This window comes from Myiozetetes cayanensis, unplaced genomic scaffold, assembly GCF_022539395.1.
Source record: "Myiozetetes cayanensis isolate MyiCay16 unplaced genomic scaffold, myiCay2020 scf5-8, whole genome shotgun sequence".
NCBI lineage: Eukaryota > Metazoa > Chordata > Aves > Passeriformes > Tyrannidae > Myiozetetes > Myiozetetes cayanensis.
In genome coordinates, this window is record NW_026087742.1 from 85,345,486 (window position 1) to 85,465,860 (window position 120,375).

Below are 120,375 nucleotides of genomic sequence, written 5' to 3' on the forward strand. Positions count from 1 at the left end.
TGATTTATTTTAGCTGAAAAGGGGTTTTATATACTTATAGGTTACTTGGACCTCTGGTAACCCCAGTGACCATCTTTGCAACAGTGTTCAAGGCACCTGCTGTTTTCACCTCCCGCTTCTGTCCATGAAGGGTATGACATAGACACTTTTATTGTCAATGTTCATGCTTGTTTTGCTCATGGAATTCAGTGCAAGGGTACTCTTCTTTTGTGAGCCTCTCAGCTCAAAAGGAACACAAATAATAACAAAATAGCCCACCTGAAGCTATCAGAAAAGCCTCTACCATATCTACCTGTATCTTCTGGGGTTCCATGGCACATCATTCCTGCTCATTCGGTAGGACAGCCAAGCCCCAAAGTCAGGACCAAGATGGTGACTGTCAGCAAACGAGGAAACAGAAATAATGGGCTCTAAGAGAGGAATATAGAGCAGGGGCCCCAAAACATTCACGTATCACCTACTCCACTGCAAAGGTGACCTGCAAAGGCCACCAGCAGGATCTCTGCCCCGATGTGTTAGGTAACTTCCTACTGAGATGGATTGCATCAGTTTTCCAAATACAACTAAATCGTGCCAGTGATTTTTTGCTGTCCTTGAAACTCTTTAAAACACATAGTAAAAGTATTTTCCTTTTTATTTTTTCAGCCATTGTTAAAAATCAGATTGCCCTATATGTTTTATATTTTCAGGTCATTTGCTCGGATGGAGAATACCTTTGGGAAAAGTCTTTGTTTCCCTAAACTTAACTCAGCTGTACTGCCCATACAGATGAACAGTTTTCAGAAATAAGGTACAGGTAAGTCCAGCAGTAAATATAGATCCCAGTTTCTTTGCCAGGTAGATGGTGTCTTTCATTGTGTAGTTTTTCAGTTACAGTGTGCTTTGTCCTCAGTTTATGCCCCATTTCTCTGTTTCTTCAGCCTTCCTTGAACAATCTCAAAATTTGGGTTAGGCAGCAACTAAGCTGGAAGATGGCTCTGACCAACCCTGCCTGCACACATTGCTGCAAATAATCTCCTGTGTTGAAAAATCTCTTCCCATTGGAGGGCAGCTTCCCTCCAGCAGCAGTTCATGTAAAGGGATTTTGTGAAGGGCCAGAGCATCCTTTATGCATCCCCTCAAAACCCTAGCCAGATCATGCCATCGAGCATCAAAAAAAAGAGAGCAGGATTAAAACAGCACCTGCCTCATGCTGCCTTTCTGCCTGGAGAGAGGAGACAGCCTTGTGCATGAAGGGTGTGGGTGGGAGAGAGTGAAGGAGGCAGGTGCTGCTGGATGGGTCAGGCAGGCATGCCAAGGGCTTTGGCCACGTCCAGCTGCCTCCATTTATGCTAACTCTTCCTCCTTCAGAGGGGATGGGAAAAGCAAACCCTGGAGAGGAGCTGGCAATAACAAGGCTGTCTAAAAGGTCACCTTGGAGGAATTTGGCAGTCTCCATCTCAACCTCTTGCCTGCCACCCACACTCCCTCCCCACTACCCTCTGCCCTCCACATCCTCCCTGAGCCTGCTGAAAGGAACCTGATTTACACATCTTGTTGGTCCATGAGCAGCCTTACTGATGTCCAGAGCCCCTCTATCCTCAGAAAGGTCCCCTCAAAGTGACTTACAGTGTTATCACATGCTGTCCCTTTTGCCTAGAGCGGCACTTCCATGGCTCTAAGATGCTTCAGACTGAGCAGTGGCAAAAAGTAAAGAGTAATACCCCACGTAAGCATCATGTAAAAGGCACCTAGATTCAGGTATGGAGAGAATGGTGACAATCAGTCTGAAGGGTTTGGGAGAGGCAGGGGGCAGATGAGGACCAGCAGCTGGAGGGGGAAAGGGTAAAGAAGATCAGGAGGGCAAAATTGGAGACACGGGTTTGGAGGCTGACAAGAAAAGGAGGAAAACAAAATTCAGGGGGAGTAGAATTGGAAAACTGGGACTGGCTGAGTAGTAAAAGCATGAAAGAGCAAAGCAGGGGTTGGTGTTCGGCAAAGCAATAGGAAGAGCAATGTATAAATAAAACATGGCATGAGTAGCACAGAAGACTGGGAAGAGCCAAGAATGCAGAGCAAGCATGTGGCAACAGGAGAGAGCAAGAAGTGCAAAGCAGCAAGCAAAGAAAAAGTGGAAAGATTAAAGCAAAAGTTTTGGGACCTGAGAGGTATTGAGGCTCTCTACTTTTTTTTTTTAATTTTTTGTCCAGAAATGCCTGTGGAATTTTCTGACAAAGCAACCCATATCTCCCAAATGCCACCACACAAAAGGCAGAGGGTAGCTGCTCTCCACCACCTACTTAATTTCATACGCAGCACCAATTCTGCAGGGAAATTCACATTTTTGTCCTGGCTGTTAGCATGTCCACAGGTATCAAAAGTACTATAAATCTATGGGTTCTCTTTGCCTTTTAGAAAGCCAGGCTCCCAATCTTGATTCCATCTGCCACAGCAGGTAGCATTATGTAACCCTCTAGAGAGAATATACACTGGGAGACACAATCCACAAAGGACTCTGCTCCACTTACCGAGTTAACTTTTTTTCAAGATACAAGATTGCAAATTAAATATTTGAGCCAGTGCAAGAAATCTCAAATGAGTTCCTCTTAAATGCAAATATGTGGAAGGAAAATATTTTGATTTTATTCTTCTGGAGGAAAAAACAGAAGCATCACACTTCCAGAGTGACACAATTACACTTCCCAGAGGGGTTTCCAGCTAAAAACAAAACCCATCAATGAACAATTTAATATTCTTGAAATGGTATATTCCCTCAATAAATGAATAAACTTACCTCATTTTTTTTACCTCAGACTTTCTATTGTTAATCTGTAAAGCACAGTAATGCTACCCATTCATCTTTTTGAGATGTTATGAAAATAAAGCCATGGGAAGCACTCAGTTGCTATAGTAATTTAGCATCATAGGAAAAGGCCAATGAGAAAACAAAGGACTTTGTCTCCAGAGCAGGGTTAAAATCAAGCATGAATTTTATGTTAACCTTAAAAACCACATAAAAAGATGAGGGGAAGAAACATACTGAGGCAAAAATTCTGCAAGAATAAATATACCATGTGTTGTCATAATTAAAGGCTCTATGGCTCACACATACACTTCCTTTCTGACATTTAATGAGAGATTTTTAGGTGACTTGGCAACCAGAAGAATGTTTTTATTAGTTAATGGTTTGTGTGTCAAACTCTATTTGATTTGCTTTATATGAGTAATTTAGTCTCTTGCCTGGATACTTGAGGAAATTACGAAATTGCAAGTTCTTTTTCCATTAGACTAGATACCTCATAAATATATCTAAACTATACTATATGCCTATATTTAAAAACACTTAAGATAAAACCCTTGCATATCTAACCTTTGTCTGTAATCTGTTTCTTCTGCTCTGGAAGTCTTTCTTTTTATCACCATTTTATTCCACCCTACCTTCAATAAAAAAGAAATACTTCCTAATCATAGACGTGATGGGGCTTGCTACATTTTGAAACAGCCGTATGCTCGGGTGCTTAAGAGCATTTGGCTTTGTGCTTTGCATCTAACAACGCACCCAGGTGAGCTGCTATTGGACAGGGACTTAATCCCTGTCATGTTTAATCACTACATTAAAAGATTTAAAGACTAATGTTAAAGACCATTCAGTTTGGGCACCATAGACCTACAGGATGCAGTCAGGAAAAGCCACTCGGTTTATCCTGGCAAAACCTACTATAAATCTTTAAGAACAAAAGCCAGGAGAGCTGAGAAGGAAACTCCTTTTCGGTGACACCCCCTCCCTGTGCCTCAGACATCCACCCAGATGCCCTTGGACTTCCTGCAAATTTCACGTGTGAGGTGTTACTTGCACCATTTACTTAAATAGCTGCACTAAATGGTTAGCTCTGGTATGCTTCTGTTCTGCATAACACCAATAAGAAAGTTATTAGGTCAGTATTGAAAAAACCCATCCCTGCTCAGTGTGTAACTCTGTGCAGTGAGGATGACTCATCTGCTCCCCAGTGCAGAAAACACGAGGGAGCCATTTTACATTCCCTAAAGAATTTGACCCCAAAATATAAAATCCCCTGCTTGGATCCCACATTGTTGCAATGTGATTGTTAGCAGCAGTAGCTGGGGATGTTGCTGCCTGTCCAGTTGGCTAAGGATATTAGAAGTCCCTCTTGGAGGTGTGAATGTTTCTACAATTTCCCAAGTGCTGTTACTCAGTGCAACTCAAATGTCAGGGAGGTGCACATCCAGGTTTATCCCCTTGGGCCACACAACTCCAGTATTGCATAAACTCCACTGGCTTCCAAATTCAGTTTTCTGGTCCAAAACCAGTACTAAGTATTTTTAGCACAGTGATTCATCAGCTCGAGGACTGTGATGCCACACAAGAACTATGGGGCAAATGCAGTGCCTTCTGCACTGTGCCCCAAAGTCTGGGTCCCTCAATGTCCAGATGAGGGGGCTGATGGAGGCCACCATGGATTCTTCCTTGAGTTTCTTACAGGTTTTCTTCCCGTGGAAATAGGACAGGCAGTGTGTGAGAACTGATGCGTGCTGGCTCACTCCCTGATGTGCTGTCAGGGTGCAGGTACCACAGTTCAGAGCCATCCCCATAGTTACCCAGAAAGAGGCCTCATGGCTCAGAGAATATACCACTCAAACTCACTTTCTCTGTCAAAGACTAAATCTAAACAACTTCAGAGGATGCTTTGAGGATAATGAGGTTTTCAACTAGACCATTTCCAGATTCTTATTTAGAAGACCAGAAAACTTGAAGGGTATTTTGGCCCTTTAGGTTGCACTTGCTTACATGTGCTACTTAACTTTGCTACTCCTTTTATATCTGTGTTAAGTGGACCTGGAGGTGTTCTACAGATGCATCAAGGAAAAAAAAAGTAATAAAACTAATCATCATATTGATTTTAGCCACATTCCTACAAAACAAATGGAAGCTGAAATTCCAGCAGCTGAGAGGGACAACTGAGATGACTTCCACTGAGCAGGGAAGTTATATGTTATTATATAGTTATTGTGTTATAAGACCATTACAAGGAACACTACTGAAGAGACAAGAGCTTTTCAATTGTATTAATAAATTCACGTATGAAAAGTCAGATTTCAGAACTCAAATAACAAGATGGTTGAAAGGGAATTTGGATCTACAGAAAGATTTCCCCCTGTTACAATCTCTCTCCTTGCAAAGAACTGTACAAAGAACTGAACCTGTAAACCCCACCTCGTATGACCTTCTCTGTAACAATAGAGGCTGTCCAAAGCCTCTCACTGTATCTTCCCAAGTGGGTAAGAAATTATTACTGTGACAGCAGTGCATACAGTACCTTTGTAACTGCTTTAGCTAAAGATAAAATTTAGTTTTTCACAGACAGCCCTACAGCAATCATCATTCTTTGCAGCTACCAGAACCTGGCACGAACTTCTAGGGAGCAACTCTGTTTCAATAATCAGCTTCTCCCAGCACCCATGGAGCACAGGTATCCCTCTCTGATGCTTTCCCTGCAGCCCTTTTATCTCTGCTGCCTTGACTGAAAACATTTTCACAGCCACAAAGCTAACAATATAACATATCTTTTCAAACATCAAGTCTTCCTCAAATGGTAGAAGAAAGAAATTGTAACATAGCAAACTACACAGTGATAACCATTGACGGAGAATCTACGTCATATAAGGGTCTTATCAGTAATGTCATTTCTCATGAGTACTCATTTAGATTTACAATGCTTCTATATAAATAATTAGCAATTTATTCCAGTTATCCCCATTTTACTTTAACAGTATGGGTATTCATTCAAACCCTGTAATTTTTTTTTCAAATAAAAATAAGCCACTGTTGTTTTCCTACTAATTCATCAGCAGGATAATAAACATTGTGTAGGTGTATCATAGCCCAATACAGGTATGTTTTAACACTCCAAAACAACCTTTTCAAATTTTAGCCTTTGTCATATGTTTGACTTGCTTTTTCCTGCATCAATTTGCACATGCACATAAATACAAACAGAAAAGCTAGGGAAAACAAAATGCTTTCTAGATCAACCACTGCTAGCAACAAACACTTAAAAATTAGACAAATCATGATCTCTGTGCACAAGACAATTATTTGCTCGAGTAGGTCAGGAAAGACTTTGTCTGGGATGTTGTTTAATGTAAATATAACGTGAAAGATCTTGCAGTTCAAATATTTCATCATCACATGACTTCAGTGTAGTCTGCAGCATAAACACCATGGGAAGTGAGCTTCTCTTGTGCTAGGTATATATTTATTTATAATATAAGAGAGTGGAAACTGAAATATAAGTACAAAGGAATCATCAATAGGTGTCAGTCTGTGAGGTGGTCTCTCCACTTCTCACTCACCATAAACACTTGCCTGTGCAAGGAAGACAAAGGTCACATGCCCTCTGTGTCTGGGATGACATGTCAAGATGTCCTCTGTGGGACATGAGAGGTGTTTTCTTCTTCTAAGGTGTCATGATTTAACCTCAGCCAGCAATCAAGCCCCACACAGCCACTAGCTCGCTCCCCCACCAGCAGAATCAGGAAGTGAATCAGAAACTCATGGGTTGAGATAAAGTCAGTTTAATAGGGAAAGAAAAACTGTACATGCAAGCAAAACAAAACAAAGAATTAACTCACTGCTTACCACAGACAAGCAAGTGTTCAGCCAACTCCAAGGGAGCAGGGTCCCATCAAATATAGCAGTAACTTGGGAAGACAAACACCATCACTCCTCCTTCTTCCCCCCACTTTATATACTGAGAATGACATTGTATGGTTTGGAATATCCCTTTGATCAGTTAAGGTCAGCTGTCCTGGCTGTGTCTCCCCCCAGCTTGCCGAGCACTTGCACCTTCCTTGCCAGTGTGGCAATATGGAAAGCAGAAAAGGCCTTTGCTCTGCGTGGAAACTGCTCAGCAGTAATAAAACCTCTCTATATCTTCATCACTGTGTTCAGCACAAATCCAAAACACAGCCCCACACTAGCCACCATGGAGAAAATTAACTGTACTCCAGCCAAAAGTAGAACATAAGGAAAGTGCAACATGAAGTATAGATCTGTTGATCCCGATGTATTCGTTAATCATCTTTGCATATTGTTACAGTAAGATTAAGGATCAGAACTTCACTTAGTGTTAAACTTCAGAGTTCATATCTAACCCTGAGTTTTTTGACTCTAACTTTATTATTTGCAACTACTTTCAGTTCACAGATTTGGCATCATATTCTTAAGACAAAAAAATTATTTAAGCATGCTAGCTAGTCTTTTAGGAAGCTATGTCTTAGCTGGCAATTAAACATATGATGCACTGTATGAAAATACTATTTCCAGCATTATAAACATTATAGTATTATAAATAACTCTACAACTCTAATTCCAGTTCATAAATTATTGCAAGCACTTACTATGCTATATAACTCTTAGCTGAGGTTTCTGCATGCTTATTACTAGGTTTTGAGAAACCTGGAGCCTTGGCAGAGAAATCAAACCACAGTATTCACTCCCAGGGCAAAGATTTTCTTGTGTAAATCTTGTTTTCAGGTTCAGTAGGAGTGTTTTTATGGAGAAGAGAAAAAAAGAAAAGCAGGGGGTTTATTTGCTGCATTTAGGAGCTCATTTGTTTAGTTGAAGAGTGGAGAGTATAAGAGTGTCTGTAAGCATGGAATTAACCAAAATTATAAGATAGAAACTGAAGGATATTCCATCTAGGGTGTAACATGACAGTCTTAGTAAAATCAGTGCAGGTGTGTTAATAAAAGAAAAACTTTCCATCCTACACAATGCATCTTACCACATTTGCACCCATTTTGAGGGACAGATTCTTCAGCTATTTCCAGCTGTTCACTTCAAGCTGTAGAAGGTAATTTGTGCCTTGAAGGAAAATTTTCCATTGTAACACAGAAGATCATGATTGAGTCTCAAAGATACAAACCTTATAACTTTTGGTCCAACAGCACACCAATTTAAAATTAACTGTACCTTTTCAACTCCTTTATGGCCATTACAGATAGGATGTCCTAAATAACAACCAAGCATCCAGTCTTGTTCATACAGTAAGTACAAGAAACTGAACACCATCAGATGGCATCATGATATCTGCTGTTACAGAATCTACATTGAATAATGGTCTTACTTGCCTTGTGAGTACTTATTCAACTTTACAACACTTACTAAGTCTGCAGTGATATCAATTTTTAGCAATTTTCACAAGCATGAGGCTGTATTAATTTTCCATATCCTCTCTAGAATGGTGAGGATACAAGGTGAGGTATTTCTTAAATCAGATGCCACTTGTGGAAAAGCATAGAAGCACTCACTCGCAGATTCCCTCTGCAAAAGCAGTGTCAGTTCAACCTTTCAGGGTTACAGAATAATCCCTGGGCACAGAATAATTTTTTTTTTTATATATATTTTTTTCCACGATTGCAAGTCTGTCGGGAAACTTTTAGGCTTACAAGGGAAAACCTGACAAGAAGCCAAAATTAACATTTATTGTATCTGAATATGATTCTCATGTGCATAAAGAGCTCTATACTTCTTCTTCAATGTCTCTAAATAATGTGATGTATATGGGTTTTATTTTCAGGTACCTACAATAAATGAGTACTGTAGGTTATTAAAGGAACTAGTTCAAAGAAGCTTGTGAGATCTTTAGCAACACAATCATTCACTCACAAGCTTGGCCTTTTGCATATAAGTAAAGTAAAAACAGCGTTTCAGAGTTTACACAGATTAAACCTCAGGCTAGAAAATCAGCATCAAAAGCGATACTCCATTTCATATGTGAGTAGACTTTCTAAGAGACTAGAGAATGAAAATCCTGTTTTAAAAGATATTTATTTTTAGTTCAAATGAGTCCTGCATCCAGACAGCTCCAGTCTTATTTGAAAGAGAAAAGCAATGGGAACAAGGATCTCTGAAGCACCTTGGTAAAACTCCAAGGTCTATTTCCGTTCCAAGGGCAAAAATGTCAGTGCTTATTGAGGAAGAATTCCCACGTATTTCAAGTGGATTTTCCTCTGCTGCATAGGATTTCACTTGCTCAGGGAAAATAGCTGTATTTCTTCAGAAAGTATTATGTTTATTATATTAAAAATGTAAAATTAAGCAAAGAAAACTGAAAACAGTAGCCCAAATGCAAAGAAGATTCCTTACCATACCTACCAGCGGTGGACTGACAGAAATTGGAGAGATGCTCGATGCTTTTTCAGACCAAACACTTACTGATTGCAGTTTCTGGGTACATAACAGCCTGGTGATCTCTTCTGCAATATGGGTATTACCAGTCCAAAGTACATTTCAGTTCTGGGGTCAAGAGGTGTGACATGGCCACATGTCAACATCACATGGGGCTGAGACAGGGATTATATAGTAGTTTGCGTAGAAAGGCAATTCAGGCACACAGGTCAGATTCCAACATGCTCTTGCAGGACTCAAAGCATAAAACTTTATCTGTATGGTGTCTTTCAACCCTACGCTTCTGTGGTGAGCTCAGCACTGTTGATAGTGCTTGTCTCAGGAGGCAAACAATCTATAGCATTTTTAACCTCTGGGTTCAAATACAATCCCCCACTTTGGTGATAAATTAACACTTTCATCTCCTTGTCCCCAGCTATATTCTTCTTCAATGATCAATGCCTCTCACGTCATTGTCCTTCTTCCCCCTCCTTTGATGCACCTTGAAAATAAGGCAGGGAGCAAGACACAAAACACAGGAATTAAATTTCCCCCTAATACTGAAACCAGGCAATTCACTGTGAGAAAGCATGTGAGGCAGTTTCAACACTCCATCTTCTCCCCAGTCTCCTCTTGTTTTCCTGCGAGGGGCAGCCAGCCAAGCTTATGGTGTTTACACACTGATGAAGAAACCGTGTGAGTTGTATATTCTACCTTTGAGTAAGGTCATACTGCAGAGTAGGTCTTAATAGATACAGGAGGTTGAACCTGGTACAACTGTCTCTGCAGCAGCAACATGTACAGTAAAATGAGTGCTGCTGCTGAGGAAAGGAGTGGAGATGGGCTTCTGGTCTAGTATCTTGCACCTGAGACAAGGGACTTTGGAGCTGTGGCTGATGCTTTTTCTTCTCAAGCTAAATAAGGTCTGATTTCCACGCAGACACCCCTCAGGAGTGCCTTCCTTTTCAAATTGAAACCTCTCCGGACAACAGTATTAGTAAAGCAGCTGTATAAAATGTTGGGTGTGGAAAGCTGCATATTGATGCTAATTATCCAAGCCTTCAACTTTTCAATTATGCCATGATGACCTGTTAAAAATCATTTATTGGCTGGAAAAAATATGGAGAGCTGGTTGAACCTGATTTCACCAAGGTGCCCCTGCAGTGCTAATAACCAAACCATACTCTGTATTCAAGGAATAAGCTGTTTATATAGGAAAGTAATTACGACATTAAAATGCCAAAGAAGAAAAAAAGTCATAAATTGAATTTGTCACTCTGTAGGATAACCCAAGGATAAGGTGAGTTTCTGACATGACACAAGTTTCTCTTGGAAATACAGAGTGTTTCATCTCAAAAGCAATATTACAAACATTACAGCTGGGCACTGTGCTGTCCCTTTTTTAGAAAAACATGTGCTGTGTTTGCACTAGGATTGCTTATCAGATTTTATTTTTTTTTTGGCTGTGGCAGGTTGATAAATGCAGATGCCTGCACCCTTCCAAGCGTTATTAAGCATGTCACATTAATTGCACAAAGCCATTTTGCTCTGCTCAGCAAGTCAGACTTCTATATATCTAGGAAAAATAACATAGGCACGTGGTCAGAAAAACAGCTGTCAGTCAGGCTTCTCTTCTACAACCAAAACAACGGCTATCCCAAACCTGCATACATTACATAGCTATGTAATGTAAGGCAGTTTCAGGAGTGCTGCCTGTTGCAGAATATACCAAGATGTCCACATGAAATCTCTGAGCAAACAAAAGCATCACTCCTAAATATCTCTCACAGATACAGGAACTGCTCGAGATTTCTTTCTGAAACCAGACATGTCAGGAACCAGGGCCAGGTTGTGAATGTAGAAAAGTACATTGATACAGGACAGCACAGAGCAGGAAGGTGGAAAAAAAATGGGTTGAAAACCCCTGCAGCGCTGGCAACCTCAAGGCACAGAACTGGGAAGAATAGATAATGGCCAAAAAAAGAGAGCACTCCCAGTTTATCTGTACAGGTGAGCAAAGGAAATATCACCTGTAGCAAACCACAAACTCCCCACCCCACAGGAAAGAACAGAAATATCTATATTCTGTCCCTTCAAGAAGGTAAGTGCAAGGCTAGCAGGAAGATGGTACATGGGACTTGGAGACGAAGGAGTGCATGTGAGCTGCTTCTCTTTTCACCCTGTTTCCTTCCAGGGGTCACTGGGCTGGGCAAAGCACTCAGGCAAACAAGACTCTACCCGACAATCCTCTTTCAGCAAAATTCATTGTGAAACCTCCTTCAGCTTGCAGGGAGGAACTGAAACAACCTCACTCAGTTGAGATAAGTCTTCAGGCCAGAAATGGGAGCCACTTCAAGACAACATGAACCTCCACATCACAGATCAACCAAGAGACCAATTCCTCTCTTCATCTGGAGAAAGGAAGAACAAATATGCTTCTCAGGACTCAGAAGCACAGCCCTTCAGAAATGCCCACAGAAAATGAACTACTTTATCTCGTAGTTGACAAAACAAAGCTCTAACTCAGAACTTCAGTATTTCATTCTATTGCTGATGATCTTTTTGCCTCCCTTATCTTTTTATCTGCAAAAGGATGCATAAAGGCTTCAGCTACCAGCAAGTTGAAGCATTTGGCTTGGCTCAAAAAGGCTCAGAACACTTCAGTGTACCTTTATCATCTAAGGGGTTACACTTACAGAGCTTCACTATGTAACTTTCACTCACATCATTATTTAAAATCAACATCAAAAAAGAGTAGTATTATCAGGTCATTTGTATTGGGGTTTTCAAATTAAATGAGAACAGGACACACACAGTGCTTTGTGTGTGTTTACAAAGACTTCTCCAGAGGAAATTATTTGCTACAAAGCTCTGAAGTGAAACATCAACATCAACCAAAATTAATATGCAGCAGACTTGGTTAACAATGGCATTTCTCCAGCATCACAAGCAAGTGGTGAATGAGGTTTTGATTCTATTTTTAATATCCTTTTCCTCCTGCTGAAAAACACTGACTGTTCCATACAACTTTTGTATCGGGAAGTTGCATTTGTTACCTTCAGCAGTTAAAAAAACCCTGCTTGTTTCCAAATGTTAAAATGCTGAGACTAGATTTTCTGCCGGACTTCTACTTAGTGACCACATTATTAGCTCTAATTATTGATTTTTACTTTTTTAACAATTGTTGCTTCAGTCATGCAATTGGAGCATCTCACCACAGTCTGTTCTGTTGAGGGGATCACTGCAAAATACAGTCAAACAGTTTGTTCTCCTCAGCTGAAGTCCATACCCAGGCCCTGGATCTGCAGCGATTAGCAAGGAAGCAGGGAGGGAATGGTGACTTTTCCATTGAGAATTCCAATCAGATTTTTCCAAATTCAGAGCATCCTCTGCTGGACAGATCCGGTTGCTTTCCAGCAGCTGACTGTACCAGTGTAAAGTAGGTGAAAGCACTCATGGCAGCAAAAGCATTTCTGTACCCTAATATCTAAGTACTTCAGAATATGCAACATATTTAAATGAGGCAGGAAAGTACAATCATCCCCATTGTAAGAGAAGCAACTTGGGCCCATCAGTGGCCACAGTTAAGCTGTGGCTAGTCAAGCTATCTTAAAGTCAAACAAAGTGGCAAGCACATGCTATAGGACTTAAAAGTGATTTAGTATTTCCCCCCAAAATAGGGATTCTCCCTAGCAGAATCAAAGTGAAATCCACCATGCAGTTTGGTAATCTGTAAAACACTGCTTTGTTGCAATCTGTTGTGGCTGTATTCCTTAATGGGAATATTGCATATCCCCTGACAATGTCATTTGTCTCACAGATTCTTAAAACAGAAGGAAGGTTGAGTCTTTTCATACCTGTGTCCTATTCAGAGAAGTCTCCTTCCCATACCACTGCATCCAGCCAGTGCATTAAATAAACCCCAGCACACACATCACCTTAATACATCCTGCATATCTTCTCCATCTGCTGTCATCTGTCTCTTCCTCACAATTGCATTGGTTTGTTCACAGGAAAACCTGTAACATGTCTAAACAATATTACCTCAGCACAGTGATGGGTCACAAACCGTTCATTACTAAGCAGGGACAAGATCTCAGGATTGCAATCCATGGAAAAAAAATGCAAGGGCCAAAAAACCCAAGTCCAGTCAAGCGTCAGCTACTATTTGGAAAGAAAGGGGTAAAAAAACTATCATCATATAAATCCATGGTGTCCCTACCCTGGATAGGATTTTGAGCAGTCCCTGTTCTTTCTGCTATAAGGAAAAAAGAGGATGATTTGATGATATGACTTTGATAAAAGTTATGGAGACAGCTTCCAGCAACAATTGACTGGGATATATTCCAGGAAGTGCTTTAGGAGCACCATCTGAGCATGCAGGGATAAGATTGTGAAGGCTAAAGCTACACCAGAGTTAAAACAGGTGAGGGATCGGAGGACAATAAGAGGATCTGTAGGTACATTAGAAGAAAAAGGAGGAATAAGGAAATTGTGGCATTGCTACTAAATGAGGCAGAGCACTAGTGGCACAGGACACAGAAAAGAATATGTCAGTGCCATCCCTACTGGCATGGTGTGGTCTTGGGGCTCCCAGATTCCTATGGATAGTAGCAAAGCTTGAGGTAGAAAGATGCTGTTCTTGAAAGAGGAAGCTACGGATACTTGGACAAACTGCACATATGTAAGCTCATGGGATCAGATGGAAAGCAACAAAGCACACTGAGAGCTGGCCAATGTCATTGTGAGACCACCTTCTGCCATCTCTGAGTGATCCTGGTGTTTGTGAGAGATCCCTAAGGGACAGAGGCCCCTGGGGTATGGAGATCATGGAGGATGCCATGAGCAGCTTCACCTGAAACTCTGGAAGATTATTTCCAGACTCAGTAAGACCAAGAAGGTGGCTGGAAACAGCCAGCATGGATATCCCAAAAGCAAATAATGCCTGACCAGCGATGAAAAGGCTGGCTATGTAGGTAAAAGGAGACCAGATGATGTTGTTTACTTGGACGTAGACTGTGACATGCTTCCCCATAGCATCCACATAGTCAAGCAGGAGATGAGGACTGGACATGTGGGATCTACAACAGAGAAAGGGAAAAGCAGCAAGACAGTGCATCTTCCAGATCCAGTTTTCTCAATATTACTATTTCTGAGGTAACAGGAAGGCTCGTGGCACAATAAACTGTGGCCTGAATCTGAAATTCTAATACAAGAAAGTTGGCAGCTTTTGCTACTGTGTGGGAGAGAGCCTCCAGATGCAGAAGGGTTGTGCCCATTCCAGTGATTATTTTTAGATGATTACCAATGTCCATCTGAGCACAACAATGAACCCTGCTTTCAGATCACACTGAAGTACAAGAATACTTTGTTCAGTCCTAATATTTCCTTTATAGATCTGTCTACTATGTTCCCTCTGAGTATTAGGACTCTGCACTGATGTATAATGATGTTGTTTAAGTCCACTGGTCTTACCAGCTATTACCCTGCAACATACATATTAGGACTTCCATAACTGTGCTAAAAACTAATACATCCGTTCTTCTTAAACTTGTTTCCTGGCCCAGACCTTGGCTTCAGTATCATGTTATTGAGAATTTATGTTTACGGTTTTAACAGCTTATTCTAACATTTGAGAACTTCTCATATTCCTAGTTTACACTTTTAAAAACAAAACAAAAAAACCCCATGCTTTCTGCCACAATAAAACCATCTCTCTTTAATTTTCCTTATTAGGGGATAATGTACAAAACTTTCAGATCGGTTTTCCTTTTTTTCCTTTCTTCTTACTCCTTCTCCCCTTCTATGCTTGCAGATCCACATATTTAAAGCTCAAAAATTCAACATCCCAAAAAAGTCATATTTTGCATGTGTTGGCCAATTCTGAAATTATTTGATCAACCTCCTTTCAGCATTGACCTGCCAAAATGCAACTTTTCCTTGTGTTTTCAAAATCCCACAGAAACACTTGCAACAGTTAGGCCTAGTTGTAGGTAGGGGAGGGAAAGGAATTAGCCAGGAGGCAGTGGAGAAACTATTCATTAGAGCAGAGAAGCAAGCCAGGCCTCAGGCAGGGCTGATCGGAGGATCAGAGGGTTTCTTGCCCAGCCTTCAGGCTGCATCCCTGAGCCTCACTCCTGACCCTTCCTAGCCCTAGTCAGCTCTGCCCTTTGTGGCCCCCAGGGTGTTGGGTTTGAATATCACCAGGCTTGGTGACCTAAATTACACTATGGTGGCCCTCTGCCCACCACTGCAGGCTGGGACAGCAGGGTTGTTCCCACATTAAGAAAACTTCCCAGCTCTTGGTCTCCCCATCCTTTCCTCGCTTGCCTGCCAAGGGGCTGGACAGGGAGGATTGGCCAGGCCTGGTACTGCCTGTCATCTCATGCTTAGGCCGGCATATGGCTCCGTCGTGGGCTCCCCTCCAGAGGTCACTGGCTGTTCCCCTTCCAGCATTCCCTCCTGATGGCCGGGCCTGGCTGCCTGCCCAGATTAAACCTGATAAACCCTGGGTGGGCTGCCATGGGGCCCGCCAGTCAGGCCGGAATCTGTGGTAGGGCTCAGTGGGGACTTGCCGAGGGCATGGAGTTGGTGACGGCCGCTCTCCTTGTACACAGCAGGGATGGCCCCTTGCTGTGCTGGCGATCCCTGGGCTGTGCTCGGGCCTCCATGGCTGCAAGCGCAGCTGGGCATGCATTTATGTGTGTGTGTGTGTCTGTGCATGCAAGGGTCTGTACGTCTGTGTGTGCATCCATGTGCACCCACATGCTGCCATGTATCAGCATGCATGCACATATGTGTGCACGGGTGTGACATGTGCACGTGCCTTCCCATATGCAAGAGCACCTGTGTGTGCTCGTGGGCATGTGCAACCCTGCATACGTGCCTCCTACGTGTGTCTTTATGTGTATGTCCCAGGGTACGTGTGCCTGCATGTGGGTGCGTATGCATGAATATGCACCTGTCAATCTGCACACGTGTGTGTAACGCATGTGTCTGTGTGATATGTTTGTATATGTAAATGTCTGTATATGTGTTTATGTACATGTGTGTATGTGTATATGTATAAATATGTGTGTATGTATGACTGTGTGCAGGGAGGGATCTGTATATTTGCGTGTATGTGGTTGTGCATGTATACGTGTGCATATGTGTGTATGCATATATGTGTATGCCTGTATATGTGTATTTGTATATGTGTCTGTGTGTGTGTGTGTGCCTGTATATGTGTGTATGTGTGGGGGTGTATGTATATGTTTGTACGTGCGTGTATACGCCTGTGTATGCGCACACACACGTGTCTGTGTGTCCATACGCGCCTGCACCGCTGTGTGCGCGCCTGTACCCGCGTACGTGTCCGCCACGTACGGGGTCAGTGCGCGCTCCCGCGGTCCCCGCCCGCGGGCCGCCCCCCCCGCCGCTGCCGCGAGAGCGCACGCGCAGTCCCACGCGCCGGGCCGACCGCCGCTCCCCGGCCCCCACCCCACCGCCTCCCCCTTGCCCTCTTCCAACATGGCGGCCTCCGCCTCGCGCGCGCGGGTGCGCAGGCGCCGCCCCGCCTCGCCCTCTCCGCCGGGCGGCGCCGCAGGCGCACAGGGCCGAAAAGCGCCGGCCCGGCCGCTCTCTATGGTTCTCCGCGGTGGATAGCGCGCCGCGCCCTCGCCCCCGCCGCCCGCGCTGCACGCCGGGACACGGCCGGTCCGCCCGCCCGCCCTCCCTCCCGCCCCCCCGCGCGCTCCGAGCCTGCGCCGCGCCGACATCCGCGTTGTCCCAAGATGGAGGCGCGGGGCTCGCGCTGAGCGCGGCCCGGCCCGGCACAGCAGCGGCAGCAGCAGGAGGAGCAGGAGCAGCAGCAGCAGGAGCAGCAGGAGCAGCAGGAGCAGACGCGCCCGCCCGGCCCGGCCGCCTCTCCCTCCCCGCCCCGCCAGGCCGCAGCTCCGGCGGCACCAGCAGCGGCGGCGGCGGCGCCTCCTCGCCCGCGGCCCGGCCCCGAGCGCGGCGCGGCCCCCGCATGAGCCCGGGCGGCGGCGGCGGCGGGAGCGCCCCGGAGCAGCGGCCGCGGCGCTCAGGTCCGTGTGGGCACCGCGCAGGGCGGGAGCGGGGATGGCGCCTGGCTCACGCCGACCCTGGAGGGGAGGGAGCCGCGGGAGAGGCGGCCCTGCCCGCTCCTCGCCGCCAGGGTGGGGAGGGCGGATGGGAGGCGGCGGCTCCGGGGTCCTCTCCCGCTCCTCGGGAAGCTCACGGTGCGGGGTCGGCCCGGCGCTCCTCGGGAGGGGGAAGGCCGGCCGGGCGGGTGGCTCCGGGCTCCCCCCGCCCCCCAGGGAGACCAGGTTCGCCGGGCGACCTTGGGTGAACCCGCCTGCCCTGCCTCAGCTGCCCGGCCGGGGGCTGCTCCGCGGGGCTGCCCGGGGCATGGGCCGGCTCGTTGCCGTCAGCGCGGCCGCTGCGGTAACGGGGAGTGCTGCGAGGGTCTCTGACCACTGTGCAGGGCCTGCTTCTCAAAGTGGCTCCGTTCACTTGCTCGTGTCACCTCCTGCGCAGCCTGAGGAGTTGGGTCTGCTCACCTGTGCGCGGGCAGCCTTGACGATGCATGTGATCGGTCGCTCCTGATTGCGGCTCTTTCTGGGCTTCAGTTTTTAAGCAGTATTTCTTTTAAAGGATGTTATGGTTCACTGTTGATTTGTAAATCAGGTGTCTAAGATGATGTGTTGTGGTCGTTCAGAAGTTACTACTGCTTAGGAAACAAAACATGTTCCACAACTCTCCTTTAAGTGGCAGGAACCTGTAATCTCTAGACTTGCAGTTATTCCTTTTTATATTTCCCTCCAGTTAATGGAAATACTTGTTTATGTTTCCTTCTGTGTAATGTGTCTGATATTCTAACTCTGAGACAAAGCATGTGTCTCGCACATCACTTCAGGGATGCTCCCTCTGTCTGTGTGGAAACTTACCTGCCTCAGTAGGAGTCTGCAAACCTGAGGCCCTGTGAGAACTTGGCTTCTCAGATTCGTTTTGTCGTGCCTCTTGCATGTCTAGCAAAAAGTTGCTCAGTGGAAAATTGTACCCAATTTTCGCTTTGATTTCCTAACGAGGTAAGACTTAGGTGGTTGTATTGTCAGTTTATCTTTTTTTTTTTTTCTGACTGGCTGACTGGTTTGAAAGGGAGAGGTCTAAGAGATAAGATTAAGTTCCTAATTCATGCAAATAGCATCCACTTAGAGATTCCCTGCTAAGGGAGAAGCTAGGCTCTTAGAGGTTGTACTGTGTTGTTGAACACCTATGACTGGTGGGGGAGAATAGTGCAGGAGGTGAGAGGTACCTCTTGATAAGAATGAAAATTGCTGGAAAATGGGCTTTACAGTTTTTACAAACTCCTTGGTTTGGATGGTGGCACAGAATACTTTATGCCCTTTTGTCATGGAAACAGTTTTAGGTACTTTTGAGAAATTGAAAAACATGGTAAAACTCAGCTTAATGAGTGTGTTGAATTGAAAGTATGAAATGTGCATTGCTAAACTGTTACGGATACGTGAAGAAAACTATCACTTATGTTTGTCTTCTAAAACAGGTGCAGTTTGCAGTGGTTGTGGCTTGTCTTCCCAATAGTAATATTCTGTCAACTCAATACAGAAAAACATTCAAAGAAGACCTAGTCCACTGCTTATTTTTACAAAGCTGAAAAATATCTTTAATTGAAGTTATTTCTGTGCAATATTACAGATGCTTCATCTCTTTTACAAATACCTTCCATTCTGTTGTAAATGTTTGCTGTTTAATGTAGCACCTTTCCTACTGGAATTAACAAGTTAATTTTGTTTATCGGAGTTGTTTGCTATTTCTCTTGACTGGAGTGTCCTGAGTATATCGCAGGAATTTAGAAATAAAAACACCAAGCTAGGTGGCAATATCAGTGGTTGATTTGTTTGGGTTCATTTTGGGGTATGGTTCTGTGACTATGTAGAAAAAGTCAGGCTTGAAAAAACAGATACTTTTTCACAGCAGTGTGCTTCAAAGCCTGGATTTCTCAGTCTAGGTCCTCTTCAGAACTCTAAAGGTCTGTGGGTTCGATCTTTTTTTTTCAATACCAAACAAGCCTTTTAGTCTTTTTTTTTTTTTTTAATTGCTGCTGTTACTTACAAGCATGCAAACAATGATTCTTTTGTGAATGGACTTTGAAAGTGGGTGTATATATTAAATACATATAGGGATGTTCTCAACTTGTTAGAGCACCTTGAGAGCACCTGTTCTAATTGACTTGAGAAAACAAAACAGGTTCTTTTTCATATAATTTAACTTCTCTTTCAAAAGTATGAAATGACATATGTACCACAGTATCAAATCATGTCTGTTTCATTATGATTATGTCCCTTGTTGACATTTTCTTCACTAGTTCTCTGAAATCACAGGTTCTATTTAACCAAATATATAATGGGGGTAGAAATATCTTTGAGTTGAGTTGTAAGTAATAAACATGTTTAATTGTGAACATATTTAAGCATATAACATTTTTATAAACAATAATTAGTGTAGTACATGATATGACACTTATGATGGAATTAATTTAGTGATTACAGTTTGTAAATATGCATCATCTTAATTTTTGCTGTGCAGGAAAGAGTTTTCTTCCCCCCTCTGCTATGCTTAGTTTCAGTTTACTTAGTGATTGTCCAGAGAGAATTCATCTTTTTTAAGCACAGGAAATGTCTTTCTCCCTCCCCACACCAGTGTATTCATACACTTGAAGATAAAAACCACTAATTCTTAAAAATAAAACATGCAATTGAGGGGGAAGGGGACAGAATTCATTAAGTATGTAGGCATATATCTGATTTCCAGCATCAGTCTTCATTTCTGGTACTGTGGGCCAGGTCTTCACTCTAATTAATGAATTGATACTGATTTTTAAACAAAGGAAGCATGTTTTACAATTTTTCTGAATTACCCTGTATATTTAAGGTAGTTTTATAGTTCCACAGAGAAGCAGTGTTGAAAAGTTTCCTGTCATTAATCAAATTCTGATTTGTGCACGGAAGGAGAGAGTTAATACATTTGCTACCAGGGTCTGTAATGAAAAAATCTAGAGTATGTTGTTTACTTTAAAAAAAAAAAAGAATTACTGCTTCCCCTCCCTCCTAGAAATGTGCTGTAAGCATTGCTAAATAGTTCATTCCCTGAGACAGCAGCAATGAGCAAAGCTCTTGTTTGAAGTTAATTCTGTCACCTTAAATACTTTGACCTCAACTTTACTGCATTAACTTCTGGTATTTGCAGGCAGTGCCTGACAGCCTCATAAGGTTGTGTTGCCCCTGAAAAAAGTTTGGAAAAAAACTGGTTCATATGAATAGTAATGTGTGTAACATATTTGGTTGGCTAGCAGAAAGCCAGCAAATACAATCTAGAGGTAATATTTTGTAAGGAAGCCACACTTCAGTAGCTGCACCAGCTGGTGACATATTTCTTCAGAAAATAACCTCACAGGAGAAACATGAAAAAGAAAATGAAACAGTGTTGAGATCCAGGTTTGGCAATGTAACATGTGACTAAACAGCACTTTAAATTACTATTTTTGAATAGTTCCACCTTACTGTGGCTAGGAGTGACAGAACTTATGGACAAAATAACTTACTGGGTGCAAAATTACATTATAAATTAATTACCATGATGTTCTGTCTCAGAAAATACTCTTATGAATGAATCTCTTAAAGGAAGCATTAACTACTTCTTACTTACTTTAATAGGTTGAACCTGCTTCCCTGTATTATGCAAACTTATGAATGGAGGAAGGGGTTAGAAGTCAGTCTTTACCAATATTCTTTCCATGACCATCCTGTATGGCTCTTTACCCATGTTTTACAGAGTGGTGAAGAATTAGAAGCTGCAGTTGTTCAGCTGAGTGGAAATAAATGGGTGGACTTCCCTCTGGACCCTCACTTCACTGTCTTAGGTAAGAGGGGTGATCTGCTTCTTTTGAAGCAACTTGCATTTCCTTAGAGCAGAAGTGTATGTGTTTTAACAGAAACTTCTGGTTAGCAAAGCAGAGGTTTGAATGCTTTTTTTTTTTCAGTCTGGTGGCTTGAAAAGGGTATTCACAGAATGTAGCTGTCCCAGTACTTTTCATTGAAAAGTGTTACTGTTTGCATTCGTTCAAATAACTTTAAAAACATTCTTCATGTACTAACATGATTTCTTTTTGAAATTCATGCTTATTTTATATAGTATGCCAAAAGTGGGACTGTCACCAGAGGTGGATCACAGCAGTGATGATTTAGGACAAACTTGAGCTGGTGTACCAGTTGACTGCTTAATATGGAGTGGACTACTTTTTTGTTCCATAGACTTGGAATAGTTTAGGTTGGAAGGGACCTTTAAATGTCATCTAGTTCAACCTCCCTGCAATAAGCAGGAATGTTTTCAACTGGGTCAGGTTGCTCAGAGCCCCATCTAGCTTGACCTTGAATGTTTCCAGGGATGGGACATCTCCCACCTTTCTGGGCAACCTGTTCCAGTGTTCTACCACCCTCATTGTAAAAATTTCCTTTCTTATATCTAGTCTTCATCTACCACCTTTTAGTTAAAAACCATTACCTCTTGTCCTGTCATATCAGTCCCTTGTAAAACGTTTGTCCTCATCTGTCATATAAACTGCCCATAACTACTGAATGGCTGCAGTCAGGTCTCTCCAGATCCTTCTCTTCTCCAGGACGAAAACTCCAACTCTCTCAACCTTTCCTCATAGGAGAGGTACTCCAGCCCTGTGATCATTTTTGTGGCCCTGCTCTGGACTTGCTCCAGCAGATCCATGTCTTTCCTGTGCTGAGCACTCCAGAACTGGGTGCAATACTCAAGGTGGGGTCTCAGAAGAGTGGAGTAGAGGGATAGACTTGCCTCTTTCAACCTACTGGTCCTGCTGCTTTTGATGCAAAACAGGATACATTCTGGTCTGCAACCCACCAGTATATCCAAGTCCTTCTCTGCACAGTTGTCAATTCCCTCATCCCTCAACCTGTATTGATACCAGTGGTTGTCCTGACCCAGGTTCAGGACCCTGCACTTGGGCTTGTTGAAAGAGGTTCCCATGGGTCCACTTTTCAAGCTTGTCCAGGTTCCTCTGGATGGCATTCCGTTCCTCAGGCATGTCAACCACACCACACAGCTTGGTGTCATCTGCAGGTTTGCTGAGGGTGCACTAAAATCCCACTGTGTCAGTGAAGATACTAAACAGTGCTGGTCCCAGTACTGGATACCAGCTGCCATTGACATCCATCTGAACACTGAGCTGTTGACCTTCTGCATGCAACCATCCAGTCAGTTCCTCTACTGCCAAAGAGTCCAACCATTAAATCCACATCTCTCCAATTCAGGGTGAAGGGTGTTGTGGGGGACCATGTCAGAGGTCTTACAGGAGTCCAGCAGACAACATCAGTAGCCCTTCCCTTGTCCAAAGATGCAGTCACTCTGTCATAGAACAGCACTAGGCTGGTCAGGCAAGACTTGCCCTTGGTGAAACTGTGCTGGCCACCTCAAATCTCCTCCCTGTCTTCCGTATGCCTTCATGTCCAATGCTTTTGTGGCATAACATCAAAGCTGTGACCTAAATAATTAAAGACAAAATTTATGTGTATCAAAAACTATAGCATAGTTTGAAACCCAAGGGGAATGTGATCTCGATGGGTTGTGCATCATCCAGTAGGATCACAAGCAGATAATCATGCAACCTGTATTTGAGGTTTGTAGTTGCTGCATAACTATCTGGCAACAATTAGTCCATATAGTTTGTTTTTCATTCCCTTACCATGTGAGGACTGTAACAGAACTTCTGCCTTGACTGAGATGGAGTTCTAGGTGTGAAGCTAGTTCATCTCTCCTTCTCGGAGAGGACCACTGTCTTTGCTTCCATTGGCAGACCCCTTTTGGGACTTGTTAATACTTTCTTTTTAATCATTACACCAAAGAAGTTGATGAAATGAGGAGATTAGGATGACAAACACTCTTCTCCCTTACCTTTAGGAGCTGCGCGCAGAGGAGGCACAAGAGCGATCAGTATTGTGTTGCCAAGCTTGCACAGTGCCCAGAGATGCCAGGCTTGTCCAGGCAGCCAGGCTCTGGCACTACTTGTGTGCTCCTGCTCTGGTATGCTCTGTGGAACCCACGTTGGAGCAGCTGCAGTTCAGCAGGCTTGGGGTATTAGACTGTGGTGGAGTGGCTCTTAAAGGAGCTGAAATTCTATAGAGGGACATATGTCAAAATACTTCAAGAAAGGCTATCATAGTTGTAGATGAATTTTTTGTTTGCATTATGGTTAGTCATTTGAGCTGGCTACTCTCATGCTTAAAATATTTTTATTTTACAGTGTGGTGTTTTTAATTTTCTCAAAAGGAATCAAAAACTTTTGGAAAGCTAGGTAATACTGAAGAAGTTTACCACTACCATAGAATTTCTGTTTCTATTACAATGTTTCATCTTTCTTATTTGTATAGCCATATTCAGATAACGATTGGGGTTTTTTTCATAGTGAGATCTCATGTCCAAAGTCTTGGTGATGAACATTATGGTTTATTATGTGTATACACCCTACTTTATTTTTAGAAAGTCCAAGGTATAATAGTGTACACTGGCTGAGTAGCAACATCTAGGCGTGTTTCAGCTGTTGTAGGAAAACTTGCTTATTATAGACAATAGAAATAGATACTTAAGAGTCCACACAGCCTGCAAATCCCATCAGAATTCCAGGACAAGGGAATTCCTGAGAGAGTGTATCACTTCTGTGAAACACTGGTATTTCTTGGTTGTGAAGGCTGAGCCCTCTACACAGTAAGGTTGTGATAAATACTCCATTTGCAGGATTCCTATAACCTGAATATCTTATCGAAAGAAGGATCTTTGTGAATACTTTTATTTGGCTGATGTGATTTTGGTTAAATTTGATTAACATTAAGAATGTCAGCTGTGGAAGAAAATTATTATTAATTGAACTTCAATATTTGAAATTGTGTTAGAAAATGGAAATAAAAAAAATAATACTAAGTAAAATACCTACCATTTTCTTTAGGGTAGTGCTCTCAGAATTTTTTCTTCTGTTCCTGTTGTATGGCAGTTATTGAAAAAAACCAGGCAAACACAACAACCCAAATACACAAGTGGAAGATATCATTTAAGCACTGGTAGAGGTGATTTATGGTATCTTTTATCAAGCCAGATATGAGAATTACTAAGCATTTTTTGTAATTTATAATTAATTTCTTAAATATCTTGCAGTTCTGTATAGTACTGTGTGGTTAATTCAGTAGCTTACAAGTCTGTGTTATTATAATCCAGTGTGCCTTGAAGTTTCTTTTTCTTGTTGAAAATGTATGACATAGTTGTAAACAAGCAACTCCTTTGGCTCTGGTCATGTGACAGATCAAGATTTTTTTTTTGAATGTTGAGTGGAAGCAATAGTGTTGGCCATGATTTTAGTCACACTGGCCATTTACAGTTTTTTAACCAGATGTGGCTTAGTGCTAATGAAGAAGTATTCTAAAGGTGAATATGAAAGCATGTCTGACTTCATGAAATCATTTTCATTCCTTTTAGACAAGCATTACAGATCCTTATTTCGTTTTGTTGTTGGCCATGTAATCTTTGAGCATGTTTTTAGTAGACTACTGTCTCTGTTCTGCCTTAGTCGTGGCTGGTGGGGACAGATTGAAGAAGAAGTGGAAGTCCAGGAATTTCAGTTTTGCGTTGCTGGAATTATTTGCTCTTCTACTAACTGCGTGTTATTATGCAAATCCGCTGTCTAACCTCCTCCTTGGTTGTCTTATTTGCTCTATCAATTGTACTGTCCTACACTACTCCATAGCTTCAGTTATGTTCAGAAAAGTCATGTTCTTTTCTCCTATTGCTGAGCAATATTCGTAAGATCCCTGGTAAATGTATTTGTGATACTTTTTCATGCTGCACCTGGTGCTCTCCTACTTTGTGCACGCTGAAAATTGGTGGGTTTGTACCTTAGAGGAGAATGAGAGAATTTTATGTGGATGACATTGCTCTGTGTATGTACAGGAACAAATACATACATTGAAGTTTAAGATGGAAGTCCTGCTATTCAAGGTGTGAAAATATTGGTCACGTTTGTTAGAATACTTGTAACTGAATGTCTAATGGAGTTACTGTAAATGAAGAATTATTCTTCAGTAGAATATAAGGGATTCTGGATTTCTGCTGTTGATATGGAGTTGAAGTTTCCAGACAGGAAAATCATCAGTTACTGTTTCATATTGTTCAGATAAATTTTTCTTTTTTTCATCTGACTGGCAGTACAGTTTTATTGATACTGTTGTGTATCATTGATCCCAACTCTGCAGAAAGCTATGTAATTTTTAGAATTTTTTGTCAAAGTAACAGTCTTATTTTATGAAACAGATAGGGTGCCTTATATAACTATTTTTTAATACAATAAATTGTGTATAAACTGTTAGTGCTTAGAGCTTTACTGGCAAGACTCTGTTGATCCAGGATACTCCATTTAACCTTCCTGATAAAGAAATGAGCCCTTGGCACTAAATGAGGTTTGACATATTTTAAGATAAACCTGAATCTCCTCTTAAAGTAACCAGGATTTCCTTCATGAGAACTCTGATCTATATTGGAGATCAACCTAAATCAGCTGTGTTGGATTTTTTTGTTCTTACTAGAGTTTTTAAACCAAGAAGTTACGTATCAAATCTTCATGGTACTGAAAACGTGATACTCTGTGCCAAATGACTAATTTTTTGGAAAGTAATTGCTGGATTTCATAGAATCAGGGAGTGATTTGGGTTGGAAGGGACCTTAAAGATCATCTCGTTCCAACCCCCCTGCCATGGAAGGAGCACCTTCCACTAGACCAGGTTACTGAGACCCCAATTCAACCTGGTCTTGAAGACCTCCAGGGATGGGAAGTCCTGTAGTATCACTACAGAAGAAAGAATAGGGAACACTCTATGTATGAACTTTCTGCTTTTATAGCTTCCCTAACATAATAAGTATTTTCTGGTGTGTTTTTTTATAGGAAGTATGATTTAGTTTGGGAAGTTATATGGTTTAGTTTTAGTTAGTCTTGTGAGGAGGAGGGAGTTGGGTGCAATGATCCTTGTTAGGTCCCTTCCAAGTTGACATATTCTATGATTCTGTATTTCCTTTATTTGCAGACTTGTAGCTAATTGAATAGTCATTCTTGAATGTATTGTCTTGGAAGTCGTATTGAGCTTCAGGTCGATATGGAGCATGGTGCAAAAACTGAACTGTAATGTTTTGCATTATAGGTACAAGAACTGTAGAAGTCCATTTTGGAATTTGAAAGAGCAAGATTGTGCAGCTTTTGAAAGATATGGTATGTTTATGTTTTCACTTATATTGTTTGTAGTCTAGTAATTATAAAAGCAAATAGTTACACTTTTGTTTCCTGATTAAAAACAAACAAAAAACCAAACCAACAAACAAACCCCCCTCCAAAAGTTGAAAATAAATTCAGGAAGAAATACACATTCATTTTCCCCTTATTTTTTTGTGGTGTTAACTATTACTTAGTTATAATTCTCTAGAAAACTCAGTTATTTGATTTTTCTCGGAGAAAATAAATACTGGTGGTATCACATTGATGAATTCCCTTTTGATTTAAAACAAACTCAGCATCATGCTGCTAACGTTCATTTATTTCTCCATGGATTAGATAAGAATTGGTGTATTTCTGAAAACTGTGTGGGTTGGTTTTATTTGCTACTGAGCATATTTACAGTGAGGCTTTTACACCCTTTAGGTATGACTTGAAAAGTAAGTTCAGAACTACTAGAAAACTTACACAATCATCAGTGTAAGTCAAGATTACAGATGGGAATGCTGTGAATTACAGAAATATAATCTTTTCTAGCAGTGTTAACATAAACCCATGGCACATGTATCTCTTTTTGTATAGGCTCTTAAGTGTCCAACCAGTTGAAAAACATGTATGTGTATTGCAGCAACGTTGGAACTTGAACTTGTAGTTATTTTAATTTCCATTTCCTATATTCTGCCATAGTTCTGTGGAGGTACCTGGAGATGCACCACTTTGTAGTGCCTTTTAAGTCCTGTAGTTCTGCATCTTGGTACATAAAGAATTTTTGAAACTTTTTACATCACTGCATTCAGAAAACCAATTATTAAGCTAATTTTTCTACCATATTAAATAGGTCTCTTAATGCATATATAAGATTGTATGTAGTTACTTCAACAACAGCTTCTAAGCTATGTGTGTACTTCTACTTTTAACCCCTTAAAATGTGGTAAAGAGCTCAGTAACTGCTGATAGGAGTTTTTTGTGCCATGGGTTTATGTCTGGATTTTTCTGTTGAAGGTAATTAACATAGGAATGTACTTAAAGTTTTGAAATCTCAAGTTTGCAGAAAAGTTGTTGGATGTCTTTTTAAGTTCTTTTTTGTAGGAAGCTATAGATAGGTGCTAATAATAAGATTAATTCTAAGCTGAAACTTTAACTGTAGTGTGTACTAATTTAAAAATTGTAAATCTCTCAAAAAGCTACAATGTTACATTATCACAATCCAGATGTTCCTGAGAGAATTGTGTAGATTGGTCCTTTACTCTAGCAGGCATCTGGCAGGTAGTGTATATTCATTTTTGCACCCACAGCACCACTGGGACCACCCACCTGCTTCTTGCTCTCCAGTTCAGTATTAGTTGTGTGTATGATGGCTCTTCTTCAAACCTAAGCCGTTGTTTATTTATTGCCATTATTCCTGCTGGCTGCTTTTTTTCTGGATGTTTAGCTGCTTGCCACTGTATGTGTGCATAGAGTCTTTGTAATGATATGTGCTTCATAAATTGATGGAGAATTCCCCTCTAATCTCCCACAAATGGTGAGTAGTTAATACTGCTGGAATATCAGAAAAGGTGAATGTCATGCTATAAAATTGCATGGTTGCTTGGTCTGAATATAAACTGTATTTAAACAAACACGCTGGTGACACCTGAGACTTGGTGAACAGAAAGGTGCTTTACATGGAAGGCAGCATGAAAAATCAAAAAAGAAATCAAAATAACAGAGCATAAACAAAAGGACAGACAGAATGAAACTTTTAATATTAAAGCTGAAGCAAAGCTGTAAAACTTACCTGAAAGTAACTGAACTTGATCTCTTGCCAGTAAAAGGAGAGATACTAAAAGAAATTTAAATAGATGATTGGATTTCACCTACTGATGTAGGAGGGGCTTTCTGTTCATAACCGTATATCATTTTGGAGGGAATCTGGAGTAACAGGTATAACTGAAATAGAAACAATTTTTTTTTGCTGCAAAAAAATTAGGAGTGTGTTTAGTGGAAGAAAAATCAGTTGTGGTCTAAGTGAAAAATGCAGAAGCTAAAGATAATTTTGAGTCTTTCCTTTTTTAAAAGTGGATAAAATACATCTATGATCTTGCTGAAATAGCAAGCCAAAACCAAATGTTGAAGGCAAAGTCTAGGGTCCAGAGTTGCAGGGACAGTTGTAGAAAACAGAAATAACACACAGGCCTTTAACTTTGCCTTTAGGGGAGGGAAGGAGAGCAAATCTTAGATGCTCTTCTGTTACTCTGTGCTTTGTGAATATCATGGTTTAACCCCAACTGGCAACTTAACACCACACAGCCACTCTCTTACTCCCCCCCAGCAGTGGAATGTGAAAGAGAATGGGAAGAGTAAAAGTGAGAAAACTCATGGGTTGAGATAAAGACAGTCTATTAGGTAAAGCAAAAGCTACACAAGCAAAACAAAGCAAGGAGATTGTTCACCACTTCCCATGGTCAGGCAGGTGTTCTGCCATCTCCAGGAAAGCAGGGAACATGTTAAAGTTACATGTGACTGTTCTGTCACATGAAACAGTGACTTGGGAATGCCATGACTCTGAACATTATTCCCGTTCCTCCTTTTTCCCTCAGCTTTATATGCTGAACTTGACATGATATGATAGGGAAATGATTTTTTGGTCAGCTGGGGTCAGCTGTCCTGGCTGTGTCCCCTTCCAACTACTTGTGCCTGCTCGTGGGTGGGGTGAAATCACAAAAATTGTCAAATCACAAGGCATTTTCTTCTATCTTCACGTTGCCTTCGTAGCTCTTTTCTACTACTTCTGGAACACTTTTGAAGAATAGTGAGTGATTGGAGAACTGGGTTTAAGTTTTGAAGGTGTCTGAAGTACTTTGTGCAGATGAACAGACACTTTTCCATGAATCCTTTGAGTCGTATCTGTCATTCTTCTTGTGATACTGGGAGCATGTATATGTTTGCTCATTGGCTGTGACTGCCTTAGTCACTTCAGATTGTCATTTTCTAGGATAGAACCCAATTCTTTTGGTCTTCTAATGAGCGTGATTTCACATTTGTTGTTATTAGTTGAATTGTTTCATTTACCAGGCAGTGGGGAAAAAAACATATAGATGCCTTATTACTGTTTGGTTGGGTTTTTTGTGGCTCTGTTAGGATTTATATGATCAGGTTGTATTAGTGCTGGTTTATTTTACTGTAGGATCATTAATAATTTGACCCTCTAATTGGACGCATGAAGAAAACTTCTGGAATCTTATGGTTTTTTATGTTTGGTGTTGGAAGCAGCATGCAGGCAGCAAAAGTAAATGATGTTTCCAACCTTATCAAGAAATTAAGGCTTAAACATGCCTATTACATTTTTTATTTGTTTTTTTCTCTGCAGATGACAATTAAGATTGAACATAGGGATTGGGTAATATTCTTCAAGACACTTGAAATTATCTCAAGTTACAAAAGACCAACTTTCGTATTAGTTGTCAGTTCCTTACTGTATAGACAATGACTGTTTCATTGTGGTATTCAAAGTCATTCTGGGAAGGTATAAAATTCATTCTTAGGGGATTAGAGGGATTCTTCAGAAAACATACAAAAGCTATCTTTAGTGATATCTTCTTGAGAGAGATGATTATTTAATTAAGCAACTCAAATTCTGGTGCTGGAAGGTAAGGTAGATCATGGCACTTTTTGTACAGATGTGAATCACCCCCATATTCAACATAGATCAAAAAGAGAATAATAATAAAAAAATTTGGATCAGAGGTTACTTGTGTAGCTACTTTTATAAAGGAAACCTAAATTCTTACAAGTGCCACCTCCCAAGGCGCCCATCTTTTAATAAGATCAATAAGAAGTTATAGTATACAAAAGTGTTCCTTCTCTTAGGGGTCTTCCCAGACCTCAGATATTGTGTGTCAGCTGCCAGATTGCCATGATCTCAGAGAAAATGGACATCAAATAACCCAGGGAAAGTAATAGGTTTAGGAAATCCATGTAAGTGACAACTTTCAATTTGGTGATTTGTACCTGGAAGTTATTTGTCTTAATTTTTCAGTGCTGACAAATAAGGACTTAAACTCTCTATGCTGTGGCTTTAGGTTCTGTATGTTGCAGCTGGAGACCTCTTTGGCTCTTGTTTGTGATGGCAGGCTTTCAACATTAAATGAAATATGCAAAGAGAAGATCTCATCAAGCTATGCAACAAAGTTGCTTTTAGCCCCTTTTGATGCATCTGAACTTGCTTTCTGACATCTTGTTCTTTCACTGGTTTGTTTATTTCCTCCCTTTTCTTGAGCTGATACATTCTTTTCTGAAAATATTCACCTATGCTACCATGGAGAAATAGGTGGTGTTCCAAATCATTGTATAAACATTATTTATCCTCTTCCCTCTTGATGAGGGCTAGCCCAGGACACACAAGGTCATTCAGATATGTGGTTTGAAATCTTGTGTATTGTCTTCTTAATTGCAATAGGGGTTGTTGTAGTCCTAGTTGACTGTACCCCTTGTAACTAACTATTCACTAGGCAGATATAGCCTGCCCAGTCCCAAAGAGCCTACCAGCCGACTCGGGCTTCTTGGACATACTCCACAGGCACAGACTTCCTTTGATACCTTCAGCTGCTCTGTCTGTCTGTGAAAGCCTAAACCATAAACCATGCTGATCCTAACAGCAAAGACCACTGAAATTCATTGGAGTAAAAAGAATAAATATCTGCTGTGGGGCTGCTGTTCCTACCTTCTAAAAGATAAGTTAGAAACAGAGGGGTTTTTTGTAAGGGACTTCCTGTAACAAAAAAAGCAGTTGGTTTAGGTCAGTTTCCTATTCATAATACCCTTGTTAGTGTTTTCATCAGTGTGGTTTCCCTTTCCTGATCAAGTAGTGTCCTTTGACTCTCTTACCGGTTGATTTTTGTCTGCCTTGTTTGTGTCAGGCAGTCAAAATGTCCTTTGTTCAAACTAGATTCAGAATAGGGGATCTCTGATGGTAGTCTCCTTCACCACCCACTCCATGTTTCAACACGCTTGTCTCTTCGCTAGCACACACTACTCTGCTGATGCATGAATGAGGAAGGTTTTAGAAAAATAAGTTCTTTTGTCTCTTTTAGGGAATCCTTGCCACTCATATTCTGTCCCACAGGAGTGGCGGCAAGGATAGGTGGGGAAGGTAGGATGAGGAGAAGATAGACAGGAAAAATAATTAGTTTAGATTTTTTGCATCTAGATTGTTGAAAAGTAAGTAGCATGAGTTTTTTAGATCCCAGTACAGTAAGTCTAGTTTTAAGGTATCATGTAGCAAATCAGAAATGCTGAAACCACCTTATTCAAAACTCTGACCCATGATAAATTCAATTTGTAGATACAAATTTCTCAACAAAACTTAGACGAGTTAACTTTAACTCAGTGAGATTTGTGACAGTTCAGGTACTGCCTCTCTTCACAGAACTGCTGTAGATACTATGTTTGATGGTGTGGTAAATCTGACTAACAGAGTTGGATCTGTGTCAGGCCTTGGCACGAACTTGTCTTGGCTATGCTCGTGGAGCTGCCACCTTAATGTATGTTTTTAACATTCCAAAATCTGGTGGCATTTGGATCCAGCACCAGCACTTCATTTGCTCCTTCACTGTTGTCAGTCATGTTCATGACTTCTCCCATATCAAACAGCCTCAGGAAGACCTTGTTTTACTAAGGTTGCTGTCAGCCTGCTGTTCTAACATACTTCCATTTGAATGGAAGACCACTGTAAGGAACCTTTGCCCACAGTGTGGGTGATATAGGACCAAGTCTAGGTAGGGAATAATTGATCACACCCTCTCCTGAAAAGAGCTGATACTTTCAGCAGTCAGACAGAATGCAGGTTTTCCAACCAACAAGGCTTTAGAGATTATACATCTGTCTTCTGACCAGCATACTGAAAGTTACTTGGGCAAAGTGCTAGAATCAGTGTTAGAAAAGGCATCTGCTTCTTTAAAGCTAAGGCTTACCTGAAAGTGGACATTTTCAGATCTTAAACAATCAGAATGCCTAAGCAGCATTTTACAGCTTCTTAGTTTTGCATCACCATCTTAATTTTTGCTTTTCTGAACAGCTGATGGCCAGCAAACATTAATTTGAAAATCTTTACCATGTTTGTCTTTTAATGTTAATACACGAGGAACCTTTTCAACTGACTTTTATTCTTTGTACTGCGTTCCTGGCATTGACTCAGTTAAACTTTGATAATTTACACCTGTAAAACGTAGGTACTAGACAACCTTTGTTTTGTATTGGAGATTTTTGCTAGCCAGCTTCTTTTTCACCTTCCTTATGTCAACTACACTTGTGTAAAGGTGACAACACTCAAATATTACTGATGTTAAAATCATTAAATGGCACTTTTTCAAGGAGTGTTCATGATAAAACTAATAAGCATCATTTGAAACCAACACAGATTTCATTCTGTGCAGAGTCTGTAGCAGAATAGCAAATTGTAGAATGACATAACTTGGCAGCTTTTCTGAAAAACTTTAGGAAATCGTGACCCTTGCTTACTGGTTGGTGATTTCATATTTCTGACAAGTCGACAGATACCAAGTAGCATTGAGAATGCTTGATTGTTCATCAAATCTAAGATCTTGCTGAAAGACTTGTAATAGGTAGGACTGAAGCACGAAAGAAGGTGCAGTAAAGAAACGTATTTTTTTACTGAGACATTTAAAGATGCCTGATGTGCTCTCTTAGTATTTGCACCAGATTGCTTTGACTGCGTGTTGCAAAAAGCTGTGGGTATGCCCTCAATAGCTTTGTGCACCTTGGTGTTGTGTATGAAGCTTTTGCTGCATGGCAACTGGCAAATGTGGGGCTTCATCTGGGTTACCACAGGAATGAACTTCTCAGGATACCATAACAGAGGTCTGTCTTCATAGCTACTGCTGTTTAGAGAAAGTAAGATAACTTTTTATTTACTAAATACACTAATAACTGCAATTTTTATCAAAACTTTATATTAGCAGAAGGTGAATAATGCTGTTTGTCATCTGACTCTCCATCAGAGACCTTTTTTTCTTTCCAGGCTTTGTCCAGTGCACTTAGGAGCTTGGGTGGGAGAGAGAATGGGATGAATTGAGTGTTAAGGATTATGTTTGGAAATATTTTATCAGTTAACTTTAGTTTAGAGTAGATAATAGCAATAGGTAAGAGACTAACTGGTTCCTTTTCAGCCATGGAAGTAATCAGCTGGGGTGGTCCCAGGGCGCTCTGGGCACGAGTATTGCTGAGTGATCATTGGCTGCCACCTGCGTGACAAAGTAAAGGACCAACCCTTCAATTTATACCAGTGGAGCCAGATCACGGGAAACAATTGACAGGTAAAATACATTTTTGAAAATTTAAGGGAGAGGAGAGAGGACACGTGATATAAATGGAGCAAAGAATCTAAAGATTGGTCACAAATAGCACAGGTTGCTTGTCTGAAACTTTTACATAGCTGTAGCTTACTTCATTTTGGGGAGAGGCACACAACAAAGTGCAGGTTACTTATTACTCCCTTTGGAGCAGAGCCTTGCTAAGAAACAATGTTAATTGAGCTGTATCAGGCAAACACGTAATGAAATTTTATTGTAGTTAGAAATTATGGTTCATATTTACACACATGCTTCCAGGTCTTTGTATGCTTGTTGTATTAATGTTTGGTGCTTTCCACTGGTCCCGGTGGAATTTGGTTTTTTAGAAAGACTAAAAGTAAGTTACTGAATTTTCAAGTTTACCAGTTGATAGTACTGTACTGAGTTACTCTAGAAATCTTAGAATGCCTTGCACAAAATGATTGTAAGTAGGTCCTTATCTTGCTGATAAAACAATGCTTAGTATCAATATTTTTCTTCTATTCTATGTTTGTTTTTTTTTTTATTTAGGGGACTGGCTGAAAATAATTTTTAAGGACTTTTTAACTACATTATTTTTACTTATTTAGACTTGTTAAGCATATGCTTAGCCCAGCGTGATACAGGAGTGGTGTGACAACTCGGTTTTGATCAGTGACTCAAAATTGTGATCACCCTGATGTCACCGAATGGCCACAGCTTGTAAAAGGTAAGTATAAAGCATAGCAGGTTGTTTCACAGGAATTTCTTACTATCATGTTTGTTTTAAAGTATTTTATTTGTATGACTTGAAGTTAATTTTATAAATAGTAGTAAGTTATATTGTTTGTTTAAGATAAGTTAGCTGGCAGAGTTGACTTACACTCTTGCTAACCGGGATTTCAAAGCTCACGTCTTTTGTCCTTGCCTGCTTTTTAAAATATGAGCACCGTGGTGCTCTGTGAAATCCCTCTTAAGAGCAGTACTATCACTTAAAAACTCTAGTAGTTTTTGGTGTCATACCAAATTTCTGTGTAAATTGTTTAGCATACTTATCTAAGCCGTTTGTTCATTTTTCTATTTTTTAAAGTATTTGTCCAGGAGGCTTGATGATGTTAAAAATGTGCAAGCATGCTTACTATTACTTTCCTCTCCTAAAGAGGTACACTGAAGGTAAAAGGATTGGCTTGCAGAATGGGGAAGTTGCTCCCTGTGTTATTGGAAATGAGCCACCATTTGAATTTGCTAGCTCATACTGCAGTATTCAGATTACTTGATGTCTTGTGATCAGTATCTACAATCTAATTCAAAGCTGAAATTTTTAAGAGCATTTGCTCTGAGATTTTCTCTGAACAGAACTCTTGTTTCAGATTTTAAACATGATGAAAGGACGTCTTGCTGTACTATATAGTTGTTTTTCAGTACTGTTGCCTGCTCAGAGGAAATAACAAGGTATCTTGTTTGTAAACAATTGAGTATTGCAGAATAAATAGCTTCTTAGCAAACAAGTACAACTTCTGTAATTAGATTGATCTTCCACTTCATTTAAAGACTACTGAAAGCTCATTTTATTTGGTGCTTACATTGTCATTGAAACCTTTTAAAATCGAGTTAATATATGCATTAATAGTTCTGCACATCATAATTACGGTAGGTCTGCTCATGCTTTAGAAAACAATAAGCTGAAGGAATTTGATCCCTGTTTTCTGTAGAACCGTTTATCTTAGAGGACCAAACCTTTTTTGACTCAGCTACATTGAAGTTTTTCTGAACTTCAATGAAATGTTTTCATGGGTTTTTTGGGGGGGCAGGGGGAGTTATTGGGTTTTTTAAATTGTTTCTCTTATAGAATAAACTTTTTTTGCACAGGAACATGTACTGAACTGTACTGTCTCTTTACAGCCTAGATAAAATTCTCACAAATTATGAGGATAGGAAAAGATTTTAGATATACTGAGAACTGTCTTTACATGTATGTACTGCATATCACCAGGCTGCCTTTTTTACCTTAAAAGTTTAGATAACAAACTACTCTTTTTCTCTAATTCTTCATACTGCTGTTTATTTTAAAGGCTCTAAGTGATTAGTACTCTTGGTGTTTTTCTTTTAATGCCACTATTTCACTCATATTTTCACAGCAACTGGAAGCACTACTCCTTCCCAAAGCTTCAATGTGTTTGTATTTACCAATACTGAAAGACAGCAACACCTCAAACATCCAGACTTTTTGCTGTCATTTTCTGAAGTCCTGGTAGTAAATAGGAGCTAGCGAGCATGGATACAAACATACTTCTCAAGTTGTATGGCTTCTAACACTTACATGCTTAAGAGAATAACTGGAAAAAAAAATTTGAGATTGTTTTTGTTAAGTATTTAGTGGCTTGTTTTGGTCACTGGAGTTGAAGGGAAATTAATTTTATATTTGTTTTGCTGCGTCAGCAACTATCTTGTCTGTCTTGAACTCGATGAGTAAGGGAAACATAATTTGGAGGGAATAAATAGAGGCCAGATTTTGAGATTGGGCGATTTGTATGTTATTTTCCAGTTACAGAACATTTACATTTTAAGCATGAGTATAAAGATAGCTGAATCGGAAGTTCAGAATTCTGTCCTTATGTCATTTAAATTTTAAAACTTAATGAAATAGAAACAAATAATTTACTTTGTTCTGCATCATCTGTCACTGCATAGTATCCCACTAGCCTAGGAATTATAAGTTGTCTGCCAGAAATGCTTTCTAGGCCCTGGGTCTGTTTGGTAAAATCCAGAAAGTTGTTAACATATGGCATTTCAATAAAGGAACTAAAATTTTAGTAGAGAATTCAGAGAACAGTCCAAGCTTTAATAGGAAAGACCATCCAGTAAGATAGCACAGTTAAACACAGGAAAAAAGGAATATATCAGGCTACAGATGGAGATTTCCAATACCATTTAGAATAGTATAGATAGTCATATAGTAAATATTAGAAATTCCATTCCTATAAACAAAGTTTTTTTCCTGGAAAAACTATGGGAAAACCTGCTTAGCTGTCCTGACTCAATTCTCCCAGCAGACTCTGGTGAAACCTACAAAGTGAGTTCTATTTGCAGATTTTAGCTCACTTCTGTTTTGAGAGCTGTCATGAAAGGCACTTTTGTTCACATAAGCTGCAGAGTTTTACTGTAGTGGCTGTGCTCTGTTTCCACTCCTCACAGAATATTTCCAGCGTGGCAGTTCTGGTCAACTGTACTAAAATCCATATCCAAGTGAAGGTTTGATAAGGTCCTTTAGGGTATGATTTCAAGGTATTGTAAGGCAATGAAAATCAAAACTGCTGCATTTATACTACCTTGTCTTCTGGCTTGTCTGGTTACAAGCTCACTGGCTAGGGGCAAGTCCCAAAGGAAAGTTAACTTTTGGAATCAGTGCTTCATTAAGGAAAAAGATGGGAGTAAGGAGGAACTAAATAGCTATAATGTAGCCTACTTAAGTTAGTATGAAGCTATACCCCTTAAATTATTCTGTAAATTAAGTCAAAGGGGTTCCCAAGCTAAACACAGGTGCTGCTTGTATATTCAAAAATGCCAGACAATAACACCTAGTTGTGAATATTACTGGCTGATCTCTTGGCTGGAATGAAGAAACAGAAAGCTGTCTGAGATTACGTCTGCAAATTCAGGTGGAGAGAGATGTGAAACTTGTTTTGAGATTCTGTTGGAACCTGCTTCTCAGCTGCTAATTTTTAGAGTCCAGCTGTGTAGAGAATCTGATTGTTGCAGTTGGTCACTGATAAACTTTGAGTACGTTTTGGTTACAGAAGCGATTATGAAGAACTGGTGCCCTATGCTGCCTGAATATGGAAGTACTGCCAGCAGATCTCTAATGGCTGCAGTTGCATAAGCAGTGGGGAAAAAAGTGCTGTCCTCCTTAGAGAAATTTGGCTTAATTAGACTGTCAGTTTTTATGTTATAAACTGTATTCTAGAGTTTGGTAAAACAAGTGTTAAAAAGTTGATGTTCTTAGAGGCAATAGTGCACTATCATCACTTTCCACCTTTCATAACTTTTCATATTGTAATAACTTAAAAGAACAAAAGGTTAAGGTTTTCTGTCTGGTTTTGCAGATCACCAGGAGAACCTCACTCTGAGAACATTGAAACTAGCCGAATGTAAGTAAATGAGTGGATGAGTTTGGTGTATCTTGTTTAAAAATCTTTTGAACTTGTTTAACAGCTACTCTTGCATCTGCTTAATAAAAAGAAGACAAAATCTGAGTAAAACTATGGAATTACCTTAGAAAGTTTCAAGTTAATATTTTGCTATGGAAATAATTTCAAACCTCTATAGAAACTATGATGATTTTTTTTTTTTTTTTTGAGAATGAATAAGTTGAAGGGAAAGTTTAGAGGTTTAACTTAACGTGAACCAGTAGATGGTAGCATAATACAGTGTCAGAAATCTGAAGGCCTATATTCAGAGTTGGCAGTAAGGGTGTAATTTCTACCTGCTGTTCACTAACATCTTGCATGGGTTTGAAGACACTTCAGTACTAAGGCAGAATACATGCTGATACCTGTTGTGGCATGGATTGTTGAACTAAATAAAAAAAAAGTCTGATTTAAGTTGAATTTATATGCTAGTTAATTCTAGAAACAACAAATTGACTCTCTTTAACTAAACAGTGAATCTTGCGTAGCATCTTGCTGATAGTTCTGAGTCTTGTTTTTCTCTGTCTTCAGCCTAGAAGCAAAGATCAGCTAGAAGCAAGATTGTGATGGGCTGAAATGTTCAATTTAAAATTCAAAAGGGTTGCGCAGGAATGAGAGGACCATTAAAAAAAAAAAAGTTATTTGACACTTTATTCTTCTGTGTGTTAGCAAACAAAGATTCTTTTCTAGCTCTTCAAACAGTCCCGTCATAGAACTCAAATAGGGAAACCACAAACTCTGCTTTTCTGGCTTACAGCACAAGTTTCAAAATAATAGAGGGAGTGTAGTGTGATGGTTAGTGTACGGTCTAAAGCTTCAAAGGATCTTGGTTCATTTCTCTTCTGCCACAAACTTCTTCTCTGACATTAAATTGTCTCCTCCACGCCTTCCCCCCAAGTGGTCTAGTATTTTACGCACCGTGGGCTGGATGCCAGTTTCTGGATGTTTTGTAGGCTAGGGACATAGTGTGAATTGCTCAAGGACTTCTCTGCTGTAGCTGTCCAACTTGGGGAGAAGCGAAACTGAGGTTGAGCCCCCACACACATTGGACCGCATACCTATCTTTAAGAGTGATGAGAAGGAAGCAAGAGTGCTTTTCTGATATGTTTTCAGCAATTCACTGCAGTGTCGCCTTTTCTTGCACTAGGAGTAGCATTCCTCCTGGGATGACAAATTTCTTTTCCCTCTCTCGTGCCATCTGCTACAGAAGTGCTGTCTGGCTGCTTCCTTAGGAGTACAGGTTACAGGGATCCAGAGCTGAGAGATGACTGGCTGTCTCTACATGGACATGAGTTAGAGGTTGCAGGGCTACAGCCCTGCCATAGTCTCTTATTTCTGCTGCAGTAGTGGCCTGTCCTGCATTGCGCTTTATTTTTCCTGCAACAAGTTAAGTTGTGTTCGTTTCCCTGGCCTAACCAAAGGGGAGAAATCAGGCTGCAGACTGGCTGTTGTCCACTCTGGATATTGTCAGTTGGACTACTGTTTTTTACACATTGTAAGGAAAGATGTATCAGGAACAGTCATCTAGAGTGGTGTGAAACAAAGATCTGTAAGGACTTACGATAAATCAGAAGGAAAAGGCAGTAAAACTTTGTCCTTCTAGAAGTTTGACAATTCTTTTGTGTTTGTCATTTATCCTCCTTAAAACTGAACCTGAAAAACTAATCTACACTAGTAAGCTTTTCTGTGTGATAGTTGAGTATTTTTTTTTTTTTAATGCAGAACAATAATCAGAGTTGTTCTGACTTTATAGATTTCAGGTACCTGTCTATAATAGATGTAAGCCAATCAAGCTGTAGGAATTCACTTATTTGAGTAGTAACTATACAGTATACTTGCAAAACTAAAATGTTTAAAATTGTAGCACAATTTTTTGTGTATAGCACCTATTACAGAGAATTTTTGCAATCCTGCTACATAGTTGCTCTTGGTACATAAGGTGGAATGGCAGGCTGGGTGTGTAGCTAAAATAGTTACTATGTTATTTACATGCCTAAGTCATTAGTAAATGGAGGGACTCAGGCAAGTGTATTGTTATTTGCACAATGAATGGTGAAGTTGTTTTTGTTCTGGTTGGCTGATATGATTGCATTATTTATTTCTGTGGTCTGTATTGCAAAGCTTTATACCAAGAGTGTAGTCCCATATGTTTCACATGTGTGAATGAAAATAAATTAAAAAGTAAATACTCTTGGATTCTTACACAGCAAAATCTTCCATGGGTAAGTCTTGCTTATCCCAAGCTTTTCAAATTCTGGCTCTACATGTGGTGAACATTGGGGTGCTAGCTCAGAGTTAGGAGTCTTTTTACCTTAGCATTCATTCAAGTCTTTTGATTTTTTTAAGGTCAGTATCTTCTATCTGCTCCTGTCAAACTTCTCCATTGGTTTTCAGCTTTGATTAGTATAATTTTCTTAAAACTGCTTTAACAGTAAATTACATTGCTTAATTGTTTAACAGTAACTTCATATCATTCATGTGTTTTCACTCTCCATTGTATGTAATCATATATCAAGACAAAGTTTTGGGTGTGTTGATATGGCTTTCTGTGCATTCATCTTTCCTCTCTCTGCTTTTTAGGGTGGAATGCTTTGCAATTTTGAAACTTCTCCCTGCTTTTCTAATAGGGCTGTAGCAAGGTAATTTTTCTGAGAGACAAGTTTACAAGATAGATGCTGACTGTTTTCTTCATTCCCTCTCTCTAGCAGTCTTCCTGCATTGCTCCATATAGGACAGATCTGTTTTCAGGTTCACCCTTCCTGAGGAAGTCCCATGCCTGACTTTGTCAGCACATGATGTGTTCCTGGAGGCACAGTGGATCTAGAATATGTGGTGGGGAGGGAGGTCCCTTGGGTGAAGCCAGTATGGTTCAAGGGGATTCACGGTTTGCACCCCAGCTATCAGGGTCCACCACACTGGAAAGGATGAGGTTTGGAAAATGTGAGTTCTGTGCACGTGCACATTTGCATTTAGTGCACATTTGCTGTGGTGCCAGTGGCTAAGGTGGGAAAAAGGTGTTACAAAACTGCTGGAACAGCAGGCTTGGCTCCAGCGCCGGGTGGAGTGTTTGGCAGTTTGGTGTGCAGGGCACTTCAAAAGGGTCCCTGTGGGCAGTGCTATTACTGGAAGCTTGTCTTCTCTAGCACTGCTGCTATTACTCTTAACTAAGCAGAAGCAGGAAACCAACATGCAAGGTTTGAAACTGAAACTCTCACAAAGCAGTATTTAACTTCAGAAAGATGTCCATCCACAATCCACACTTTTTTAAACAGTTTTTGGTCTGCTAGTTGTCTAGTTTCTGAAGTGTAGTATAACTTGCAGATACATAAGTCTATTTATGCCTTGATCAGTTAACACATACTGAAAGTTGTTTTGCTATAAGTACTAAAAAAAAAAGTTTCCTGTTTTATTTTTCCTATCCAAAAGGCAAACATAAATTTTCTTCTAGTTTCCATGGATATTAATAGTTTTGCTGGTTTGTTGGTTTTTGTTTGGGGTTTTTTTGTTGGGGTGTTTTGTTTTGGTTTGTTTTGGTTTTGGGTTTGGTTGTTTGGTGGTTTTTTGGGTTTTTTTTTTTGAGTTAAGAAAAAAGCTTATGAACATTTTGGCACTTCCAAATTCCTAATAGCTATTGTAAAACAGGCCGTTCTAAATTTCCACTTACTAAAATTAGCTAATTTTGGAGCAAGCATAGAATCATCAAGGCTCGAAAAGACTTCAAGATCACCAAGTCCAACCCTTGACCAATCACCACCTTATCAACTAGACCACAACAGCAAGTGCCATGTCCAGGCTTTTCTTGAACACTTCCAGGAAGGGATGGTGACTCCACCACCTCCATGAGCAGCCTGTTCCAAAGCTTGACAGCTCTCAGCAAAGAAATTTTTCCATTTGTCCAATCTGAACCTCTCCTGGTGCAGCTTGTCCTCTTCTCCTGTCACTGATTGCCTGCGAGAAGAGGCCAACCCCCACCTGGCTACAGCCTGCTTTCAGGTGGTTGTAGAGAGTGATACGGTCACCCCTGAGCCTCCTTTTCAGAGCTCCTCTGGGCTAAACAACCCCAGATCTGTCAGCCACTCCTCGCATGACTTACTCTCTAGACCCTTTTCCAGTTCTGTTGCCCTTCTCTGGACACTCCAGCACCTCAATGTCTTTCTTGTATTGAGGGGCTCAGACCTGGATACAGCACTTGAGGTGCGGCCTCACCAGTGCCAAGTATGGGGGGTGATCACTGCCTGGTCCTGCTGGCCACACTACTGATACATTCTGTGCTACAGGCCAGGATGCCACCTGGGCACACTGCTGCTTCATGTTCAGCTGCTGTTGACCAGCACCCCCAGGTTCCTTTTCCGCTGGGCCACTTTGCAGCCCCCCTGCCCCCAGCCTGTAGTGCTGTGTGAGGTCATTGCAACTGAAGTGCAGGACACTTCACCTGATTGAACCTCATGCCATTGACCGTGGCCGTGGCCATGGCCTAGTTGATCCAGCTTGTCCAGATCTCTCCACAGAGCCTTCCTGCCCTCCAGTAGATCAACACTCCCATCCAATGTGAGATTTCCATGTAAAACTAATATAAAAGCTGTTGTGTCCCAAGCAGAAACCATTCAGGAGTGTGTAATTTCATGCTGGTATTTCCAGACAAGTATGAAACATTCATGTGTATTTCTGAAATTTAAGTAAACTTAAAAGCAAAATGTGATACATTTATGCAGATATTTTAAAGTTCCTTTACATAGTATTGCTCTGTATCTAGTTTAAAATATTTGAGAAATGCAAATTAGATCCTGTTTCATAGGAACTTTTGAACAAGTACAGTCAATCTCTTATTTCCTATAGATTTTAAACATTCAAAAATTCTACCCAATAGGCAGCCCAGTTCACCTTTGCCAAAGAATCTACAAACACAGAGGATCAGAGGTGTATGTTTCTAGTGATACTTCATGATTTTGGCAACGTTTAAATTACAAATGCAAAGTACTTATTATCTGACTTTTTACTAGTTAAAAAAAAAACAAAACCAACAAATGAAAAGCCTAAAGGCATTCTTTTTTCTTTAAGTACTACAAAAGTAAGTCAGTGAATACTAATTTCGTTCTAAATGGAATAATGTGCTTACAAAATTGTTGGACATTGGGGAAGGAAGTTGATGTCTATTTTAGGTGCCTCTCCTCCTCACTGAAGCAGTGTGTATTGCTTGAGGAGGTTATACCCGACCCACTGTGTGGGAAGTTACCCTTAAGGCATAAGGAGATGCCTGTGATATGTCTGTGAAACGTTCACAAGTGCAGCTGCACCAGTGCGGTTTCATACTTGGATGTGTAAGAACAATATGAGTATTCGAAAATGTATATGCAAGTCAGTCACTGCAGCTTTAGCTACAATAGTAACTGTGTGCTAATGTACAGTGAACTAGTCCTTGAGTTTATAAGGGAAGAGTTAGATAACTTTATAGGAATTTAAAGAGAGCTGTGGTCTTCATGGGTGTAAGCATGAGCTAAGAATAGAGAGTGGTTTAATGTTACCTCACTTGATCAACCAGTTTTAATCCCTCAGGTCAAGAATTTAAGTTTTCTGCATGCTAAATGAGCAAGGGAATCTAGCAAGTGATCAGGTTTTCACTTCTGGAGAACACAGACGGTATGATGTGGGGTTTTTTGCTCAATAATGCAGAACTAGGACATGTGGGCTGTTGGCAATGAAAAAAGTGATAATAATTCCTGAAGTACCCCAGTGGGAACGTGGTGTGGAATATCTTAATGTTCTGTAAAATCACACATTGACTTATTAGAACTACATTTTCTGTGTAAGTACTTTCAACAATGGACCTCAGTAAGGGTAGCTCTTATGGAAAGCTCAGTAAATTCCATTTCACCTTCTTAGGTCTGTATCCTCCCTTTGTCTCCACCATTTTTTATATTCTTAAATAATTTGCCTGAGCTCATGTCCAAAGTCTATGGGATAGCTGCCAGGGGAGAGGTAAGGGGGTCCAGCTGGATCACTATAAGTTTATAGGGCTTATGGGACTCATCTGGGAGCACTTGAAGAGGTGACTGATGTCATCGCAAGGCCTTTCTCAATGATTTTTGAATCATCTTGGGAATTTGGAGAGGTCCCAGTAAATTGGAAGCTGTCAAACATTGGCCTAATATTTAAGAAGGGCAGGACGGATGACTCTGGAAACCACAGGCTTGTCAGTCTCTCTTCTATTCCTCATAAAATAATTGAGAAGATTTTTCAGGGAGTTACTGAAAAACACCTGAAAGACAAAGCAGTCATCAGTCACAGCCAACACGGCTTCATGAGGGGGAAGTCATGCTCATCAGACTTAGTTTTCTTTTTTTAATGACAAGACAACCCATCTAGTTGATCAAGGGAAGCCAGTTGGTGTAATCTTTTTGAATTTCAGTAAAGCTTTCAATACTGTCCCTCACAGGATCCTCCTGGACAAAATATCCAGCATAGCTGCATAAACGCATCATGTGGTGGGTGAGCAGTTGGCTCATGGGTGGAGCACAGAGGGTAATACTGAATGGGGTGACATCAGACTGGTAACCTGTCACTAGTGGGGTTTCACAGGGCTCCAACTTGGGCCCTGTGCTCTTCAACATCTTCATAAATTACTTGGATGCAGGACTCAAAGGGATACGAAGTAAGGTTAGCAGTGATATTAAACTGGGAGGAGCTGTGGGTTCCATCAAGGGCAGAGAGGCCCTGCAGAGAGACCTTGACAAATTAGAGGACTGGGCAATCACCAACCATATGGAGTTTAACAAGGGGAAGTGCCAGATTATGCATCTGGTATGGGGCAACCCTGGATGTCTGTACAGATTGGGGAATGAGATGCTGGAAAGCAGTGCCATGGAAAGGGACCTGGGGGTCCTGGTCACTGGCAAGTTGAATCTGAGTCAGCAGTGCCCTGGCAGCCAGGAGGGCCAACTGTGTCCTGAGGGGTATCAGGCAAAGCATCACCAGCCAGTCGAGGGTGGGGGGGATTGTCCCGCTCTGCTCTGCATTCAGGCAGTCTCACCTTGAATATTGAGTGCAGTTTTGGGCACCACAGTATAAGAAAGGTGCAAAGCTATTAGAGAGCATCCAAAGGAGGACTATGAAGATGGTGAAAGGCCTTGAGGGGAAGCCATATGAGGAGTGGCTGAAGTCACTTGGTCTGTGCAGCCTGGAGAAGATGAGACTGAGGGGAGACCTCATTGCAGTCCACAACTTCCTCGTGAGTGGAAGCAGAAGGGCAGACACTGATCTCTTCTCTGTGGGGTTCAGTGACAGAACTTGAGGGAACAGAATGAAACCATGTCAGGGGATGTTTAGGTTGCATATTAGGAAAAGGCTGTTTACCAGGAGTGTGGTTGAGCACTGGAAAAAGCTCCAGGGAAGCCTTCCCTGGAACTACCAGGGAAGTGGTAACAGCACCAAGAAGCATTTGGACAACACTCGCAGGCACATGATGTCATTCTTGCGGTTGTCCTGTGCAATGCTAGGAGTTGGACTTTGATAATTCCTTCCAACTTTAGATATTCTATGGAATTCTAATACTACTGTATTCTAGTACTGTTGTACACTGTATTGTTTGCTTCCATACTTGATTTTAAAAATAAATAAATAAAAAATCTAACCTTAATTCAGAGCTTCTGTCTCTAATGGAGTTTCACAGAACTTGAGCCAGTGAGTCTACAGCCACGAGTCAAAATGAAAGTGTTTGTACAAGCAGTATTATTGTAGGCATGGAAAAGTTTGAGAAGTAATTGGTAACTAAATAATAGAAACGAAAAAACATTGACTCCCTCAGAAGTTAACTTTCAAAGAAAATTTAAGCTTATCATTATCTCCTGGCATCTCACATATGACCTAATTAAAGTGGAGTGTTGTTTAAAATGTTAAGATGTGGTGTTAATATGTCAGTGTTTATACATTTAGACAACTTTGTTCAAACTAGATATGTGAGCTAAAAAGGTGTGCATGTTGGTGAGACGTGGCCATAGCTCAGGTGTAAAAATTCAGCTTTTTCATATGATAAACTTACCTTCTTACGAATAACAATATTTCATACTCTTAAGTCTGAAGGTCTGGAATGATCGAAAGTCAGGAATGATCGAAGCATGAAGTCTTGGTATTCACAAACAGATGTCTGTGAAATTATGTACTGGTCTAAGTTGTATTAAAACGCTGTTGTTTTTAAGCCTCTATGCTAATGGCTGAAGTACAAAAGACAAGATTAAAAACCACTTGCTTTTAGAGGTACATGGAGAGAGGCAGGTTTTCCTAAGTATACATATAGAAATTTAAGAGACTAGAACTCAATTCATTGGATTAGAATATAGCTATTCCCTGTTCATACAGTAGTGGCTCTGATGGTATTGCTCATGCTGCTTATTTTTTTTTATGGTCCTTTACCTCCATCTTGAGGTGCCAAGGAAACATTTCTCCTCAATTTTTTTTTTTTTGTCTTGGAATACAATGGAGCATTTAGAAGGTCAGGTAGACATCGAGGTCATGGTTTTCTTTCTAAGGTATATTTTCTATTCTAGGATAATGAGATCTTGAAGGGTGAACAGAAAGGAGCAAAGGTGTTATTGCTGAGTAATACACACTTCAGTAGTCACATTCAGAACATCTTCACTTCTAAAGCAGCTGTATTGAAACTGATACTTAGCCAGCCAGTATTAACAGCTAGGTGCAGCAACTGCTGAGTAGTACCAGTGGGTCTGGCACTTCAGTTCTGAAGTACTTGTTCTACACAGAATCTGTGCATGCATCAACATCAGGAAAGGCAACTTTAAGTTAATATCACAATTACTGATGAAAATCTTGCTTCCTCTGTTCTAATCTTTATAGTACTGTATCGCTAATGTTACATAAAAGGCCTGCATGTTGCACCTGTTCAATATGTTTGAATTGTTTCATACTTGATAGTTTTCATTAATAACTTGTTTTCTTAAATGAAGTCAAGGTTTGGGGGTTTCTTTCCAAAATGTGGTCAATTATGGTGCTCTTGGTACTGCATGCAACTGCTTCTGTCCTGATTACCTGATCACCTTTCCAGTGATTTCTTTACTATTTGCAAATTTCTCTGTGTGTATATATAGTACTGAGCACATAGACTTGTATAGCAATACAGCTGTGATTTTTCAGAATGCTTACTTGCCACCTATAATGGCAGAAGAAAGGGAAGGATTTAGCAAATAGCTTTTTTTTTTTTTTAGAGGATTTATTTGAGCTGAGGAGAAATATATTTAGCCTTTAGTTCATCTGTAATTGTGGTTTTGCCATCAACTTAATTAATCAAGGAATATTTTTCATATGGATTTAAATAGACTAAATGTATGATAATCTAGAATCTTGTTAAAATGGTTTAGATTTTTAAAGACTTTATATCTTATTAGTGTACTGTTGATAGTATTGTTAAATGTGTGAAACGTTTGTATTTCATGCCTCTTCCCTCTGTCAGTGGCAACCGTGCCTCAGTACTATAGATTCAAGAACTGTATGAAATCCAGTTCTGTTTCACTTGCAGCCTTGTTTTGCATCCAAATTGCTCTTTTTCAGTGACAGTTGAGATTGTTCAGAACTGTACAAGATTGTCTTCACTGTAGCACTACAATGTAAAGCTGAAAACTGCATAAATAGGATTTATCTTGCTCTTACATAGAACCCATAAATTAAATCATGTGTTAAACATATTTGCATTTGTCAAGATGAGAATCCTGCATTTAAAAAAAAAATCTCCTGTCCTCTCTGACAGAAATCTTGTGTTTCAGTGCCTGACTAATCTCTGCCTTGCTGATGCTATTGAATGAGCTTTGTATGTGAAAGCTCTACTAATCCGTGTACTTACTGTTTGACTGTTTGCTACAGGAAGCGAGCAGCTGCAAAGCATCTAATAGAGCGCTACTACCACCAGTTAACCGAGGGCTGTGGAAATGAAGCCTGCACGAATGAATTTTGTGCTTCCTGTCCAACTTTTCTCCGTATGGATAACAATGCAGCAGCCATTAAGGCCCTCGAGCTTTATAAGATTAATGCAAAACTCTGTGATCCTCATCCCTCCAAGAAAGGAACGAGCTCAGCTTACCTAGAAAACAATTCCAAAGGTGCCCATAACAATTCCTGCACTGACAGAAAAATGAACAAGAGGGAAATGCAAGGCCCAAGAGATGACTTTAAAGGTAAGATGTTTAGAATTTTCCTATTTCCTACACATTTCATATGCAAGAGTACAAGCCAACAGAATACACCCCACTGTGGTGGGGTTCTGCTGACTTTTTAAGTAAAATACAGTATTGGACGATCAAGTATTTTACTATAGATTCTGAAAAATGGCTGGATTAATGCTGAATACTGATTACTGATTCTAAATGTGGATTTTTACCCCCTGCCTGTTAAAATCAACATTCATTTGTTGTCTTGTGACAATAGTGATTTTGCAAATATGGAAAGGCTTTTCTAGGTGCTGTTGTACAACTGTTTTAGTTTCACTAGTTTCATAATTCTTCTGCAATAATGGGTTATACACAGATTCTATGTTAAGAAACTTAGCAGATGAAAAAAATGATACAGTGGATGATAGGCAATGCATTTCCTAAGCTAAAAAATGTTTAAGCAAAGCTGTTTCTAAGCCAGTGTACAAAAATGAAATAATACTCAGTATACGTTTTCTAACTTTTATGTAGCTTTTCAAACTCTCCAATAGTAAGTACATACTAATAGAAGAATAATGCTAGTTGTTGCCAAACTTGTGATGCAATCAGAAATCAGGCCAATTGTAATTAAAACCATTAACCTTTGAGCAGATCTTTTTAAGGATTGTGGCAATAAGTGGTATAAACACAGAAGTTCAGATTCATTCATTTTAGCTAAAGAGGGTGAAATTGTTTACAGCAAAGAATTAAAGAGGCATATAGAGTCAGCAGTAAAGCACAGTACTGTGTTATAGTGGATCTAAGATGTTCCAGTCAATAGCTGCATCAGTTTGTTCTTTATCTGATTCAAAGATAAAATTGTCCCCAAATTATTTATGATCCAATTAAGCAGAGAGGCAAACAGTAGGGAGGGGAAAGAGGCGGCAGTGTAGTGTTAGGTGGGCAAGAGGCACATTAGGTCTGTTTTGTGATTCATCTCTTGATTGTGTGTATTTTTAATGAAACTGTACATATACAGAATCTTCCTCATTCTCTCTAACCATCCCCTCTCCCAAGGGTAGATGCCTAAGAGTCTTCTCAGCCTACTTCCAGAGACAGTCTGTTGGCTACAGCAGTGACTCAGACTTCCTCTATTGCAACATCACAAGTACTGACCTCTCTTTTAGCTGTATAGACAGAGAATAGTAATGCTCTCTGAGACCTACTTAGTTTTGGAATTGGATGATGTCTAAGGAATCTAGTGCTCTGAAATTTTTTAAGGTCCATCTGCTGCAACATTGACTGGGAAAACTGTAGTTATGTTTTAGAAAGCCAAGGAAAAGGATGTGTAGCTTGCTTTTATGCTTGACATAGGATTTAAAGTTCTAAATAAATTGAAAGAAATACCCTTCAGAAGTAATTATTTACATTACTCTTCTGGAGTGCTAAGCCCTAGAACTTTTACCTCTGGGGAGGAAGCTATGTGGCCATTGTCAGCATCTCAATAATATCTTAGATGACAGTCTGAAAAGAAGGTAATAGAGAAATCAAAAATATATTAAAAACATAGGTTACAATACAATAGGTAGTCAGAGAGGAGACACCACTTAAAGGTCTCTGTAATTACCTGGGAAACTATTTTCAATTTTGATCACCAAAATATTAAATAGGAAACAGAGGACGTTAGGCAGCAAGCACACAATCGTAACAAATCTTCCATAAGAGATAAAACATGATTAATAAATTTGCTAATTAGGGAGTGTGTTGTTGGCAATATTTTGATCACAGACAGTCTTTTTCACATCAAGGATCATCACTGCTAAAGTTTGACTTCATGTACTGATTTGTCGTGGAGTGTTACTGAGAACAAGGTCTGGGAGGAGTTGCATTTACTTCACTGGATTACTTACTTGAAATAGAAGAGGTGAGAGGAGAAGGCATGTAAAAGCTCACAGATTCAGACACAAGTCAGCTAAAATTGGCTTGTGTTAGAAGGAAGCTTCACTTACATTTGTTTTTCCCCAGCTGTTCTCACTGCTGTAAAGTAAAAATGAGGCAGACCCTTATGGCAGCTTCTTTACATACTAGTCACAGGATATGACTTTTAAAGCTGCTATGAAACTGAGGATGGTAATATTAAATATTTTAACTGGAACTTGCACACGGTTAGTTCCTGAAATACTAAAACCTTTAGAAGAATGACTGAGGATCATTGTTGTAAGTATGAACATCTGAAATGTGTTATATTGTTAAATTACCAACTTGTGCTGATAATTTTTATGCTATAAATTACCTCGGTGGTCCAGAGTCAGTGAATTTGAGACTGTGGTTCTCCTTTTGAGGAGCCGTGTCATGGAACAACATCTGTATCAGCAGTTAAATTTCTTTTAGATGACTTTTGCTTCCTGAGCACGCACTGCAGCAGATAAAAATAGGAGGCGTTGCACTAGGCTTAAATCTTTTCATAATGTTGTCAGTACTGCTGTTTTTTTAACAGGACAGATTTTAGTTTTGAACTTTTTCGCTGTCTTCAGATTGGTTGGAAATCAGTTTAAGAAGCATGACATAAGCTTAACCTTTCCTGTGTTGTATGTGCTTCAAGAGTGGCATGGGGCTCTGTGGAAGTCTATAGGTTGTCTATCTTTGCATCATTTAGTTTGAATTATTAATTTAATGACTGCTTGGAATGAATATTAGTGTAGATAATCACATTTCAGAATACTTCAACATATAGCATCTTTATTTAAAAAGTCTATTAAAATTATACACTTCCTTCTTTCTGCAGAAGTAGTTAGTTGTTCTAGCATGGTTGGTGAATACAGTTCTGAGATGTGTGTTTTCTAGATCTCTAGAGATGCTATTAAATAGATTCAGTTTTAGGTCTAGAATCTGCTTAAACTAGAATATCTTTTCAAGGTCTGATCGTGTGGTCATCCTACTCTAAAGCATCACCTGATGTGAAAGCATCTGTGGGTTCTGTTTTGAGAAGCAACATAGAAAGCTAGAAATAATATTTTCTCTCTTTCTTTTCTAAAGAGAAAGAGATTTTAAATAACAATGGACATCCCAAATGACTTACTTTGTATCAGTTTGGGGAGAGGGAGAACAGACAGATATTTGGAACAGATGATGTTTGTAAACCAGCTTGTTCATCTGAATAGCATGTTGATGAGTATACCCAAGTTGTTTATCTCAGTGAGGTCTAATGTACAAAGAAATAACCCACATGCCTCGCTGTGTGTGTAATTTAGAAGGCAGCATAAATTGCTGAGCATATATTGTGGGTTTTGCGAGGATTTTCAGGCATCAGTTTAGTATAAAAACAGTTGCAGAATGCACTAAAAATAGAAATTAACATACAGCAAAACTAATTATTGAATCTTTTCTTCAAGATCTGTTTTTAAGGGAGAAAGAATGTGTGAAGTCCATAGACATGTGCTACGTTTGAAAAAAAAGAGGGTGATACAGTCTAGTTTGTTGAGTTGAGTGATCAATAGATTACCTGTGCAGATTTACCAGAAGACTGTATTGTTGCAGTTTAAACCTCTTACTGATTGCTCTGGTTTAGACAAAACAGTACTGTTAACTACCAAATGTAGTTAATTGGCTGAAAAACAGTCTCACCAGGGTGCACATTCTGATTGACATCCATGAATAAAATATTTTACAAAATCAGTGAATGAAATTATGATTCTTCATGCTAATGAAATTACAAAGTATCTCTTTTGAATCTATCCAGCACTGACATTGTTTTTACAGTGTTAGTGATGATATGACACACAGATTGTCTTGAGAAGAGCAAATAAGAAATATTTTACCTTTTTAATTTTCATCTTAATAAAATTAATGACTTTATCTTTTTATAGATGTGACTTTTCTAACAGAAGACAAGATATATGAAATTCTTGAACTATGTCGAGAAAAAGAGGATTATTCCCCTTTAATCCGGGTGATTGGGAGAGTGTTTTCTAGTGCTGAAGCACTGGTACAGAGTTTCCGAAAAGCCAAGCAGCACACCAAGGAGGAGCTCAAGTCCCTTCAAGGAAAGGATGAAGACAAAGATGAAGATGAAAAGGAAAAAGCTGCCTGTTCGGCTGCTGCTATGGAAGAAGATTCTGGCGCATCGTCGTCTTCGTCATCAAGAATAGGTGATAACACACAAGGAGATAATAACCTCCAAAAACTAGGCCCGGATGAAGTGTCTGTAGATATTGAAGCAGTCAGACGGGTCTATGATAGGTTACTTTCTAATGAAAAAATAGAAACTGCCTTTTTAAATGCACTTGTGTACTTGTCACCTAATGTGGAATGTGACTTGACTTACCATAATGTGTACTCTCGGGATCCTAACTATCTGAATTTGTTTATTATCGTTATGGAGAATGGCAATCTCCATAGCCCAGAATATCTGGAAATGGCTCTACCGTTGTTTTGCAAAGCAATGAGCAAACTACCCCTTGCAGCTCAAGCAAAACTGGTCAGATTGTGGTCTAAGTACAGAGCAGACCAAATTCGGAGAATGATGGAAACATTTCAGCAGCTTATTACCTACAAAGTCATAAGCAACGAGTTCAATAGTCGTAACCTAGTGAATGATGACGATGCTGTTGTTGCTGCTTCAAAGTGCTTGAAAATGGTTTACTATGCAAATGTAGTAGGAGGGGATGTGGATACAGATCATAACGAAGAGGAAGATGAAGAACCCATCCCAGAATCAAGTGAACTAACTCTTCAAGAGCTGTTGGGTGAGGAAAGAAGAAATAAAAAAGGTCCTCGAGTGGACCCACTGGAAACTGAACTTGGTGTTAAAACTATAGATTGCAGAAAACCACTTATCCCTTTTGAAGAATTTATTAATGAACCACTGAATGATGTTCTAGAAATGGACAAAGACTACACTTTCTTCAAAGTAGAAACAGAAAATAAATTCTCATTTATGACCTGTCCCTTCATATTGAATGCTGTTACCAAGAACCTGGGATTGTATTACGACAATAGAATCCGGATGTACAGTGAAAGACGCATAACTGTGCTCTACAGCTTAGTTCAAGGACAGCAACTCAACCCATATTTGCGACTTAAAGTGAGACGTGATCACATCATAGATGATGCGCTTGTCCGGGTAAGTCATACAGCAACATGGAATTTAGGTTTGTTGGTTCTGACTAGTGCAACCTACATGGGCTTTGACTAACTGAAAAGGACTTTATGTGAGTGGATATATACTGATTTCCTCTAGGAGAACTACTACTCAGAGTTGTTGCAGACTTAGATATTTTAAAGTGTGAAATAGTTCTTATTCTCCATTGTCAGATTCTGCACTGTTACAGCTCTTAACGGTGAGAGTGACCAGCTTCTGCTTTAATACTACTTCTGTGTCTTCTGGACTGTCCTGGATCATCTTTTGACAGTAGGATTTTTCAGATGGAAGTTGGAATTAAAACCGTTTGGTTATGTACCCTTCTTGTGAACTTCTGAACTTCTAGAAATAAAGCCTTGTTGCAATTTCATGCAAATACTGATATGACTGAAAAAGGAGAAGACAGACAATTGAGAAATATTCTGGTTTAAGATTAAAGCCTACTGTCTACCAGGATTTTAATTTAAGAATACTCTTTGTAATTTCACTACCAATTAGACTTACGGTTGTATCAAGTTATGTTTTGTCCATTGATGTAGTGGGAGTTTTTCCTTTACTGTTCAACTGAGGGATATGTAAATACTGGAAAAAAGGGAGGGACTATACTACCTCTTAAGGAGAAGATGGGCTAGAAGAGCAGAAGAGCTAGTTTTAGGAAGGTGTTCTTTTTAATGTCAATTACAGCAGGCAGAAAGCAGACCTTCCTCCTCATGTGAGGAAGGTAAATCCATAGATATCAGAAAAGGCATTCTTCCATATACAGCTTGTTGGGAAAGAAGTTGAAATCTCTGAGGACAAAAACCAATGTTTAATGTTGCTTAGAAAGCTTGTGGGCAACATCAAGGTGCTGCAGCAACTATATTGCAGTCAGGCCGCAGCAGTCACTGCTCTGCACACTCTTGGTCTTTGGGAAATTTAGGAAATTTAAATCAGATTCAGCTCAAACATACTGATTTAAATTGTGATGCATTTGCAGCAGCCCTTGCACAGCCTAGCAGTTATGAGTTATATGCCTGGGCAGTTGCCATGGCTCCTTGTATGACGGCTAATTTAAACTATCAGAACATGCTAAATTATGGTGACCTGACTCTCAAAGCCCTGATGAGAGTAAGAATTTTAAACTGTTTATTTTGGGACAGAAAATAAAGGGAAAACATAAAATTGTTCAAAATTCAAGAAATCTGAACTGTAGTGGTAGTCATCAAGACCAAGCACAGCGCAGGCAATTCTCAGAAGTGGAAAATAGATTATATTCAGTAAAATGGAGATGAATGCAGACTCACCATCCTGGCTGGAGGAAGGGACTGTGTCGTTTCAAAGAGATGCTACAAGGCGGCTGTTGTGGGATGTTGTGGACTTGGGGAAAATTGTACGCATAAATGTATGTAGTGGGTACAGAATCCATCTTTTAACTATTGAGCACAAGTCCTGTGGGGAGAGGCTGAGGGAGCTGGGGTTATTTAGTCTGGAGAAGAGGAGGCTCAGGGGTGACCTCATGACTCTCTACAACTACCTGAGAGGAGGTTGTAACCAGGCGGGGGTCGGTCTCTTCTCCCAGGCAATCAGCAGTAGGACAGAACTCTGCCAGGGGAGGTTTAGGTTGGATATTAGAAAGAAGTTCTTTACAGAGGGAGTGATCGGGCACTGGAATGGCCTGCCCAGAGAGGTGGTGGATTCACCGTCCCTGGAGGTTTTTAAGATGAGGCTGGATGTGACACTGAGTGCCATGATCTAGTAATCACAGCGGGGTTGGATCAAGGGTTGGACTTGATGAGCTCGGAGGTCTCTTCCAACCCAGTTAATTCTATGATACCTCTTAACGGATGATATGGAGCATCAGTGCTCAATAGACTTCAAATATTCCTCAGGAAGTGTTCAGAGTTAAAAAAGAAGTGAATGGAACAATACAATGTCACTTTTGACCATAGTGTGCCTATGTCTCTTTCATTTGTTTTTTCTCATTTTAATATCAAAAAGGATACAATAGCAATAAATTTCAAGAGCCCAGACTCTCTTCAGAGAAATTGTGAAGTCCTCTTAAGGGTAAAAAAGATGATGGTGAGGACCTAAAAGATGGAATGGAGAAGTTGAATGGGAAATCTGATTTTTTCAACTTGGTAGCACCTAGCCTTATTATCAGGAAGCAGGCTTAACATAAGCAAAGTGACATTTTTTTTCCACACTGCGTACCTTAAAATGGTGGATGTCTTTGCGCAGAACTTTTACTGATCATGAAAGAAAGATCCATCAAAAGCTAATGGACATTAAAAACATTTTGATGTGACCCACACACAAAGCTCAGGGAATCCCTAAACTGCAAGTGTGTTGGTGGCTGAAAAAGTATTGCAGGGAAAGTACTGTTCCACACTGTCCTGCAGTTCCTTCAGCGAGTGCCTGATCTGTTCAAGAATTGTGTGCTGTTGTTGCAGGCACTTTCTGCAACTGGTTGAGAAGTGATTTTAGTAATTTTCACAATTTGTTTCCACTTCCTGATTGGTATGAAATAGGTCTGGAGGAAACTCTTATGTCCTAAGCTTTAAAGTAGCTGGCTCTATTTCTGATGATAGTCGAAGATGGGCACTGAAGTGCACTAGAGCTGTGTCTTTACAGAACAGTCATTGCAGACATTTTTGAGATATGCTCAACTCAGTTATATCAAATAACTGATAACTTCCTCATAAAAGCATTTTCAGGAATATTGACTAAGATGAGGTTGAGATGGTTTTGTTCGTATTTTCCTTATTGATGCTGGATATTTTTCAAACAAATATAACTATCAGCCTTCATAGTTTCCTACAAATGGACTTAGCACTTTTTCATGCTGATTAGTTATTTCCAAGCTGTTTTTCTCCTATTGATACTTAATATTTAAGCTTTTATAATTCAGTATTTTTATCATCTCACTTTTTGGACTTCATTAAAGCAAATGCGAGTACTGGTAAGTGATTTTTTTGTTGTTACTATTATTACTGTTGTAATTCTTTCTTTTAATAAGAATTTGAAGCAATACCTTTTAAATACTTTTGAAACAATAACTTGTTTCAAGTTGCTTATTAAGAGAATCTTAGTTCACCCTGAAACACATACATCTAAGGAAAACATTTCTTTACAGATTCATTGTTCAATTGCTTTGCATGTATGAAACTTGCCTCAGAAACTTATTTTTCCTTTTTTTTTATTGGAAATTATTTAATGAAACAACATACTTTCTTTGTATTATATACTTACTGTCTACTTACTTGTATCTATGTTAGTCTGAAAAGTCACCTGGGGACGGGGTGGAACGTTGGAACTTGTAACATCCTAGTCCCCACTTTTTTAAGGAGGCCTTACATTTGGGAGTTGATATCTCAGTCTGCAGTTCTTGAAAGCAGTTAACATGCTTTTTTCTGTCTAACAGGTTTAATAGGTTAGCTGTACTCCTGCTGAATCACAGTACATGCACATGGTAGTAATGAAAGGAAATACATCCTTAAATCCCTTCTTTTGCCTTTTCATCCCCCAGCAGCTATTTCTTTCATCCCCTTCTTCTGAATTTATTCTTCCCCCACCCCCATGGCCCATGTTATATGTGGCTTTATTCTCAGGCAACAGTAATTTAAAGGGTGTGAGTTATGACACACAAGTTCTGCAAGTGAAAATGTGGTGGATTCCGTCACAGATTCTGGCTTGTACTTGCTTGAAAATTAGAGACTCGCTTTGACAAATTTCACGGAATGTAGACAGCTAGCAGGCAGCAAGCCTCCTGCGTGTAAATGACTGCTAAATGTATGGAGGAGCAAAAACTCATGTGACAACTGAAACCAGTAGACAGATTCTCTCATATATTAACAACAAAGTACTTCAGGAGCTTTGATGTTCTTTAAGACTGTCAGTGTTTCTGTGTCCAGATGAAAATGTCAGCACTAGTCTGCCTTGGATGCAAAGTGTGTGTGACTGCTGATGTGTGCAAGCTCTGAAGTACAGCTGGAGAGGATGCTACTTTGTCACTGTAACTATTGCTTCACATGCTATTTTTTAGAAAAATGTATTGACTGACTTATGCCATGATGTGTCACTGGTACTTTAAAACTTTAATAAGCTCTGTTCCTGTCATTTTTGCCATCTAGCATGGAAAGTATTCCTGCCACTGCCTTAAAGAAAACTCTTATACTACTGGCTGGAACTTGAGGTGGTTTGTGATCATTTTTAACCATTTTTAATTGAATAGAAATTAGTTGAACTACTCTCAGTTTCAAGCATGTGCCAAATTCTGGTGTTACATTAAGTTTTTAAATGTTGTTATATTTCTACCATTTAGTGAAAATTCCTGTAGTTAGGAAAGCACAGTGTTATTCCGTAAGCAAAGTAGAATCACACCATCTCTTAAGTTGTGGTACAACATCATGTTTCAGCAAAAAAAATACAGATGTTTTTATGACATGGTCTCTCAGCTTTCAGCTTTTCAATTCACAGATACTCAATTTTTGATGCTCCCTGCAAAATGTAATGATGATTTCAATGACTTGGCTAGTCAAACCATCATGATAGAAAACATAACTTCTGAAACGTGGTAATTCACACATATAGATTATGTTTATCCAACAGCATCTGTGTTGACAAGATAGAGGTAGTTCTGATTATTATAAACAACAGCAAAACAAAAACAAACCCAACAAAATAAAACCTCAAAAACAACAAACAAACAAAAACCCCAAACAAACAAAAAAAACAAGAACTAAATAACTATAAACTGAAGGTCATACTTCCTTGCTATAGAAACACTGCTGCAGTTCTGCTAAAATCCAGTGCCTCTCTACTATCATGTCTAATTGCTGAATTCAATTTTTCTTGTGAAGCGTCAGTGTTGACACAGATGTTCGAAGGAGCAGCTAAACCTACAACTATCAGTTGAGCATCTTACCAACATTGTCCTGCTTATAGAATCTACTTCAAGGAGCATCAGGCTTTGCTCAAAATACTGGCTTTTGGGTAATCCTTTATCTGACTCCCCTGCACACAAGCAGCATGCTGTTCCAATCTGCCTAGCCAATGTTGCTCAACTAAGAGTGTTTCCTTCCCTTTTTTTAATGCCGTTTTTCTCAGTAAAAAAAAAATCATTGACATTTCTATAATTGCTCTATATGTATTAATATGAACACTTTCTTTAGTGTAAGTGCAGTTTCATGACACAAGAGAGTCTTCGCACTATGACAGAGGGTTGCTGTCCCAAAAGAAATGCAGAGGCAACACTTGCTTTCTCAGAACCCATCCAAATTCATAAAACTTGCAGTATACTAAATTACTGGTGGTAAAGACTACAAAGCCAACAGGGGAGAAAAAACCAAAACTTTATTAGTGCCGGTTTTAAGTAGAAGGAATCCAGACAGGAGAACTTCTGTCTGTCCAACTAGATCATATAACTTGTATTTACGGTTTTAAAATAAATGCTAGTGCTCTGTTTTTAAAAAGTCACATTTGTACTTGGAACATGACTTGAACTCCATTGTTGTCATAGTCATGAAAATAAATTTTTTACACATCTGTATACAAGATGCATGGTTTTAAGATTTACGTAAAAGGCAAGGTGCCAAATTGCACTGTTATGGAAAGCATGGGATGAGAATACTGGTGACGGGGGGAATACTTTTGCTGCAGAAGTATTGTTGATAAAATACAGTGAATTTCAAAGAATTAAATGTTATTTAGTCTCCTTAGGGACAAAAATAGTTTATTGCAAATGATATACAATAGAATACCAAATGTGTTAGGTAGTGTATTAACTAAGTTTTTCAGAAAACCTTGTTCTTAACCTGATTGAGATGTAGACTGATCACACTTACTCTCATTATTGGAGTCTTCATGGCTTGCCTTTGTGGTTTTTTAACTGAGTTTTATATGCTGTGAAGTTACACTCCCTCTCTGAATCTAGTTTTCAGTACCAGATAGTGCAATTTTTTTTCTCCACATACTCCTTTTGCAAAGCCTTCAAACCCATTATGATAACTGTCCTGGCTCTGTCTCCCATCCAGCCCTGCTGTGATGGTTGGAACATGGACTTGGCAGTTAGTAGGAGAAAATGTGTCTTGCTGGTGGTGTAATTTTATGACTTGATGGTGTCATTATTGCTGCCTTTACCTTCTCTGTTCTGTTCTTGTTTTACTTCACACTTCTGTAGTAAAATTCTGGGTTGTAAAGGGTGTGTTGGCATGTGTGTGTGCATAAGGTAGGGTAGTGAAATAAAAATAAATGGTTCAGTGTGTTGAGGACACTTGGTAAGTACAATTTGCACTGGCCCAAATGACAGACAAATCTCACCAGTAATATGGTCTTGGTAGAGGAGTGTGCAGGTCCATCTGTGCCTCAATTTACTGCTCTTGAGTTTTCTTTGCCACAGAGGTATGTTTAGTGTAATCGTGCTGCATTACTGTGTTTATGCTTTTAAGCAACATACTTATTAGCTGCAAAATATGCTTGCTTAACTTTTGATTTACTGAAAGGATATATTTTTGTTGTAAGAAAGTGAAAGACCTGGCAATGTGCACTCACAGCTCAGAAAGCCAACTGTACAGCTGGCCTGCGTCAAAAGCATTGTGGGCCAGCAGGTCGAGGGAGGTGACTGTCCCCTTCTACCCTGCTCTGGGGAGACCCCACCTGGAGTGCTGCTTCCAGCTCTGGGCCCCCAGCATAAGAATGACATGGGCCTGTTGGAGCGAGTCCAGAGGAGGGACACAAAAATTATCAGGGTACTGGAGCACCACACCTTACAGGCTGAGAGAGTTGTGTTTGTTCAGCCTGGAGAAGAGAAGGCTCCATGGAGACTTCATAGCACCTTCCACTACCTAAAGGGGGCTGACAAGAGCTGGAGAGGAATTTTTTACGAGGGCAGGTAGTGACAGGATAAGAGGAAATGGCTTCAAATGACAGGAGGATAGGTTTAGATTAGAAGTTCAGAAGAAATTTTTTACTGTGAGAGTGGTGAGGCACTGGAACAGGTTGCCCAGAGAAGTTGTGGATGCCCCTTCCCTGGAACTGTTCAAGGCCCATGCTAGATGGAGCTTTGAGGAAACTGGTTTACTGGAAAGTGTCCCCACCCATGGCAAGGGAGTTGGAACTAGATGATCTTTCAGGTCCCTTCCAACCTAAATCATTTTGTGGTTCTGTGACCTGTAATGGCCGTTATATAGACTTGAAACCCTTTATTATGAAATGTCTTCTATTTGACCTTAACTGAACTTCCATTTTCATAGAAGCAATGCAGTAGAGGCACTGAAGAAATAAGACTAAGACATTTTTGAGACTTCCTCATTAGGGTTGAGGAGAGAGGATCGCTTTGACTGTAATATTAGTGTCTTTTTTATTTCTGGTGGTTTTTTCCCCAACTCTTTGTTTGAGAGATACAACTACTCATCAAAGGCTTGTTTTCTGTTTTCCACTCTGAAAACATATTTGTATAATCCCTTCAGAAAACCATTTACTGTCATACATATAGATCAGATTGTAGACTCTCTTTGTTGTCAGATGAATTTAATTATCCCAGTAAAATATCTTGTTTTCTTCTCGTTTTCTCTGAACTGTGTGCAATTTGATAACTTATTTAAAATAAGTGCTTAGAAGAATAGAAATAGAGAAGGCTAACAGACTGGGAGCCTTAATGGGCTCACAGATCAGATCTGTGGAAAGTTTCTTGCTTCATTAATCCCCAGAATCTGTAACGTGTTTAGAGTAAAGTGGGGTTACAATTGGTTTCTGTGTTGTTTTACTGTTGTGATTTATGCTTGCTTTCTTCTTAAGTTTGGAGGCTAATTTTGACTAAATTATTCTAGTAAACAAGTTTACTAATGAAATATTTCTGTCTGTTCACTCAATAGCTAGAGATGATTGCCATGGAAAATCCTGCAGACTTGAAGAAGCAATTGTATGTGGAATTTGAAGGAGAGCAAGGGGTAGATGAAGGAGGTGTTTCCAAAGAATTTTTTCAACTGGTTGTGGAAGAAATCTTCAATCCAGATATTGGTATGTGTTCTAATAATTTACTAATTTAACAGATTGTTCTCACAACAGGTTGGCCTGGATGATCTTTGAAGGTCTCTTCCAATCTGGATTGTTCTGTGTTCATGCGTTGCCTTTGTATATCCCCTGCTGCTCTCCAGATTCACTGGTGATCATGAGAGTATTTAGCACACACTAGAGGCTCATTGTTATCATCAGTCATTCTCCTAAAAAGCAGTGATGAAAGGACTAACTGTGTATAGTTAGTGAGAGCTGTCATTGCTTGTTTAGATACAAGTCAGTAGCACAGGGTTTCTTTGCAGGGTTCCTTTGTTGTTCTCTCACCTTTCTCCTCACTTTGCTTTGTGATTAGCTTCTAGAATTAGTAATCTAACCAAAGAGGAAGAGCTTCTGCAATAAAGCAAGAGTAGGACTATGGTGAGTTTTTGAGTTATTTCCTCCCCTTCCTCCAGGTTAATAAATCTCGTAGTCTCAGTTCTGCAGATCCAAAGTGTGGCAGTAATGTCAAATTTGATTGTAGTTAGTTAAGAGCCAAGAATAATTTGATATATTGGGGCCAAAAATTTACATTTGTATTTTAGCAATGACATCTCTGTCTTACCCTGTTTTCCCTTGCTTCCCAAACTAGTCTTTTATGCTTCTGTCTTTATACATGCAAGGACATGCTGCTTTTGGTATGCAGCTTGTCTCCTACTCTGAAAAGATTAAACTGTTAAAAAATTATATTAATACTTTTGTTAGAATAGAAATAAGACCTTCCAGGTTCCTATATTAATTTCATATATTCTATGTGAAATATGATTATACTTCCTGTAATGGCTTCCATTAAAGAAGCTCAACAACCATTAGTTGATTTGGTTTCATTGGACAGTTTTAAAAAAGAAAGCTTGGTTTTGTAGCTTAGAAAATTGATAAAAATACACAGAAATACATTTTGACCAGGTTAAAGAGGAAGTCCCCAGAGTCAGTAACAGAACATGAACCTTGGCATTTGCCCTTCACCATGTGCAAGACAGTTCTTATAACAAGTGGTACAGAGCCTTAATCACTCTGAAAACTGCTATTAACTCAAAAGATTTGGAATCTGAGATAGCAAGCCTGCTTGAAATAAAGTATGGCAAAATAAGGAAGTCTTAGTACTTTGACTGATGAAATTATATTTCCAATGCAAAATAAATATCTTAACCAAATTTGTGTGGATGCCTATATTGAAATACTCTTTTTTGATAATGCTAAAGTCTGCTTCAGCTAAGATCCAGTCAGTGTATATATACTTAATGTGTTTATAGATTAGATGTGCATGCACATTTTAAATTTGACTTCCATATTCAAAATACAAAAAAGTATGTACACTTTTTGTATTCATAGTAACTTGGGAGGGGGGGAAGGACATTTATTGGCTTTTGGCATAAATATGTAAAAGAAGAAAATGTAGCTTGCATTCACAATCATCTTTTCTTTGGCACCTATTAATATGCATTGCACCATAACAGTTTATGTATGTACCATATGTACCAAGTGTGATTTTTTGTTGATTTTTAAATACTTATTTACCTGAGAAGACAAAGGAGTTCCTTTAAATGGAATTTAAAATTTCTATCCTCTAATAGGTAGGTATGGAGTGATGTATATTGTTTTAATAGTTTTTTTCAAGTGTTTCCATGTTAGACTACCTCAAAGTTTTACTCTGAGGAGGCCGTAACTCAGAAAAAATATGGGATTTATGAGCAACAGTCACCATGGAAAAAGGGAAGAAGTGATAACTTCATATAATATCCCTAGCAACACTATACAGTTGTTTTCCCCTTACTGAAGATTCCAGTTTCTTCTGGTGTTTCATTAGTATTTTAATGTACTGTAGTATTAATTTTGGTCAGGGAATAAAATACTGTATTTCACACTAAAGTGTTTCCAGATGTGGATCTGAGTAAACTGCTAATCCTTCATGACTAGACATTTGGTGGATTTGTGTGTTTTGACAGTTTAACTCTTCTGTCATCTTCCAGAAAGTACAAGTCATATTGGTTTTATGTGCCAGGAATCCAGAAGTTACTTCAGTCCGTTCAGAAAACGGAATACAGGATTCTATATAATTCTACATAATGTTTCTCCTATGAGAAACATAGGAGCCTGAGTTGCTCATCTGTTTCTGATTGCCTTATCTGATGTGTCAGCCTGTTATTTGTGTGCTCCCTGAATAGCTGACCCTGTCCTAGTACCTTACTGAGATAAATAATCAATTTTGGGGAAGAGCCAGAATCTCTGAATGAGCTTGCTGTTCGTATCCTTACACTGAATGAGAAATCGGTCTTTATCTCTTGGCTGAAGGTGACATTTTCAATCTTTAGGAGTAATTTTGTGACTCTGTTCATATGGCTTAGTAATCAATTTATACATCTGCAGAGCTTGTAAATAAGCACATCTTTTACCAGCTGCAAGATAAATCCCTGTGGCAAATGTAGCTAATATTCTTGATCCTCATGGATCTGACTTCTAGTGTGTTGGGAATAAGGAACCTGGGGAACTTTTTCTTATATTGTACCTTGAATCATGAGACTTAGCCGTACAAGCAACAGGTCACTGGGACTCTGCTTGTCCAGAGTGGTCTCTCTCTCCCCATAAGTCTATGGGGTTTGCATTTATCTTGTTTCAGTATCTAGTCAGGTAAGCAATGGATTTTACTGTAGGATTCATTTAAATAATTTATAACCTGTGCACAAACTCTGGTTTCATAAAGAGCTATTTTGTGTCTTGATACAACCAAAAGGATAAGCTACTCTTTACCTGTCTTTTGTCTTTTGTGTGCACAGTCACATCCTCTCCCTGCAATTTCTGCCATGTGCCAGTTCAGGTGTTTCTTGCAGTCTTCAGCACTCAACTCGTGAATTGGGCAGGAATTGGTCACCTGAAATAGTAAGCTGAACGAAGAGAGGGAGCCAAAACAAAATTACTCCCTTTGAACAGTGACAGGCTGTAAAATTGCAGCTCCTCCTGGGGTCCCATGGTCCGTTTTCCCCTCAAGTTCAGATGTATGTAATAGCTGCAGAAACAGTGGTCCTTGAAACAAACAAACAAATCTGTTAGGCGTCTAACTCTAAAATCACATGTGATGGTCAATCCCTGCTCCATCTTCATAGTTTCTAATTCAGTCACAGGGCTGCATCTACTCCTGTTCCTTTGCTGGAACTGGCCTGAAAAAACCTTTGAGGAAAGGCTGTCACTTTTTAGTAATTGGAATCCTTCAGGATTGTTTCATCCACATGGTTTTTGATTGTGTTCTTTTCTTGCCCTGTTGTATTTGTCAAAGTTACAATCAATGTTGACAGTGTGCTGCTGGTTCCTCAGAAATGGCAGGGGATGAAAGCTTGTGTAGGTACAACCTCGTGGGTGTTGCAGATGTTGTATCACAGGTCTCTTGCATATTTTTAGTGGTGATGTGAATAACAGTGTTTTGAGCAGCTCCAGTTACCCTAAGGTAAGTAGTTTCTCTTTGCCATTAAATTCAGTATGATGTTAAGTTAAACGTGTTCTCAAGGCTAATGCAAATGGATTTATAATGGTAGGTTTTATGTGCCATTTTTATTGAATTGTAACCAATACTGTTCAACTTCTTTTTTTTTTTTTTTTAACAGGGATGTTCACATACGATGAATCTACAAAACTGTTCTGGTTTAATCCGTCCTCTTTTGAAACTGAGGGTCAGTTTACCCTGATTGGCATAGTACTGGGTCTGGCTATTTACAACAACTGTATCCTGGATGTACATTTTCCCATGGTTGTCTACAGGAAGCTAATGGGCAAAAAAGGAACTTTCCGTGATCTGGCAGACTCTCATCCTGTAAGTTCCTTATGTTCTTTCAGTTTATTAATGTATTTTCCATGCAATAACTTAATCTAGATTTAAATTAAACACAAAATCATTATCAGAAATGGAAGTGAAATGACCAGTGACTCATGAGAAGAGTCTGTATTTGTTAAAATAAATTCATAAGCAATAATAAAGCCTCTTGTTTGGGGAGGCAGAATTGTAAAGTCAACAATAGGGCTAGGTATCAGTAACGCTTTGGTTAATTTTTTTACTGCATGAATTGTTATATATCACTAAGCACTATTAAGCATAAACAATATTTAATGGTATCTTCCCAAAGAGACTTCTAAAATTAGACTTCTTATAGCTATTTGTAGAAGTAGATTTCTACCAAAAAAAAAGTCCAAGTAATACTAGACATACAAAGGTGTGATGCTCTTTCTGTTTTTTGTCTAAAGCAAAAGATAGATGAGGCAGTTAATGAACATCCCTACAGTTTGGGAGCAGTGATCAGTGTCCATCTTCCCCACCCCTTCCCAGCCAGCGGCTGTACAAAAGCACTGAGCTGAACGTGAGCTTTAGTAGGTAGAGCATACAAGGGCACTGTGTGTGTGCATGCAGGATGTCTTGGCTGTGCTCCACCTGTAATCAGAGATCACCAGTAGCTTCCTATCATGTTGGCTGGTGTGAGTTGTTAGTGAGCTTCATTTAATTTCAGACAGTGGGACATTCCCCTTTTATAAGCAGTTGTGCAAAATCTTCAACTATTCAAAGAAGATGAGTAAGATGGTACTATTTAAAAAGAACTAACCTTTCATTTTTGAAAATGAGGCATGTGTGATCAGCAAATACGTTATTAAGTCTGCTTTGGATGGCTACATACAGCAGTGTGCCAGATTCGACCAGTTTTTCTGTATAATACTGAGAAATAGGCAGTGCCCTGAGTTTCCACTGATTTTTATTATATACTCAAAAGCTTTTGTGACAGAAAAAAGTGGATTTATTTCTATGGAACAAGGCAGTCAGGGCATTTCCTAATCTTTCTCCTCTGCTCTTATGTTTCTTCTCTGACACCTTCACTGACTTTTAAAATAATCCTTTTTTAACTCTTTGTATTCTAATATGACTTTAACACTTCAGAGCTTTTCAAACCAAAATTAAATTCTCAGTAGTCAAGCCTCACAATGTTTTTTCTAATGCTGTAGAGCGTGCACAATAGGGTTTTCACCAACCTTCACCACCAACAGTTCCAAGTCCAGTCATTTTCAATGCGAGGTATTTTTAAAGGTCCTGTGGAAGAATCAAAAAGACACAGATAGTGAGAGGTTGAGGCTTACTTTCAACAATTAAACAATTAAGGGGAAATTTATTGCTTCTTGCACACAGGTATTGCTTTTACCTTCCCTTTGCATTCTTGAGCTCTGTACCTCTGTCTCAGCCAAATAATTGTTCTTTTCTGCATAGCCTTTGGTTTCCAAGAGAGTCTTGGGCTTTTCCTAAGGCATAGCAGGGAAGAAAGCTGGTTGCTCCTTTGAATAGAGCAAACTCTTACAGGTAATTTCAGATTCCGCTTGGTAAATTCTGACCTAACTTGTGATTTATTTTTTTGTTGTTCGTAAATGTCTTCTTATGTTAAAGACTGCCCCATCTGTGTTGCTTCAGGATTATTTCCTAGTTTGGGTTTTAAATCAAGATGTAGGAGATAAAATCTGCTGCCTGAACTTTATCTGATATAAAATACAGCATTTTCTTTGATTTTAACACATAAATGTTCCACTTACTAGTGTAACGTGTTCTGGATGCCAAAAGCAAATACCATTTCAAAAGAGTTAAGAAGAGGCAATTAATGGCTTTCAAGCTGCAGGTCTGACCATTGCATTTAGGAAGATTGCTGGGTGCTGATAGGTTCTCTTAAGGGAGTTATATTCATTGCCATTTTTCTTTTTTATCTTATTATCTGCTGTTGTTCATTTTTACAAATGCTGAGCTTAATGAACCATTGTTTGGACTGCCATGGGAGATTTTAGGTGGCTTGTCTCATAGAATATAAGAACCCTTTTTTGAGGCAGGTGATTTCATGCCCTCTGGTATTACTTGGAGAAATCTCTTGAAGCTTATTTTTGACAGAGGTGTATTTCTTAATCTCTTAGGTTCTTTACCAGAGTTTGAGAGACTTGCTAGAGTATGAAGGAAGTGTGGAAGATGATATGATGATAACGTTTCAAATATCTCACACGGATCTCTTTGGCAATCCAATGATGCATGATTTAAAGGAAAACGGTGATAAAATTCCTATTACGAATGAAAACAGAAAGGTATGCTCAACTTTTTAAACAGGATCTTTAGTCCTTAGATATACTTACTATATGTAGAATTATGTAGTACCCTATAAAGGTTTGGTCTCACTTATAATGTAAATTTAAAAGCCTTTTAAAATTGGCATACCAGAGGATAATTGTGAATGGAAAAGGCTTCTCATAAAGAAAGCATTGATACGTGCATGTGTAGCTTCTGGGTGTGGTGTTTGGCCTGTTTGAGCAATACTGAGACTTGTTCTTTATTGTTGCTGAATAAAAGCTGAACCCAGATAATCTGTGTAGAATTATAGAGTTACACGTATTTTGGGGTCTAGTATTTTTGGGAGGTACTTCAAGTGGCATGTGTTGAAGCACTAAGGGATTTATTTCCTTGCAGGAATTTGTCAATCTGTATGCTGACTATATACTCAATAAGTCAGTAGAAAAGCAGTTCAAGGCCTTTCGGAGAGGATTCCACATGGTGACCAATGAATCTCCTTTGAAATATTTATTTAGACCAGAGGAAATTGAATTACTTATTTGTGGAAGTAGGGTAAGAATTCTGAATGTACACCACAGAGTGGAGCTTTTTTTGATCCTAAGTATATAATTAGTGGTCATCTTTAAAAATATCATCTTCTTACAGAATTTAGATTTTCAAGCACTAGAAGAAACCACAGAATATGATGGTGGCTATACAAGAGACTCTCTTATTATTAGGTAAATTTTTTTTCTAATTTTTCTAAGATAAAAAGCACTTTATCTGCCCATTTCTCCATAATGAATTTAATATTGTAACGTTTGGTATTTTTCTAGTTCTGGAGATACAAATGTCTTATCTATAATATCACTTTACACAAGTATTGTAATTAGAAAAGAGGAGATGGTATAAACATTTTTTAATCGGTATTTCCTTAGGAAATAGGAATATAAAATAAAGGAAGAATATCTGCAGAACATTTAATAGCCAAATTAATGTTTAAAGACAGTTAAACTGCAGTGTTTGGGTAATATTGCTGATTTCTACTTCTGAATCTCATTGATTGGTAAATACGTTCTGTTAGTTTTGGTTTATGAATATGACTTGTAAACTTGATGTTAAGACAGATTAGAATTACTACAGCTTCAAAACTCAATTACTTTTGAAAGTCTCATTTATACCAAAGAAAATTTACGGTTTACTTACTTTTTGATTTCTTCCTTGATAGGGAATTCTGGGAAATAGTCCATTCATTCACGGATGAACAGAAAAGACTATTCTTACAGTTTACAACAGGCACAGACAGAGCCCCTGTGGGAGGACTTGGAAAGTTAAAGATGATCATAGCCAAAAATGGCCCAGATACAGAAAGGTAAATAAAAGAAAAAAAAAATGTACATTTTTTGTGTTTGTTCATAAATAGAAGGGAATTCTGAGCTTTTAAGTTATTAACCTAGTTAAATCTGAAAGTTGAATCTATGAGAAAAGTAAATTTCCTTTAAATGTATTATTTTGGACTTGTGAAATAGCAGTGTAGTTCTTTTGCATGTACTGCATGTTCCCAGATCTGAATTCTTATCTTTTTTGTTTGTTTTTGTTTTCCCCCACAGGTTACCTACATCTCACACATGCTTTAATGTACTTTTGCTTCCGGAGTACTCAAGCAAAGAAAAGCTTAAAGAAAGATTATTGAAGGCCATCACGTATGCCAAAGGATTTGGCATGCTGTAATAAATATAACAAAAGGGATTAAAAAATGATGGTGATGATGTCCCTGTCCAAAAAGGCCATAAGATAGTGAGCTACAGTAGTCACCTGTGTTTGTGCCTCCCTTCTTTACTGGGGACATTGGGCTGGAACAGCAGATTTCAGCTGCTTATATGAACAAAATCTTTATTTTTTCTTTTAGCGTGAAAGTGTTACATATTCTTTCACTTGTATGTACAGAGAGGTTTTCCTGAATATTTATTTTAAGGGTTAAATCACTTTTGCTTGTGTTTATTACTGCTTGAAGTTGAGCCTTTTTGAGTATTTACAAGAAAACAAACTGTACTCTCCCAAGGAAAATATTGCCATCATTTGTAGACCATGTAACCTTCAAGTATGTGCTATATTTTTGTCCCTGTATCTAATCAAATCAAGAACTGTACTTTTTGAGGAGTTTGCTTTTGAAACTTGAAGTCTTGGAAAAACAGTGTGATGCAATTACTGCTGTTCTAGCCCCCAAAGAGTTTCTGTGCAAAATCTTAAGAATCAATAAAGATGGAAGGGAGAACTTGGAATGTTAAATTGCAGCCTTGAGAACTTTACTTTAGTCACAGCACAACAATTAAAATTCATTTCACTATATGTTGTCTTCACATGTCTTGTAAGAAACTGTGTTTTTAATTAGGAAACATTTCTTAGCATATGAAAGGATAGAAATTTTAGTTACTTTTTTAAAAAAAGAAGTTTACTGGGGAAAGTGCATTTTCAACTGAACAGCTTTAGAGTAGGGAGTGAAGTGTCTGGAAAAAAAGATAGGAAGTTTTTGCTATATTATAAAAAAAGCATGTGGAAGTGCACTTAAAATGAAGTTTTATTCTTAATTGCCTATTATGTTGACATTTTAAATAGACAATCCAAAGTCTTCCCTACATGTTATGTCATCATCATTTATTTAATGAATCATTTTTCCTACCTATCAAGGCACATGATCAGTGTTGCACCATAATCTAAAGGGATGGCTACTGTATTTAATCTCATCTAACAATAAGCAAAATTGAACAATATTAAACATGAGGCCTACTTCATGTTGTACACTTCCAACCATTAAACTGTTAGAAAATAAGTACTAAGGTTATGTTCATCTACTACATAAAGTATTCAGTAGGTTTTTAATTTAACTCTACAAATCATATCAGAAATAAATCCTTTACGTTTCATAGTCTGTGTTTAATGTTAATTTCTCCTGTTGCAATATACGATGAAGGGATTATGCATTTTTAAGAGACGACATAACTGGCATATCTCTTTTGCAATACAAGCTGCAGCGGGTGTGCAGAGCTGAGCTTGTGCCTTGACAATTGCTATAACTGGCTACTACCGATCAAACCCGTGACTGTGTGGAATTGGCATTAAAAGGCATAGTTTTGAAATCATTGGAGAAAGAAAAGATGTCTTTCAGGACTATTTTAATAAATTCTTTCTAGTAATAGAAACAGACAACTGTTATGTAACTATGATGCTGAATAAAACAATGACCTTTTTTCACCATGGTTCAGTGAAAAAGAAAACAAGTGAATTCCTTACTTTGATAAATTGGATATTAAATTATTTGGTTAGAAAAATGTTCTAGTATGGCATAATTTGAGGGTTGCAGGTACAGAAACTCTCCAAAAGTGAACTGTAGTGATGTGGGGTCCAGCCACATTCCCCTGTCAAATCCAAACCAATGCTGGATGGCCTGGACATGGGGACTGAAACTTGTTGGGGAGGGAGAGGTGCTGTCTGTGTTCTGGCCTTTGATCTCAAGGTGGTGGACCTTAGGACATGCCTTCTTCAATGTCCACCTTGTTGCATGTCCCTGAAGAGGAAAACACAACACATCCGACCTCTCAGTAGTGTGGCTGACAACAGTGCTTGCTGAGCCCTTCAGGTTTGGAGCATCTTTTGCTGTAGGAGGTGAGAACAAGATTTGCCGAGTGCCTTCGTTACAAGTATGAGCACATCTTGACACTGCTGTGTGGTATGTACTGCATCAACAGTCCAATACTGTAAGCTGTATCCCTGTAACTTGTTTTATTCTGATGTGGGTATGCCCAGCTGGCAGGTGTATGTGATTCATGTTGGGGTTTTTTATGTAGGTCTGAAAACTGTGCAGACAGCCTAATTGGATAGCAACACCAAGTCCTCTAACTGAAGCACTGACTTTATAAATATACTTTTTCTGTTTTCCTTTAGTTTTAAGATTAAAATAGCACATAACTGTATTGGCCTTTAAAAGCGTAAGCTGTTTGTCAAGGAATCATTTTCAGGTAAGATGTAAGTACTTCATATTTGACTGATTTCTCATTTAAATACATACTGCTTCCCCCAAAATACCACTGTATTGAAACTTTATCTCCTTAATGGTGTTATAAATGTCCAGCAGCAGCAGTTGATAAAGTTTAAAATAAATGAATCTTGAAGTCTTGTAGCTGCAGGCTGCATTCCTGCCCTGCAGAAGTGCCAGTCAGCCTTCTATTGCTTGAAAGGGAACATACCATTTTAAGTTTTTTGGAGGTGGGTGGGTTTTTTGGTTTTTTTTTTGGTTGGTTGGTTGGTTTTTTTGGGGGGGAGACAGCTCTAGGCACACCCAAAATGTCTTGCACCCTCACTTAGTCCTTCAACAGCATTTAACATATTTTAGGTCTACAAAGCTTACCTTGGAAACTTAAGTATATCTGTGTGTCACTGAAATAACTCTTGTGAGTGAGACAGAAGATTCCTCTTCCAAGGTAGGAAGTCTGATGCCAATGTGCTGGTGCTCTCTCCACAGGCTGTCCTTAATACGGTAACAAGAAAACGTGTTGGGTGTCTCAGCATTGCTTCATCTGACATGTGAAATGCCTCTTCAAGTTTCTGCTTCTGCACCCTAATAGAAAGCTCTTGCTTCTTGAGAAAAAGATTTCTGGAATGGCCGTCAGGAGTGAGCACAGTTCAGTTAACTAAGGAACGGTGTTTTGTGAATCTCTGACTTTGCTTGTCTTCCATTTGGCAGGCAGCAGCCCAAGATGGGACTGTGGCAGCCAAGGGGACCCCTCCAACCCTGCAACTTGAGGAAAGCTGCTGCTGGAACAGGCTGGCAATAGGCCCGGGCCTCCAAGCAACTCTGTGTTTCAGCAGTCAGTCTGTGCCTCTCACCCAGCAGTGGTTTCGCTGCTGGAAGCAGGACCTTCCTACCGCATACGATACCACGCTGGTGTGATGGACCTGTTGGGCTGAGCCTCCAGGTAGCCTGCAGTGTGGGCTACCCAGATGCTTGCCTGGGTTTCTGCTCTGTGGAGCAAGGAGTTAGACACAGGTTTCCACACTGCTGATGTTCTGGAAGAGGACAACCCCCACATCATCAGCTTTAAGGTGTTTCCCTGGCACTGTTGTAGCCAGTTACCTGCAGGTAAATTTTTAATCTTACTAGAGGATTAAAAATTTCCTGGTTATCTCAAGAATTTTCAGGATGAAGATTTTTCAGTTGAATGGAATGTTTGAGTTGTGCCTTATTTATTCTGCAGAAAAACTCAAGTGTTTCAGCATGCAAGGCGGAGCAGGAGTTTCTTCCAAGTTTAACTATGCAAAATCAAGCCTTTCCTGACAAGAAAGAGTCAAGTTTATTATGTTCAGTCTGAGTCACAAGGGTTTGTGATGCTACCTACAGTTCTTTTTTATACTCAAAAGTTTAATTAAAGTTGTCACCAAATTTGTAAGACCATCAGGGACTTAATTTTATTTTAAAATTTAATTTTATAGCATATCATGGAAGGGACATTGCTTTGGAAATAAGAGTTAATACTGGCATTTGTCTTTAGACAGGTCATAATATGACCCGTGAAATAATGTCATTGTGTTTTTCTCTAGTGCTGCATCTAACGGTGTCTTCAGCTGTTGATTTGTGTTATTTTTCATTAACAAAATTAAAATGTGTGTGTGAAGGTGGTTTTAACTGCATATGTGCAGCTTTCCAATGTGCAGGTATAGTTCTGTTCTGCAGTAGAATACATCAAGGAAGTTATCCTGATAAATAATTGAAGTTTGCCTACTGTGCTTATGTTTTCAGATGTCTTGCTCAGTTATATATCCTACTTTGGGATTTCTGTGTGAGGAAATGTCTAAAAGACAAGGACATTGGAGGTGCAAGTAGGGGGTGCAAATCATCATTCTATTTTAGGACAATAAAATAGCGTTAGGAACTGCTTGTGTTGTTTTGCTGCAGAGTTTTGCAGAGTTTTGAGATTAAAGAGTGAGAGCAGAGCTGACTGATAGGCAGTGATTGCTGGAGTTAGGCTTCTGCCTTTGGAAGGACATGCAGCACAGCTCAGCTATAAACAACTGTGTGTGCAGGGAAGCTGCTGCTCCTATGGCCTTGGCTCGCAGCTGGTACTGAGCAATGTCAGGTAAAGGTAAAAACTGCAGCAGCCTGAAGATTTGTGACTGAACTATTGTCGTGTGCAAAGTTGACATGAAGCCTTTCTTTCTAATGCCACCAAAAGCTCTGGTGTAGCTGCTGTGCCAGTGGGTTTATGTACAGAGAAAATCCCTCAAATCTACTTTCCCGCTGCATCCTTCTGCTTCCAGACCTGTATAGTACAGCAGTGCGAGCAACGATGCTCAAGAGAAATTATTTATAACATGGCAACTAGTTGAACTTTTCCAAGTTTTGAGCTGCTGTACATTGTGTGCTGCTACATTTGACGGGGTTATTTCCCCTTGCAAGCACTCAGTGTTTGAGGAGCAAGGGATCAAGATCAGGTGAGCCAATGTTACAAGTAAAGGGCATTTATTTCATAATGCAATTGGTTTTTACCAAAAAATGGGAAACTCATCACAAGAATGTTTCCTAAATGAAAAGGTGTTTTCAAAAGAACAATCTCCCTTATGCCATGCATGCTGACTTTTAATTTTCTTTAACTGCCCTCTATGCATGAAGAATCCTGTGAATTTTGTAGCAAGTCATCTGAAACAAAGCAGGTGACATTCTGGCCTCACCAATACCAGTACATTCTTTCCAAAGCACAACACAGACTTACTTCTTAAAGAACATCTGATAAGGGTTGCTCTTGTGCTAGTTCTTTACACCCGGAATCTCTCTGTGGAGGGTCTCCTATTCCCAAACTGAAATCCACAGGAAGATATCCTTTCTAACAAAATTCTTGTGTGACTGCTTTGAGGCTGGAGCCACCAGGTTCTGCTTCCTGCCCCAATTGGAACAACCAACAAACAGCCCTGGTGAGAGCATTGCTTCTGCACCAGAGTTGTTCCAGACAGCATCCTTGGGCCTTTGAGGCAATCCTGCTCCAGACCTGCAACTTTTCGGACAAGCAGTTTTATCATCCAAGCCAGTTTCCTTGCTGGCTTTGACTTTGGAGTGTCTCAGCCCTGGGAAAGGTTTCCTGGATTTGGGATTCTGTTTCTGGGACCACCCACTGCAGCTGTAAGAACCTTAAGAAGATGTACTTAGTCTCTTCTTTCTCTTTTGTGCTCTTGGCTTCTCCTGCAGGACAGGGGGTGGCCAGGAGCCAGCGCTCTTGGCTGCCACATCCTGCTGCAGACCAGCAGTGGCAGTGGGGACAGCTGGTGGTGCTGAAATGGCAGCAGTCGTTTGCCTGCTGCCTCCAAGCGTTGCTGCTGCAGAGCTGTAGGTGGTAAAGCAGAACTCTTTCAGCAGTTTCTTCATAGAATCTGTAAGGTGAGAGCCTCCAGCAGCCATACTCTGCTGTTTTTCACCTTTCCTCTGGCAATCTCCCATCCCAAAGATGGTTGTGGCCTCTGGAGTTTTCTTGGGCTAATGGCAATGTCAGTTGATCTCATCATCTCCTGAGTTTGCTCTGCAATGTTCCCTTCCCCCTGTCGAGGTGAGAGTGAAGCTGTGTAGGACTGAAACCTGTATGGAGTAGGTAGCCCTGCTGTGCTGCGCTTCTGTCCTTGGCTCTGGCAGTATCTGGAGAGGGGGAGCCTGCTCCAATGGAATCGTCCCTGTCACTCATCGGTCTGGCTTGGGCCCCTTCTGGCCACCAAACTTCAAGTGTAAATCAGAAAATTGGTTGATAGGAAGGGGCTTCCCTGTCTGCTTTCTTGGGCTGCAGATTACAGCATCTCTTCTGTAACAGCCTTCCTTCCCCGGTGGCAGTAAGCTGAGCTGCTTGGTGTTTCTCCATTGCCCAGCACGTCTGTCACCCCTGCTCTTGGCTGCGGTTCTGAACTGCCACAGCGGCCCGAAGGTGCTGCGTGGCTCTTTTGCTCCTCCCTCATCCCACCCCTCCTCCTTTGGCTGCCACTAAAGGCAGTTGGGTTATGGCAGGTGAAACAGCCTTGAAACGCTGAACAGGGAGTTTTCAATACTCTCTGAGTATTGAAAACTCTGAGCAGTTGTATTCAGTTTAGGAAAACCACCTCTTTTTATTCCACTACCATGCAGTTAAACCACCCTCAGTGGATTTCTCACCAATTTTCCCACAGGCCATCAATCCCACATGCTGTCAGGGCTCCTCAGTCAGGACTGGGGACAACTGAAAAGTCAGAGCAGTGCCCATGGCAATACCTAATGCCACTGGAGAATCCAGCTCCTCTGCCGTGGGTGCTGTGCTACTCCATACTTTTCAAAAACCAGTGAGGTAAGGGAGGATATAAGTAACACAGGGAAAGTTACATGACAGAAGAATATTGTAGAGCAAAAAATGGAAACTAGTATCTTCTCAACAGGAGAATACTAGAAAAATCCCCTCAATGGGAGGGAGAGAGGCCTGGAAAGGAACTGGGAGCAGCAGGGTGGCGAAAGCTAAGAGGGGTGTGCAATATGCAAATTGTAAGGGTGCAATGTGATGGAGCAAGAAACCTCAGTGCAGACCTGAATATCACAACAGGCTGAGTGGACCAGACGTGTATTCAACTCAGAGCCAGACAACTACTCTGCAGCAAGCAGAAAATCAACCAGCACAACCTCAGCAAATTGTGGCCTGCATTCTCCCTAACTAACAGAAACACAGTAGTGTGACAACTACTTTGGAGAAAGGATGGCAGTTGAATAGGAAAGAGAGGTGGAGTAGGCACCTGTTCTTAGAAGAAAGAAAAAGGAAGAAGACATAGGCCTAGTGACTGGAATGACTTTGCAACATGGGGCTTATTCCCTGCCTCCCAGAAACCCTGTTCTGGGAGAAAGCTGGCTGGCAGGCAGGGACAGCCTACCCTGCCAGCCCACACAGTTTCTCTGTAGCCTCCCCCTAGGACTGCCCACTTGCTGACAGGGAATTCACTCAACGTCCCCCATACAGGAACTGCGTACACCAGGGCCCTCTTTTCTCTTCCCAGGTTTGGTGAAGCCGTACTGCCCCAGCTGCCTTCCACCAGTGAGCTTTTGGGGACTCCCTTCCAAGTGTGGGTTTTACCAGTGGGGATGGGACTGTGCTAAGAAAAACAAAAGGGGGGATCTCACACTGTCCCCTAGTGAAGCACTTGCAGAGCAGCAAAGGCTGTCACAGACCATGCCAGAAAGCACATGAATAAGCACTGCTACTCTCAGCATGGGCCTTTGTGCAGAGCCCAGCTCATTAGAAAGAATGCGACTACTGCATCCAGATCCGTGGCGATGTCACACACGTGCAGGGCTGCACTGCAATGCCCAGGTAAGTGATGCTGCTTTACTGTCGTACAACTGTTTGCGCAGTCTCTGCACTGTGAAAGAACAAAGATTCTGAGAAACCCGGATTCTGTCCATGCGTTTAATCAGCTACTAAGGTAGCAAAGTACAGCAGGTACCCTATAAATATTTTTAAGCCCTTAAAAAATAAAAATCCCAGTCCCTTGTACTTCAAGTGCAATGCCTTCTTAACGCACAAAGCATGGGAAGAGACAGTGTGTCAAGACCTACAGGTACCAAACTAAACAGACATTCTGAGCGTGACTTGTAAGAAACCCACTCCCAGTACAAAAAAGTACCCAAATGCCAGTCCAAATCTCCCCCTAAGAAGACAGTGACAATGTTCTATTTACAAGGAAATACTGCTTCAGTTAAAAGTGCTAAAAACCATTCTCTTGAGTTCATATAAAAATAATCATGTCTATGTATGCACACATATATTTACATACATTTATGGCTTTCAGTGCTTCAACTTTCTCCAATAAATGAGGAAATATAAATGCTTCATTACTGCTTTTTCTCCTCCACAGGTTTTTCAGCCTCTTCTTCTGCAACTGATAAGGTGCCACTACCGTATTTTTTCACTCGGGTTTCTACTCTGGCAAGTCTCTGTTTCACCTTTTGTTGAGATGAGGTGTATTCTGCCATAAGCCTCGCAAACCTATTCTGCAGCGTATCCAGAGCTGTTTCAAGTCTTTCTATTTTTTCTTCCAAGTCTTTTGGGTCAGCTCCTGCTTTTGCTGCCTCCTCATCTATTAAATTGTCTTTCATCAGAATTTGACGCCCTTTCTCTTCCAGAGCCTTTTTGGCTTCTGGATACTCTGTGAGGGCTTCCATTAAATCATCTTTAGACAAGCAGAACAAATCAGAATAACCAATACTCCTAATGTTGGCTGTCCTCCTATTGCCTGATTTGCTACCTTTGATGTTTAGGATGCTGATTTCACCAAAGTAGCTGCCATCACTTAGGACTACAAATTGGGTTATGCCATCATCTGCCACCACAGCCAATTTTCCCTCTTTAATAATGTACATTTCTCTTCCAATATCTCCCTTTTTACAAATGTAGTCCCCAGGACTGAAGACCGTAGGTTTCAGTTTCAGTACCAGCTCAATGAGAAGTCCAGCTTCACAATCCTGGAATATACGCACTTTCTTTAGCGTGTCCAAATGGACATTGATGGCAATTTCAGCCTTCAACTTGTCAGGCAGATTTTTGAGAACTTCCTTCTCATCCACTGTTTTCTTGTTGGTCCAGAGGTAATCAAACCACTTAATAACCCTGGCCTCCAAATCCTTAGTCACTTTTCGGAATTGCATGTACTGTTTAATGGAATCCACTTTGGCCTGGAACTCAGCCCTGCTAGCATTCATGTTAGAAATCATGGAGCCGACATTACCAACAATGGTAGCAAAGATCAGCACACCCACCAGGAAGTCAATGACCACAAAGAGATACTCTTCGTCTTTCACCGGGGGAGGTGTTTCTCCGATGGTCGTCAGCGTGAGCGTCGACCAGTACAGGCTGTAAATGTACTTCCTAGAGAGACGCCCGTACTCTGGGATGGAAACGTTGGGATAGACCCACGTGTCGGTTCCAAATCCGATGACCTTCGAAATTGCAAAGTATATACACGCATTCCAGTGGATGATGATAAGGATGTATAACACAAGATTTCCAATACGAAACATGTTTGGATAATTTGTCCTGGTCTCAGTACGGTCAAAAAACTCAAACAGCCGAGCGATCCTCAGCAAGCGGTTAAATCGTAGTTCAGGGTAGTTCAAACCAAGCTTCAAATAAGCCAGGTCTGTTGGCAGAAGAGACAGAATGTCCAGTTTGAACTGCAGCGTTTTGGTATAATGTTCTCGTAGTTTCTTTTCATCCTTAACTAGCAAGCCTTGTTCAAGGAAGCCTTCGGAGAACAAAAATACAGATTTTACATGTTAGAATAACAATACCGTCAACAATACTGAGTGACTTACATTTCAGATAGCTAAGAACATTAAAATTCTTACTGTTATGTATACAGACATTCATATATTATGTCATTTAATTGAAAATTTAAATATTTCAACCAAGTTTCAAAGCTGATATATAATGATTAAGGACAATGACTCTGTTATTACCACAGTGCTCCCTGAAGTTTTCCACTCTGTTCTGGGACAGCTGTATTTTTATCCTCTAAGTATCTTTGCAAATGGAGAGGGGAGATTCATATGTCTCATTTTTTATGAATCACTGGCATGAGTCATTGTGTTAAGCAAGTGTTAAGCAATTGTGTATAAAATCAGAGAGAGATATTTCTAAATAAATACTAAATAGGTATAATGGATTGTTGGAAACTTTTTTCCAAACAATATAGATACCCAGTTACCCACCCCCTGAGCCATGCTTTTCCTCTGGTGTCCAATGCAAAACTGATAGGACTTTCCTCGGTTTGCAATTTTTAGTGTTTCAGGTGAGAGAGCTAGAACTTTGCACATCGATATTCATTCAAATGACTTTGAAAATACTAGATTTAAAAAGATTACAAGGAGATATAAACTTAGCTAGAGACCCTTACTGCAGACAGTACAGCCACAGTGCTCTATGGTACCTCTGTAAGCTCAAGGCATTGAAAATGTTCTGCAAGGAACAGCCTATGCACTGCAAAATACTTGCTGCAATTGCAAGTGGAGATACCCAACTGTCTGCCCACTGGGCCACTGAGAAAGAAACAAAACATTCCCTGTATGTGAGGGATTATCACATTTTACTAATGCCTTAGCAATCTACAAGCAATCTACAACTTTTTCAGGGAAGCATCTGCTGAGGAAGACCAAGCTTCATTTCTTCATGCCCTACACAGCGCAGTTATTTTTCTAGAATGTGTGGTATATCTGTAGAGATGCCTCATGTGTGTATCTGGCTTTGGATATCTGCAAACTGATGGCACCTACAAATGGAAGTATTTCCTGTGCCATGAATGTGTTACATCCCAGAAAACTGCAGAAAAGGTGGTCAAATATGCCCTTATTAACAGTTATGCAACTAAACAGAAAAGCTGGCCAGGCAGATGAATTTCTGACCCAAAGTTATGAAAAATAACTTTGAAAACACCTTCCACCTGAAGGGAGATAAATCTTCTCAGCTCTTTTTGTCCCCTCACAGAACTGAAGTCTTACAGTAAAACCTTTTGAAAACATCAAAACAAGGGTGTGCTAAACACAATCAGCTGCTGAGACGTGAATCTTTTCTGTTGCACAGTGCACAGTCACCAAACAGGTGAAATACAGTGAAACTGGCCCTGCAGCTAGACAGAAATGCCCCACGGGGAAGCTGATCAGAGTAGTCATGGGGCTACCTAGACCCCAGTTCAAAGCCAGGCCCTGCCCTCAGGTAGCAGGAAGTCAAACTCGTCCCCAAAGGCTTCCAGGACCTCTGTCCCCAGGGCAGATGGACCTTGCAGACTTACAGGAAAAGGCAGCAGGCAAAGGCAGAGCCAGGAGGGGTTGTTACGAGAAAGATTTTGGCACCTAAAAGAAGTGAATTCTTTATTGGAGTGCATGAAACTGCAGCAGACACCTGCAATGAAGTGTTCAGGAGATCACTGCTGCAATTCTGCGGTTCTAATCCAGGCCTGCAAATTCAACCTAACCACGCTTTAACAGTCATATAATTATCAGCGCAGCCCATGTAAATTTATGACTTTTATTGCCTGGACATGCCCAATTTCTGCTCAATTCTTTCCTGTTACAGTAACAGATATAACTGCAGAAGGTAAATTTAGTTGGCACACTTGGCATTCTAACTACTCAAAGAAGATGAAGCCCCCTCCCCCTGCCCCACATACAGCAGTCATGATTTAGGCTGGTATCTGAAATTTACTTTCCTTTTGAACAAGGTACTTGCTAAGTTTAAGAATTTGGCTTGCCATGAATTGTGTGCTTTCCACATGACAGCATTTTTAGCCCCTGTCTTATAATTACATTTATAACTTGTCACAAGCCATAATTAATGTCAAGCTGTCAGCATGGTTTTAAATAAATAAATAAACAAATAAAAACAGATAAATAGATAAGATGTTAAAATCAAAGATTTAAAAGCACTCTTGTTTTAATAATCAGTGTGGTTTTGGACCCTCTCAAGGCATTTTGAGGCTTTGTCTGTACCAATCAATGGAACAAGGCAGGAAATGTTTTCTGGCCCTGAGACCAGCTACCATGACAGCTTGTATTCACATGTAAGCAGCTCCAAAAACAACACCATGAACAACACCCACCCCCTGCTCCCCTCCTAGCATGCCCAGGCACTGCCTGAGTGGAAGCATCAAAGTGTATCAAGGAATACTGCAGCGATTTAATGTTATGGATCACTGTATGTCCTTGCTTAGGCCTATATTATGACCTCATTTAGCTAAAAACAGATATCCCTATAAGGCTGGAATCTGTATCAGCTGGGCATGCTCAAATGTGAAATCTTCTCAGCCTGACAGGATTACAGAACCAGGGATGGGAAGGTGAAGAGAGCCACTTAGCATGACATGACACAGACAAGAGAAGAGCAAGTGTTGGAATGTTCAGCCTTAAAAAAAATCTAAACTGATCAGACACTTTATCTTTCCAAAGCCTCCACTGCTGGGGTCTGCCAGAGACAGGATATTACACTGGTCAGACCTCACAGGGAAATTTCTGTTTCCAGCCTTTATATACGTAGAGTATTTGAAAACACCTAAAATCCCAGAAAGACTCACCTGTTCTGAATCTGACGAACATGTCAAAAAAATAGATGATATCAGAGCAATAATCCAAGAACAGCCACATTTTAATATGGTCCATTTGTAGCTCATCAAAGCAGGCTCTAAAGAAACAAAGATTTTAAAAAAAAAAAAAAATTACAGCAACTGCATAGAGCATTTGCAGTTATGTGTCTTAGCAGCACGCTAGTGCACATTGTTGGAACTGAAAAATTACAGGCACCATATCTCCATGCCTAGAACCATGTCTGAACAGACACTAAGATCTTTCAGAATTCAAAGGTGTTCAGGCCAGGAATGAAACTGAAACACATACATGCCACACAAATGCACTTACGGAGGATTAAACATAGGCCTATAATTAAAAATGCATCACGTTTCATTGGCCACACATCTCCGTTAAGACAATTCCCAAATACAAGATTTGTTTCTGAGTTGAGAGCCGTTCTCGTCACTAGAGATGCATTATATTAAGATCCCCCCACCCCTCCCTTCTGTTCTCTCCTGTGAGAAGAGAAGCCCTCATCCCTGGCAGTGGCCAGGACATGCCTCAGCCACCAGCCAGCAGGTGGCACACAAAGGCCACACCAGTGCTCATGAGGACGCTCACTGCAAGTTACAACCACCTGTTTTTAGACAAAAAGATAAAAAAAAGAAACACTGGCCTTCTATTCCCAGTGGTGGGCACATCGTATATCCCTAAGGGTGTATGAACGGTAACTCTTCTAGGTAAACCACCCAAAGTGTACTGCAGGGAGATAAGGGGGCGATTTACATGATTGAAAGGTAGAGTTATTATTAACTGAAATCCGTACCTGCACACCAGCATACACCAGTTATAGAACACGGGTGCAGCAATTATGGTCAGCCAGTTGTAGTACAAATTGCTTGAAGGATCTATCACAAAGACCTCTTTTTTTGGTCTGGAAAGGAAAACATGCAGGCTTACACTAGAAATGTAAACGAGCAACCTGCTGGATCTCCCCCTTCTGGAGGCTGCTCATCTCGTGAGAAACTCACAGCTCCAGAGAAGAGAACGTATCCATGCAGGCAGCCCAGATCAGATACCAAGCATCAGCTTCACCCATCTGACAAGCTCTGTCAGAATCTCTATGTGCATATGAACACAGTGTGTGTGATTAGGGCTGAAACGTCTCAGTATGTTAAGGCAAATTTCACACATTCACAGTCCTGGCTCCCCAGGCCTCACAACAAGGAAGTGATGCTAAAGGAAGCATACAGGTCTGGAATTTAAAGATTAAAAGAACAGCATGGCTAATGACACATCCAGAGTATGCTCAGAAGTGCCCTTCCCCAGCACAAGAAAGGTTGATATGGAATAGACAGCAATTAGGCATGTAATCAGAGGAAATACATATTAGTGGATTGGGAGGTCCACAGCTGTAAAAGTAACAAGTAACAGTACCAAGTGTGATCTGTGTGGGGATATGTGACCAGGCAATGCACTAATACACTAATATGTATTTGTGTGACTTTTCCTCATCTCCAAGAATGTAAATCTATTAAAAAAACAATTAATATTTATTTCATATTTGTGTGTATTTCTGATATTATCATTGCTGCCAGCTGAATGTCCAGACAACGTTAGTAAAGGAAACAGCTTTAATCCAAAAAGCATTTACTTTACTGTCTTCACTACAAGTTTTAAACCATTTCTTCTAAAAAAATGATTACCACCCCAAAACTAGTGACCATGAAATATGGTGTTTATACGATGGAGTACACTATCGTCTAGTGTACATTAATTTTCTCTGCCAAAATGTTTTTAAACGCTTTTGGCTACTTCAAAGCTCAGGTTTTCACTACATAGTAATCAAAGCCAAAAGAGAATTTTTAGAACAAAGGCTTTCTAATCAAACAAAGCATTTACTGAGAAAGTAAAGATCTTGAGATCAAGCAGATTCCTTTTGGAAATGATTCCCAACTACATATTCCCATGACTATATAGCATATGCCACCATATACATACATACATATAAATTTACAGTATATTACTGTAACATTCTCCTTAACTGTGAAGTTCACCCAAATGCATTCTCTTTTCATCTGCTGCCATTTTTGCTTTTAATAACTGGTAACACTAAACTGTACTATGTTTGTGGCAGCTTAGGGTGACAAAGCAAGGGCAGGATTTATTTCTTTCAAAAGTATTCAAATGATCTCATTTTGTTGCAGAAATACATCATCCCCTAACAAACAGAAGCAAACTTCAGTGGTCACTAGCCATCAACTGCACCATATTGAGTAATTAAATATACTAGTCAGTGAAATAACTAAACTTACTAGCAACTCTTTAATTTTCTACGTGTAAGATTTTTGGTAAGATGAACCAGAGTTTTGGTTCATCTCCTCTGAGTCATTACGGACATTCTGGAACAATGAGAAGTCTGTGCAGCTCTGCAAAGCGGGCTGCTGTCCTAAAATGTCCTTATAGAAAAAAGGGATCTTCAAATCAAAGTGACCAGTGGTAGTTCAATTCCCTTTTACTGACATAGGAAGCTGAAAAATGACACAGGCATAAACACAGGTCTTCAAGATGTAACAACTTTGCCAAGCAGTTGAAACTTTCCAAAGTGGAAAATGTATTAAAGAGTTGACAGACTAAGGTTCTGCAGTCCACAGAACAATAGTAGTGAAAGTGTTATGATGAAATGCTATACCATGTTTTATAGTGCAGGGAGGTATGTTACAAGCACATATTCATTCTTTATACTTACTCTTCCTTTTTTTTATCATCTTTTTTGTCATCTTTTTTGTCATCTTTCTTTTCCTCTTTTTTTTCCTCTTTCTTTTCCTCTTTTTTTTCCTCTTTCTTTTCCTCTTTTTTCTCCTCTTTAACCTCTTTCTTTTCTTCCTTTTTGCTGTACAACATAATGCAAGGCTTAGTAATATTACCAATACTGAAGCAGTGAAGGGAGAGGGTGGATGTTGAGGTAGAGGAAACTAAACTAGGCTCCAGATAGAGTAGGACAGGGATCCAGCTGAGACCTCTCACCCTGGCAGCACCACATTCTCACATCAGGTAACCAGCTGGCTGATTCTCTGCATTAGTAACCTACACTTTCTTACCTTTTCAGACATCAGTGTACCAGGACGATTTTAAGTAAATGCTCTCAATTTGTATCATTCTTTAGAACCCAGGCATTTAAAAAGAAATCTATCAAATGATGACAAAACTTAAAATGGCTTAACAAACTGTCAACGTTCTTTGCATAGCCAAAACCTCACTGTGACCGTGTGAAGCTTTAATGGTAATTAAACAAAATGATGCTGAATTTCCTCTCATAGTTCTTTAAAATCAGCAAAGCTATAATTAATTCATTAATTACCTCTGGCTTTAACAATTGCCTTGAAGAAAAATTCCAGACAATATCTGAACAAAATCAGCAAATGTAGAGAAAAGAAGTGTGTCTCCCTTAACTATATAGTAGTCATTTCATAAATGCTTTATAGTCAACAGGATTAAGCCAACCTATTTTAGTTGCATGAGAGAGAAAGAGATCTACTATACCTGTGAGATACTCCATGTCTCACATATATCTGCTCAGATCAGAAAGGTCTAGGCTGTGCATGGCAGTCATGTCTAGGAATGTGCTTGTCACAGGGAGCAAGAAGCACTCCAAAGGAGAAGACAACAGTCACCAATTTTAAGATAGTAGCAGCTTTCACCTATTAGCAACGAGCACCTGTTTAGCTAATTCTTACCCTTAGACATTTCCACAGTGACGGAGCAACACAGCGTAATTTGGAAAGCCTAGACTCATTTGGTAAAAAATGCTGAGATCCTACACTTCGACACATCCAGGAAAATATCTACCAAGCTGACCAACACCACTCAGACTTTCAAAATTATACACTGCAAGGGGAATTATACACAACTGGGGGAAAAAAGAACATTTGGCTTGACTGATCTTCTATTTATACACACATCTTAAATCAAAGAAACAGCTTTTCATTTACCAAGGCTGATTCCTGCACAGCAGTGGGAACTGCTGCTCAAGTATCTATTCCTCTGCTTACTGACTGCCCTGGACTTTATGGCTTCATTTTCAAATCTGACCCCAAAATTCCTTCCTGTTTAAAAAACATGTCAGGATTTAACTGCAGATTACTATAAATGGTGTCTGATCTTAAAGGCAGTTCACAGTTGCTGTTATCAGCATTAATGTAACTCCTTAAGACTCCAAATATCTGTCATTCTTACCGAAAGTTACAAGTAAACAGAATTTTCAAAGGGTAGGGCTATACATTTGTGGATCTTGTTATGCAAGGAAAAGTAGGTTGAGATAGAGAATCAATTGGTGAACTTTGGAGGGAATATTTTGACCATTCCAGCTCTCTTCTATGTTTATGTTTTATTTTTAAAAAGTGAAAAAAACACGTTATTTTACACAGCATCTCATGCCAGTAATTATTTTTCTCTGGCCTGAGATCTTCTATAAACTCATCTATCAACTACAGGTATCTTTCATAAGTGAGCTTCTTCCATTTATGTGGCCTCTGTGCATCTTCCTATTGTGGTAACTCCCACCTTACCACACTCCCACCTATTTGAAGTCTGCCTATGGAAGTCACTCAGAGGAAAAGGTTGGCCATAATCAAAGACTTGAAAGCATCACCAACAGTTCCCCAAGACCTAGCACACTTGGGTCTTTAACATAATAAAAAACCTAAAGCTTAAAAAAGATAGTCATTTGGTTTTCTTTATCAGTGCCACTGAGGAAACTGGAAGGCAGTAACTGATAAAACAATTGTTTGTGTCTGTCATTTTTGACCCCAACAGAGCAGCATCCATTCTGTGTTTCTGTAGTTTTAGACTTGGAAAACATCTTCATCAGCCCCACAAAAACACTGTCATAGTCTGTGAATGAGTCAGACATTTGCATTTCTCACCTGTCAAGTACTTTGAAAATCAAGCATGTTTCAGATTGTCAGGCAGGTAGACAGACAGGTGTTGTATCCATTTAAAAATTATGAAAAATTGGAAGGATGAAAGTTCTGCCCAAGGTACATGAGTCATTGTCAGAAACAGAGAAAGACAGAAGTATTTCCATTCTCATCAGTCCTTTGGGCCCCATCTAGCAGGCTAAGCTGCAGGCTTATAGCACTTCTTTTATACCAGTCTAAATAAAAAGTTCCACATTTCTGTCACTGTTCACTGCACACAGATGTTCCTTTTTAACGGAAGTTATGCAAACAAAACCAAAAAGTTGCTTTAGGAGCAGGAAGATCTCTTGTTCAAGTATGCACACAAAGGTTTTGCAGCATCATTTTAAGAGTACAGTTTGAACTTGCCCATTACAAAACTATTTTGAGAAAATAAACTCCAAGAGTTTTCTTAAAGTATTTCTGACACAACTGATTTTTTTTTTTTGCTTTCATTTGAAAAACAATGAAAAAAATTTACTATCATCATGAGTGAGAACAGATCTGCTGCTGGATACTAAAGAGCAGATATGACCTCAGATAGCTGTGGTCTAAGACAAGCAAAAAACATTGGTGTTGGGTGATTTTAAATTACAGGAGCTCTTCACATTGTTCAATAAATTTCTCTTTGATGTAACACTGTGAAATAGTTTGTCAATTATATAAAACATACTCAAAAGGACAGTTTCTGTCAGAGTTTCTGTTTCAATACCAGCCTTAATACGGTGTCTGTCACTCTCTCTAACAGTATCTGCTGAATTGAAACACACACTTCAAAAGGATGCACACGTTTTCTTGGTACCCTGACCAGTATCTACTTCTTATTTGAAAACCTGAAATTTTTGGGGCACCTGATTTGCAAAAAGGGACCAGTATGTTAAAAGAGGAAAATCACTATTAGAAAATTAATACACGAATCTCGTTTAAAAACACAAGAATTAATAAATCAGTTGGTGATGCAGTAAAATCAGCCAGCTGAACTACAGGAGGTAGGGACTAAATTCTTGATCAAATTCAGTCCTTGAGAGGAAGTGGTAACTTCAGACAAAAAGAAGTTCACAGGGAACACAAAGAATGCTTTTCATACTAAGAAAACTAGACCTTTCTCTATAATAAAACTATAGGAAAGGCTTAGGGAGAGCTAAGGACTAACTACAGTAACTAAAAATGTTACTAGGCTGGAAAGGGAAGAACAGAAGGTGCCAGTAGTGTAGAAGGATTTTGGAAGTTATCAGTACTTACTCTTCATTGGTGTTGTTGCTATAGTTGACATTAAACCTGGCCAAAGGCCAGTGACTGCAAGCAAGTCAAATAAAACACGTTAAAGAGTGTAAAGACTGTTGGTATTTCATGCACGTGTTTACAGACATGACAGGCTAACTTGCTAACTCCTCACATTTGCACTGATAAGATTAGGCAGGTCAACTTTGACTGCTGTGATAAGCCTCTTTGCATAACTGCTTCAAGGCACCAGTTTCTTTTTACCATGTGCTTCACATACCCATTTGTGACCACATCTGATGCCTGAAGCTTGTTCTTAGGTGTATTAGTGCATGGCAATATGCACCTCACTATTTTTAGCCCTTTACTCATGGGGTCGCTATTTTAAGCTTTCTTCAATCCTTTCAACTCTTCTTCACAGATGCATTGTCAAGGCTTGTGGAAAAGCAATGAGCATACCTACCATGGCTGCAGAATTAAGCCTTCAGGATACAACAACTAGAAGTTGTTATATCAGTTTTTATATCAGTGTAAAACTGAGAAGGCAAGGATGGATACTTTCAAATTCATTTTGATTAGCCTTATGTAGAGGCCTGTTGGCCCAGGATCAATGCTGTCTTCTCTAATTACTTCAAATCTGCAGTTGCTACTGATCAATGGCTACTGATTCGGACATCTGAGAAACTAGAAAACAGTCTGGCTAATTCAATATGTGCTTTTGAGCTGAGTTTCCAAGGAGTAGATCAAGTGAAGATAATAAGGCTGTACTGGACCACAACAAATCAAGGTAACCTGTACCACGCACAGCCCTTCAAAGATCGTCGCTTTAATCTGAATGACTAGCTGAGATTTCGAAACAAATCGACTTATTACTTGCTTACCTAACAATCTTTAACTATGCAGAGAAAAAAGAAAATTAAAAATGGGAGTCTCTGGTTCAAAGCATAATGCCAAACGGAAAGTCAGGTTTTGTTTTGGGACTTCATTTTTGCCTCTTCTAGCTGGAGTTAAAATACTGGATAATAGGTCTAGAAAGCAATAATAATCCAGTAAGTCAAAAAACTAGGTTTTCTTTTGCAAGCCTCTGTTGCTTTATTGGGAAAAAAAAATAAGGTAAGACTGAACCTGTCTTCAATACCAAAGACTGAGTATGTAGTAATAAGTGAAGTCAGCAGCCAAAAGATTTTGTCATTTCTGCATCAGAAGCCTTCTGTAGTGTTAGCAGATGAACTCCTGAGGAGGTATAACAAAGCAATGACATGTTTGCACAACTGCTTGTTTGAAGTTTCCTAATACTTGCAGATAATGTGTATTAATATTAATGTCCTGAAAAGCCATAGATAGCAACATTCTTGATTCTTGAAATAGAAATCACATTCATCCTCAGTAGAGATGAGCTTAGCAACATCAAGTTGCACAGCTTGCCTATGATGAAATTCCAGTTCTGAGAAATCATTCTGCCTGAAGCAGTATGATCAAAATCCTTTACTTCAAGATCTTTGCCACAGTGCATTTGAGGGGGAAAGAGGAAGTCTGCTGAAAGCTGTAATACTTCAGTTATATGACGATTCCCGGACAGCATTTCCCATGCTAAGCTCCTTACCCTCTTCTTAAAATAAAACTTGGATCCTAATTACCAAGAAAATACCATAACCTCAGTCATCTTCATTTAAAGTATAACCACACCTTACCTGTTTACTGCCCCAGGCCGCTCATGGATACCCAGAAAGGAGCGGATGTTACTTTGCCTACTGGACACCTCTACGAGCTCTGGTCCTCTGATACGCTCCAGGAAAGAATCAGGCCTTTGGTCTTCATGATGCAAATGTCTTGCGGCCCATGACCTTACAGATAAGACAAATCGTGACAGCCTGCGTGGAACAGACACACAGAATCGACTGAACCAGACAAGAATGTAAGATGCCTTAAAACAGCCTCACAAACAGCAGCCCAGGAGGATTTTTCTCCACTTCTCCACCTGCCATGAAATCAAACTTGATGGACTAACAGTGTAAACCCGGTCACTTCCCACAATTTCATAGATCACCTTTTGCAGTGGATCAGGAAAATACCTCACACATTAGTTCCTAGTCCACTGTATCAGCATTGCAGGAACAACAGAATATTCCTGTCAATGAGGGCCTTTCCATCTCCAAGGGAGATACTCAGAGAAGTCCATCAGATGCACTTGTTTTAGGTCCTTGAGAATTTGCATTCAAGGGTCATGTTATGATACCATAATATTTAAATTGATAAGCATTTCTGTTTTCATCAGAAACTTCCTTGTATATTCAGAGCATACCTAGCTGTAGCTAGACACACATGTAATTCAAACTATTCTGAGAAAGGGTAAAGAACAATATAAATAAAGATTAAAAAGGAAGTTCTCAGCATGAGTTTAAATACTCATGTGCTTTATGCTTACACAAAACACACACCTATAAACATTTTTCATCTGAACTCAACTTCTTGCACACTTTGTAATCTATACATGGTGGTATACATCTGACAACCAGAGAAATACGAGTTTATTTTCCGCCATACAAAAGGCTTAAGTGTAAACAACACTCTTGAAATTACCCTAGTTTTGTAAAATTTTTTTTTATTTGCTCTTTGGAATACACTATGCTTAAACCAAGTACGGTTTATATTTGACAAATTTGTGTGGGCTTATTCAGCATCTCTCAGATTCTAAGATTTTTACTAGCAATAAGTAAGTGAAGAGTACAGAATCAAGGTCAAAGGCAAAGTCTGCTACTTCTTTTAGACTTTCTTCAGCAGGACTTCATCCATTTTCTTTGGGAAATGATGGCTCTTCTTTCTTTGCCTCCAAATTGTGAGTGGTCTCTTTCAACAAATCAAATTTAATGCTGGTCAGAATGTTACCTTGCCATTGCTCCCCTGCCTGTGAATGAGCTCGTCTGGGATTCAGATACATGTCTTCCCTCCACAGAAATGACTCCCTGCAGTTCTGAAGATGCATCCTCACACAGTGAATGGGTTCTGCAAAAGCAATTTTGTTTTGTAAGAATTCCATATAGCCTTCACCAGACTTACCCCAACCAGTTCTTTCCACCTACTACATCATGAAACAGGGCAGCAAATTGTCTTCTTCCTAGTAAAATAGCATATGTTTGATAACCCCATGTTCCTACTTTTCTGGAGCCATCCAATGTGAATTAAAGTCAGTGGAGGCTCTGCCATACGTTCCAGTAAGCTCAGAAGCAAGAGACTATTTACTAGCACTTAAAAATTTAGCATTTGAGAAAAACAAGTTTTGAAATATACTTCACTGGAACCTGGACTTTATGAGGGTTCATTCTGAATTTTTTTTTATGGTACTCCTAGGATTTTCTCTGTGTTTTTTGGTCTTTAGTATTTACTTTTACAAGACTTTATCACGATCTCAAAGGATCACTTTTTCCCCCTTTGCAACGCAAATGTGAACTCTCACATGAGTCTGTTCATCTGTGTTGCCAGGAAAATACTGACATATAATGAAATGATAGCTGCAGTGTCTTCCTAAGAACTGACAACAGCACTTTCAATTTCCACAAAAAGATAATTAGCAGCTCAGTTTTGTGGGGTGCACTCAAAGCTGAGAAACTGACAAACACAGAATTAAAATTTTATTATTTCTACACAAAGAACAATGCTAAAAACAGATCCCGACAGTCCCAGGATTCTCAACTTGTTAACTGTTTTCTACCTCTCTTCTAATTACAAAACACCAGTAGACACTGCTTAGTATTGGAAAACTTTTATAACCTAGTTTATGTTGTCGGTGCTGAGAATATTGTGCCTGCCAACGTTAACATGGCTTCTGGGGGACAATTAATGAACTCATGGAACAGAAATTCATTATGGATTGCCAGATACACAAAGCCTGCATTCATCTCAAGAAGTCTCCTGAGCTGGATGTAGTAGAGTTTGCCCACCTTTTTTACTATTTCCTAGAGCAGTTGCCTACAGACCTGCTGATGAAAGGATGCTGAACTAGTCAGTCTTTTAGACTGCACTACCATGGCTATTTTTAAGTACTTCCATTCCTGTTTACAGACAAATACACATTCTGTGTGATCTTAGCAATAAATTCTAATATTGCTGCTGGGCAGTGCCTAGTAAGTATCTAAGTTCTCATTATAGTCAGTGGTTATCTTAGGGTTTGATTCAACTGCCTCAATATAGGAGTCTAGTACCATTTGGAACACTTCAAAATACTTTAGCAGACCTCTCCCGAGAACACAGATCTCTCCTCACATCCACGAGCACCATCTAAATGCTTCAAATACCCTATGGTATCTCAAATAGCATTAGATGCCTATTTTAGTCAACTTAATACCTCTTCTTATAATCAACAGAGCCAAATGAGCCTGAAGAATTATTCAGCTCCAGGGTAAGCTCAAGAGTTTCCCAGGTGCTGCTCACTAGGAGTACTGACTACATCTCCACTCATAACAGCAGGAACCTTCTCACACAAAGGCACCAAAATCCAGATGTCTTCAGGTCACAGCTGAATCCCAACTTTTAGACAGGCAACCTGTGTCTATAGGCTAATGTGTTGCCTCTCCTATTTGAGCTGTTTCTCTGCAGAGGCTGGATTTTTAAAATGGAGACTCATTCGTTATTTTTTGTTTTGTTGATTTTTTGTTTTAACAAAATGAAGCAACTTCATAACACGCTACAGAGTAAAAATATGGGCACAAGAGTCACTTACTCCAGTATATATGAGAACGACAGCTTAAAGACTAGGAGCAGCTTTCCGTTAACTATTGCAGCAAATTCTTTTTCTTGATAACGCCTCATTTCATAGCAGAAAAGCACTTACAGCGCATCTTTAGCATTAAGCATAAATTTAACACCCACTAACTTTAATGAGAACTAAGTAGTGTGTTTAATTGCTTTGTTGAACTATAGGTAACTATAGGAGCTGAAAGAAGACAATGGCAAAGAAGAAACACTTGCTACTCTACAAAACCTGGTGGTTTTTTCCCAATGTCTGTAGTTGTATATTTTGCTACAAAAATAAAAGGGCTAAAATTCTGGATGGAACCTATCTTTTGGTACAGACATATTCTAAAACAAAACTGAACTTAAAAAACCTGTACCAAAATTCTTTGAGTGGTATTACAAAGGTATTGTATATACTTACAAGCGATCACTTGGGCAATCCAAAGCTCCTAAATATAAGATCTTTTTAAAAGAGTAATATTGTATCTTTTTATCTTGTATATTTTTATCTTTTTGTGGTTTGTCTTTTTATATCTTTATCTTTTTCAAATATTTTTATCTTCAAAGAACTCCTGTAACTAATGCTGATACCAGCAAATTTCTTTTAAATTAATGCTTCTTTACGACCACCATCATGATGATATAAATGCAGTTCATATTTCAGTCCCTGTATCTGTCAAAAGCAAGACATTGCCTCTGAAATTGCAGATGACCAAAGAGATTCAATCCTACAGTTAAAGGTTTATAATCCCACTCTCACATCCCCACCAGTAATTCCATTCTGTGAGCTGCCAATCACCGATATCCTCTGCAAATAAGACATCAAAAAAGGAAAGGAAGATGCAAATTTATTTCTGTGTTTTCCCTGTCTCTGAGATATCACTGTAAACAGAGACAAAGGGACATGGCTCTTCCAAATCTAAATAAGTCAAGCAAGACATACTGTGCAGAACAGAAGCAGCTCCATTTCCACCAGTGGAGGTACACCCACATGACAGAAGGTATCATGTAAGCAAAGCAAAAAGGGAAAAAGGACCAATTCAAACAGGGCAGGAATCACACCCATACTGGACACTAGGGGCATGCAATTCAAAAATCCTCATAAAGCAGGCAGTCCTATCAGCCCAGCAGGAGTTTGAGTGTTCCAGTCTGGGTACACATTTGAACAGCCAGAAACAGTCTGACAAGGTCCGCACAGATGAGGTGGTTGACCATAACAAGAAAAAAGCAGAACATTTTGTCCAGCCTGTACAGATGCTGTGGATCATCAGACACCTTCCTGCAGGCCCAGCAGGGTTTGCCCAGTTCAGAGAAATGACTGGTACTGTGCAAAGCATAAGTGCAAGCTCACTGGCACATTTTAAACAGCCACTTTAAAACTATTAAAACAGGAAGGCAAATGTAAAGGATTTGTATTACATTTGTAAAGGAAATGTATTACATTTCCTCTGTACAGTGATGGACTCTGAAAATCCAGTACAAAAATTTGATATTCTTTATACACTACAAATGTTCCCTATCACAGGAACTAGGTAATTTGCAGAGGCTACTTTTAAAAAAAACTTCCCTGGTGCTGAAAGGATCTTTTTTTTCCACCAAATTCCACATACTCTGTCAGGAGCACAGGACCTTCAGAAAGAAGTTCCTCCTTATCGAGTTAGTATAATTCCCAGTGATATGAAAATGGGCTTTATTCCTGAGTTAGTACAGTTTCTGATTCCAGAACTACAAGCCATGACAAGCTCCCCTGTGTCTGTCTCTTCAGTACTTGGATACACGTTGTTAAAGTCAGTTAAGTGCACAGGGTCAACAAGATGACACAACATTCCCATAGCTCTAGCTCCTACTCCTGGTGCTAGAGGAGTTCCACAGATCATGCAGCAATCTTGTCCTCTTGACTCTGCTGAAAGGAATGTATTACCTGATATAGCCATTTTCAATCCTTTCAATATCTTCGTCAGTAGTTCTGACAGACAGTCTGTGCATACCAGGGTAGGAGTGCTGGGTGTTGATTTTTGCCATTTTGCTTTACATATCAACATCTAAACGACAGCTGAAATGGGAAAAAAAACATGAAGACTGCAAAAGAAATGTGCTCAGTGCTAAAAAGAGTGCTTTATTAAAACAGTAGAACAGCAAAAAGCAATTTCAACCATTTGAATAATAGTCAGTGATATTTACACACACATATGACATGTTGCTTGATTTACTTGCAGTAGACAGAAAAAAAAATGTGCTAGTAAAATTGTAACAAAGAAGATTCATCATGACCTAAAAAAAGGGTTACAAGACACCTTATTCTTTTTAGTTTCTGGTCTTTATGGATACCTACTACTATCCACTTAAATTGCATAGAAAATCTCATTAGAAAAAGGTTACAGTTAGAAAGTCAAGCAAAAATAGCCAGATAATACATGTGCTAGGACAACCCATTCCACTTTACATTGATTCCCTTGTGCTAATTTTATCTATTTTGTGACTAAACTTTTTATTCCAAAAATACCCCTCAGCTTAATATACACCATGCAATAATTCTATATCATTAAAACTCTGCACTAAACACATACTCACGTTTTTTATTATACTGCTTCAAGACAGTCTCTGTTAAGATATTTAGCAGCTCACCTCCTACAAGTTTTATGATATTGATCTGAATTCCTTTCCAGATTTGACCTTCAATGCTTTTCCAAGTTCAGATCACATCTATCACTTGCAAAACAAGTTTTAAGGCTCAAGACAAGAGTCTTACAAATAAGGGAGTGAAAGACTTTCAGTGAAAGCTTTGAATTTTTAAAAAAGAAAAATTTAAGTTTTGAAATTCCCTTCAAGAAACTTTTTTGTTTGAGATACGACTAGAATGAAATTCTCTTAGGATCAGTTAACTCCCTCCCACCTACTGTCTCTTTTTCACCTGAAATCCTCTGTCTCACTGACTACACAATATTCACCTTTAAGAGGAAATGAAACAAAGATCTTTCAGAAACTAACTTTCTGTCCTGAATTGTTCCTGAATCAAAGGTCATAATCCATGACTAGAACTATGTTATGTATCCACTTTCTTAAAAAACAGATACCCAACTTACCCTCCCCTCAACTTCTAGACAACTAAAGGAAATCATACACAACTTTTAAAATTATTTCATATATTTTAAAATTTAAAATGGGGTGGGGTTCATCCAGAAATAATAAAATTAGTCTAGAAATATCACTTGGGTGTCATTTAACACCTGAAATTTTGATTAGTATTTCCCATTACTAATTTTGCCTCAGTGTAAGTCAGTTAATGTCTAACTGTGTCTCGCCTTAAACTGAGCCCTGTTCATGCTGGTTAACTGAAGTTTTACTGGGGAAAAACATGCATTTTTTTTACACATTGATATAAAAAATTGAGTCCTTTCAACCCAGTCTAAGATTGGAATGTTCACTCAGAATAATTAATTTCTAAAGTGCAGATAATTTACGCTAAAAACGTAACTCGAGGTTTTAAAAGCTTAGTGGTGGGAAAAGAAGAACGATTCATAAGTAACAAAGCATTAACCCTTCTTCTAAAGATGTATTTTCAGCACAAAGTTAGTACTGAGTTAAGATCTTGACGACCTACCACAACAGTAACACTCATCAGTTCTGGTGATTCACAATCAGATCGATGTCTACCTCTGGCAGTTCTTCAACAAGGGTCACCTGGTTTATAATATCTCAACAAAATAAATAACTCTGCTAAAACAATAAAACTGTTGAAACAATAAAATCATGAGCTAATAAAACCCTTCTGAAGTCTTGGGATGATGTAGATAATTTGTTACCAACAACATTCTCACTGAGAAGACACCTTGCTCCTGAATCTGGAGATTAGTGAACTATGTCTCTCTGTATTTCAAATACTGTAGGTGTGACATATGGATTTCCAGACACTTGTGCATGAGCTCCCAAAAGTTTGGTTAAAAAACCATAAAGTATAGTATTTCTTTGAACTTAAAACTGAAATGGCTTCTTGAGATGTTACTAATCTCCTGAAATTAGATATTACTAGTCTGGACTTAAACCCTATTAATAGATACTGGAATTAGATATTCCAAATCTCCTCGAAAGGCCTGAGTATGCCAGTGGAAGCACTGAATACAGCAAACACTCACAAAGCTTATTTAGACTTCCAAAAGCTATGCCACTAAAGAAACAAAACAAGTCATAGGATATGAAGCCAAATACTATTTTGGATTTAAAATGAGAAGACAGAAAGCAAGAACAGGATTAAACAGCTCCCTTCACCACTGGAGAAGTTTAAGAACAGTATTCCTCAGGGCCCCATAGGAAAATCTGTCATTAATGATGTTGACAAAAAGAAGGAGTGGTGATACAAGAATACCTCAGTATGGAAAAAAATACTATAGGCAGGAGTAACAAAAGGAGTGCAAGGAACTTCAGGGTGACCCCCAACAACTACATCAACTTCTCAGTTTGATGACAAGTGATGTGCAACACAGGCAAATGGAAATCAATGAATGCAGGTGACAAGCGTGTAAACTACAGCCTTACATGCATGCTTCCAAATGGGCCATATGCTCTCAGAAAGGGAACCTGAAGGGAAAGTAGTTTTAGATTAAATATTAGAAAGAAATTCTTCACTGTGATGGTGGTAAAACATTGGAACGGGTTGTCCAGAGCAGCCGTGGACGCCACATCCCTGGAAGTGTTCAAGGTCAGGTTAGATGGGGCTTGGACCAACCTGGTCTAGTGGAAGGTGTTCCTGCCCCTGGCAGGGGGGTTGGAACTACATGGTCCTTAAGGTCCTTTTCAACTCAAACCATCCTATGAACTTACCATACACGTACAGCTCAGTGACACCCTGCTCACTGCTGGGCAGGCTTGCTGACACAATAACTGACAATATATACATGGAAAATGTTAATGACACAAAGTACACTAAAACTGTTCCACAAAACAACAGTGCAGACTTATCTAGAACACTATTAGTCCTTCTCTTGAACAGAAATATAAAGCAGAACAAAAGCATGGAAAGAATGATTAAGGACATAGAGAAGGGAGAGAAAGAAAAATGGTCTTGCTCACCCTAGGAAGATGAAGAATAAAATAAAAATATATAGGTAAAATTGGAGCTCATTTCAGATCCGTTACAATAATTTCAGCTGTAAAGTTCACACTCAATATACAGTGTGTTCTGAACTCTTACTCTACACGAGGAAAGGAGGGGGGGAACATTTCACAGAAACACAACTCTACTATTAAGCAATAAAATACAATCATGCATTTTTGGAAGGAGGTAGGGACAGTGGATCAAAGTGTGTTATGTGTGCCCAGCTGTGGTGGAGGGAGACTGAACACAGGACTGATAGAAATAAATAATGAAGCAATTTGGGTACAGAGCAGCTGGTGAGACGTCCTGAAGTAACACGGTTTGGCACTGCATAAAGCCCATAGAATTCTGACAAATTACTGGCTATCTGATAAAGGAGAAATATTTGTTCCTTCTAGGCCTCCAAGAATCCTAACGATAAATGTGTTCAGTAGTCCAGGGAGGAGATCAGCATTTCAACAGTGGATCCAAAATCTGGCAAGTGACTGACTAGGGAGCAGCTGATCATGAGCTATCAGGAGGAATCAGCAGGAAAGTCCTGCAGAGCCGTGAGGCTCCGCAAACACCTTCTGCATGGCCATTGAGAGACAGCTTCAACTGTCTGGGACCTGCAATGCCAAAACTGCCACCAAAACACTGGTTCTTACCAGGGAGTTTTAAGAAGTGAGTAGAGCTCAGCTTTGTATTTAGAAACATAGTTGTTACAGTAGTGTGGTGGGTTGGCCCTGGCTGGCTGCCAGACGCCCAGCCAGCTGCTCTCTCACTGCCCCTCCTCAGCAGCCCAGCAGGAAAAAGTAAGATGAGAAAGTTCATGGGTCGAGGAAAAGGACAAGAATATTACTTACCAATTATCATCAAAGGGAAAACAGGCTCAAATTGGGGAAAATTCAACTAATTTATTGCAAATTAAAATAGAGTTAGATGGTGAGAAACAAAAACAACTCTACCCTTCATTTTTTCCCCAAATTCAACTTCACCCCTACATTCCCAACTCCTCCACCTCATCCACTCTACCCAGCAGCACAGTGGGTGGGGAATGGGGGTTGCAGTCAGTCCATAATGCTTCCTCACTGCTGCTTCTCCCTCCTGACACTGCCCCAGGGTGGGTCCTTGCTGCAGGCTGCAGTCCTCCACAAACAGCCCCAGTGTGGGTCCTCCATGGGCCACAGTTCCTGGCAGGAGAACCTGTTCATGCATGGGCTCCTCTTCACGGGCTGCAGTTTGCTTAAGGAAATAGCTATTGGCTCCACTGTAGGGTCCTCCACAGTGGATGTCTGCTCCAGTATGGTCCCCTCCATGGGCTGCAGGTGAATCTCTGCCCCAGTGCCTAGAACAACACCTCTGCTCCTTCTTCTCTGACCTTGGTGTCTGCAGAACTGTTTTTCACCCTTCCCCCCACCTCATTCCCAACACACTGTTTTCATGGCATTATACTCACTCTGAAGTGCTTTTCCCCCAAATTGCCACCATCTTGGCTGCAGGGGATCAGTTGGAGACATCTGTGTCCAGCACAGGCAGCCCTGGCTGCTCCTTACAGAGGGCCCCTTAGCACCCTGCCACCCCCCAGGGGCCTGCACCCACCACACATTGGTATCTGCCTTCTATTAAATCTCTGCTATCTGGGAACTCCACTCTCTACTCTGAATATCTAAAACTAGTAATTACACTGAGAGTAAAACTTGATTACCTAAAGGTTGACAAGTCTGATAAATCCATGTTAGGTCTTTAGAACAGGTCTTTAGCCCACAAGCAACTGAACAAGAGAAACAGATGGACAGACAGACGGATAGTTCTCTGAGCCTCAATCTAGTCACCCAGTAAAATAAAACTTACCAGAAACCCTCCTAGCTCTTGAAAGATTGACATCTTTACCAATGCCTTAAGCAGAATTTTAACATGCTTTCCCACTTAGTCTTTCTGTCCTTGCTACCAATTGTACTAACCTGAAAGAGATGAATAATAAATAACTCCACACTCAAGGATATTGCTTTTCAGGGCTTAAATCACTGAGACTGAAACTAGAGCTAAATGATAAAGACGTATTATCCTACTAAAAATGTAACAAATTATACATCAATGATAGCACTGCCTACTTCAAATGCAAATAGTTCATGTACTCTTTTATCCTCTTCCTTTTGAATTCAATAGAAACTGATGTTTTGTGTCAAATTATTTAATATGCACTGCCTGGTATAAAAGACTTGTTTTATCAAGACAGCGAGTTGTTTGACAACAAATACGAGTTCAAGTGACATATGAAAACTTCAGATTCACGTAAGCCTTTACTAATTTTGAAAGTCATGTTCTACTTATCTCTTTAGAACCACATCTTTTAAGACTTAGAACAAGAGGTATGAAGGCTGCGGTATCTAAATTAAGGAGCTGTGCCATCCAGTGGATATCCTAAAGCAGGCATCCAGAAATTCAGGTACCCAGGAATAAGGCTCTAAGAGGGAGCTACATACGCCAGCCAATATGAAAAGACTGAAGCTAAAATGGGAGACTGAAAATAACCGGGCATCTAACTCCAGGCCAAAAAGAGGTGGCACCCAACGGATAGACATAACTCCCCTCTTTCTCAAATCTGTTCACTCATGTGCAGCAAATTGCATTGTGCTGAGCAGCTGCACCTCAAAGATGAGAAGCTTTTTGAGTCTGCTTCAAGTTAAGCAAGTCAAAACAGTTTTACTCCTTTCTCCAGAGCCTGCTAGCAATAGATTATGGGATACATTCTCACATAACTTTCTCAGGTGTTTTCAGTGCTGTGAGGACATACACTGGAGCAGCAGCAGGAATGTCTGTTTTCAGCACCCATGGCTATTTGGACACTGCAAGGCCTCTGAGCAGTTTTTTGTCCTGTGTTTCAGACAATTTTACACATACTCAGTAGGATAAAAATCCAAGTACACATTTTAATATTATAAATTATATAAAATTTAGGAAGTGGATGGACATCAGCTAAGCCACCAAAATGAATTGTGCAGCTTGTCAAATATCTGTGAAAGAACTTTGAATTACTATAGTCTCCTTCTCAAGAGCATTGAGAGTTCACATTTGGGCTACTCTAGCAGTTCCCCTTTGGGGCAGAATATGTTAACTCACCCTAACTTAATTCAAAATCATTAACCAACCAAGAATTAATATGTTTGATACAAAATAAATGTAGTCGTTTATCAAGCAGTGATGGCGGATCAAGCTATTTATACCACCACTTAATATTCTCAAAGCTTATTTATTTAGACTAAAAGGACTACTGAGGGAAAATATGACAGAATTCATAACCAGATTTTCAAGGTGAAATATGTTTCACCAGCACAAAGTAAAAGATGACCTTACATACAATTTTATAATGGATCTTATGTGTTTGTGTAGTAGGAAAATTCTGTAGTTCTTGAGGCTTTCAACATTTCATTTATTGCTATGGAAGCAGTAATAAGCTGCATAGGATCACTTACATCATTTCAGTTAAGACACATTCTAAATCCTCACACAGCAGCTCAGGTTCAACCCTGCTAAGACTCTGGGATTTATTCTGGGATTTGACCTCCACCTACATGATCCTTGTTATATCACTTGGTAATAGTTGTAGCTCAGCTGTACATTTGGTATCTTGTGTATGTTACGTGTGACAGCCTGCAGCTCCAATGATACGACCAGAACAGGCAACAAATGGACATCAAAGACTGGATCTTTAAGTAACTATGCGATGTGAAGACAAGGTCCAACTTTCTTCCTCAACCACTTGGAGGTTTGCAAATTAACCTGCAGACTGGACTCTGGCACACTGTCACGGAAACCAGCTTTGTATATGAAGGCTACTAGATCAAACCCAAGGGTTGGAAAAATAATCAGCAAGCTGCACCACCTTACTCTCATGAATCATTATGCATAATAGTTTGAATCAACAATTCTTAAAAATCCTAGGACCTCCTTTAAAAACACACTTTTCAAATTTTACTACTCTCTGCTACAATATATTGCATTTTCCACAGTCTATGAGCACTGACATCTCTTGAAAATGAACATAATTTACATGCATAGCCCAGTAGCCTCAGTACCAAAGATCTGTCAAATACCTTTTACAGATACTCTAGGATGTACATATACTCCACACAGCACTGCATATGCCTGTATGTATAATTTATAGTTTTAGAATGAAATGCACAAGATTAGCCTTGATCTATTTGATGGCTGAGTCCCTGGCACCTTGTAGTACCAAAATAACCTTTAGAATAAATGGTTATTTGAATTGATTTTCCCTTCCATATCTATGAATTATTAGTAATGCAGTTCAATTTTCAAAGATTTGCTAAACTTTTTTTGCAGACCATTTTCTACGAATTTATTATTTTTTAGACTGGAAACTATTTAGGAAAAACTAGCCATGAATGCTGAACATAATGTTGTAAATTGAAACGCAGTAAATTACAAATTATAGCTGACTAGACAATCAAGTTACATCATATTGTTTCTGTTGCTGGTATGGACTAACATGATGCAGGTACCCAGCACCCATGTCTCTGTACAGCAAATAAGCTCTGTGCAAGGCTTCTGTAGCCTCTGTCTGAAATTCAGCAGTTCTGCCAATATCTCTGTCAGTGCATTCATTTACCAAGATAACTCTTAAAAGGGAACATAACAGGGGCATGAATACAGCTAAAACACAGCAGCTTTACACTTCTGAATGCATGTCTATAAAAGATATATGTAAGTTTCCATGTGCGCACGTGCGTACACGTGCACGTGAATGTCACCCCTTCAAACTCACTCCCTGCCCACATTACGTAAACCACTGGAGCTATTCCACTTGGCTAGGGAAGGCAAGCTGGAGAGGTAAATTCCGTCACGTTTCACAAGCAGTAACAAGACATTCGACAGAAGAGGATTTAAGAGATGCTAATGAAAAGAGATGGCAACATCGGAGAAGGCTGCAGGACAACACGCTGAACAGAAACGACCGAGCTTGGGTGCAAACTGGATGACAAAGGCTGGGATACACAGAAGGCAAAGCTGAGAGCTGCTGATATGGAAGGACGCTGTATACTTTTTTAACGCTGATGTGCTCTTCCCTCAAGTTGTTCGCTGCATGTTTACTGTGACTACCCTTGCTAATTAGACATCCTGACAGTCCCATTATCACCTGCACCTGTATTTTCCTAATCAGATCGTTTTAGCATGCATACTCAAAGAAAATTACATAAACAATACCAGAGGAAAAAAACCTGCTGACTGAAGGAAAAGCTATTTCAAAACCTGTAACATCTGAAACTACACTTTACTTAGCTGTAACAATGAAAATTACAGATTTTAAATACAACGTTCCTCTCACTACTTACTTTGAATGCAACAGCTATAAATCAGGAAAACCAAATATAGTTAAAAGTGTCCACACTCAACAGGTACCAACATCTACATTTAACATCTTTTCTCCAGAGAACTGTAACATTCAGGTAATTGACTTTTTCCTCTCAGCAAGTGAGTGGACCTTCCATTAGAGAAAGACTCTGATTATAACTATTATTGTATCTTGCATATTCTCAGGCACACTATGGCCTGGATTACACTACAGGAGTTTTGCAAAAGATGTCATACTGCTAGAACCAAGGGAAATTTATTGGGAACACCGGGAAGCACTGGAAAATTATTCCCTTTCACTACTTGCATTATTTGCTAGCATTTCCTTTATATAGGAAACAACCTGTATAAGCAACCTCCTCTTACACCACAGCCACCAGACTGCAGAGAAGTTAAGAGACACATCAATCAAACTGGTAAAATTAAGCATCATTCAACAGGAATGGTGTAAGTGCCTCTCGGCCTCACTTCTGTATGGATTCGTGTCCTGAACACAATTTGATTGTGAGTATGCAGAACTCTGTGTCAATTAACCAAATTAATACTTTTATTTAAAACTAACTAACTAAATAAATATTGTAAGTTACGTTTCCATTTCAAGCTTCTGAGTTAACGTTTGGAATTGAAGTCCGATGTAGGACGTGATCTCGCTCTTCCGAGCATGACAGAAAGGGACGCTTACCACCTGCTCTTCCATACTCACCTGCCCACGCTTTTCTCCGCAGCACCCCAACTCCGGAGCTCCGTCCGTCCGTCCGTCCGACCGTCCGCCTGTCTATGGGATGCGGATGCCCCAGGGCCGAGATCCTCGAGCGACGCTGGCGGTCAGCGCTGCCCTTCCCGACGCGGTTCCAGCGCGGACCCTTTCCCGGCCGCGGAGCCGGGCAGCCCCGGCAGCCCCGGCAGCCCCGGCAGCCCCGGCAGCCCCGGCAGCCCCGGCAGCGCAGCCCGGCCCGGCGCGGCCCGGCGGGGGCGGCGGGGCAGGGCAGGGCCCGCCGGGCCGCCCCTCCGCGCTGCGCGGGCGGATTACGGCCGGAGCCCGAGCGCCTAAACCCGGCTCACCGGGAAAAGCCGCTCCAAGGGCTTTGCGATCCTGTTAAGTTCTCGGAGGGGATCAAGACGTCAAAGCGGCTCGGCGGCGCCCCGGCACATTTTGTGCCACGCCTTGGAAAGTTGGGAGCCCGGCGCGGGCAGGGCAGGGCAGGGCCGGCCCGGGGCCGCTGGCGGAGCGAGGACCCGCAGCCCCGGGCGGCGACACGAGAAGGGGGACGGGACCGGGCGAGGCGGCTCCCGCAGCGACACACGCTCCGGTACCCGCGGCACTCGCTCGCTGCGGGGCGGAGCTCATCCCGCCTCAGCGGGGCGGGGGCCGCAGCACCGGTGCCTGTGGGCCGGGCAGGGTCCCGCCGCCGCCCCCGGCCGCGCTCGCCGAGCCCGCCGCTGCCTCAGCCGCCGCCCCGCGGGCCGTGCCGAGGGGAGACCCGGGAAGAGCGGGGATGCTCGGCAGTGTCCCCAGAGGGGCCAGCGGCGCTCGGGAGGAGATCTCCGGGCCGGCTCCTCGCCGCCCTCCCCTCGCACACGCCGTCCCCGGCGCCTTCATCTCGGCGGCGGCGGGCGCGGAGGGGCCGGAGCGGGGCGGCGGCGGGGCCGGCGGGAGCGGGGATCGGGAGGAACGGGGACCGGGTGGGGACGTGCCGCTGCCGGCTGGAAGCGCGTCCCCCTCGGCAGCCGGCGCGGCGCGGATTGCCCGCAGCTCTGCCCCACGGTCCCTGCCTGAGGCGGACCTAAGGGGATGGTACCCCACAGCCCGTCTCACTGCTGCGGCCGACACCCTCTCCCTCGTGAGAGGCGTTTCTCCTCGGTGTACCGAGGAACAGGTTTCTTCTTCAGTGCTCTGGCCCTCGCTCCCTGACCTCCTGGAGGGAGCTTCATGTGCTGAGGCTCTCTCAAGGCTTTTGCACTCCCTCGAACTTCACCTCTGATTCTGCTTTTCCCAGGCTTCAGAAAAGCTGCAAACAAAGAGTGTGTATTATAAAATGAAGTGATTCTTCAGCTGGAAAATGTCAGCAGAAGCCATGTCATTTCCAAAGGAAAGACTGCTGCATTTTGCTGCATGTCATTGAATGCAATTTCCAAAAGGTCCCAGATCTGGACAGTGAGGGGTTCAGGCTGAATCACAAAAATGAATGCCCACATCCAGATGCATCATTTTCCAAAGTCTGTCATAGTATTCAGTGGTACCGGTGTAAGAAATTTTGGAGAAAATATTGTGTTAAAGTTGCTATACATTTTCACAATACCTCTATAGCAGTTGCCTGGGAATTGAAGACAACAAGGAAAAAATAAATAACTTTTTCCTCTTCAAATTTCTGAATTGTTAGGTATAATTTAAAATGTGCTTATTAGGGAAAAAATATTGTTTGTTTCCATCATTTTTCTAATTTCTATGAAATTTTCTTTCCAAGTCTAGTTCTTGCCTCACTTGCACAATCCTTAAACCAGTCCCCCGAGAGTCCCTGAGAGCCATCAAGTAGGTTCAACCTGCTGAGAGCTTCAAGATATCATCCATCAAAATAGTCATGTTCAGCAAGGCACTACTGAGGATTTATCTCAGTGACCTATAACATTATTGGTCTCAGATGGACACCTCTTGAAAACACAACCATGAATTACCATGTCTAATTTCAACAAAATATTTTGTAGTTTTATATGCAAATTAGATATCAGTTCTGTTCCACTCTGTCTGCAGTTAAGCAAAAAATCCATTATAGTTTTCAGCTGGAGATTATAGTTAATTAGAAAGGGGAAATCTAGAGCTCCAGCACCTCAAATTAGAAAAGAGAGGAGGAAAAAGAAGGAAAGAAAAAGCAACTCCTTCTGTTACAGTCTTTCACACATTGGTCCTCAGCTATCCAGCTATTAAACAGTCTTCTGTGTCATAGCTTGCTTTCTAAGTTTGTTCTTTTCCAGCTTATTTATAGCTTGTAAGTGAAACTCCTGAGCTGTCAGATCACTCTACATATTCTTCCTCTTCTCTTTCATCTTTCATGTCATGAACTTCTAATACTTAGTCTCAAGGCCCTGTTCAGCTGTGCCCATCTACTTCTCTCTCATGTTTTCTTGTTTTGTTATTGTCTCAAGAACTCTATTTTCTAGATTTTTAGTCTGAATTCACTGTATATCTAGTTTATCATCACTTCAATAAAATTAGAACACAGCTGCCAATACCCACTTTTAGACTTTTGTACTTTATTTTGAAGTCCAGGAAAATACTAAAATCTAAGTAATATATAATCAATGCCTTTCTGTCTAGAAACTAATTTTGTTAGACATTAGGCCTCTGCAGCTGTGTGGGTTGATCCGGGCAGGACATCAGGTACCCACCTGAGTGGCACATGGGCACAGACAAGGGGGGGTTATGGTCAGTTTATCACATGATGTCTCTGCCACTCCTTCTTCCTTGCTGTCCACCCCTGCTCCAGCCTGGGGTCTCTCCCACAGGAGACAGTCCTCCCCAAACTTCTCCAAAACGAGTCTTTCCCAGGGGCTGCAGTTGTTCATGAACTGCTCCACCGTAGGTCCCTTTCACATGGTGCAGTCCTTCAGGAACAGGCTGCTCCAGCATGAGTCCCCCATGAGGTTATAAGTCCTGCCAGCAAGCCTGCTCCAGCACAGAGTCCTCTCTCCACAGAGCCACACGTCCTGCCAGGATCCTGCTCCAGTGTGGGCTTCCCAGGGGGCCACAGCCTCCTTCAGGCATCCACCTGCTCCAATGTGGGGCCCTCCACAAGCTGCAGGTGGATGTCTGTTCCACCATGGACTTCCACAGGTCTGCAGGGGGACAGCTGTCTCACCATGGTCTACACCCACGGGCTGCAGGGAAAATTAACTCCATCTCAGCCAGACCCAATACACAACCTCTGGTCAAAAGACCCTGCCAAGATGAAACGTTTTTATCCCCTTACTGGTCAACGAAAAAGGTACTACAGGAACATTCTGCAACATCTTGAGGGATATGAAGGGTCTACATTCCTTTGTCCTCCCCTGGAAAGTTTTGCTTCTCTGTGCTTTGTGTGTTATGCTCTGAAGGAAGAAAGTGATACTGCAAAAATAGAATGGGAGAGTTCTATCTCTGCTCTATCTCTCTAGCACCAATTCAGAGTGAACATCTGTGTTTTAGTAATCTTACAGCTACTAGAAAATTACTTGTGAGGTGATATGCCTTAAAATACTTTCTATCCATCTTTTTTTCAAACAATACACTTAGGAAACCTTTGTCTTCAGTAAGTTAGTTGTAGTGCATGGTTTAAACTATTTTCAGGAGACAAAATGGACAAATCGCCTTTCCTTCCTCCTTTTTCTGTTTTGTGGCACTGCCTGTCTTGTTATTTGTCTTTACTTGCATATAATGAAATAGCCTCTCATATCATGCTGGGGTCTTTAAATAGGTCCATTTTATTGTGTTCATTAGATTCCTGTGAGTTGGAGAAATACTGGCAATAATACAATGATAAATGACCATAAAATTTATACATAATCTTGAGTTACATTCTTTAAAATTGAAAAAGGACACAAAACTGGAAAAAAATCACAATCATTGAGTCCATTATTTTGTACTTTTTTTAATATGTACTTTGACAGTCCTCTGACAAAGAAATAATTTTGCACAGTTATCTTTCTCCAACTGCTTTCTCTTTCACCAGAGTTTGTCTCTCAAGCTGAGCCTCCCTTTAACTCCAGAACCAGATGGCTTGTGAGTTTCCAGTAGCCTCTGAGAAACAAAGGAAAAAAAGGGATAGATGATACATCAGTAACTTCTCCAAAATGCACCGGAAAAACAGAAGTTAATTGCAATAAGAGTTTTCAGAGCCTTGACTTAGTCCATCATAGAATGAAATCCTCAGCCCGTAATAGATTGGAAATATTCAAACTCACCGCTTGCTGGAAGATACACTGCAGTGTCCTCCTGCATCCAGCAGCAGGACAGCATTTTTAAGAATGTCTAATCTGTGAGGGAAAAAGTAGATCTGAAAGAGGATAAAGCCAGCTAGACTGTGACCTGTGTTCTGCAAACTCTTCCTGCTCTCTGCTGGCTTGGCCTCAGAGCGCTGGTGCAGTGTTCAGTTTCTCTGACTTCACTGAGCTGAGCCGGGCCCTGAGCTGGAAGCAGGCACTGTGTTGGAGCTGTCCTTCCACATCTTGAGGCCAATTCCTGTCATTAGTCATCTGAGCATAAACCCCAGTAGTTCAGTCAGTACAGAGGCAGTACACCTCACAGACCAAAACACAGAGTCAGGCCCTGTGGGAAAGATGGTCAATAGCCAAAGTACAAGTTCTGTACATAATCAACCTTTATTGCCAAAAAGGAGTAGGTGTTTAGTGTCAATGCTAGAATTCTCCTTCTGAATCTTTTAGGTGATTGATGATAACATATGCTATCATTAAGCATATGTGTCAGCCTGGAGAAGAGAAAATGGAGGGGAGATCATAGCAGTCTACAACTTCCTTATGAGGGGAAGAGGAGGGGCAGGCATCGATCTCTTCTCTCTGCTGACCAGTGACAGGACCCAAGGGAATGGCCTGAAGCTGTGTAAGGGGACATTCAGATTAGATATTGGGAAAAGGTTCTGCATCCAGAGGGTGGTTGGGCGCTGGAACAGGCTCCCCAGGGAAGTGGTCACAGCACCAGAGTTCAAGAAGCATTTGGACAGTGCTCTCAGGCACATGGTGTGATTCTTGCATCGTCCTGTGCGTGGTCAGGAGTTGGACTTTAGTGATCCACACTGGTTCCTTCCAGCTCAGGATATTCTATACTTCTATGTAATTATGTTGTTCAAGGAGTGAAACCCCATCCTGTCCCTCCAGTGAACAGCAAGTTCTTAGTTACTCTAAACTGGTCCCATGCGAACAATAGAGTTGAGCTTATTTACAGTACTTGTGGCTTTAGTTGCACAGTTCTGTTGTGATGGGCACTGATGTTATTCTAATGGTTCTCTCATGTCTGCTGTGCTCTGCAATAAAGCACTACCAGGATGCCCGACAAAAGAACAAGGCTTCAGAAATAAATAAAAAAATAAAGGAATGTGTTCTAAAATCTCATTTTCCTCAGATTGAGAAATCGTAATTTCCTGTTTGCATTATAGCTCTGACCTGTTTCTTCTGATTGTTCCACTCCAAATGAATTAAATGAATTAAATGAACAAAAGATCAGTGAAACAATTGGACTGAATTGCCAACCTAAGAAAAGCTCATTTGGTTTCCTTCCCAAGAAAAACACTGATTTGTTCTGCTTTAAAAAGCCATTCTCATATGAACAGTGTGAGTTGTGATTTGGAGAGGATCTGTGGAACGGGGAGCTTTGCTGAACAAAAGCGTGCAGTTCACATATGCAAATACAAGACAAAAGCATCCAAAAGACAGAATAAATAAAAACAAGGAATAGAAATGTCCAAATGGGGCATGTGAAACCCACATCACAGGTATTTTCACAGTTCTGAACCAGCCTGATCCTGCAAGGAACTGACTACTGTAGAAAACTGAACCTAGCCAAGCCATTTTCATAAACTAGCCCCATTAGAGCCAGAGATGTCCTGACAAATAAAAGCAAAAGAGCATACATACCATACACACCTTAGTGCTCTACCCTGTAATCTCCATGTTGTCCTAATTATAAGTGAGCAAGCTCTATTTCTTTTACCTTAATCTGCACCATTGCAGGGGAGGTATAGTTATGGGAAAGGGTAGGACTCTGCAATTCTTTTTTTAACCAAACTGAATGAGCTTTTCCCTGGCCTTGAATAAAAGTGAATGCTGAACGCACAGCAGCTGCTGCATCCCTTTGAAATCAGTGAAAAGCATCCCACATATTTTGGTGTAACAGGATTGGATCCTTGATATATATACAAGAGCCTCAGCATTCTCCTAAAGCCAGTTGTTTTTCCAAGTGAAATCACAGCACAAACCATTACAAGCTAAACTTTCCAAAGAATGAACTGAAAGCCTCTAATACTGTTTGGTGTTCCTGACATGGCAAATAGAGGCATTTGCATAGGAGCAGGCCGAGGCACAGACCGATAAGGAACCTTCCTGCCTGCTGCCCCGCGGAGCACAAAGCTCTGTGAGTTGTGTCGCACCGCAGCTCACAGACAGAGCCTCTCTCGGAAAGGCCGGTATGCCCCCTGCCCCGCTCTCTGTCAGAAGAGAGCCCTGAGGGGTGGGGAGCACATGGTCACCCATCAGCAGGTACGCTGGCTCCTGGCCTAGGAGAGGTGTGGAAATTCCTGCTGGCCGCAAGCCTGCCTTTGAGTACACTTACCATCTTGTGTGAGTCAGACTGCCTGAAGACACAGGCTCGCTGAGCCGTGCAAAAGCACTACAGATGCTCAGGGAGCTGTGGAGATTTTCCTGTGAATTTTCATGCTGCTGTATTTAAACAAACACGATTGCAAAGGCAGCCTTGTTAATATTTCCCAGGCGACTAGCTTGGGATAATAAGTATACACAAGAGCACTTATTTTTTTTATGTTGGTTCTCAGGACAATCCTATCTCTTAGTGAAAATAAAACTATCCCGCTGTCTCTAGGGGAATTTTAGCAAATGCTAGTCAGGCCTGAGGCACTGATAGGGATACAGCCCAGCTACTCCAAACAGAATAAACTGACATTTCCAGCTACATAATGATGGTGCATTAGCAGCAGGCACAGGAAAGAGAGAAACTTACGTGAAATATAAATTGGGGCTTAAAAGCCTTTCTCGTTGTGCTTTATGATGGCAGTTGCTGCCATGGCTGGGTCTCACTAATGAGTCTGAGGAAGCCTGGCTGACAGGCTGCAGTCAAATGTTGGTAATCACAGATTAAAGATGTCTCTTTCATGAACTCAGAAATATTTTTTACTTGGATCTGACAAAAGCTTGCTCAGACTCTGGGACTTCTGAGGTAAAGGAGACAAATGCTGAGTGGTAGGTCTCTAAGTGCCCCTGTTCTGACCCTCATTTCAAGAGCACTTCGAGGAGAAAGCAGTGACTTACCTCAACCACTGGGTAAAGAGAGGAGAAAAAAAATCCTATCCTCTTCATTTTGGAACTAGATGATCTGTAAGGTCCCTTCTAATCCAAACCATTCTATGGTTTTGCCTTGGAATTATTTTAGCCAACATGATTTATTTCCGTTTACTGTATGCAAGGCTCAAGGTGTAAGATATGTCTCACTGTTAATAGTGTTAGAATAGTCATAAAAAGCCAGCATCTGAAAATGTGACAGAAAGCTCAACATTTCAGTAGAGCACTATGTCCTGGTGAGCCTTCATTTATCTGGCACTGTTCAATGTCTTTATTTTTTCACACAATTTAGCTAAGGCAATGGTGAAGTGCTGAAATAAGAAATGCTTTTAAAAAACAAGTATCACTTGGCTGAGGACAGGTGAGAACTGTTGTCTTACGATATCAAGATGATCACAGACAGCAAAGGCAAAGGCACTGGAAATCTTTGCCAATGAGTACATTCTGTACACAAGCTTTGCTTGAACAAACAAGCTGTCTGAGAGGTGGGGTCAGTGACCAATGCACTCCCTCGCTGATGTACCTGAACTGAGCACATTACTGGCTCTCACTGCACTCTTGGTGTGAGAGACAGGTTCTTGTCAGATGAGTCTTGTCTCTCTTTGGGGCAGATACCTTCTTTTGTAGTGTGAGCACTAGGCTACCTATGCCCTAACTCCTTTTAACTTACACACACACATGGTTAAGGCATGATAACTTACCATGGACTGGTATAGCCCATCATAACTAACCAGAACGCATATATTCCTCAAGACAGTGAAATCATCCTGGTTTTAGGCCAGCTTGTCCTAATTCCACACCAATGGGAGTTTTAGTTATCAAACTAACACCATACTTAAAAGTCTAATACAATGCTCAAAGACTCTCCAGAGCAGTAACTATCAGCAAAATCTAAATTTCAAAGTTGATGCTGCCAGTGCATGAGGAATGAGAAGGACTTAAAAAGAGCAGATGAGGGAGTTGGGGTTTTTGAGTCTGGAGAAGACGAGGCTCAGGGGAGACCTTATCTCTCTCTGCTACTACCTGGAGGTAGTAGCCAGGTGGGAGGTCAGCCTCTTCTCCCAGGTAACAAGTGATAGCACAAGAGGAAGCAGCTTGAACCTGTGCCTCTTGCCCTGAGTAAGTCTGTGGAATTGCCTTGGGGGTGTTACAGCTATTTCAGTGGGGCTCAAGGCAATGGTATCAATATGTCTCTGTTAATGTCCTCGTAGCACCTATGAACACTATTCTTTTTGACAGCTTAGTGTCATATTCAGGAGGACAGCAAGGCACTGTAATACAGCACTCTGGATTAGCAGCCTGCAAAGAGATTGCAACTAACCTTCTGATGCCACTTGGAAGGTCAAATAAGAAATGGCAGAACAGCTGCCATTGGGAAAGGGATTTCCCCAGAAAGGTGCCTCTTCTTTTCAGCACAGAGGAAACTCAGGGAAAACTCTGAGTGGTTTTCCTGAGGGCTAGAGACAGATCCAGAGAGTTTTTGGAAGAAGTTTCAGAGGTTGGCAGTAATACAGAAGAATGCATGAGATTACCCTGCTAAATCCTGAGTGGCTGATAAGAATTAATGCTTGCACCTGCCTATGCTCAGAACAAAACATACTGGCTGATTTGATGCTGGCAATGGTTAGAGGGGAAGGAATGTTTTGGCAGAGTATATTCACTAAGATAAGCTCCTCATTTATTATCTTACATATGAAGAATAGCCCTGAAGGACAAGTTTCATGACTCTAGAAAGCAGCAATCCTAAAGTTAGGTTATCCTTAAATCCTTTTCTTGCTATGGGAGGTGAATATTGCTGGAAAACATAATGTGCTAGGTGTTTTTATGCAGAAATAGGGAGACTAAAACTGAGCCTCAGACACTTGTGAGATGCTACCGAGAGACTGAGAAGGAGAGCTCAGCAGTTTCTTCTGCCTTTTACATTGCCATGTATCTGTTTTTTCTAGAGAAGAAATAAGAGTCCTTTTGGCTTTAGCACCCTTCTTCCAGTGACAAATAATATTTCATTCTAGGGCTATTTCATTTGCCTTGTCCTTATCCTCAAAGCATGGATTGATCACTACATAAACAGCTGGTGAATGGCACGGCACATGCCATGTAATGCCTCTGTAATTTAGAGGTAGGCAAGCCAGATGTCTGGTCTGCATGGCAATTCTGAGTCTGATAGCTCATTCATGTGGGCCCTTAAAACACAGAAAAGAAGAGAAATGTCTTCTCTAAAATTCAAACTTTGAAATATGAGCAATCACCATTCACAAGGAAACTCCATTCAACATTCATAACTATGTTAAATAAAAATACACCATAAAAAAAAAAAAAAGAAAAATCAACTTCACAAACTTCTGATTGCTAAAGTAAAGCCCCAATATTCAACAACATCGAAGTGTGATCAGGCCATTCTTGGCACTGCAGGAATCACAGATATTTTCAAAAATAAATCCCAAAGATGTATACTACATCAAAACTATTGGAAAGTGACGCTGCTGAATGTTGCTTTTTCTGAAAGATGTACAGGGTAGGTCAGGTAACTAAATTACTGCTGTACTCATTTCAAAGAATAACAAAACTTAAATTAGGACAATACTCTAGAAATTGCTGTACCATACAGAAGTCAGCAGTCACTTTAATCGTGGCTACATTTTGTTTATGCATAATATGCAGGAGTGAACAGTAGAGGGTGTTAGTTTAAAGGAAAATTTGAGTTTATGATATGGAACAACTCCTGTTTGCTACAATTCACAACAAAAAAGTCAGGTGCTGGTAAGTACAGCTGTGTCTCAGTGTAAATGGCACTGAGGAACCTGCCCATCGCCTCACCTTCAAAAGCAGAGTGAAGGAAAAAAAAAAAGAATTGCAAACGAACCCCACTTAGAATCATAGAAGCTTAGAATAGTTTATGTTGGAAAAGATCTTTAAGATCATCAAGTCTAACCATTAACCTAACACTTCCAAGTTCACCACTAAACCGTGTCCTCAAATGCCACATCTACACATCTTTTAAATACCTCCAGGGATGGTGACTCCACTGCTTTCCAGAGCAGCCTGTTTCTGTGCTTGACAACTCTTTCAGTGAAGGAATTTTTCATAATTTCTAATCTGAACCTCTCATCACACAATTTGAGGCCATTTGCTCTCATCCTGTCCTTTGTTTTATCTGAGAGGCTGACCCCCTTATTTTATGTCGTTTATGACTAATTTGTAGAGTTGAATGATTTTTAATGTACCTTGCAGATTGGATAATTGTTCTTTTGATGACTGTCTGGGTAGAAGCTCAGAAAGTATTTTTAATTAGAGGTTTGGGGAGTTTTTATAGCATTCCTTGGTATCAGTAGATTTGCCTTTCTTTTCTGCAGTTTTCTAATGGCAGAATGATTTCTTCCCCTCTTCCCATAATTAAGCAGATATAAATGGTAATGGATATAAATGGACAAACCTAAGCCTCTCCTGCAATACTCACCTGGGGAATGACTTAACTGATAAGGCTCGGTGCTATTTTAGGTGCAGTGGATTATCTCACCCAGCATCCAGACCAAATGAGTCTTCATAAGTCTTCTGTCATATATGACACCCTGAATCAGATATCTTGGAGATCCTTGCGTATCTCAGATAGCCTTGGACCGATGTCTTTGGTCAGCTGCTTTTCATCCTGTTTGTTTAGATTCAGTGAGTATGAAGAGAAAGCAAAATAAAGAGAGATTACTTAAAGTTCCTTAATTTATTTAGGCTTGCTCAGGAAACATATTTGTGGCTACAGTATTCATGAGTATCACATCTACATCCTGGATCATGGGATTTTGCTCCCTCTTCATTCAGTTTGATGTTGAATCTGTATCCTGGACATACTCATACTCCTCAGCGAGTGCTCGCATTTAGATTACAACTCTCAGATGAAAATTGTCAAGCATGGACCTTACCACAGACTTGGCTATCTTTCTTTGTACATTTTAGTTCATAAAACCGCATGAAGGTCACAAATAAGACACATTTTTAAAGTATTCTATAGCTGTAAGTACCAGGTGAATATTATAGGAATGAACTGAAGTCATTTACGTTGGTGTCTGGAGTGAATGTAACAACAACCCCCCCCTGGGGCCACTGCTGGAAAGAGCAAAACAGCAGTGCCAAGTCAAAACAGTAAGCATTACACAGCTCGTAAGAAGACCCAGGCCCTTGCAGAAGTGCTTGTAGTCTAATTCAAGGGAAAAAAAATTCAAACCAGCAACAGATGTGCATGTAGGTACAGTGTATACTAAAACTTTCTTTACTATTACCTACTTCACAGGAGCCAATGCATTCTGAGATCTCTCTTCACCAGTTTCTGTGTGAGAGTGGACTTGACCTCTCAGCTTCTCCCTGACTTCTCTGAAGTTAAAAAGTGCTTGCTGAAGCACCTACAAACCACATACACACAAGGTCACATAAATACAGGAACAAAAGTTTTGGTGGGAGACACTTGCTGGTGGGAGGAGAGGAATACTGTGTTCAGTGCTTTGGCATGCTGTGAACTTCAAGGCTGTTGCAGCCAGATTTTACAGGTAATGGTCAAACTGGTCAGACTGGTCACTTGAATGCATTGATCTATTTTTAAGTAATACAAAGTGGGTAGGCTTGGGAAATGGAGAGAAAGTATCACAAGTTACTAGTCAGCCATCAGTTTGTCACTAGGAAAGTTCCTCTTGGTGGACCCTGCACGAAATGTCCACACATTTATGGGAGAAAGGATTCCCAAAATTCCCACCAACTATGAAAAATGATGGGGCTTTGCTGTGTGCCACTGAAAAAGCACATCCTCTTAAGCTTTTCAATGTAACCCATTTCTCTGTGGAGTTTAAATCTGCAATCTCCTGCTGCTCTTAGAGCCACAATTAAACTAAACATTCCATGGTAAGAAAATGAGAAAGAAGAAGCAAAGAAAATTAATTTTTGTCCTAGAAGACACAAAGGAAGTCTGTGTAGCTTTTGTGCTCAGGATGACGACACAGAGTGACAGCATGTAGCTGCTCTCTGACCATGAGGGCTGGCAGAGCTGAAAGGACCAGCAAGCACAGCATCACTCGTCCCAGCCAACACTAATGTGGCTGAAAGCATTTAGCTATATATTTAATTAAGGGAACAAACAGGCCAACACTCAGCTGCCAGCACGGCAGGCGTACTCACGGCGTAATTGTCTGGAAACATATTTTTAAATTCATGTGCAAAAAATATTTAAGCACTCAATGCCAAGCTGTTAGGCTGAAGTGCTGCCTCTTGTTTGCCAAGGAAAGGTCTGAGTTTCCTTCATCTTTGTAAAGCAGCTGCATAAAAGAAAGGCTGATGGTAAACCTTGGCAAGAATCTTCTTGTAGAAGATTTTTTCTCCTCTACTTTCTGTACCTCTTATAATTTATCCACAGACAAATGACATACCGATCCCCTGTCATCTCTTATGATGTAAATAAAAAATGGTCAGTGAGTACCAAAATATGCTTCTGTTCAGGAAGAAATGGACCAAGATAAATACTGAAAAGTATAACACACCCTGACTTGATGTCTAATCTGCCACTATTCTGTGAGTTATCTATTAATAGATAACTAGTCACCTTGCCTTTTTATGAACAACTCAGATTCTGTATCCATGACTTCCTTTAACAGCCATCCCTACAAAAACTTGTCTAGTCCCTGTATTTTGTATGCTTACATTTATATTTTTAATACTTTTCATGCCTAGCAAGGGCAAAGCTCTTTTAGTTCAAGGTGACTTTCATGTTAGATCAATGAAAACAGCAGAAAAGAATAAACAGGCAGCATCTGTGGGTGGTAAATGAATGCAGTATGTGTGAAAAGACTTTCAGAACAAAGCCAGGCTCTGCAGACAGGCAGACAAGGTGAAAAATGTGAAGTATAGTAGAAAGAAACCAAAAAATTTTCCACTATGTTTCCCATCTATATTCACTACATTGCCTGAATTCACTCCCCACACACATTTCTTGGTATCTTGGGTTTCCATCTCAGCCATGAAAAGTGAGTAGATTCACAGTACCTTGTATCAGAAGGAGCACGGGGAGATGGTAATTCTCTGAATTGCTGGCACATAAGGAGGCTGTCTTCCCCCAGAAATCCCCCTTCGTGTGCCTAGCAAACACAGTCCCACTACATCTCAGCAAGCAGCAAGACCAACGCTCCCAGGCCTGAAGGGCCAGTCCAGCAGTGCAGGACCCGGAGTGCAGGAGAGGCACTGGCACTGTGGCACCATGCACTGCACCAGCTGTGGCTTCGAGGAGGTGCCAACAGGGCAATCCAAGGAGGATGCAATGTTAGTGATTTTATCTGAGGAGAATGCTGAGCTAGAAAAGTCATCATCCCCAAATCTTTATTACTTACTGCTGTCCCAGATTTTGTTTTCAAGCACAAGCACCCAAGCTCTGCTTTAACTCTGAGCCTACTAGCAGCTGTGTAGCTCTAGCAGTGCAAGGTGGATTTTAAACCAGTGCAGGCTGCTTCTCAACAGGGCTGATTAATGCGGGGTCAGTGCTGAAATAGCCACCATCATGTGGCTTCTGGTTGACTAAGGGGACTGACAAAGCTGTTTGCATGAATAAAAAAATCTGCCTGGAAAAGTTTAAAAGGAGAGGCAAAAATACGGTAACCTATATGTGAACTCAGATATGCCATGCTGTGAACTCAAAATACATTCCAGGATTAAGGAGAGCTTGACAGGACCTTTTGAGCTCCTGGGAACAAACCTTGCTGCAGGTTTGAATGTCTGTTCTGTATCTTTTCAGCAAACCAGGAAAGATCTGCCAGACTGTTTAGGTTAGCCCTGAGTTTTTTTTGCTCAGCTGAGCCTGGAACTCACAAGTTATCTCAGGGGAATTAATTAGCCACAACCCTAAAATCAAAGGCCTTCCATCAAATCCTGCCTTGACCACTCTTGTAAAATTCAATTACACTAATTATTTTTTTTAAGCTACTGAAAATGAGAACAATAGTCCTAACACAATGTCACAGAAGAACCACTCAGGTGCTGTGGAATAAATGCATCAGTGAGATCAAAGGCAAGCCCTAGGAATTAAAAAATAAGAGCACCTTGGCAAATGAGGGCCTGTAACATATCACCATCCTTCCTTTTATGCTGAACCATACAACGGTTGCCTGAAAAATCTTATATACCTATCCATAACCATGTCTCTCCAGATGAAATGCTATTTCCAGAGGAAAAATATATGAGCGGTCTGAGAAAAAGTTCTAAAATGTTCCTGTCTCATCAGCTTCCCTGAAAACTATAGCATTTCCTGTCCTAAATCTCCATCCCTCTTTGAACTTTCCTCTCTGCTAGAGATAAACAACATAAAACAATGATGAGGTGTGGAGGGATCTCCAGCCTCCTCATCGTCTGATACAGCAAAAACTCAGCTTACAGTCACAAATCTGAGCTCAACATCAGTGCATGCAGGTAGCTGTGACTACATGTGGAAGCCAGTGTCCCGAATTTCCCAACATCCTTTCCTCGGAAGCCTCAGGCAGCTAAAGATCACGTGGAAAACAGGGAGGCAGAGAGGCAGCTACGCAGACGCCACAATGCTCAGCTCTGCGTTATCTGTGGGGGAAACTGTCTGGAGCACGGAATGCCATTGGAGATGGACAATTACCTCTTCTAAAGATGCCAAGGACTGGGACATGGGGCAACTTTCAGAGGAAGGGGTGACCCTGCCAGTGCTGAGGCCCCAACCTTAAGAGCTGGTTGGAGTAGAACTGGGCAAAAAGAACTGCTGTTCAGCTTAGGCCAGAGATGTGTTTGTATTTGCTTGCTTCTGATCTTTTCTTACAGCCCTGTAATTAGAAGACTGAACTATATTGAAATCATCCCTCACACAGATTTGCCTTCCAGCAGGTTTTCATTAAATTGGAACCTGGGCACTACTTAGCCGGGTTGAGGTGTGTCTTTGCAGAAGCAGCAAGGCTTCATCAGCAAACTTCATCTTGTAACCTGGGTAGGGACAGCATTTGCTCCAGGACCAGTGTGGGGAGGACTGGCATCACTAACTGCTTGGTTTTCAGAAGCACTCAACATAAGCCAGCACACTTTTCTGCCGAGCACACCCTTCTCCCAGGAGAATAACCTCACAGCTGGGGGGAAAACCTCAGCTTTGATGCGAACACCCTCATTTTATCAATGGCAGAGGGTTACAGTTGGCCCCAGACCCACTCAGAGACATGTGGATGTGTGATTAGAAGTGTCATTGGATCTCTCCCAGTATTGTTTATCAAAGCCTTGGGAGCTCAGCTGTATTTATGCAGCAGCCAAGGGAAGCAGTGTTCTCACTTGCCTAGGCAAGCAAGGAAACAACCATGGCAGGAAAAGGTGCTTCGCATACTTGTGCAGATTGAGTCAAAGTTTCCCATACAAACTTCCATGAAGCTGCCCTTGTTCTTGGAAGATAGGACATTGCTCTGATTTCATGGTTTCACAACTGAGTAGGAGGTTACTGATGACTTTCTAAAGGAATTCATTCTCAAACACTTATCCACTTCCTGCAGCTCTAACAGCTCGTCTCCTAAAAGCCTTGACTCTCATTTCCCTTTTATCCTTACTTCCCTTGGACCTTGACAGTTTCATGACCACACTACCAACAGGACACTGAACAGGTGCTCTCTCCCTATGCCTTTCATGCAATGCTGAATACAAGGGGCTGAGTCCCAATCCCTGGATCCAGAGTTTAATCCAGAATGGCAAATACAGGTGGGGGTGAATATTCTTTTCTGTTCCTTTGTTTGGAGGAGGGGTGTGGGGTGTGGTGCTTGTTTGTTGTTGCTGTGTAGGCTATTTTTCTTTATCAAATAGGAAAAGTGCTATCTTTGTCGTTGGCCAAGAATCACAAAGAAGGAGTCTAAGCATAGTCTTGGCAACCCAAACCCCACCACTGCCATCTCTGTATGAGGCAGTGTGATGAAGCAGCAACCTGGATTTTTGACGATCAGATATGTGCTCTATGGACAGAATCTGAAATGAGACCTTCCTGGTCAAGCTCAGACATATGGCAAATTGAACTGGAAAATTCATCTTGTTGATAGATCCTCATAACACTACTTGACTCTTTAAAACTGATGGAAGAGAGAAACAATATGCATATGAAAACATAACCTCCTGTACATCTGCACCAGGGTGTGGAACTCGGGACAGAGCCCACTTTGTGCAAATGGACCAACAGGAATGTTTGAATGAAGAGAATAAAGCATACTGACAATTTCCAAGCTTAATACAAAGCAATGCAACAAAACATTTAACCAAACTCAGGCAGGAAAAAGGTCCTGTGGTCCACAGTTGGAAAAATTACCGTGTTACCCCGTGACAGGTGCTTTTTGAGGTCAGACAGCACACCCAGAAAGGAACAGTGAAATGGATTCTTAATAACAAGTGAAAAGGAAACTCATCCATCAACATCCATATTTCTATAATAAATCAGTTTTTAAATGTAACTTGTCTAAATAACCAACACTGATTGATGACCACACTTTATGCA

General features: G+C 40.4%; 2 protein-coding genes across 8 annotated transcripts; one reads left to right on the forward strand and one right to left on the reverse strand.

The window, feature by feature from the left end:
• The first annotated feature begins 17,161 nt into the window (after positions 1–17,161).
• Positions 17,162–70,615, forward strand: UBE3A (ubiquitin protein ligase E3A). 4 transcript variants are annotated; one of them, XM_050331602.1, is made up of 15 exons: positions 17,168–17,238; positions 21,026–21,113; positions 26,455–26,522; positions 33,689–33,835; positions 34,441–34,559; positions 37,933–37,977; positions 47,884–48,194; positions 52,013–53,268; positions 61,137–61,281; positions 64,911–65,116; positions 67,237–67,401; positions 67,781–67,936; positions 68,030–68,103; positions 68,592–68,735; positions 68,974–70,615. In XM_050331602.1, exons 5-15 carry the CDS (start codon positions 34,540–34,542, stop codon positions 69,092–69,094), a joined length of 2,643 nt encoding a protein of 880 aa, XP_050187559.1. In that variant the 5' UTR covers positions 17,168–17,238; positions 21,026–21,113; positions 26,455–26,522; positions 33,689–33,835; positions 34,441–34,539; the 3' UTR covers positions 69,095–70,615. The 4 variants fall into 4 exon arrangements, with proteins under 4 accessions (XP_050187562.1, XP_050187559.1, XP_050187560.1 ...); XM_050331603.1 differs by lacking the exon at positions 33,689–33,835; XM_050331604.1 differs by lacking the exon at positions 21,026–21,113 and having other exon boundaries at positions 17,187–17,238.
• A 4,853-nt stretch (positions 70,616–75,468) lies between these two features.
• CNGA3 (cyclic nucleotide gated channel subunit alpha 3) lies at positions 75,469–103,655 on the reverse strand. 4 transcript variants are annotated; one of them, XM_050331606.1, is made up of 9 exons: positions 103,522–103,655; positions 94,293–94,424; positions 90,527–90,643; positions 89,332–89,511; positions 87,662–87,715; positions 84,211–84,354; positions 82,288–82,395; positions 81,470–81,576; positions 75,469–78,649 (listed from the first exon to the last, which is right to left on the reverse strand). In XM_050331606.1, exons 2-9 carry the CDS (start codon positions 94,391–94,393, stop codon positions 77,241–77,243), a joined length of 2,220 nt encoding a protein of 739 aa, XP_050187563.1. In that variant the 5' UTR covers positions 94,394–94,424; positions 103,522–103,655; the 3' UTR covers positions 75,469–77,240. The 4 variants fall into 4 exon arrangements, with proteins under 4 accessions (XP_050187563.1, XP_050187566.1, XP_050187564.1 ...); XM_050331609.1 differs by lacking the exon at positions 103,522–103,655 and adding an exon at positions 95,973–96,007; XM_050331607.1 differs by lacking the exon at positions 103,522–103,655 and having other exon boundaries at positions 94,293–94,425.
• Between the last annotated feature and the right edge of the window lie 16,720 nt (positions 103,656–120,375).

Bases quoted from the DNA above. Each gene is read 5' to 3' on its own strand.
- UBE3A (XM_050331605.1), top strand. From the start codon at position 34,540: ATGGCCACAGCTTGTAAAAG. The intron at 61,282-64,910 runs GTATGTGTTCTA...TTTTTTTAACAG, and splicing joins AATCTTCAATCCAGATATTG to GGATGTTCACATACGATGAA. The intron at 68,104-68,591 runs GTAAATTTTTTT...CTTCCTTGATAG, and splicing joins AGAGACTCTCTTATTATTAG to GGAATTCTGGGAAATAGTCC.
- CNGA3 (XM_050331606.1), bottom strand. From the start codon at position 94,393: ATGGCAAAAATCAACACCCAGCACTCCTACCCTGGTATGCACAGACTG. The intron at 89,512-90,526 runs GTAACATTCTGA...TGTTCCACGCAG, and splicing joins GGCAGGGGAGCAATGGCAAG to GCTGTCACGATTTGTCTTAT. The intron at 81,577-82,287 runs GTACGGATTTCA...TTGTTTCTTTAG, and splicing joins TGGTGTATGCTGGTGTGCAG to AGCCTGCTTTGATGAGCTAC.